The sequence below is a fragment of the Cydia splendana genome, chromosome 9 (genome assembly GCF_910591565.1).
Source record: "Cydia splendana chromosome 9, ilCydSple1.2, whole genome shotgun sequence".
In the NCBI taxonomy this organism is placed as follows: Eukaryota; Metazoa; Arthropoda; class Insecta; order Lepidoptera; family Tortricidae; genus Cydia; species Cydia splendana.
This window is the reverse complement of record NC_085968.1, coordinates 20,061,365-20,205,543: the sequence shown is the minus strand read 5'-3', so window position 1 is coordinate 20,205,543 and position 144,179 is coordinate 20,061,365. Positions and strand designations below refer to the sequence as shown.

General features: G+C 37.0%; 3 protein-coding genes across 3 annotated transcripts in view; 1 reads left to right on the top strand and 2 right to left on the bottom strand.

The window, feature by feature from the left end:
• Positions 1-43,289: 43,289 nt before the first annotated feature.
• On the bottom strand, positions 43,290-45,204 carry LOC134793828 (uncharacterized). The gene is made up of 2 exons (XM_063765527.1): positions 43,796-45,204; positions 43,290-43,330 (listed from the first exon to the last, which is right to left on the bottom strand). The coding sequence occupies exon 1, from the start codon at positions 45,202-45,204 to the stop codon at positions 43,840-43,842; it is 1,365 nt and encodes a 454-aa protein (XP_063621597.1). The 3' UTR covers positions 43,290-43,330; positions 43,796-43,839.
• Positions 45,205-66,603: 21,399 nt separating this feature from the next.
• Positions 66,604-115,187, top strand: LOC134793910 (zonadhesin-like). The gene is made up of 31 exons (XM_063765625.1): positions 66,604-66,979; positions 67,985-68,179; positions 68,955-69,158; positions 70,059-70,247; positions 70,564-70,746; positions 70,859-71,047; positions 71,617-71,805; positions 73,452-73,634; positions 73,749-73,937; positions 74,945-75,136; positions 75,213-75,401; positions 75,920-76,111; positions 76,357-76,551; positions 76,897-77,094; positions 91,394-91,514; positions 94,490-94,734; positions 96,056-96,235; positions 96,723-96,923; positions 97,679-97,867; positions 99,351-99,555; positions 99,775-99,794; positions 99,838-100,035; positions 104,077-104,216; positions 105,155-105,298; positions 105,831-106,034; positions 109,435-109,533; positions 109,936-110,079; positions 111,045-111,254; positions 111,663-111,807; positions 114,033-114,173; positions 115,035-115,187. Exons 1-31 carry the CDS (start codon positions 66,604-66,606, stop codon positions 115,166-115,168), a joined length of 5,583 nt encoding a protein of 1,860 aa, XP_063621695.1. The 3' UTR covers positions 115,169-115,187.
• A 27,537-nt stretch (positions 115,188-142,724) lies between these two features.
• LOC134794041 (synaptic vesicle glycoprotein 2A-like) overlaps positions 142,725-144,179 on the bottom strand; it is an 11,945-nt gene continuing 10,490 nt past the window's right edge. Inside the window, exons 9-11 of the mRNA XM_063765746.1 lie at positions 144,153-144,179; positions 143,387-143,514; positions 142,725-142,828 (exon numbers count right to left, since the gene is read on the bottom strand). The exon at positions 144,153-144,179 is cut by the window's right edge and continues 140 nt beyond it. Of these exons, the coding sequence (XP_063621816.1) occupies positions 142,749-142,828; positions 143,387-143,514; positions 144,153-144,179 (235 nt within the window). The 3' untranslated portion in view covers positions 142,725-142,748. The remainder of the gene's footprint in view (positions 142,829-143,386; positions 143,515-144,152) is intronic.

Here is a 144,179-nt window from a genome sequence, read left to right as displayed (position 1 = left end):
AAATGTGACGTCACACCAGGGGGGAGGGGTTTGCCAAATGTGACCAAGTGTGACAAGGAGGGGGGGAGGGGTCAAAAAACCAAGAAATTCGTGTGACGTAATTAATGGATGACCCCTTAATATTCTTTACTTGAACTATATGTAAACGAATATAAGTAGGTACCTACTTATGGCATTGTAAAGAGACACACTTGGAAACCGTGACGCAAAACTGACACCGTCACTGTCAGTAGTTACATCATCACAATCTGTTGGAGAAACATAATTATTGTATTTAAATGGTTGAATCAATAAGGCGACAATTAATAGTAGCATAATTTATCATAAAAACTATTATATAAACTTTATTACTAGAAAGAATAACACATAATCTAAACATAAAACTAATTAAAAACTAAACTGGAAAAATCTATTTTATTTACTATGTTCATTTGCTAAGTAGATGACCCATTATAGAAAGGGCTTATTAATTACCATAAAAATGTATGTTTAGTTATTTTAAATAAACATACATGGCAACGAGTAACAAAAATAAGTTAATTCACCCGTATAATGTTAACAGCATGGCATCCCACTGAACTGAGGTAATAATTTAGTATGTACCTACATCAAATGAATGTTTTTGGTGGAGTACGTTTTGTAAGAAAATACTGCTCACTTAAAAGTTTTAAAAATAAATCACTCGCGAGTTTATGGCTAGAGTTACTAACTTAACCCTTAAACAGGCCTGACGCATTTTTTACTTTTGATTACTAATTCGGGTAGGTAATAGCTTAAAAAGAAAAGTAATTTCTTGATTTTTTTTATTACCCCTAATTCAATAAAAAAAACCCGGTGGTTTTTATATGCCCACTGCTCGTGACCAATGATGCTACGTGGTCCTTATATGGCCACTGCCTTGTTAGCCATACAGAGTAGTTTTAAGGGCAAGTCATGTGCACATCACATTTACACTTGCGTCACAAAATGCACTAACTGCCAGCACTTTCTTGGCTCGCATGGATGTCGTGGCTCGTAAGATGGACCGTTGAATAAATATTAAATATAAAAACCAAAGGAAAATATATTACTTTTGTACTATGAGGGTTCATTCATAGTAATGAATCTTACCCTTAAATGTCATGTAAACTCCCTGCAGGGCAGAGGCCACTTATAAACCACTCGAACGTGCCCCAGACGGTCAGAGGGTTCATACGAACCACAAACTTTTAGATCGAATATTTTATCAGAAAACAATAACTAAGATAAGTTATGACTTACTATACATACATTATCTATTAATCTACCATAAAAATACAAAACAAAATACTTACAGTACTTTTTTACAGCGTAGCGAACTTATACAGCGGGAGAAACGTACAAAAACTGCCATTTGTTGTCGATTTGAACTTGACAACTAAATTTTCAAAGAAATTTGTTTTGACACCTGTCATTTTTTTACATTCCGATATCACCCACTTAATAGACTTTACGGCAATGACATTTTGCGGTCGTTGTATTTACTCAGCTCGCCAAAAAAAATCATTTGCTATGTGGTACTTATAGATACACAACCTGTTTAAGGGTTAAGTAGGAACTCATTAAAATGAACAAACTAAAACAACTGTTTTAAAAACATACTAACCGAATAAAACACTCCAATTATTTTAGCTGCACATCTAGTTTAAACAAGCATTCAATCTATTTTCCATCCGACATCGAAATATTGCCCGCGGATTAGCATTCGCGCGTGCATTCTGTACAAACATAACCATATCCATATGCGCATTCGGTAGCCTGTTAGGGCCCTGCTACAGGGACGCAGATTCAACGGCGCCAAATTAAAAAAAAAAACATGGCAATTGCATGAAACCGGATAATAACGTCAATAGACACACGGCCCAATTTGAACAATACTTATAAGATGTCACAGCGATACGATACCGATCATTCAGTGTCAAAGGTGTCATTTATTCTAGTCACTTTTGACACTAAAAGGGCCCACTGATTAACAGTCCGTCGGACGGTATCGGCCTGTCAGTTAGAACAAAAATTTGACAGTTCCGAACAACTGACAGACCGATACCGTCCGGCGGACTGTTAATCAGTGGGCCCCTTAACAGATCGGTATGGTCGCTTTTCCGTGACATCTTTTAAGCATTATTCGAATTGTGCCGTACGCTTATGTCGATTAATTACTTTTGGTTAGCGTCATAATGATACACGACCCGATTCGAACTTTAAAATTCGTCAAATATTACGACAAGATACGATATCGATTAGATATGTCAGTGTCAAAAGTGACGTTTATTCAAACAAAAATCGGCCCGTCAGTCATATCCTGATCCCGAGACACTAAAAGTATTGAAATTCCCAATTGATCCGAAACGAAACAAAGGCATTGTTGACGTGGGTGTTTCATCATAAAAAACGTGCAAATTGAGACGTGATCTGACTTTATAGAAGTGTTACCCCAATATTTTACGACATTGACAAAAACACTAAAATAAATAAAACTTTAAGTATCATTATCCGTTTTTCAGGGTCCGTAGCTAAGATTACAATCGTTTTACCGGCAAACTACAATCAAAGACAAAAAGTTTATTTAAATGCGAAAGAAAAGTCGCGTGATTAATGTTAATAACATTATTAAAGTTTCGATTGGCATTATCCATAAAAAAATATCAGTTGGTTAAACCCTCAGATGTTGGTCGGTGTAGCTGTGCCTTTATTTGTTTTATTGTTAGTCTATTTTCCGAGAGCCGACTGAAATTGATGCAACAATAAAACGCACGGTAGGCCCAATGCGATTATTGGTGTATTTGTATTGTATATTTTATAGTATTCCTCTATTTTTTACTCGGAAAAGTGTAGCTAATGACGGAAATGGACATATATTAAATACTTTTAACCCTTCCATTTTTATTTTATAAGTAAATAGTAAATGTAAGGATACAAGGTGACGGCGAGTGGTTTTAACCCGTTTTATTTTCTTTATAGTACAGTAAATAAAAATATGTAATTATGGAAATGTTTCCAGCATCTTTGACTTTATGCCTCAGGGGCCCATTTAGATTTAGATTTTTAGTTTTAATTAGGTAAAGTTTCAAAACATTTTTTTTGTGTACTTATGTAAATTATGCTGACTGTTGGATAAATAGTCTAAAAACATAAGCTATTTGTGGTTTGGCTATAAAATCTATTTTGACGCCTGTTGGCTTTGAATCCATTTTCAAAGGTAAAAATGAGGCTACAAATACTATGGCGGCAATATTTTTGATTTAATGGAATATCTTTTTGTCAATGTTAACATTTTTTTAACTTTCAGTTAAGTTTTTGGTCCAAATAATTTGATTTTGGTATATTATAATATATTTGTCAATAAACAAAATAATAACATATCTACACTTTATCAACAGCCTTACAATGGATTTTCCCTCTTATGTACATATTTTGAGCAAAAGGTACCTAAGTCTTTAAATAATAAGTAACAAAAATGCTGTAACTATTTGCTTATTCTGGTCGAGTAATTTTCTTCAATACTACATTATTAGGAGAATAAGTACCAACTCTTCGGGATGAAAGTAAGTGAAGTTTGATTTACGCACAAATAAGATTCGGCGAGGGATAGATTATCCACGGCGATAAACTCTGTCATAAAGGCAGCACAAGTTGGGAAAAGGAGCTTATATTTCAAAAGCATTCCCTTTCTATTACACAAAGTGAATTTGTCCAACCAGTCCGTATTCAGGTATCTAATGTAACCGAGTCGCTTTAGCAAATGTCCCGTGACGCGAGTCCGCATTCGGCGGCCATTATGGAGAGATTAATGACGTCATCATGTCTGCTGGGGTGTTATTCTCCTCACTTACATACTTAGCGTATTATTTCGGACTAACGAGCTTAAGACGAAAGTGCAGGACCATACGAGGATACAAACGTAGTCCTAATCTCTCTGGATATTAACCTTACTTAGTGAAAATATTTTGACATATTATTTGTTGTATATCAACCACAGCTATTTTACAATAAACAAAAAATCTAAAAAAGTCAAAGGTAGAGGCATAACTATAGTTATTAATATACCTAAATCAAGTTATGTAAAAATATTTTCCATAATGTCAGTATCCAGAGAGGAGAAATGGAGACTACGTTTTTGTATGGAGAAGCCTGCCGTCTCCTTTCCTCTCAAGGATGACTCACGTTAGAACGGCCCGAGTCCGGGCCGAGGTGTCATTGCGATTTAATAAATTGCAAAAACAGTAGGTATGTAAATATTCACAACGCTCTGACATTTCTTTCTTTTCAACAGCTTTCTAGCTTAATTGGTAGTAAACCTGCCTATGAAGTGGGAGGTCCCGGGTTCGAATCCTAGCAAGGGCATTTATTTTTGTATTTACTGTGGGACTAGGTCGTTAGGTTTATTTTTCATGAGGCGTTATTCTCGGTAAGCAATATAAACAACACCCTAGCGGGCACAATCGCTGTGATTGTGAGCCAGGCCAGGGTTACGCGTTGGTCAATTTGCTGGTTATGGTGACCGCTCCAGCGTTGATGGGTCGCTGACAATCTGGAGTGGAACATTTGGATTTTGAGGGGACAATTTATATGCGCTGTGTGAATCATCTTGACTCGGTTTTATTGATATAATCAGCGCCCATAGTGTTTTCCTTAACGGAATAGTTATAGCTAAATATTAATTTTATTTCCGAAGAAGGTACAGTAAGCTGCAGAGAGCTGTAGATTTGACATCCAAACGATACCTATGTTATAAATGTCATAATAAAGGAATATCAATTTAAGTTTCACCCGCTCTAGTATTCATATATGTTTCTTTTACTTTTCATTTTCTCGGCTCGTTGGATACAAATATAGATTATTATTGTGACAGGCTGTTTTCCAAACGCCATCTGCTAACCCATTTTGATGACAATAAAGCACCTAATAATACCGAGCAGATTCGTGCATTTAACATTTTTATGTAAAAAATGTCTCCGCCCGTTACCTGCAAAGACACGCTAAGAATAATAAAGGTACAGAAATTTATATTTTATGGTACCGAGAACAAAGTCGGCAAGTTTACGGTGGCAGAGAGTCGTTTTGAGACGTAGAAAGAATAAATTCAACCGTCTGAGAAACACGAACGACAACAGCGGACACTCAAAAGGCGTGCGATAAGCTTTTCCGAAGTTAAAGTGAAAAATTATGTGCACTCTCTAGAAAGCAGGGCTCCCCTGAACCATGACGTTGGGAGAATTGAATGAGATCCGTATTTTACACGCGAGGCAAGGAAAAAACGTAGAGCGCTTTCTGACTTGTTGTGTAAGGTGAGAGATAAAATACAACCTACACAATACACAAATTATATATAATACACGGAAACTAGACATTATTTGCAAGGGCAGACTCCAATAAAAACCACAAAAACATGTCAAATTTTCATTTATTTTCAGTTGTATATATCGTTAACCTGAATATCATTCTAGTATTTAAAATTATATTTAATATTGAAATAGCTAGTAATAGGTATAGCCGAGGAATCTGAGTAGCAAAATTTTAAATAGAAGTATATTTTCAGGGTCATCGTTTGTATCTTTTTAATTTTCTGGCCCCCTCTTAAAAGATTTTGCAAATTAACAATGTGTAATAGAACATTTATATTTTATTATGTATTAGTCATTTTATATTTGATTTAAACTATTTTTAACCGACTTCAATTTCATAGAAGGAGGAGGTTCTGTATTCGGTTGTGGCTATTTTTTTTTTTTTTTTTTTTCTATGCACGTTTACCGATTACTCCGACATCCGTAGTCCGATTTGAGTAATTCTTTTTTTGTTTGAAAGGAGCTACCTCCGAGTTGGTCCCATTTTAATTTGGTTCTGTTCTGATGATGGGATCCATGAGGAATTGAGGGAACTCCTCAATTTTTAAAGGCACATGCATGGTGTTTTGGGCGTTTTCTTAAGCAACTCGAGCATTTTCTCTCGAAAACCACTAATTTGATGAAGTAGACCTGATGATGATGATTATTTTGATGATAATGATGATGATTTCTTTAAATGTAAATATGTTCAGCGATTACTCTGGCACCTGTGATCCGATATGAGTAATTCTTTTTTTGTTTGGAAGAAGTTACCTCCAAGGTGTTTCCGTATTATTTTTGGTTCTGGTCTGATGATGGAATCCATGAGGAATTGAGGGAACTCCTCAATTTTTAAAGGCACGTGTTAAGTGATTTCGGGGTTTTCTAAAGTAACTCGAGCATTTGCTTCCGAAAACCACCAATTTGATGTACTGCAACTGTAGCCTTACCACGAGTTTGACATTGACATATTCGCTAACGTCTTATGCATCTAAATGTAACTTTTTATGCATCTCGCTCACACTAAGGTTAGTACGAGCGAGATGCATAGGAAGAAAGTTACACACATGCTAGCGAATATATCAATGTCAAACTCGTGGTAAGCTGGTAAGGCTACTGATCGGGGGTTAGGGTTAGGAGTTAAGGGGTCAGAGATTAACGGGTCGGGGAATGGCGGTTGAAGGGTTGCTGGTTCAGGATCGAGGGGTTCCTGGATCAGGGGTTGATGTGCTGTAAGGTTGAGTGATCGGGGGGCTGAGGGATTGGGTCAGTGGCGGGGCGGGCGGATGGATTTAGTTGACAGGAATTATAATTTCCCAGACGGACTCGAGACAATTCCTGGTTCAGGGTCGAGGGGTTCCTGGATCAGGGGTTGATGCGCTGTGAGGTTGAGTGATCGGGGCGTTGAGGGATTGGGCCAGTGGCGGGGCGGAGGACGGATTTAGTGTAGTAGTGACAGGAATTATAATTTCCCAGACGGACTCGAGAAAATTCCTGATTACATACATATTTATTAAAGTAATAGGTACACGAATTTAGTGTTAAACATGATCTTGTTTTTCATTCATGCGTCGCGCTCTTAACAATGCGTTAAAACTAAAAATGGAAAAATAAAAACTTTTTACAAAAAAAAGCAAACCGACTTCAAAAAGGATGAAATAAAATATTATCCTTTTTGAAGTCTATGCGTTACCAACTGATATGTTTGAAGTCGGTGCCAAGCCAAGTAGTAACAATACCAGTCAAAATAATCAGCTTTATAGCTATAAATCCCATTAGAACTGCACTAATAACTATTACAAATGTATAAGTAATTTTGTCTGCCTCTTTGTCGCCTTTTCATGGCTAAACAACTGAACCGCTTTAGGTGAAATTTGGCAAGAAGGTAAATTTCTTAAATTGTTTTATATTTTGAAATGTAGTCCTCTGGATAAGGGACGGGAAATTACTCAGTCCCAATCTCACACTTGCGTGCTATAGACTGTTCGAGCATTAGTAAGAAATGCTCTTTAAAAAAACCGACGAAAAAAAAATGCATTGGATTTCCACTAATGTGCCGACAAACATGGTACAGACTGCGCCAAGAAGGTTTGATCGTGTGTTCTGAGGTGTGTTCTTAGATACAATCGACGTCAAAGATATATTTACACTTTTGCACCTTACTCCTTTGTAATAAGGCGAAAAGTGTAAACATATTTTTAACGTCGACTGTACCTACAGAAAGTACGTTCATTGTCGTCGTGTAAGGCAATCCAACGTAGGTACATCCTTATATTCCTTATCGAATCGCACCAAAATCATGGTATGCTTCAAAATTTGGCTTGGCACCGACTTCAAACATATCAGTTGGTAACGCATAGACTTCAAAAAGGATAATATTTTATTTCATCCTTTTTGAAGTCGGTTTGCTTTTTTTTGTAAAAAGTTTTTATAATAGCTTATATATAAGGTGACCCCCTTGACTGCCAAACAAAGGATCTCCTATTGAAATGAAAAACTCCACACATACAATCAGCTGCATAGTTGCTAAGCGGGCCAGGTGTTCAAAATGATCTCGACGCGACTTTATTCTTAAGAGATAATCCTATCCTAGATAATTTTAAAATTCTATCCTGTTCTTTAAAGTGTCCGTGAATTTTTATAGTAACTGCCAGAAGTTTTATTTATTCCTACGAGTATATTCCTAGTTCAAACATGTGTGGATAATTTTTATGGCAATGGATAATTAAAGAAACCATACAAAACTCCGTTTCCTTGCAAATAATGTTTTCCTGGAAATTGATATTGGAACGTTCGGTGAGAAACCTTACAAATACCTAAAGCCATGCTCGCCACATTTACCTATTTTTAGACGTTTCTTTGAACGAATAAATGAAGTAAATAGGTACAAGAAGGCTCAAGTCAGTGATAAGTGAAGATGCTCTTTCTTCATCACATGCCTTTACTTATATTGCAGACGATTTATGCATTGCTGTTTAGACAACGGGTTTGGTGACTGTGGAGGCCGATGCGTGAGCGGCACGGGCACGATCTCCCACATTTGTCGCAAAGAAAGCTTATGCCACCTAAGGTTCCATTCCTGGTTTGTTTACCTGGGTTCCCTGAGGTGTTGGATGCTCTTTCAATCAGTAAATACAGTGCCACACCGATCTAGGTTGTCCGATAAGCTGTACCAATTACTTTGCCTCCTCCCATGGAGCGTCAAAGTAAGCAACATTTAATCAACTTAGCCTAAGTAAAGGATTGACAGGGAAGGGAATGTACGGGCGTTCATATAGCGTTTAATGTAATGCATAGGTAATTGTTTTCCATCGTACTTTCTCGGAACCGTTCGTATTTGTCATGCTACTTCAGTCAACCTCAGTACTTTATGTACCGAGACTGACTGAAATAGCAAGACATGTTCGTACGTTTCCGTGAAATTACGATGGAAAATAATTATGCACTATAACTGTACAATGTACATACGTTTGTGCCTACTTATGCTCAGTATTTTTATGAGCTAAGAGTATCCTACTGCCGGGCAAAGGCCTCCCTCCTCCCATCCCACTCAGTAATAAAGGCTATGTATTAATATATAGGTAAGATGCCAATTTCACTATGCCATTATATTTAGAATATAATAGAAGATAAATGTTAGTTATGCAGTGTTACCGACTGCATTGCTGCACGAAATGTCAAATTTAATATCTACTTATTGCTAAAATTACCTTTTCTTCCAAATCTATCTAGTCTATGATCCCCAGACTAATAATGTGTAGAGAAAAAATATTCCCCTGTATATTGTTTGAATACACCATAGGCCGAGCACATATCATCTGGGATGATTGATAAGCGGCGCACACGCGAGCTTGCTTTATATTCAATTTATCTTGGGAAGTTTGCTAACAACACCGGCCGGGCGTGATGTTAGATCTACTGGAAGAGGCTTGAAACAATAGTGTAGATGCGCTCACCAAACTGTTGATAACGTGACGTGAATTACGCGTTTGCGTTAAGTTGTCATTTGGTATGGGATTTTGAGTTTCCAAAACATCCCGCTTGACGCGCTGTTCTAAATCCCATACAAAAATAGACATAACGCAAACGAGAACGATCGTCACGATATCGAATAAAATGTACACTAGGGGTACTTTACAGTTTGGTGAGCGCATCTAAATGGCTAGTAAAGTCTATTTCAATAGAACTTGCTAACTATGTAAACAAACAACGTAACTTTGTTTTATCACTGTTTCACTTTGAACTTTCACACCACCTCATCAAATACCATTGAAACCATACACATATACACTATTGAAACGGTCCGTTCCGTAAAATCCATAAATATATAACTGTATCTAGCCCCAAATAGTGCGGAACGACGGTAAGCGCCCTGACGGGATGTCATTGATTCCCTGGAAGATGGGTCGTGCGTTGGTATGGGACGCCACTTGCGCTGACACGGTAGCGGCGTCCTACGTCCCATCGACCAGCAGGCGTGCTGGCGCGGCGGCGGACACTCGGGAGCGTCAAAAGGTAGCTAAATACAGCTGTCTCGGCGCTCAATACGAATTCGTCGCATTTGGCGTCGAGACGCTTGGTTCGTGGGGCAGAGGTGCACAGATGCTCCATAAGGCGCTCGGGAAACGGCTGAGGGAGGCAACGGGCGACCCCCGCGCGGGCAGCTTTCTCGCGCAGAGAATTGCCATCGCAATCCAGCGCGGGAACGCTGCCTGCGTGTTGGGCACCCTCCCGAGGGCACCAAATTTTGATAGGTATTTTTAATTTTTAGTTTTAGTTAATTTAATTGTAGTTAGTTTTAGTTTTATATTCGTGTTTATGTCTTTTAGTAATTTTTACTGTATCTTGGATATTTAATTAAAAGTTTAAAATGAGTTCATAAGTTAGGTTATTAGGACCTGTTGAAATGACGGTTTTGTTTCTTTTAAATTCTACAATTGTCTATGATGGGTAGTGTTGTGACTAAAGTTTGTGTTATAAACCCGCTACACACTACCCAACCCACGCTCTGTACCTACCGCCGCGGTTATAAAATACATTCTTAAGTACTAATTTGTTTTCTGATCGTGATTAAACAAATTAAAAATAAGTAACTACTTGTTTTTTTACTTTTGGTATTTTATTATTCGATATGGTTTGACATTAGTAAAGTAGTAGGAGTCTTGCCCATCACTAGTAAATTCATCATTCAGAGACAATTTCAATATGGCGGTTTGTTTACATAGTTAGCAAGTTCTATTGAAATAGACTTTAGTGCCGATTGCAAAACAAAATTGCTATGCGCTTATGATAAATAAATAAATGATAGGTGGTTGCAAAGTTGAGTAGAGTTAGACCAAGAAAAGTCTGCAGAGATTTTTATTTTGATAGCCCACGCAGTCCAAGTGTTATTTTAAACGTCAAACTTTTATGAAATTATGACATATAAATAACACTTGCACTGCGTGGGCTATCAAAATCGCTGCAGACTTTTCTTGGTCTAACTCTACCTACTAACCATAATTTTGGGTTTTTGACCCCAATTTTTACTTAACTACATACAGTGCCAGCGCAAGCTACGTGCTACGAGCGTAGACACGGGAAAAACCATGTAGCGAAAAGCGCCTACAAACAGAGATCCCGCCTATCGGGTTGGTTGTTGTGGGAACTATGTTAGTTGTCGCGACTTTACGTTCTATAGCCGTGCTTGTAAGGAATGTAATCCCGTGGTGTTTACTTAGCACTTCTAAACTTTTGCGTAGCTCATGGATGGAGTCCTTGGTAAAAACTGAGTATACTCGAAGTGAAGAATGTTTATTCTATGGTGCACCCATTATAATAAAGTTTATACGTGGTCATACCAAAAGCGACGAAAAAAAGAAGATAACTCATAGTATGTTCCGCAATACGAGTATTTAGAAGTTTCGGAAATATTGCCCATTTTATTTGAAACTTTTGTTTTTTTTCTGATGTCGATATTTTTTTTGTTCAGTGGTATTATCATACCAACACGGTTCGATTTTTTGCGAATTATTAATTTTTAATTTGTAAAAAAACATGCGAGTTTTTTCATTTTCTTTGAATAGCCACGCATGGTTTACTTACATTAAAAAATAAACAAGTAAAGCTGTCAGCTTCAGAGGTAATGTAAATGTAATTTGAATTGTTTTAATTTTATATTATTTGTTATTGGATAAATAATTTGAAATGCAATGCGCTTTTATAAAATCTAAATGTAAAATAAATGAATCGTAACACCAAAATAAATAATTGTACTTATTTTATTCCTAAGACCTTGTAAAAAACGGCATATATATATAATATACAATACTCGTATACTAAAGGCTAAGCTTAACCTACTGAAATAGCCTGTAGCGTGTCGTCGTGTCCCAAACTATTTACATAAACTTCAAAGCACTTCGCATGAACGCTTTTATTTAGAATAAAAGCAACTTCAACGCAATCTAGTCCCGAACTACAGAAACTCATTTTTGAGGCCGTTTCAGTCGCATTGGTATGTTCCTCAGATTGCGCTAACCTCCAACTCCAGAACAATACTGACTTCTACTCTCAAAAGGTCTTAGGATGTTTTAATATACAAGCAACTTACGCCTTTATAGTAAGGAAGGCATAATGGGTATAACTGCGTAGCGAAGCGAAGCTATCAAAGTTTATAACTTTATCTAATACATTGCTACATGCAAACGTCGGCGAAGTTCGGGCAGTGAGCACAGACAGAGCTTGGCACAACGGATGGTGTGCGGAATACATTTAGAGTAAATGTCTCTCATATTATTGTAAGGAGGGTTACTGTAGTCGGTGAAATACTAAACAGTGAAGGACTTAACAAACCAATCACTACCTAGGGGAGACCGAAGTGAGTTAACCCATTAGCGGCTGAATTTTTTTTATGTCGCCGATTTTGATGATTTTCAGATATATTACTATATTAGGCCTCAGAAACAGAAATATGAAATTTAAATTTAAATCCGATCTGTAGTTTAGAAAAAAAATACTGATGCCACATGGCATCGCTAGCCCTCTACCGTGTCAATAAAAACATGTTGTTATTTGTCAGCATTTATTGAACATGAAAGTTATAAATCACATTTGGCAAAAACTCCTGCAATATTGCAATCTGGATGGGCTTTAACACTGTTCCAAAGCACATTCTACGTACATCCTCAGCACATGGTACCAAATAATGAACAACACCATCATAGCGAATATCATCAGGAACCAAAACCACCAGAATACCAGTCCGAGATTGTCGTAACCCTTGAGGACAGACCGTTTATTAAGAAGTCTGCATACGTCTGTGTACTAGTAACCAGCAAGTGATAAAAAGTGTCATCACAACGTAGCATGATGTTCCCAATTCTACTTTTCCATTTCATTGGCTAGAAAATCAGTGACTCGGCGTATAGGAAGACCCGGTTTATGGTTCTATCTGAAGTTCTCTATGGAATGGAAACCGGTATCGTGATGTCTTAGATGTAAACAGCATCACCCTACCACACCAGATATCTTAATAACAACCAGTGATGTTACTAATGAAGTAACAACCAAGTAAGTGGGTTGGACCTTGATAGACTGTATGGGCAAGAGGTTCAACATAGCCACTCAAACTCAAAATCCTTACTTTTTTGACAGTAATTGTATTCGAGATATTTAAAACCCCAAACGCTAACCAATAGGGGAAAATAAAACATAGAACATTTACATATCATGTGATAAGACTACTAAGCGGCTAATGGTGCCGTACGGCATCGGATTTTATGAATCGCTAACACAGGCCTGATTTATGGTTGCCCGCAATATTTCAAAGTCAAATTCACTATCGGCACCCGAAGATCCCATCATCCTGATCCCGATCATCTTTACTTGCAAAGGATTGATAAATAATGCTCATTAACCGCATCCCGTAAGGATTACTTTCGCATCATCTAAAAACTATACATAATTATTAATTTAATCAGCTGTTATCAGCTCTAAAAAAAGGTTAACGATTTTGAGCCTTATGCCTTGGACAGAAGTTCTCAAATGTGTAAATATTTTAACGTGAGTGTGCCGTAAAACCATAAATAACCGTTCCTACAGATTACGCCAATTTAAAACTTATGCCAATGTCATAAAGACTCTGACAAGTGCAAGCGTTCCTCACTTGTTTTGTATAAGCAATATGAACCTCAATGCATGGTGTACCATATCGGGAACGTTTGAAAAATAATATTGCTCGACGTTATCTAAACATTGCAAAACTATAAAATTAAACTTACCATGGAATAATACATAGTTTAACAGTCACAATATATATTTTTTCTTGTTGTTTAACTTTAAAATGATTTTTTTGTCGCACTTCGAAACTTGTCAAAACTGATTTTTGCACCAACTCCCGAAATTTGATCGATCACCCGACACCTTGGATATTTACTGCTACCTAGCGGCAACACGTCGAACTATTGTAGTGGCCTTGAATGTAAAGTAACCTTCAAAGTGTAACAGATGTCGCTGCCTACCTGATTCTTGACACAATTAATACATATTTCGGTTGTGCCATATATGGAACTGTATGCATTGTAGGGTTAAGAACGTGTTGAGCTCAAAGGTATTGTTAGAGAAGACGCGGCAACATGTTAGTTATTAAAGAAGCTCATTTTACAATAATTAATAAGAAAAGTTATATTCGCGCCGAAATCATCTCAACAGAGAGCTCGAAACGAGTTCTCACTTACTTAAAATACGAAACTTGAAACATTTAGCCTTTCAAGACGCACGCTCGCGTTACTTTGCCAAGTGTAATTATATAAAATTAGCTTAAGTATGATTTACCGCGGAGTTGCGTGATCTCTAGACTGAGATAGATATTTGAAGCGGATTTGGTTTAACAGAAGAATGATAAAGAGTTTACGTTTATATGAACACTCTACGTTTGGTGGTGCCGCGAACGTATTTCTGAATGGCGATGGTGACATTTTTAACTGCACGTCTGAATAACGGGATACCGCAAGATATTTAAACTTTTTTATCTTATCTGTTTCTTAATCAAATAAAGTGAAGAGTAAATATTTTTTCCTCTGCAGCTTGAAAAGTATATGACTGTGTTCAGTTCCGACCTAAATGTTAGCATTTATTGATGTAGTTAGCTACGAAACAGTAAGTAAGACCCAATTTTGTTTTCTTTCTTCTCTAAAGTGTAGATTTAATTTTTAGGGTTCCGTATACAAAGGGTAACAACGGGACCCTATTACTAAGACTCCACTGTCCGTCTGTCCGTCCGTCCGTCCGTCTGTCTGTCACCAGGCTGTATCTCATAAACCGTGTGATAGCTAGACAGTTGCAATTTTTACAGATGTTGTATTTCTGTTGCCGCTTTAACAAAAAATACTAAAAACAAAATAAAATAAATATTTAAGTGGGGCTCCCATAAAACAAACGTGATTTTTTTGCCGTTTTTGCGTAATGGTACTCCTTCGAGCGCGAGTCCGACTTGCACTTGGCCGGTTTTTTATGTTCCCGTGTAGGTAAGTAAGAAAAATATAACCTATGCTCCCGATATTCTTGATTCAAGTATTATTTCCATTACAAAAAACATTCAACGGGGGGTAATTTATTTTTTGAATTAGTTTTAGCACAACTTGGAGAAAAAAATATATCAAAACCGGTCAAGTGCGAGTCGGACTCGCGTTTCAAGGGTTCCGTACATTACTCAATTTTTAACAATGTATATTTTTATGTGCAACGTATTTTTTATGTGGAATGAAATGTCTTTAAAAAAAACCCGTAGGGGTCGGATCAAAAACTAATTAATTAAGTCCGACTCACGCTTGACTACACATTTCTAATAGATTTTCCTGTCATCTATAGGTAAAGAACTATGTTGTGTATTTTTTTTTCATTGCATTTTTTTATTTATCAATTATTTAAATATTATTAGAAAGTAGTAGTTTCAAAATTTTAGGCTCAGTAGTTTCGGAGATAAAGGGGGGGGAATGATCGGATAGACAGACAGACGCACGAGTGATCCTATAAGGGTTCCGTTTTTCCTTTTGAGGTAAGGAACCCTAAAAAGTAACACTTACCCCTTTGTATTTGTCGTTAATATGGCGAGTCACGCGCCAAATCATAAATTATTGTCAGTCAAGCCAGCCTGAGGCCAGTCGCGTAAGTGCGTCGTCTAACCCAAAATTTGAATATATGCAGCAATAGTGGGGCGGGTCCTCCCATGGGCGCCGCGATCGCAGAACTTGCCTCATAAATCCACGCCTTACATGATGCTTGTTTGCATAATACAAGACTTAGTCGGCTTTGTTCGTCGAGTTTGATAGGGCAACGTGCGTTTGGTTTATGTTGTACTTTGGCCTGCGAAGAGGACTAATTGATTCCTAGGCTAAGCTCGATTTTTTTCAGATTCATGTTATTAAATAACATGAATCTGAAAAAATTCTAATAAATCGTATTTATTACCAAAAAATTCTATTGGTAATAAATACGATTTTTTTACACGGCAACGGCATGCCCAGTTGTATTTAGGTAGGTAATATAAATAATTATTGTCATTAATTTCTGCTACAATTCAATTTAAGAAGATGGCGCCACGACTTGGAACCATTTTATCCGGATTAGCGGGAAAGTAAAAACGACAGGGTTGAGTGGAGCAAAGGATGCCTTGAGCTTGCCCTTTGCCTAACAGTGGGACACAAAAAAAACACTAGTATTAATGCAGAGATGGCAAAGTTATCATGATTATACAGAATCCAGATTTCGTTTTACGATTTTAAGGACAAGACATAGATTATCATTGATTTATGAGAATGTTTTGAATGTTAGTTAACATTGTAGGCATCAATTACCTAACATTCAAAACCTCCTCGTAGTATGAATTCATTGACATTATATCATTCCCGTTCATAGAGCATTTTTTTACAAAAATTAATTCACTGGAAAATTTTCTAATATCGATAGGAATACTGTTATATAACTGCCCGAAGACGCTGTTTGACTTCAAAAGTCGTAGGTGGTCTTTTGAACCCGCGATTAAAGGTGTTTCAAAAACTTAGTCCGTGCGCTAGAAGCCATACTTTTGTATAACACATTGTTTAAATTCGCTGAAGCCATACTTTTATATAACACGTTGTGTATTCAAAAAAACTTTTAGGTGTCGTGGTCGTGAACGTGTGAAAATTTTCCCTAATAAATCCACAAGAAAGAAACCATTGTGTCACTGCCAAAATTTTCAGTCTATTTATATGCTTAAAAATAAATAAATATTATAGGACAATTTTACACAGATCGACCTAGTCGCACAAATAGATCTAAAGTGATAGAGTGTGAGAGATGACGTGTGTGAGCGCGGAAGACACTGGTGGGGGTGGGGTGCGTAGACGAAGGCCTCTGTTCGCGCGTGGTGCGATTCGTACTCGTCGGGCCTAGAACGCTCCCACTGCTTTTGCTCTGGCACTTCTTAATGACTTTTTAGGGTTCCGTACCCAAAGGGTAAAACGGGACCCGGGAATTTCTGTTGCCGCTATAACAACAAATACTAAAAACAGAATAAAATACAGATTTAAGTGGGGCTCCTATACAACAAACGTGATTTTGACCGAAGTTAAGCAACGTCGGGCGGGGTCAGTACTTGGATGGGTGACCGTTTTTATAGATAATGGTACGGAACCCTTCGTGTGCGAGTCCGACTCGCACTTGCCCGGTTTTTTAATATCAAACATGATGCTGACGTTGGTATAGGTACGATAGTGTCAGTGTCTTCACTAAAAGATTCTTACATTTTATTAATGTGTATTTGACGAATGCATAATGGCATTCTTGTATAAGTATGTTTGATTCTGATTATATGCCAATACATACAATACAATTATTCTATATATCGTTGTCTAGGTACCCACAATGCAAGCCTTCTTGAGCCTACCGTGACACTTAGTAAATTTGTGTAAGAATATCCCTATAATATTTATTTATTTTATATGTACCGTATAAGCGTTTTGGCATCCTTAGCTGTAAGTTTATGCATGTGACTGAAATAAAGAAATAGAGAAAAACCGGACAAGTGCGAGTCGGACTCGCCCACCGAGGGTTCCGTATTTTTTAATTTGTTGTTATAGCGGCAACATGACTATCACGGTTCATGAGATAAACTGCCCGATTCGCACTTCAAGGTACGTCAATTTTATTAATAGATCTAGAAACGATATGGATAAGATATGTCACTGTCAAAAGTGACGTTTTTCTTTGAAGAAACGTCACATTTGACAATGACATATCTAATCCATATCGTTTCTAGATCTATTAATTGACGTATCTTAAAGTTCGAATCGGGCCGACAGCCTGGTGACAGACAGACGGACAGCCAGACAGATGGACAGTGGAGTCTTAGTTAGTCCCGCTTTTACCCTTTGGGTACGGAACCAATAAAGAAATGTATGTAGGTTGAATGATTTTATATTTTCCCAACTAGCCAAAGCCGGAACGAATGCTTTATGGTAGAATACTTCATTCAGAAACTACTGATTTTATAATGGCAAAATAAGTACATTATAATCGCCGGCGATAAAAAAGTCGGGCTGTATCTTTAATTTTTTTTTTTCTATTATTTATTGTCATGATTTTTTTTCTTTGCCTGACTCACAGTGCACACACCTTGTATGGTTGACGAAATTTAACTTGCACCGATCTCTCAAATAACTTGCATGTGGATTTGTGGAATCGACATAGATACAACCATACAGTAGTAATTACGACGTTCAATCCATCGGGTTCAAGTGTTCTTCAGAACGAATCTCGAAATTGGATTGAAGTAGGTTGCATGCTTTTTTGTGCGCAGTAAAACCTAGTTAAAAGGAACTTAGAAACCTGGAAAACTTCGCGCTGACTGATGGATAGTTTTTTATTTATATTGGCGAAGTTATAAGGAATACTACCAATCAAACTAAGCTATACATAATTAAATGAATGCTGATCACAACTCCGAAAGTTTCATATACTACAGTAAACCAAAAACAACAGCACAGAATAAATAGTAGTACTGCCGTACAGAAAGTAAACTTCCTACAAAACCGAAGTTGACCTGACTGACAGCGGTTCAGGGACGAATCATGCTGCCCCTTTCTAATATACGGCACTATCCCTTTCGGCTATTTAGGGTTATCAAAATTCAAGCCTTTTATCTTATCTGTAGTCGTGCACGTTAAATGGTACGTCAAGTTGTGTCAACCCTAATAATTGCTCGGAGCAATGCTGAGCCGAACCGGAGCCGAGTTTGCCCGAAGGGAGGAGTTTCGCACCCCTGACAACAGGCAATAACAACAAGACAGATCGCCTGTTCCTACCTTTATTTACATTCTTCTGATGATTCAAATTTGTGAATATGTTTTTCTTTGGAACTATATTTTTTATTTTACAGTCAGGTTTATGTCGACACAGTTCTGACCCTGCTCTGACAACCTCTACAATTTAAACGTTCCTACTTATCTATGTGCCTCTGACACGTGACAATAGCCAGATGAGAAAGTTGGTGGTGTATCATTTCATTTGCCTAGGTTTCACACTATTCCTATTAGTTCAATACAAAAACAGAGATATTGTGAATAAATCCCAGTGCTCTGACCATGATATATGCCGGAACAAATTGGATTTACGCCCTTACCATCAGTCGTAGATTTGTCTCCCATAGACTTCGCGTTATGACATATAGATGGAAAAAGTTTTTTGTCAAAAATTTAATTTGTGATACAAGCTTTTATCACTGATAGTACTTTTCATTCAACGAGCAACGAATACTTACTCATCGAGACAATTGTAACAAACCGACACTAAGTTAAGTTGCATTGTTTTAACACAGAGTTCTTATGGCCACCTCCTGTGTCCATCATCAGATCGGCTCGATGTTACCGTAATGTTGCATTGTCACCCAACTTACTTTGCATGTGAAGTTGCGACATTCATAATACGCTCCATCTAGCGTGCAAGTGATCTCAATCGGTACAGAACTGTTATTGCACGTATGAACGATGCGGTGTCATGAATAAAATATTCCAACACGTGACGCGTCCCGATCAAGGTTTCGGCGCGTATTGTCACTGATCTATGATTTACGGTATAGGTACGCAAGCTTTTTTGGGTTCCGTAACCGTCATGTCCGCTGTGTGAGTGTCTGACTGTCACAGCCGTTTAAGTACCAAATCGCGATCCTCAGCATTGAGGGAACTAGGAAGAAGAAGAAGAAGTACCAAATAATACACCTTATGTACTTTAGGTGCTATTGTAATAATCACTTACCTACCGCGGTCTCTATAAAAACAACTTTTGCTAAATTTATCACGCAAAATGACTCATTTCTATTTTGTTTTCTCTTTTATTTGGAATCAACATTTTTACCTATTTTCGTTATTTTGTCCCAATCAAACATCAAACATCAACATTTATTCAGCAAATAGGCCACAAGGGCACTTTTACACGTCATCATTGAATTTACATACATGCAAAACTAATAACATCAACAATTTTATAAAATAAAACTAAGAATTCAATCTAACGTATTACAATTACTAAGAGATGTATATGGTCTCTTAATGTCGAATTACATAAAAAATACAGATACAAAATACAAAAAAAAAAACTATAATATTTAGAGGTGTAAATGTCTCTAGGTGTCAGAACTATAAGATTATATAGTTTATCAAGTTATCCTTAGAGATGTATAGGGTCTCCAAGAGTCAATATCCTGTATAATTAATACATTCATTAAGAGAAAAGAAACATACGAGAGCAGAATGAGGCGTCTCACTGTAATTAATTAATAAAAATAAAGTTACTAAGTATAATAGCTTGTGTTAGCTTAAACAGACCAGTCTCCACAAACAGCACCCGTTCACGAGTATGACGCGTATCTCAGCCATCGCCTCCCTCAACCTTCATTCGGGAAAGTGGCGACCCGATCAACGACGCCACCGTAAGCAAAGACTTTTAAGCGAGCATGACATGTTCAAGCTACCGGCCTATAATAATATTAAAATAGTAATAACATGTACGAGTAGCTGTAAGACACGGCATTTTGTGCTCGTATGTTACATAAAAAGACAGTATAGCTTCACATAATTACTAGCCTAAGTTGACTTAGAGATGTAAAGGTCTCTAAGTGTCAGAAACATTAAAAATATAGGTATGTACAATCAAAAATAAAATATATAAATAAATACTTAGAGATGTATAAGGTCTCCAAGTGTCCAAAACTAAAATTAAATTAAACAATTTAATCAAGCGAGAACATCATTGTCTCATGTGTCAATTCTACTGGACACCAGCATATTTAATTCACAATGTAAAAAGAAAAACAATATTTATTTAGCTCTTATTATACTAATGAAATCAAGCTACCTGCTTAAAGGCATCTCTATCGTTTATAAAATCATTTACAGTGTAGTACGCCTTACTTAACAAGGAGCGCTTAATGTGCGACTTAAATTTGTGAAGTGGTAAATTCACTACATCAGTGGGGACTTTGTTATAAAAACGTGTACAGTTCCCGACGAAAGACGTACTAACCTTACGGAGGCGGTGGGCGGGCACGGCAAGCTTATGTTTGTTTCTAGTGTTATAGTTATGGATATCACTGTTAACCTTGAATTCGTGGATGTTTTTCCGAACATACATAATATTCTCTAGTATGTATTGAGATGCAACGGTAAGAATGTTAACTTCTTTGAATTTCTCTCTTAGGGATACTCGAGCGCCCAGTCCATAGATGGAACGTACAGCTCGTTTTTGCAGCACAAATATTGTCTGAATATCTGCCGCTTTTCCCCACAACAGAATTCCATATGACATAACACTATGGAAGTAACTAAAGTATACCAGCCTGGCCGTCTCTACGTTTGTTAGCTGTTTGATTCTCCTCACTGCATAGGCTGCTGAACTAAGTTTTCCGGCTAGAGTGCCTATATGTGCATGCCATTGCAGTTTGGAGTCTAGAGTGACTCCCAGGAAAACAGTTCGATCCTCAAATTCCAGCGTATCACCTTTTATTTTAATCTTGCTGTTATTTACCTGCTTGACGTTAGGTAGCGTAAACTTGATGCATTTGGTTTTCTTGGCGTTCAAAAGCAAATTGTTTGCCGTAAACCAGTTTACTATGGTAGATAGCGCGTCATTAATGCTCTCGAAGCTATTTTCCTTTCTGTCCACTTTAAATATAAGGGAAGTGTCATCTGCAAATAACACTATATCATGTCTATCTTGCACAACTTTTGGTAAATCATTAATGTATACCAAAAACAGGAAGGGACCAAGAATTGAACCTTGAGGCACTCCGAGGGCTACCGGGGACCCCGCCGATTGAGTTCCATTAATAACTACTCGCTGAGTTCTATCCGAAAGGTACGATGAGACCAGGTCAAGGGCACTAGCTTTTATCCCATAGCGGCTTAATTTTCTCTTTAAATTTTCGTGATCAACGCAATCAAATGCCTTTGACAGATCACAGAAAATTCCAACAGCATCTTGAGCTTTTTCCCAGGCATCAAAGATGTGTTTTAGAAGTACCGCACCGGCGTCAGTAGTTGATCGACCTTTGGTGAAACCAAATTGATTGCTATCAAGCAGTTTGTTTCTGTTGAAATGTGACAATAGTTGATTCAGAATAAGTTTCTCGAACACTTTGCTTAATGCCCCACTCAACCGAAACTACACCCTCTCTCGATATCGTAAAGTCTAAATTTATTCTGAGTGTAGAAGCATTGTCTTTTGGGACATAATATATTTCAATAACTCTGCTGTGGTATTGCATATAAATCGTTCTTCCAGACATGAAATACAATAATTCACAAGAATAATTTTGTATCCATGAACAAATTATCCTACTTTATTAACACACTCGAAAATTTATTAACGACTAGGTACTGGTAATTAGTTTTCATTAATGAGTTTTGCCACCACAATGAGTTTAAATGTGGATTACAAAAATTATTTTATCCGAAAGATTAACATTGAGATTTCTGCGTCGATTCTATGGGCAGTTTATTTTAGAATTTAACTTTCAATGTTACTTTTGGGTTGAGAAAGCATTATAGCTGCATTTGATATCCGAATGTTACCTTTTAGGTGTGTTTTGGGTGGTACTGGTAACTGCAGCTGCTGCATTACTGTGGAAGTACAAGTTGAACATGAAAGTGCTTTCAACTTTTACACGCCAGCAATCGCGAATTCTCCCAAAAGTGGCCATTCCGTCATTCACGCAGCGTCATTAAACGAGGACCAATTCGTCCAGGATAATTCTAAATTATTCTGATATCGGAGCGAACATTTATTCGAGGAGTGGGTCGCGGCACTCGCGGCCGGTGAATAATGAATCACGGCCGCACACGTAAAAGGGCACTTTTTTATCCAATTCAAAATAAACCTATTTTCGCAGATGACGTGTCGCGCTGCGAAAGGTACGGTTAGAATATATAGTAGCGGGTGAAGCAATAAAACAAAAATATTTGTTCACCTGGAGTTGTTTTCCAATGAGAGACGTACGAGTATCTCTACAGTTCGCGTTTAAAAGTAACTCTCACATGTAATTGTTCTAAATATATCTCTTTTTAGGGTTCCATACCCAAAGGGTAAAAAAGGGACCCATTACAGATGATGTATTTCTGTTGCCACTATAACAACAAATACTAAAACCAGAATAAAAATATTGAAGTGGGCCTCCCATACAACAAACGTAATGTTTTTGCCGTTTTTTGCGTAATCCTACGGGACCCTTCGTGCACGAGTCCGACTCGCACTTGGTCGGTTTTTTTAGGGTTTCGTACCTCAACAGGCAAAAAAACGGAACTCTTATAGGATCACTCGTGCGTCTGTCTGTCTGACCGTCTGTCACAGCCTATTTTCTCGGAAACTACTGGACCAATTAAGTTGAAATTTGGTACACATATGTAAATTAGTGACCCAAAGATGGACATGTTATTTTATAATTTTAAAAAACATAGGTTTGAAGTTATTTAAGAAAATAGCCAATAAATGACCATTCCCCTTTATCTCCAAAACTACAGGGTCTGAAATTTTGAAAAAAATACACATAATAGTTCTTTACCTATAGATGGCAGGAAAACCTATTAGAAATGTGCAGTCAAGCGTGAGTCGGACTTATGTACGGAACCCTAGAAACGCGAGTCCGACTCGCACTTGGCCGGTTTTTGTTATGCTATTATAGAATGGCGCGTGGTGAATAGTACTTTTGATGCGTAGTCTGATCCACAAATTTTGATGCTGATTGTACGTCTGGAATTACTTTCCGGCCTGTGTTCTAATTTTAGACCCTGTCAGCGAGTTGGGAGGTAATATTGTACAAACAGCAACACTCCTAACTGTATATCGGTGGACCTTATTACAAAAGGCATAGGTCAAGCGATGTACAGTTAACAGTGTGGGCGATGGTACCTACATAAGCGTTGAGTGTGTAGCTTGATTAATTTTCACGTGACAAATAGCAAACATTTAAAAAAAATTAACAAAATTTTTAATTCTTTGTTTTTATGACGCTTTCGTTTTTTCTTTACGCCACTTTTTTCTTTTATGCTGCTTTTAAACTCAAAATAACTATTAATTTATTTTTCACTTACTTTATTATTATGTTTTTTTTTCTATATATGTATATATTTATATTTTACTAATATTTAATGTCACTCCCTAAGGCCTTGGCAGAATAACAGCATAGCATTGGAATCTGCCTCGTTTGCAAGTTGCAACAATATGCTAAGACAGGGCCTTTTCCCTACGGCACACATTGCTGGGCCCAAGTGTGTATTCTTTTCTCTGTTTTGTTTTTTTAAATGTGTACATAATTTCTTTGTTTTGTTGTTCTAATTATCTTACTTCTTTCATCTTATTTTCCTGTGTATGTGTGTTTTATGGAATAAATGTCTTTCTTCTTCTTCTACTTCTTCTTCTTCAAAACTCTACTCTACTATGACAGCTGTCAGTTTTGATTATAGGATATATTGGGTGAACCACCGGGAAATTGAACCATTGTGCGTATTTTGATAACTACACTGTGGAATATGCATTTAATTAACGTATAAAAGAGTGCTCTGAAAATGTCTGAACCGGTTAACCAAGTGGCATTCGGTCTGTTCACGCTAATACTGCCCTCTTAAGCTAAAAAACCGTATTTGCATTTAGTTTTCATACAAATTGACTGCAAATACGGCTTTTTAGCTTAGGAGGGCAGAATAGGTAGCGTCATATTATTTTTAGTTATCCTCTGCTAACTTTTTCTTTAGTATATGACGTCTATTTCAATTTATAATTTATATATATTTCATACAATAATTTAATTGGTTCTCAAAGTTGAATATCTAGTATTGTATGTATCTTGGCTCAGGGTATAATTCGCTAATTATAAACTGTCGACTAATATTTCATGATTGTTTTACTATGGAAATCATCATTATACGAAAACGAAGTCGCAGGTAAAAGCTTTGTAAGTAGTAAAATTCTTAACTTACATAGGCATTCACATTATATCAACCTAGATAAAAAATGTAAACCTAGGTGAAATCTTCATTTACGACCCCCGTATAAACAACCAAGCAAGACTAAAACGATTCATGTATCAAGAATATATATTTAACACTTTATCCTTACTTATCCTTACTCAGCTCACACAATACAGGATGCTCTCAATACGGCACATTGGTTTTATTACACCCTCCAATCACTTCTTCAATCTATAGCCTCAGATAACCTGGCGCGCGAGAAAATAGCATAATACATTCCGGTTATCTTACGATTGGTATCGCGGGCTGAATAACGTCTAAAGTGTACATTTATTCCGGTGACGAGGATAGGATAGGATCGACCTTATACGATGGTTATCGGACTATTCCGGCAAGCATTCGATATCTAAGTAATAGTTTCTTTTTTATTTAATATTCTGGATGGTTTTTGATATTTTTAAGCAAAAACTAAAAGATTTCCTCATCTCAACCCTACTTAAGAAAGGGCTAACGCAAAATTGTAGTTTTTATATTGATTTTTTAAACGTTTTATTTAAGGGAAAGCCGTGAGAAATTCACACGGAAACTAGACCATGTTTAACGAGGGCACACTACAGCCAATACCTTATAAGGTTAAAGTTCGCTGATAGAAAAAAATCACGAAAACATGTGGAATTTTATTTATTTTAAGTTGTATATCGTTACCCTGCATACCATGCATAGCAGTATTTATTTAATTTTATTATATAATAGCTAGTGATAGCCCAGGGAATTGATGAGCAAAAATTTAAACAGAAGTATACTGTCGGAGTAATATTGAGATAAAAGGTAAAAACCGGGCAAGTGCGAATCGGACTCGCGCACGAAGGGTTCCGTACCATAATGCAAAAAAAAAAAACAAAAAAAAAAGCAAAAAAAAACGGTCACCCATCCAAGTACTGACCACTCCCGACGTTGCTTAACTTTGGTCAAAAATCACGTTTGTTGTATGGGAGCCCCATTTAAATCTTTATTTTATTCTGTTTTTAGTATTTGTTGTTATAGCGGCAACAGAAATACATCATCTGTGAAAATTTCAACTGTTTAGCTATCACGGTTCGTGAGATACAGCCTGGTGACAGACGGACGGACGGACGGACGGACGGACGGACAGCGAAGTCTTAGTAATAGGGTCCCGTTTTACCCTTTGGGTACGGAACCCTAAAAACCCGCGCGACGGCCATAATATTGTAATGTCTTCCCCAGCCTAAGCTCTACTATAGAAGCTTTATAACCTGAAATACTGAAACTTTCCTCAACCTTTTCTATTATTGAAACTTTTGGAGAATAATACTAAGTAAATAAGGGTCTAAGCTAGAGGGAATGAAATATAAAATAAACAAGGTATTGAATGCTAATGAATTTGATTTATTGCATTCGAATCGATTAAGTATGTAAGCTAAATTAATTCAATAATTTATAAGCTCTATATCCAATGAAGTCTGATTAGGACACATTAGGATATACCGCCTTGATTGCTAGGGCCAAATACCTAAGTCAGGAAAACAAGACGGGACAAAAACCTGACTGCCCAAGTTTAACCTGTACACAAACATAATAAAATATGTCACAGTGGGAAATAAAACCTTATGTAAATATATAAGCAAGGTACGGCAGGATCATCTAATTGGGAATTACAGACCAACGTTATGACAAGTAATAACCAAAGCTCTCTGAGGTGTGAGACATGTTACAACAGAACAAAGTCAGTAATATGTTCCAACAAGCACAATACATATTCTAAATATTTCCTAATATGTAACTAACAACCTAAAATAAGAGATTTAACAGAAAACGCTCCTAAAATAAGACAAAATTAAAATATATCCTAAGGATCCTGAATATTACCTAATAAATAAAAACTCAAGTATTACCTAATAAATTAAACCTCAAGAACTAGAAATAACTGGTAACGCTCCTAGAGGATGGTAGAATTCATAAAATCCTATCGAAATAATTAAATAAGTATTATTTATTAAAACCACAAATATTATAAAACCTACCTTCTTCCTATAAAATGCTATTGTCGGTTTTATTAAATTCAAAATAATCATAAATTAGAGTAAAAGGGGGGTGTCTGAAACTATGAAAGCAGATTAAAGGTTCAAAGGGATTCCAGACAAGATATTTTAAATATAGAATATATATACCTATAGGTAATACTTAATAATAAATTAGCTTATGTGTTGTGAATAAGTTTAGAAATGGACAAAGGAGGGGTCTGGCGTCATACGATTTTATCTGTAATAAAATAGCATTGTAAAATAAAATAACTGATTGCAATCAACCATAAGGCCACTTTGTGTGCCTTACAAAATTACTGTGCATACGTCGCTACTATAGGCAACTATGTCAGACAGAGTCCCAATGTGATTCACTCCACGCAATACCAGATAGGCAATAGTCACGTAGACGTACATTCAAATACTCAACCCTTTTGGTGGTCCCTAACCATCCCGTGGGAAGTCAACTAGTGACCGGTATAAAATACTGTCCCTTGGGCCCCTAACAACTAACCCAATTAGGAAGTCACCTAGTGACCGGCATAAAATGCTGTCCTTGGGTAAATAATATCGAACATGCTAACCAAATTGGTTTCGTCATATTATGCAACTTATGCGTTAGACGTGTATTTGACTGTACTACCTTCTGGTAAAACCCTATCAACCAACCACTCATGCAATGCAACCAATATATTTGCGTATTGGAGTATTTCACACAGATGGATCAGATTAACAAGCAGATACGAAGATATAGACCCTAGTGATTAATTAGTAGACAAATAGTGCCCAAGAGAGACCATAAACACAGCAATGATATAAGAGTCGCCCCTAATATCATGAGACCAGTCATTTTATTATTTTATTTTAATCCTACTCGAACGTATAATAGATCTACTAAAAGTAGAATAGAAGCCAGTGGAATTAGGATTGGTTACCTTTACCCAATATACAATAAAAGGCTAAGCATTCGCATTACAGGTTCAAAACCAGGTTGAATCATACTAAATAAACACACTTATATCTAAGTTGTCCTCATTACTGAGCATTACCTAAGTAAGACCCAATAATGATTCAGATTTCTATGAAAAGGCACAGGGGTTAGCGCCCCGCCAATAATCTGTATCAACGTTGACTCTGTTACAAAACCACCTCGTCCTATATATGGTATAGAGAGTCTTTAATGGCTTGCACCAGCAAACGACCAATACAGACTTCTCGCCACGGGAGGTTAATAAACGTCTTATAAAAATCTAAAAGGATATATATACGTCATTTACACGCATCCAAACAGATTTCGATAAGCAGCCATTTGGCACTCCGGGATACACGGCCCTCAAGTGAGGGGAGGTTAGTAAACGTATTGCATGAATCATAAGATTAATACAATCAATAGACTTAGCAAGCTCCACTGACCGTGCTACACCACTGAAAGCAAGCCCTTTTCAAAGATCACTTTCAGTGGGTGTGACCAAAGACGGGACACCCTTCATAGAAACAAGGACAGGCCCTATAATAAAACACATGGACGTATTTCATCAACCTGGTATAAAACCATTGCTTAGCGATATCTTAAATAAATGAACTTGGGTAATACTGAAACCTTTTGTCATAACTGGAAAAATCAAATGTGACGTCAATTCCAGATATAACTAAGTACCTCATTGTTAAAGCAGCCACTTATGTGACAAGTTTCAACAACTACAATTAGTTAGTAAATAAATATAATATACTTTCACTTGGCGTAATCCAAAATGGTAGTAGGTATTAACCACACTAGTCAAATGACGATTCAATATGACAAATGAATTTGGGGCAAGTATAAAATATTGGCTAGATATAGGTCAAACTATATACCAAATAATCAAAATATACACCCACAATAGCATTTCATGACTCTTGAACTTTGCATAGGTATAGCTGTTTGCGAATCACACGGACTCGTAGCTCAAGTATAATATGCAAGACCATAAGAAATATACCAATCTGTTTAGCAAATATTATCAATAGTAGAAGATAAATGATACGCATTAGGAATGTAATTATAATGCTCTACAATTGATATAATGATTCGCAACCAGCTAAAGCTGAACCAGATCGTAGGAGACAGCTACATGTATGTATATGATTAACTCAAAGTCATACATTTGTATGAACTAGTGAATACTTGCATTAAAATATGAATATTTAATCACGATCATTAAATAGATATCAATTATCACACAGATGGCATTACCGGAACTCCTAGAAATCTCACATCGTCAAGGAGTCATTTACTTTCAGATAAATCTTCTCAAATAGTCATAGATTTCTAAATCGTAAATAAATATAATCCGTACCTACATTTTAAACCAGAATCCGTAATAATATAAACGTACCTACGAAGGTTCATGTATGTAATCCGCAATAATATAAACGTACCTATATGGCTAATATCCTACATAATCCTACCTACAGATAAACACCGTAATAAATCAATAATACTATTTAACCGTTGTAGTACACCTAACATAATTGGTAATGATCTACGTCACCGTTTAGGTATTAAGATCTGCTTGGCGGGGCTTCGATGCTCTCACGTCGTGATGAGAAGTCTCGTCCCTCGCAGGCGACTACTGCACCGAATCCAATGAGTAGAGTGAAGGTTCAGATGTGCCATAGCGCTGCCGGTCGCTTCTTCATGTAGAAGGTAGGACTTGCATCTGGCGCCCGTAGTAGTGGCTTTGATCAGGCTCCGACGAGGATGCTCCGAGACAGACACACCGAAGCCGCTGATGGAACAAAGCTCGCTGCCGCACCCGCTCGTGAACCGGAAATTGAGAAATAAAATAGTGTTTAATAAAGTATTAAGTAATTGGTTTAAATAGGTACCTAATTTTAATGTAACTAAACATGCCGCTCATGCCCTACAGAGCTAATGATTTATATGGACAAAGACATCTAAGCATGTATAGGGACAATTATTTCAATTATTTTAATTATAAATTGTAAAGTTTAATTAGAATTGCTGATATATTCTATATCATTAAATTAATGAAGGTTAATGGATCTCTAATACTGAAAATAATTTATAATTTATTGCTACAAAATATTAGTATTTTACTATCGAACCAAGAATAAATATTTAAGTATAATTATAATGTTAAAACATGTCATAATTTAATCTACAACGTTCGTTAATATTACGCCCAATACTATTCATCGAAGTTTATGACCGATATGGATACCTAAAGTAATTAACTACTTACAGTAAACGATAAAAATACAGTCGTAGAATGCAACACTAACTCAACTTAATTGAACACATCTACCTATTTCATTTATATCTAAATCAAGACGCGTTCTACATTACCATTTAAATAAAACGGGGAAAATACATACATACACACTCCTCTAATTCTCTGTTGATAGTAATAGATAATTCGATTAAGGCGAGGTATGCCCGAGGAAAATTTTCAGATTCTGTCAAATTACCCCATTTCACACACAAGCACACTTGACGCACACTACCTCACTTTACTGGGACAGGTCAGTGACCCATCCTGTTTTTTTTAAGATGCAAATGAGAGTATTTTGAGTTTCGTGTTAACCACTAGCCTCCTTTGAGGAAGAGAAACTCTAAAAAAGTTCCATTGAAAGAAGGAAGAGAAACAATATATTTTATCTTACTCTCCTTGTCTGTTCATGTCACATGTGACGTATTTAAATGTAAATTAACTAAAATCGAATTCATTAGATACGCGTACTAAATAAACCGAATAAATACAGAAGTCGTCAAATGAAAAACGTTATTTAGGTACTACTCTATTCAATAGGGCTTTCGATAAGGCGCAAAATCAATTCAATGACAATTTCATTGAAATCATATGTGTATTCCGATGACGTTATTATTGTATAACTTACTTACCTTAGCTTAGCTTCAATCTGTATATATTTAATTGTAGTACCTAGCTAATAAGAAAATTTTGCATGCTTTTTCAAGTGAAATGTAGGGGAGAGCGGGGACAAACGTAACGGCGGGTGGAAAGGAAAGTAACTATTGCTCTGTAGGTGTATCTAATAGTCAAAACACCACTCCGCTGCTATTAGGTGATAGACAGTGGCGCCCCCTTCACTTGCATTCAGTCGAAACGGGCGCCACGTGCTATTAGGTTGTGTGAGAGGACCCAACGTGATTTTTCGAATCAAAAGTACGTTTTTCGACTTTTAGTTATTTGATGTTTACGTTGTATTAAAATACATACAGTTTCTGAATATTTGCATATCCCCTAGAGTGGCATTGTCCGGCTCCCGGTCTCTACGGTAAGTGGCGGGGAGCCGGCAGACGGACAGACATAACAAGCCGTTGAATGGCGGCGCCTTAGATTTAACGGTGGGTTGAGGTTGAGTGGCGCGGCCATTTTGGAAAAATATACGTCAAGTGGCGGGGCCTCCAGGATGGTCATCGCGAATTTGGTGCGTGTTAGAAATATGACCGTTTCTCAAAAAATATGTATGAAGGATATATATTAACTATGTATTATTGAATTCAGCATAAAGTGGTTTATTTGATTGTATACCAATGAATTACATTCTATTTTATGTGAATTATGCTGGACTTGATCAAATCTCATATTATTACCAAATTTTTTCTACTTTCATGTATAAAAATACGTATAATTAGGAAATAAAACAATTGACTGTAGAAAAAGCAGTTTTTATGACAAAATAATACATTTAATATGATTCACACAGTTCTAACAAACTTTATTTTACGCGGGAATTCGACCGTTAAGGAATACCATCCTTGTTTATTGACGAATGCATCTTGCAAGAGTGAACAAGCAAGGCATAGTTTTAACGGTTTTATTTTAGGCGCGAAATACGATGTCGCACAGAGGCCGGGAGACGGTCTCTGCCACTCACGGGCTTGTTATGACGGAACCGTCTCCCGGTTCGCCGCCAATTAGGGAAGTGTCCGGCTCCCGCCCTCTGCCACGCAGGGGCATATTTTAAAAAATGGCCGCGCCATTTCTCCTACCCTTCAACCGGAGGCCCTGCCACCCGAAGGGATATTGATTAGATTGATTGCAATTTATTTTCTCGACCACGTTCCGTTTCAAAGATATCTTTCATATTTTCAGAAAAATGCGGTCGGGTACAAAAGTAACAAAGCCGTATAGGTACAAAAGTAACATTTACATCCCATACAATATATAGGTACCTATTGAATCTAATATGGTGTCACATGCTTAATGCGTCAATGATGATTTAAACCAGGGCTCGCCAAACCCCGGCCCGCGGGCCAAATCCGGCCCGCGAAGCGTTCCAATCCGGCCCGCCGACAGCGGTCCAATCCGGCCCGCGGGAGGCAGGCTCCAGGTGTTCAGCCCTATCAGTATCAGTTCAGCAGCAACCAGATACACCCTCCCCCCCCCCCCCTCGGCGCCGACGGTGGCCCGCGCGAAACCTGATTTAAACGATGTATGCCATATTTGTGAGTGAAAAAACTCTGACCCTGAATTATCTGAGTAGAAAACATGTTTATAACAGAATAATTGACCTCATCACTTGAAATAAAAACAATTTCTAACGAGGACTTAATATTGATTTGTTTTCTTAAAATGCTAATGTTTATGTAGTTAAAATGCAAATATTAAAGTGTGTGATCAATAATAATTTACATATTTAATTAGTACTTTTTTGATTTGATATACCTATCATATTATATTAATTACAGCCCACTGTGTCTTGTTACTTTTGACCCACACGTGTTACTTTCTGCACGCCAACGGGTCATGAGTAACAAAAGACGATTTTTTAGTCACTCTGGTACTTACATACAAAATACACAATTATAAGGTTAATCAAGATGTTAATGTACAGAACATGCAATGAAGTTATATATGACTACATTAATTTCATCAAAATAATAACGGTTAGCCAGAAACTAAGTTCAAAGTACAAAGTGTTGCGTTTCTCCCCGCTCTCCCCTACGCATCCAAAATTACTGTCCACCTATGTTCATCACTACATTTTTGCAAACATATCGTTATCTTTATCAATAAATAAAGTCCTGGCAGGGTGGAAATTTAATTTTGGCGGATTGTTTTTCTCTGCATCTGACTGTACAGCTACGCCAAATTTTTGGTAAACTTACGGTTATATGTTCAGAATCTGAATCTGTGTAGTTATTTAGTACGGAAATACTTAAGATATATGGACATTCCTCTGGTCCTTGAACTACGTCCAAAAGAGAGGTATGGGCACTGTGAATTACATCTCGCTTTGTGTGGTAGGACACAGCACAGCGGATGTCATTCCAGATCTAGAGCAGAGCTCAACCTTACAGAAATCTGCAGCCAAATAACACTAGATCCTACTCATAGTATTGTTCCTGCCGGTGAGTATGGTTGCCAGTTATCAACGAGGGTGCGGAGGGTTAGGCACGGCAACGCGCATGTACCTAACACCTCTGGAGTTGCAGGCGTCCATAGGCTACGGAGACTGCTTACCATCAGACGGGCCGTATGCTTGTTTGTCATCGACGAGGTATAAAAAATAAAATTAAATATGCACAGAATATAATTGAACTAGAAACTTTGTTTTATTTTATAGTAAATTTGGATAACAATCGATACATAGACAATCACAGTAAACCAGTCCGCAACGGTATTGGCCTGTAAGCCTCGTAGGCAAGTATATCCCGGCCTCACGAGCCGCAAAAACTCACTAGGACTGAGGCTAGACCATAGTCGTTTATTTATTCTTGATTTCATGAAGGTTTGCAGAACAGCACGTCACCGCATTATATATCTGGGCGGACCTCACAGCAACAAGATAGGTGTACCGCTTCAAGATTTTCAAGTAGTACACGAAATATTTACATATCGTTCCGTATTAATAGGTAATATTTGAAGATCAAAAGTTCTCTAACATAAATACAAGATCACAAAATTGTCATCACAATCAGTTCATTGACGTTGACGTACAGAAGTCACATGGGTACCTTTTTAAAATTACGCAATATTAGGTAATACCAGCATAATGAAAATTAACTCCAATCAGTAAGTATGAGTCTTCAAACTTTTTTCATTTTAAGCGGGGTTTGAAGGAGCAAATTACTTAAATGATTTTAGAACCGTATTGTTTTGAGATAGTTTACTGCGTTTTTCAATAATTATCCCCCGTAAACAACAACAAATCAAATTTAAGATGAGACCCGAGCTCTATGTGATGATAATTAATTTACCCTATTTTTTTAAATACAATTTGTCTACTGGTATACTTTTTCGTATACGTATATGATTTAATGTCAAAATAATTGCAAAACCCAACTGTCAGTTTAGTGCGCCCCGCGATAGGACCGCCTTCGTTCAAGCCCAGCGGGCATCTGATCAAAGAAGTTGCGTGCACGGGACCGCTGATATCATGTTTTTGAACTTATTTATTTAATGTTAAATTAAAAAAAAAAGTAATCGCGGAATTCGCTCAAGCATAAAATTGCGCGTTATTAGAAGCAGTTTTCATATTTTTATCTTTTGTGCACAAATTGTTACGAATGTTTAAAGTCCGTTTTAGACCTATGTTCGTGATCGTTTTCTATCGAGCAAAAGTCAAAAACTTAGGATTCGAATCGCGGAAGTCACTAGAAAAAGCCCTCAAGATTGTTAATTGAATGTATGGCAGCCGTATTGTGATCCAAAAAAGAGCTACGGCTTTTTAAAAACTTCGTTTTCTGAACCCACTGCACCTTAAGGGTAACTACTGAACAATCTATTTATAATGCGGTATTTGGAAATTGAATACAATTTAAGTATGGTAATGATATAGAAAGCAAATGTGCAGACGTATTAACCTCAACACCTGAAGGATTGCAAGCACCTTGCAAGCATCTAAGATGGGAGTACGATCTTACATAAAATACACTTACATACACTCATAGATGATAACTAACGCATTATCGTTCCTATTCCCTTCGTAGTCGGTTAATCCATAACCTTAAGAACGCTCGTTCACTACACGAACTTCAATTTGAATTAATATAATCACCCCAGCACATATATGATTAAGGTATTCACTGCACAAATATAATTGAATAGACTACACTGCAATCCAGTCTGTTATACGTATTAAAATACACTAACGTACGAGGATCGGACTTACATTAACCATGAATAAAATTGTACTTTTGTCGCACAATGGAGGGTATAATCTAACGCGATCTATGCAAACTACCCGCTATTCACACGACGATAATATAAAAATAATGATTCTATTTTTAACTCGCCAGTATCAAACAAACCTAAAATTCTACGGATAGTATGCCATCAATGCAACCTATGGACGAATGCAACATGTATGTAGGTTTCCTCAAGATATAAAATGACATGCAAATAATTAAGTTTAAATGAATTAACGTACCGTGACAAGTAGTTGATTGGCAGCCGACACGTGATGGATTCGTGTAATTCTACACGCCCACGGTCCAGGTGAAGCTTCGCTCGATGATTGCGAGATGCAGTGCTTTTGATAGCTTCCCCGCGGTGACCACACGCCCGGTCTTCACGCCCATGGCTCAACCATGGTACCAGGTGCTGTCAGCGGCGTCTCGCCCATTGGAGGTTGCTGGCTCTTGTCCAATCTTGAACTCGTGAAGACAGCAGCTAATCCTCATATCTGCAAACAAGCTTAACACATGGTTTTCCTTACAAACTAACACTCACAGGACTCCTTATTGACTCGACGCTCTGCTGACCGAAAAAGCCTCGATTCCTCTTTTCGATTCCTTAAATAACCTCGCTCGCGGGTTCTATGAGAACCCCTAAACCGCCATGTTAATGCAAGTTCCTCATAGGTCGAACCAAAATCCCAAGTTTTGATTGGTTAACATTTACTATCCTTGCATATGATTAGTCTACTTCATTCCCGCGTATTTTGATTCATCTACCTTACAACAGATGGCATCTCTAAGGATAACATGGATAAATTAAAAAGCACAATGTAGTAGTAGTAATATTCAATTAATTAAACAATAAATATTGCTTTAAAGTAAATGAATATTATTATTATTTTTTTATTTAAACATTAAAAATTATAATAATATTATAATCTCGCAGGGTAGTAAACCGTGAATCAAAACAAAGCTACCTACAAGTTTACAGATTTAAAGCCAGATGGCGCTCCGAGTTCACTGTCGCATTAACAGTGCCAATATAACGCGGGAAATTCAATCCTAACAGATTCAGTAATTTCCGAGAGAGTAAATAAATGAACGTACGATGTCCGTCTGTTACAATATCTTCCGTCGCAATGTTCGCGTAGCGCGCCATATCTTATGTTTCATTTTAATTTCCTGACTTACACCCCCTATTCACCCCGGGTGATAATATCTTAATTGCTGTAAAGTAACATGAATAATGCGATGTTTTTGTACCGAGTTTTTTACCGTAATTCAAGCAGTTGGTAAATTAGTAAACAAGTCTCAGACTTATGTTTTATCAGCTGTGACTGTTAAAAACATTGTTTATTCAAGCGATAGCATCACAATGGACCGTGCCAACTTAAATTATCAACGCAAATATTTTTACAATTATAAGGAAAAAACTTTTTAAATTAACTTTTTTTAATCCATCATAACTGACACTTTTTTATCCAAGACAGTCTAGCAAGAAGTAGTCTAGCAAGAAATTCTAGAGGGCGCAACTGAGCTTCAACAGGCAACAAAATGATGCAAACATCCATACATCCATCTCCTTCTACGGCATAAGGGTATTTAAGAAAAAAATGTACCATTTACTTTTTTCTCGAAAACCCATCAACTTTTGGGTTATTTCTACCCAGAATGACGAGGACTATCGATTTAAAAAGGAAATAAAATGTGTCCATAAAAGATTGTCAGTTTTATAATACTTTTGTACTTATGTATTATATGTATATTATGTTAAGTATGTATATTTTATCTTACTCGCAGAGTGTAAGTCAAGTGTACAAAATGTGACAGAATCATACTATCTTTGTCTTACGCTAGTACTAGCACCCAAAAGAAAAGGATGAGTATAGTTTTCCTGGTTCTTACTGACTGACAAATTGGGTTGACCAAATATAGATTTAGATTTAGATTTTAGATTTCTTTATTTCAAGATGAAAATTACACTATAAATTTGCTACATTCGTCAAAATTATGTTTATCTTCTCATCATGATCGTCAAAAATTACATTATAAATTAAAAATTAAAAATAATAAGATTAATTGTGTCTCCCAATAAGGATCGTCATATACAAAGAAAAACATGTCAAACAATTGAATATATATATATATATATATATATATATATATATATATATATATATATATATAACCCTTTATAAAATAGTTATACCTACCCACCAATTTTTCAATTATAGGTTTCAACCATTCTTCAAACTTTTCTTTTTCCTTTTTCCTTTGCTCGTAACATGCTTCAATTTTATCATTTTACTAGATATCTGTAAATTGTGATTTACGATTCCTCGCATATCACCCCTTTACCTCCGCAAGCGGTTCTCAAACTTTTATCGTTCGCTCCTTAAATCGACAGACTGTAATGTAATTTGTTCAACTGTGCCCGTCCCTGGAGATATCGCATCGGAACATACAAGTTATGGCTCCGCAGTTTGCCCTAAAGCTTGAGACACACTGTCGAACGCTCACACAATGACATCATCAATTCATCATTATAATTTTAAGTGAAAAAAAAATTCCTGGCAATTTCGATTATTAGCTGTTTGAAATTGTTAATCTAAAAAACATTATCATAAATCATCACCCTTCCAACACACACGTGTTAGAATATTGTTATTCTATGTACAAATCATTTGGAAGCCTTCTGAAAGCTGTCTCCGGTGCTCGCAGAAGAAACAAGGACATCGCTTTGCCCACCTTTAACCCCGCTACAAGCGACAGTGGAGCAGAGTCCTGGTGTACCACGAAGCTATGGTCAAGTAGAAAGATGTGTAGCAACTGTAATTAATATTTTTAACACAATGTGCATTGATTCGTCAGATTGGCCGAACGATCTTTATGTTATGTAGGTAAATATATAATATATGTTACTCTATATTCGAATAGTGATCATACAAAGATTATACGTATAATTCATATTTATTGGTCAAAATCACTTAAAAGTGATTGATTAAAGTTATTCAATAATTGATTATTTTTATTGGATTTGTGGCGATGTAGTTAGACACTTTCGCTGGTCGGCCTTTCATTTGGTGTTTTTCTGTCTCACTTGCAGCGAGTGAATGAGATTGACATGTCGAGATGATTGGTAAAGTGTTGAGTTAGTTAAAGCACTCCGCTGGTCGGCCATTTGTTTGGTGTTTGTTCATTTCATTAGCAGCGGGTGAATGGGACAAACATGTCTAGATATTTGGCAAGTGGTCAAAGTTAATATTATTTTAATCAATCACTATCCTATGATTATGCTATGGTGTTTTTTTATTATTATTAAGATTATTGATTAATTGTGTACTTCGAGAACGAAGTATACGTCAGTATGGCCGTGTTAGAATATTGTTATTCTATGTACAAATTGTATTACGTATAAAACTGACCTGTTTCTCTTTGACGTTCAATGTTGATAATATATTACACTATATTTAAACACTTAACACAACATTACGTGAATTTTACAGAATTTGCTATTTATGTGGGTAGGTACGATACGAAACCACCGTTGACAAGAGAAACAGTAAGTCTGTTAACTTACTACTTAAATTTGTAAACTACTTTGAAGTAATTATATTTTGTATTAATATTACTGATTAATAATTATGTATAACGGAGTTTATTTAAAATATATTCTAATAGTTTTATTCTGCATGATTCGATAAATGGACGAGGTACATGAGAAACTACTTCTGTGACGTCACTTATCGAATGACAAGTGGCATGATGAACCAGTTGCCAGGTAGAAATGGGTATAAAAGGGACCGACCGATTCATTATTGATCATTCTGATTCTGCATTCTGCTTTGCCCTGCAGCACTGAGTTAATCATCGCCAAAGGAGTATTGAAAGTTAAGTAAATACTATGTTGGTAATTATTGTAATAATTATGTACTTACTTGATTAATTAGATGTATTAATTAATTAATAATTAATTAAATCATCTCTTACTGAATTATAAACTAATAGTGATTGTGTTTATAAGTTGTTGATGATAAGGTGAATAAATTGGATTATTTAATTTAATAAAACAGTTTTATTTTGAATTATAACTGTTTATTATTTTATTTATCTTACTTAACTTAAATAGTATCCAGTTATTGATTTAGCAGTTTTACATAATTATGAATCAAGGTAAATAAATACCTTCCTGACAAGTTATGCCTTGAAAGTAATATTGACTATGAATTTTGAGTTTTTAATATATTTAATATCAATTTAAAAAAATATTCATTTATCTAACACACGCATTTCCAACGCACACACACACACACACACACGGTTTCCATCTTCAAGGAACCTACCCACATATCCTGTGTCTTGTGCCCCATTGCCGCAATTACATGCAATAGCCACTGTGTGGCTGTGATTACATACATTAAACAGAGTTCCAATCGTTTCATCCTAAATACGAGGATTAGTGTTAGACATGTAAGTATATTCAACGGGATACAACAGGCACGTGACATTTGCCCGTCTTTCTGCATTTTTTTCTGAAACAGAATCATTAGCACTATTGAGCTCAGAGGACGCTTGAACCCACGACCTCCCGCGTTTTTCGCCAATTTAAGTTCGCACATCTACACCCAGCTTTAGGGCGTATCGAAGTAGATTCACTAGATTTAGTTTTATTCGACTTGGTTTCGATGGAGAACTAACAGGCTCGCCTTATCGGGCTCATCTCTTGTGTCGAGGATATACATTACGCTAAAAGGATGCAGTCAGAGTGGAAGTGTCGTTTGCCGGATTTTGTGAGGGTTATATAAAAGAAAAGGATACATTTTGGCTTGCGTTGAGGGAGCATTAGCTTTTGATCGGCGGTGTCGTCGCATTCAACGCACAGAGGAAATAAGTAGGTACTAAACGCGCATAATTTTCTTACTTCAAATTTCTCTAAAGGTGGCCACTGACGAGCCTTACAACAGTCAAAATAGCGTGGCTGCAATCCAAAATCGGTCCGTGAATGTCAAAAACGTACAATGTTTAATATTAGGATGCCGTCCATTTGGATGAATCCATTGTAACGGCATCCATTTGGAAGGCTCGTCAGTGGCCTGCTTAAAGTTCTCTTTTATGAGGACAGGATGTTAAAATGGACGGCGTTTGAGTCTTAATTATGGAAGTTCCCCATATACCTATCTTAGAAACGTAAGCTTCTATTGCCTTAAAATTCATTTTATTATGAAACGCTACACTATTTAGGTAGTATGTAAACTGAATAGCTTTATATACGTCATCATTAATAAAAATATATTATGGGATAGATGTTGCTTCACAGAAAAGGTGTAGTCCTTTAACCTTTGGCAAAGTTTTATATTCATGGCTACTGGCACTGGCTTTATCAACCAGAATTAAATAAAAGGACTAGCGTGGGTTGAAATTTCTTTTTAATATTTAGGCTAGCTTCATTTAAGAAGAAACAATTTACGCTTTAAAGCTATGATGTCCAATTTAACAAAATAGAAAAAAACCTGTTTGATACTAACCATTTTCCCAAACGCCAGATTTCATAACATAACATTGGCACTGCCATCCCCTCGTATCTAATCACCCATGAAACCATTTAAGGGACTGTCACAGCTACACATGGGATGACAGCTGAATCAATCAACCTCGCCACCCGGCTAATAGACTATTAACGTTGATCGAATTATGGTAATCGATCTCCAATTACGTAGCTAGACGGATGGTTGTTAACATCTATACCTATAAGATTTTGAGCAAGATTATATTCTTAATTGGAATGAGCAAGGATGTACCTTGATAACCACACATGCAAACACATACTCGTAGAATGCTTACATTTTCAAATCCATTCTTGCAGCCTTTGGTGAGACGCCGTCTCCGCTAGCCCGGTGATTGTCATGTGGCACACTGACAGGGTGGGCGTAAGTCGGTAATAGATGACCGTCTCCACGACCGTTGTCACGGCACAGCTGCGCGCTGTCAGCGGTCTTTATGCCAAAACAATTTCAACGCTGTTCCAATCTACAAGATGCTTAGGAATAAAACGAACTTAACGCCTTGAATGTGCCTTTACCGATATTTGGTTTTCGAAAAAGATTCTATACCTAGGTACTTAATAAAAAAAAAATGCAAATGAATCATTAATTCGCAAAACGTTTGAAACACTTCTTAAACGCTTCTTAGTCTTAAAAAACTCGTCTTTTATCAATGTCGTAATGCAAATTCTATCATCCGCATCATAAGGACCATGACGATTGATTGACCAAAATCAACCCACAAACATAAATACATACCCTGCCAAAATCATAAACCATAAACAATTTTACCAAGTATCAATTTACCTTAGGCTTACATTTTTAACATACTAGACTAGACGAATATGCCAATTAGGTATCTACTCACACAAACGCGATGTTAAAACGATTCACTCCACGTACAATTTATTTTATCAATAGAGATAAAAGCAACAATCGAACCGACATCAAAATGTGTTAGAATCCGTCAAGAGGGAACACGATATCATAAACTGCTATTGTTTTGGTCTATAATGGATATTTTATGCAGCGATATTGGAGGTTCCCTTAGTCGAATTCAGAAATTGATATTGTGATCAATTGTGGCATATTTTACAAGAGTTCTCGCTCGATTTAGAGCACAGGGCGAGGATCTCACTGATTTGCTTTGAATGATTATGATGATTGATGCTGATTCCGAGACCACATTATATCGAACGATTGTTTACAAATACGTATGGCTAGGCAAAATGTGAATAATCCTTCAGGGGTTGCTCGAAAAATTGGCCTAGAGTTTATGGCGATAGCGGCGGAATTTTTTTTTCATAGGTCCCTCGGGGGGGTCACTGGGAGTGTAAATTCAAAAAGTAGACTGAATCAGGCTCGTGTGTATATTCTAAAAACGGTTTTTCTTGAATAACTCGGCCATTTTTGATTTTACAGTAAAACCATGAGGACAAAAATTGTAGGAAATTTGATTCTCTACAAGTATGGTCCTCACAATTTTTCTTCTATGATCGATATTTTGGAAAATAAATTTGAAAAAAGCCACAAATTTAAAATATTTTCATCCCCCCCGAGGGACCTACGAAAAAAAATCCAAGAACTGATTATTCACGGGTAGGGTCGGTTTTTTGGATATAATGACTGGACTATAAGTCGCTTTTTGTTAACTAGATACATGACATATTTTTAGTTCATATGACATATGAGATTAGTTCTGAAAATCGTGACTTGTGAAAAGTAAAACTGTGTGAACGCAATTTACTTGCATTTATGTACATTTGTATCCATTTAGGGTATCATAATTTTCGTTTCTGAAAGTACTCCTTTATTATTTGGGTATAAGAGAATAGTTGGATGGATCCGTTATAACTTAAGTCGTATCGTGTTATTGACAAGCATTGGAGGCTAAGATTGGAGGATACGTATAGAAAAAAAAATTAGTTAGTACATACCTATAGCTGTTGGTTGCTAAGCGCACTTAGTTTCATAACAGCAAAGTGTTCACATATTCGTAGTCTTAAAACACCTCAACGGCAATTTTTTTTTAATTAAAATTTGCTGATTATTTTCTACCACTAATGTAATAGGTAGTAAAATAACGAATATTAAAAGTTTGTAAGAAATAAACATACAAACTGTGTGCCGCCCTCGAAGATCATAAAAATGCCTCATTTTACCATTTAACATACATTCAAACCATTCCCGTAAATCAAGCTTGACCCAAAAGCAAATATTTCCATCCAAACGTCGGATAACCTATCCAGCAAACGAACGTACGACAATAAGTTATGATGATTAATGCGAGGGTGTATCTACATAAAGTTTTGTCGTAAAAAACGGTCACGTGACAGCCGTTAATTATGGTACAAGATACCAGGAATGCATGGAAAATAAAAGAAATTTACGTGACATTTTTTCCGACAATGTGGCACAGATTATTTTAAATTAGTTATTCAGCACTTACCTACTTTGAATTTCGACCTAACAGCCAAAATGAGAAAAATACGCATCAAAACCAAGGTAGCCGTGGAAACCCTTTTAGGTTTAGGCTAGAGGCTATCTTTATCTGCCGAAGAAGAGCCAAAGCCAAGAGAACTGACTGATCATTACCGCAGACCTCAACGAATGTGTTTAGGATGATGGTCGATCAGGTCGATTGCATTGTTGGCATCTAAATTCTGGTATCTTTGGCATGATTTTTAGGGTCTTAGGTTAGGTTATTTTACAATGTGAGTATAAAAGTAAAATATAAAAACTACAAAACTTGCAAAAATATATAAACACATTATAAAAAACCCTAACCTAGGGTGCCGCCGGCAGCGGGGCAGGGTCCAAGCTGCCGGTGGTCAGGGCCGCAGAGTGAGGAATCGACGTACTATACGCGCCGTGTCCAAAATTACCGCCCTCTGCATCTGACCCTTGATCCAACCACCCAGCGAGAGTCTCTCTAGGTGTTGGTCGAGACTCTTCGCTATGAGACCGTTCGCTGACACGACTATAGGAACAATGATCGTCGAGTCAACATCCCACATGGCGGTTATCTCGTGAGCTAAGTCTAGGTACTTGCTGGACTTGTCCTTCTCGGCCTTCACGAGATTCTCATCATGGGGGATGGTGACGTCGACGAGCATGGTATTATTATTATCTCTTTATTCATTTCTCATCTTAAGTTAGGTTATTTATAATATGAATATAAAAGTAAAATATAAAAACACTTACAAAACAATAAAAAATAATATAAACACATTATAAAAAACCTAACCTAGGGTGCCGCCAGCAGCGGGGCAAGGCCCAAGCTACCGGTGGTCAGGGCTGCAGAGAGAGGAACCGGCGGACTATCCGCGCCGTGTCCAAGATCACCGCCTTCTGCATCTGACCCTTGATCCAACCACCTAGCGAGAGCCTCTCAAGGTGTTGGTCGAGACTCTTCGCTATTAGACCATTCACTGAAACGACTATCTGGACAATTATCGTCGAGTCAACATCCCACATGGCTGTTATCTCGTGAGCCAAGTCTAGGTACTTACTGGATTTGTCCTTCTCGGCTTTCACGAGATTCTCATCATGGGGGATGGTGATGTCAACGAGCACGGCCCGACGTTGCGATCGATCTATTATCACGATGTCAGGCTTATTGGCTACAATAGTCCTGTCAGTGATGATAGATCGATCCCAATAGAGCGTGGCATGACCATTCTCGAGAACAGGCGCAGGTAAGTACTTGTAGTACGGTACTTCGCGGTCCACAAGGCCGTATAGAAGAGCAAGTTGCTGGTGAATAATCCTGGCTACGAGATTATGTCTGTGCAAGTACTCGCCGTTAGCAAGATGAGAACAACCGGAAATGATATGCCTGAGTGACTCTCCGGGACGGCGGCATGCCCGACAAATGTCGACCGTACCGTCCTTCAGGATATATTTCCGATAGTTGTTCGTCATCATCACTTCGTCCGCAATTGCACAGGCAAAACCCTCGGTTTCTCCGAAGAGGTCCCCGAATCGTAACCAGTTCACCGACGCGAGCAGGTCCACGTCGGGTCCCGTGAGGGCCTTGTAGAACCGCCCGTGTAGCACCTTACTCTCCCATGCCGCCTTGCGATCCGCAGTACTTAGTACCACAGGTTTGCGCCAGTTCTCGTTTGCCAAGGAGAGCGGCGTTAGGTTCCTGTCTACTGCCACCACATCACGATGCATCCCACACTCATTGTTAAGGAAATAATTCCTGAGATTGTACACCTCGCGGTTATGGAGATCCTTGGCATTTAGGAAGCCTCGGCCTCCACACTTCCGTGGGATGTACAATCTCATAACTGACGAGCGTGGGTGTAGCATACGATGTGTGGTGAGCAGTGATCGGACCCTCCGATCCAGGGCGTCCAGCTCGGTCTGAGTCCACCTTAGTATGCCAAAGGAGTATGTGAGTAGGGGCATTACCCAGGCGTTGAAGGCGCGCACTTTGTTGCCTCCTGACAAAAGACTGTTTAGGACTTTTGTGAGCCGACTGAAAAAGCGCTCCTTCACCGACCGTCTAATACCCTCATCCTCAATACCCAACGACTGTGACATACCAAGGTATTTATAGGTTTCTGATTCAGAGATAGATCTGAAAGACATTGTCTCAGAGAGTTGTAAATTTGTTGAATTTACAACCCTCCCCCGCTGTACATGCATAACCGCACATTTATCGATACCAAATTCCATGTTGATGGCATTACTGAAGACTTCGGTGGTTTTCAGTAGCTCCAACAAGTCTTGGCTATTTGGTGCAAATAATTTGAGGTCATCCATGTACAGAAGGTGAGAAATGACTTCACCCCCTCTCTGAAGCCGGCAACCTAGTCCCAAATCTTTCAGCAGGGTGCTGAGGGGATTCAGAGCTAGGCAGAACCACAGGGGACTCAGACTGTCGCCCTGAAAGATTCCTCGCTCAATCCTTATAAAATCCTGCGGGCCAGGGCGGTCATCCCCGCCTCCTGGTTGACGAAGGACTGTGGTCCACTGCCTCATACACGTGCTTAGGAAGGCTCTTAAAGCTGCATCAACTTTATACAACTCTAAGACCCTCCCCAACCATGAATGAGGCACCGAATCATAGGCCTTCTTGTAGTCAATCCAAGCGGCTGAGAGGGCCCCCCTTTTCCGTCGGATTTGTTGGCAGATGGTCATGTCTATAAGGAGGAGCTCTTTAGTACCACGGGACCCAACCCTACATCCATTTTGAGCGGAAGCCAGGATATTGTTTGCAACAATGTGCGCGTTGATTTTTGCTCTCAAAATGGATGTAAGGAGCTTGTATAGTGTAGGCAAGCATGTGATGGGTCTGTAGTTCTTCGCTTCCGTGGTACTACCGGACTTATAGAGCAGGAAGGTGACACCAGTTGTTAAAGAAGGTGGAAGAGAACCAAGCTCGAGGGCTTGTTGAAATTGTGCTGCCATTATTATTATTATATTAGCTTTATTTTCCACACAACTTCTGGTATTATATTTTTTTAGGTATTTGTTTTAATATTTGTTATATGGCCCCTCCATGGGTAAAAGCCTCCTCCATTCCTTTCTATTTCTCCCTGTCTTTGGCTTCTAGCATCCATCTTTTTTTTTTATGCAACCTGCAATGTCTTTTATGTCATCGGCCCATCTTTTCTTTGGTTTTCCCACCCTTCTATTGCCTATTGGGCCCTGCCATTTAGTTGTTTGGTAGGTCCATCTCATAACCTGGTATCTTGACAGGAGACCTGCCCAGTTCCACTTCTGCTTCAAACTAAAGTGAAGAGCATCTGTTAACTTTATTTTCATGCGGATGTCAGTGTTTCTTGTTTTTTGATTTTTTCTCAGTTTCAGTATGCTTCGTTCCATTGCATGTTGACAAGATGAAATTTTGTTTTTTACTTTCTCAGTAAAGACCCATGTTTGGCAGGCATAAGATAAGCTTGGGGAATGCAAGAGTCCATTATAGTCTTTTTTATACGAAGACTATAGTTCCCTTGTAAAATTTCTTTTAGAGCCCAGAATTTCTTCCTAGTTGTATTTATTCGTCTGTCTAATTCGTTCTTATTGCTGTTTACATCGAAGGACACCAGTTTGCCTAAATATATATATAATAATATATTCGTTTGTGTAATCTATCTGTTTTTCTTCTACTGTTATTCTGCCGTCTTAAGAAAAAAAACCATAAGTGTCAATTTTTGCGAAATTGAGTTATTGACACCCTCGAAATCAGGAAGAAAAATGTGATTTTTCTATGTAGCAGTTATTTCTTTATCTCTAACAGGTCACGATTTAGACAAGCATAACTACACGCCATTTTGGTAAAGTTACTGCCTTTTTGAGAAAGAAAAAGCATAAGTATATATTCATAGACAGAAAAGTACTAAATTGACGACTTGTGTTTTTTTCCTTTGTCTTGAATTTGAGCCCAACAATTATTTCACAAGAAGTAAAATCATAATATTGGTTTTCTATACAATTTATATGTAAAAAACCCATAAGTTGACAGAAGTGTTCATTCTTGTTAGTATAAAATAATTATTAGTCATAACTCTCGGAATCTGAAAAAACATAAGTTGCACGTTATGCTTTTTCTATCTCGTATGACTCTTCCTTATGCTTGTTCTGCTTAGTGTCGGTTTCAAAAAAGTAAACTTGTGCTTTATTTATTAACCGTTGTGGTCAGTTATGCTTTATCAGACTAGTAGGTAGCCCCCCTCCGGTCCCCTATAAGGACAGATTTCGGCCGGTTCACTCCTGGTTACTTTCCTTCGGAAGAGGTTGCGCGTACGACGCACGTATTAATTACTCCTGTGCCTACTTCAAAAAATATAAGAAGTGTTATGTGTATACGTGATTGCAATAAGTGTCAAAAATTATTCGTAAGTATACTTATATCCATGTTACGTTTCTCATCTTGTCGCGTATTCCAGATTTTGCCTATATTTTTGAATAACTTTAGGTATATTTGTCGCGGTCATTTTAGTAGCTACCTACACGTTAAGGCTTGGCGCGCGTATTCAAATGTATACCTATGCGTATCTGGAATTAACATTATCTATTTATTTAATATTGGTGTTAAGTAACTTGTATATTGAGACTGCTGTTGAATACCTACCTAAAACATAATTATTATAACCCTAACCACGAATTTAAGGTACAATGGTTTAAAATAACGTGGCTTTAAGTTTCGGTCCTATGTCTGATCACTCCGGCACCACCAAGCTTTATGTACGAGTAGGTATGTTGGAAAATAACACGTACAGTTTTACATTTGCACATGGCTTAATTTTAGTACGGGATACACCGCCCAAAGTCATGCTTGTTCATGAAACAGGCATTTCCCAACTACTTATTTTTCATTATGTTTGTTTCATGAGTATCGCTTTGTTGTTATTTTTATGATTGCAAGTTTTGTTATAATTAAATAAAATTGATAATTCGCTGAGTGTTCGAGCTGTATCTAACATTCTAATTCTAACCATATTTTATTCTAGAACTCAAAGGCTGTTTGTGCTTGCTTCTTGGCTGTGGGTGCGTTTATTTTTTGTTTTGGTTATCAGATTACTAACGATGCGGCAGTCGTCCAGGAGCAGACAGTTGCTTCTTGTAGCCAGATGTGACATTCAAGAAAATAATGTCTAGCCACAAACATCAGCAGCATCTAAATAAATTAAGAACTAGTACTTAGTACAATCAACATGTACCTCATTTCAGTTTTGTATTACATTTGACATTTTCAAGGTCTCTAATAGCATTTATACTTAGAAAGTGCAATCTAATTGTGCAATTTTTTAGTTTTATATTACATTATTAATCAAATATCTCTAAAAATATCTCATTTGTTTTCTTTTAATAAATAATTCTGAATCTTCATCGTATTTTTATGAACTCCTTTAACGAGATAAATCATAATTTGATAACGTTAACTAAGCAAAAAAAATTCACAGATTTCGTGCCTCACACGACTATCGAGCACATTGGAAATGAATCTACGGAATTCGAAAAAATATTGTCGCTGAGCGACGACAAAGTCTGGATAAGGAAAAAGTTACAAAATAAAACTACAACGTTGAATGATAATTATTTTATTCTTAGACTAACACAAGTATCCTGGACATAACGCATGTGAACAAACAAATTGCAAAATTTCCACACGCGTATCCAAGTTTGAATAATTGTCGCCGTGGCGCATAAGTATAGGTACATATTTCATTTTTCGATTAATAAGCAGGATATATTAATGTTCAAAGTATGTACAAGAAAATTATTACACGACAAATCCGTAGTCAACTCGAGAAGTGGTGATCGGCAGCGGCGCCAGCGGCCCATTTGCTGCAAGATATGAAATTTTCTTGACAGCAGTTTGACGCGACGAGAGATGACCATAACAGCGTTTGTCTATGTTGCACCAAACCTGAGTTCCAATAGGTACTACCAGGGTTCAGCATCAGCTATCTTGGGTAATGCTCATCATGACGAATCGGGTGACCAAAACAGCGTGTTCCTATGTTGCACCAAACCTGAGTTCCGCTAGGTACAACCAGGGTTCAGCATCAGCTCTATCTTGGGTACTACTCTCCTAAGTGCTCATCGAGACGAGTCCGATGACCAAAACAGCGTGTGTTTATGTTGTATTAAACCCGAGCTCCACTAGGTACTGCCAGGGTTCAGCATCAGCTATCTGATAGCAGTCGCCAGCAACATGCTGAGGTGCGACCATTTCGTGGCACTTTTTCTTTTTTATGTTTCTCTGTATAAGTTTTTATTTTGTCCCTCTCCCTCTCCCTCTCCCTCTCCCTCTCCCTCTCCCTCTCCCTCTCCCTCTCCCTCTCCCTCTCCCTCTCCCTCTCCCTCTCCCTCTCCCTCTCCCTCTCCCTCTCCCTCTCCCTCTCCCTCTCCCTCTCCCTCTCCCTCTCCCTCTCCCTCTCCCTCTCCCTCTCCCTCTCCCTCTCCCTCTCCCTCTCCCTCTCCCTCTCCCTCTCCCTCTCCCTCTCCCTCTCCCTCTCCCTCTCCCTCTCCCTCTCCCTCTCCCTCTCCCTTTTCTTTTTTCTTTTCTGATCCGTTTTTCTCAAATTTTTGATATCATTCTTCGTTTCCAAATTATCGAGCACCAAAATCAAAAATTCGGAAAAAATTGAATTTTATTTTCACTATTTCGACCATAACTTTTTTTGTTTTTGACTTTCTCGAATAATTATTTTTGCACCTTACAGCTCTCGTGATTATGCGTCTTTTGAGCCTATTTTTTAATATCATATCTTCACAACTGTCCGAGATATAAGGGGATCGCACTTTTTCGTGAAATCGGACCGTATACTGGAGCGAACGAAAAGACATTTCCAATGTCAAAACATAAAGTACGCAATTGTGCTTTTTCAGCTTCGAGATCGGTCAGTCACATAAGCACAACTGTGTACTTGTGTTTTTATTTCTTAGACATCGTAGTGCAAAACTAACACAAAAACCATAAGTACACACACTTATGTCATTTAATGTTAGTAAAGATATTTTTATTTTATTTATATCACGAGGCAGTAACTATTTTTTTCTAAATAACTTATTTAAATAAAAAGATAATCGAATAATTTACAACGCATAAAAATTCTACACAAGTACTTTGTTCATTAACAAAAGTTTAACTTTATACTTTGAATTTAACCTATTTGAACAGGAGTGCAAAGTTGTTTGGCTTTTTCTCGAAACTTACTTTTTGTCAGTTATGGTTTTTTTTTCTTAAGGCGGCAGTATTGATGTCCTGCGGCTGTTGGTCATAATTTTAGTTTTCGATGCGTTCATGTGAAGGCCGATTTTCTTACTTTCAGTATTCAGTTTTTGTAGCATGGCCTCTAAATTCTTCGCCGATTCACTAAAGATAGCAATATCGTCTGCAAAATGTAAGTGTGTTGATTTTTTATTAAGTACCCATATGCCTGTATTTTCCCAATTAATGTTTCTGAAGACATCTATAAGCACCGCTATAAACAGCTTTGGGGATAGCGGGTCTTCCATAGCATGGTATACTTCTCTTTATTACATTGCTTCAAGTACTGAGCTTATTCATAATTGCTGGCTGGTTGCGTGAGAGCCTGCAATATAGTAAACCGACAATCTGCTAAAAACCGCAAGGAACCGCTGCATTAGGGTTAGATCTGGTGCTTGAGGGAGCCTTTCGTCCTAAAGGGAATAAAGGATGACTCTTGCAAGACCGGGCCGGGGCCGGGCCGGAGCTTCCGGCGCTTCGTTTTCTATGGAAAGCACCACGTGATCACCGATCAGCTGTCATAGAAAATGACATGTCAGGCGCCTCGGCCCGGGCTCGGCCCGGTCTAGCGTGAGTCATCCTTAATGTGGTGATGATGATGACAAAATAAATAAATAGGTACCTGCTATCCTGCTAATAGATAGCTATACTGGACAATCTTACACAAATCGACGTAATTAATGAATGAATATATTTATTTCAGGCAAATAGTGGCCATACATCCTTTACCTTAAAACTAGCATGCAATTATAAAAATAATAATAAGTATGTTTTAAAACTAAACACTACAATTACTACAAATCACATTATGGTTGCGATGCATTACTAAATTAATCCCACATCAAGCCCAAAATAAGGCTTGTGATGTTTGTGGTTACTAGACGACGATATAAATAAATAAGTAATAGATAGATTAATATTAATACATAGAAAACATCCATAACTCAGGAACAAATTAATATTTGATGCCCTTACCAAGATTTGAACCCGAGACCTCCTGCTTCCTAGGCAGGGTCACTACCAACACTTGCATAACAACACAGGATGAACAAGCGAAAACCACGACCATCGATCAGTGTGCACATAATACGCTCTTGTTATCCGTTCAATCAGTACCAGCTACTTGAGTGATTGATTTTTAAAACTCGGTGCCCGCACTGGCTGGTACCATTTACCGTGCATTGTGTACGCAAATGCTTTACAAATGAACCTGATGAAACTTTCTAGACTTGCCTTTGATTTGTGGCCGCTGATCTTATCGATGTTTAAATTTTTCTTTTGGGATTCTAATAAAAGCTATTTTGTAACCTATATTTTTGGTCTGATAAAATGAAAAGAAAGAAAATATTATTATATTTATTGGCATGCAAAATGAATTAGTGGCGATACATGCACAACAACCAGCACACATAAAAACATACATAAGTAATAACACCAAAAAGATAAGAAATGACTAAACAATAAAAACATTATTATTTTGTAAATTTTTGCCTAACGACTATCGATATTATTGTTAATTTAAATTTAGAGGGTATAACAAAACTGCTAAAAAAACGAACAACTATTTATCACTTTGCCAAAGAATTTGACCCAGTAATATCCATGAATGAAATAAAAATAAACATTCAACTTGATCATAATTTTATAGTAGTTTGTTTGGTTAACACACGAAGCAGACTTAGAATAATTTAGTGAGTAGGTATTTTAGCAAGGAAATTGGCAGATACAGCGGCAGGAATAACAACGCCACTGCAGTTGACACCCGAACGCAACCTTAAGCAGAGAAATGCCAACACCGCCGTGACAATTTTGGCATATTCAATTCAAGTTTCCAGACTTCCTCTATACTTATGGCTCAGAACTACTCAGCGCATTATCAAAATTCCGCTCCAAAAATACGTGAGCACCATAACGTTAGCAGGAACTTTAAATCATAACTCTTCTGCTCTATGTGTTATGAAATTGAATAAAGATACGAAGACATTTAAATAGTTGAACCATTAAGGCCGGAGTAGACGTGCACTCAGTTCACATGCAAATGCGGTGGAATTTATGGACGTAATTTGTGCGCGTAGTCTTATCGGGGTTCACAATTAAAACTTATTATGACAGTGGATACGGCTTTCTTCTTTCTATACGGTTTTTTTTTCTTTCTTTAAGGCAATAAGTCAAGAAATTAAAAACAAACAAAAGATATACAGCACCGCGTGGAATTTGCGACGAAAAATATGGCTGTCGTGCGACATTCCATTTTACTCTCAAAATATAGGTACTTCTGTTTAAATTTTTGATATAGAGTGTAATTAGCAATGTGCCAAAGAGAATTTTCAAAGATGCAAAATTTCCATCAAATTCTCTCTCTCTTTCGGTAAATGGACGCCAATCAGTGACGTAAATATCAATAAATGAAACACTCGTCAACGGTTAAGAAAATTGAGTAATAATCCCTTATCGGAAAGACAACCTTCTAAGTGGAAACTTTCATGAGAAAATTCTCATGAAAGGTTTCAAAATTTTTGGAAATTTCGAGAATCTTCTGTAAATTTCTAAGTGTAATTTATACTGCGTTAAATCTAATGTAAAGCTAAAGTTTAACACAATGTATAAGTACATTACCGAACGAGCGAGCGAAGCGAACGAAGTTCTTACATTCGACTTGGGACACGCGGCTGGCTAGGGGCACGTCCCGGCATTTCGATGATTTAAGCTGAACTATCAGAGGATAGTTTGATAGTCAAGAACTTAAGTAAATTTGTTCTAATTTAAATGAAATCGGGTAAACGTGTAGTTGAGGGCATTATATTTTAGTCATTAAATTATGAGCAGGCTCGATCAAGGGGTTATTGAGCTAGAAGAGCTTAGAAGGCTTAAAAGCTATTTGTGAGGTGTCTTGCTATTCTGGTCATCTTTTTGCAAGAAAGTATGGTCGAGTTTGGTATCAAATGAAAGTGCTCGGCTTGCACTTTTATAATATCGTTTTTAAATTTACCATTTTGAAATAATTAGCAAGATAAAAATAAACATAATATAGGTATTTGACATTTGACAGGAAATATTTCGGCTTATCACAGATACAGTTCAGTATCAGTTAAGGGCTCCACAGACCTTGTAATATATCCACGCGATTTTTGATCCATTGCCGCCTATAGTGGAACATAAAACAGTAGAAATTAAATAGAATGGAATTCAAAAATGTCCATACTATAATGTCGGTCAAACAAGTTTGTCAGTAGAAAAAGGCGCTATATTCAAATTTTCTATGGGACGATAACCCTTCGCGCCTACATTTTTTAGCCGCTTTTTTCTACTGACGGAAATGGCTTGACAGACTATAAATTGTTGCCATGTGTAAGCATTTTACGTCAAAAATGTGACAGCTACGTAGAAAGTGGCGCCCTCATTTATTAACCGACTTCCAAATCTCAAAAGGAGGAGATTCGATTGTGATTTTTTGGACCGATTTTGAAAATTAATTTTTTGGATGTACCTATGTATATGCATGCATATTGGTCCCGTTTTTGTCAAAACCCAGTTCTGATGATGGGATCCATGAATAATCGAGGGAACTCCTCAAATCTTAAAGGCATACATATAGAGATTTATGTGTTTTATCAACAAATTAAGCATATACATTATAAAAAGTGACATTTGATGAAGTGGAACTGCTGATGATGATCAGAACGGAACTCTTCAACGAAGCATACTTCACGTTTGGCGGTTTGTCCTCTTCGTTATGTTTGTTAAGCAAGTTAAGTTTTTAAGCCACTTTTTTGTCAAGCTCGATGTACAGCCACACGCTAAGGCCGAGTACCTGTATTACTAAATGGACTGAAACGATATGGAATCAAATGGTACTCAGGCGTTGCATGTGCCTGCACAGACTGCATAAAATAAGGTGGGAGGCGATAGCAAGGGATCCTATTGGCCTAAGTCCCTACTTCCCTAGCCCTAACTTATTCTATGACAAGGATGTCTGTACCGGGAGACCTATCGGTAACAGACGGATTCCCTACGGGGGGGGATCAAGGTGGTTTGGATGGATACTTGCTGCCGATCGCCCAGGCTCAAGCGACCGATTAAGGCTGAAGGAGTCTTATGCCACAGCAAGGGTTCCTGTAAAAAGGTGGTGGATGGGAGCCTCTACTCTCAGAGTGTCGCCCTGAGCAAGCAGAGGTTTTTTGGGTATGGAGGTAGTGAAACACCAACGGACAATTGGTATCTGATTTATTTACAATTTACCTTTCTTTATATACACAACTTTACCTATAGCACACATATGTAAATCTTATTTGTATTCTATCCGTGTAAAGTGCAACTAAGACAATATGTTTCTGCTGGCTTATGCCCTAGATTGATCTGCGTGGATCAGCGCGATGCGCTGATGCAATCTGTTGTGTAAACACTCGAGTTCTGATTATAGGATCCACGAGGAATCGAGGGAACTCCTCAAATCTTATAGGCATGCGTATAGAGATTTTTGCATTTTCATTAAAAACTGTCGCATTTGATGAAGTGGAACTGCTGATGATGATCAGAACAGAACTCTTCAATGACTTCACGTTTGGCGATTTTAAATTTCGATTTTGACGGAGCTGGCCCTGGAGCCAGACCTGACCCGGATCCGGGCTCTTATCTGGACCTGAACCCGGACCTGGACCTGAATCTTGACCTGGACCCGGAACTGGACCCGGACCTGGACTCGGACCTTCCGGAAAACCACCTAAGCTAAATAAACCACTATGATTACCTACCATAAAATGTAGGTATAAAGTGATGCCAAACTTACTAGCCCCTCCCGCTCAAACCCCCGTACACCGCACCGCACGCGCCGTTAAGTGGATTAGGTTAGGTTTGAACTGCGATCCTCACAGAACCGAAAAAAAGTGGGTTAGGTTAGGTTAGAACTGCGAGCCTTACAGAACGAAATGCTACTAGAAAAGTGGTTTTGGTTAGGTTCGAACTGCAATCCTCACAGAACCGAACTGCTATCAGAGAAATGGGTTCGTGAGGCTAAAACTGCGACCCTTACCGAAACGAAATGCTACCTGCTAGAAAAGTGGGTGGTTTTACCTCCTTTTCTACATAGTGCACCATATATGTACAATAATCTTTCACCGGCCCCCATAGAAGTCGTTTGTTTTTTTCTTGAAAATTATTTTCTACTATTTTATGTCGAACTATACGAGTAAGTAGGTGCAACAAAGTCAATCGCTCTATATAATTTTTGGCGAACCGCGAGTTCTCAGTTCGGGGCGAACTACTAGTATTTGAACAGTTTCAAATGTTGTCACATCGCTAGGACTGCAATATTAAGCTCAGCGTTGTTTTTAATACTGTTGTTCTGTACGTGCAATAAATGTCGAAGTTGAAGCCATTTTAGACACCGGTTGCACCAAACAATAAACTACAAATTCACTTTGTCTGATAATACACGAGTTTACGTACAAGTACGTCTGATAGTAAACCGACAACTGAAAGTTTTTATCTAAAACTTACACAGTTGACAGTTATAGTATTTTTCAAATAGCTTGGTTACGGCAAAGACATATGTAACTTCGTATAAGACGAATAAAGTCTAAGGCCGTGGTTTTTCTGGCCCGTCACACGCGACCGGCGGCGTCTGGACGTGCGTCGCACGCTGTGCCACACGCCGTCGGTCGCGGGTGCGTGGGTTTTCTGGCCCGCGGCCACCCGTCGTCGGGGAAGGAGCTCAGTCGCATTGTGCCCGCTTTGAGAATTGGTGTGCTGTGCTTTAAATGAAATGAATAGAAAAATACTAACATTTTTATTGTTAGAAGAAGAAGAAGACGATGAAATATTAATATTATCAAATACTACTATACTTGGCAACAGGAGAAAGTTTACGATCGCTAGCATACCAGTATCGTATTTGTCATTCACATCTGTCAAAAATATTTTATGCAACATTTAGAGCTATTTGTAAGCATTTAAAACCATTATATTTACCACAAGTGACAGAAGAACTTTTAAAAAATGTTGCAAGTAACTTTTTAGCTAAATGGAATTTTCCTAACTGTTGCGGTGCCTTGGACGGAAAGCACTGCCGTGTGCAATGTCCGCCAAACAGTGGATCGTTATTTTATAACTATAAACATTTTTTTTCTGTCGTGTTAATGGCCTTAGTGGATGCAGACTGCAAATTTATATGCGTCGATATTGGATCTTATGGAAAAGAGGGAGACAGTGGTATATTTTCAAAATCGGTACTAGGAAAGCAGATCGAACATGGTGGATTTCCTTTTCCTGGTGACGCAAGATTACCAGGTTCAGATATTTATTTTCCACACTTTGTCATAGGAGATGGGGGCTTCAAGTTATTGCCTAGACTTATGAAGCCATATTCTAATGCCCAAAATCAAGTAGATATTCTTAAACGACAATACAACTACAGGCTTAGTCGTGCACGAAGAACTGTGGAAAGTGCGTTTGGTATATTATCTAATGTTTTCCGAGTGTTTCATACACCTATATTACTCAAAAACACAGACACAGTAGACTACTTAATTCTCGCAAGTTGCTGTCTTCATAACATGCTAATGGAAAATAAAAGCAATGAAAACCCCACAAACTCTAATACCAGCAACAATAACACGAATCAAAGCAATTTGACGGCACTTCGACGGACTGGTGGTGTAGGTGGAGTCGCAGGAATAAATTTAAGAAATGAGTTGAAAGACTATATATGTTCACCTCAAGGGTCAGTGACATGGCAATTAAATATGGTGTAATTATAGGTACTAAGAATGTAAAATTGTAAATAAACACTCACCTGGAATTTTCATTGTTTCACTAATATTTTCCCATTTTCTGTGCTTTAAATTGTTATTTTTATAATCTTTGTCAGACGCGTCGAACAATATAGGATTACAACGTATTAGATTTATTAATAATTCATCGTTGTCTTTATTGAAATGAGACATTTTCAATATCAAGACGCCACCCGCCGTCCGTCGCTATTCTACAAAAATGATAGCGACCGACGCGTGCAGCGTGTGACCTTCGCCCGTCGACCTACCCGCCGCCGGCGGCGTTTCAGAGAAACCACCCTCAAACATTCCCGAACAAAACATCCGAACGTCGTCGGCGGCGGACACGCGTCGGTCGCCGGCCGCCGGCGACGGGTGGTCAGAAAACCCAGGGCCTAAGGAAAAAACGTGCCTCGGAATTCAAGTAAAAGTCATTCTCGAATAGATGCCGCACACACCTTTAGCCTATCCTCGGCTAGATGGCGTGACGACACCGTTTCATATTTAACAATTTTAACACATAGATATCAGTGAATGAACATGGATCAAAATGATATAAAAATAATAAAATCATTTAACCATATATGTACATTTTTTGATAACTTTATACGTTTTCATTTTGAGTTTTAGACGTGTGTCGATAGATGGCAGTAAATTTACAGTGACTACAAAATTTACATTGACAGGACCCCTCTATACTATCTATTCTTTTTGGTTACGGTGACATCCAAGTGAGGGTCCTATCTTCACAAATCTTAGAGGAGGAGAGCCTAAAGCGAGTACCCTCCTAAAGCTTGTAGGTGCGGTTTTATTGCGAAATTAAGTGCGAATCATAACAAAGTATGCATATGTAATGTTATGTGAGTTATGTGAGTTTTAGTCGGGTATTGTTAGGTACAAAATGACAGTCTTTTTGTTTTCGAACGAGAGAGCGAAGCGAACGAAGTTCTTATATTCAACTTTGGACACACGGCTGGCTAGCGGCACGTCCCGGCATTTCGATGTTTTTAAGCTGAATTGTCAGAAGATAGTTTGATACTCAATAACTAAAGTAAATTTGTTCTAATTTAAATGAAATTGGGTAAACATGTAGTCGAGAGCATTATATTTTAGTCATTAAATTATGAGCAGGCTCGATCAAGAGGTTATTGAGCTAGAAAAGCTTAGAAGGCCAAAAAGCTGTTTGTGAGGTGGCTTCCTATACTGGTCATTTTATTTGCAAGAAAGTATGGTCGAGTTTGCTATCAAATGAAAGTGCTCGGCTTACACTTTAATAATATCGTTTTTAAAAATACCATTTTGAAATAATTAGCAAGATAAAAATAAACATATTATAGGTATTTGACATTTGACAGGAAATATTTCGGCTTACCACAGATACAGTTTTTTTTTTTTTTTTAATTTATTTAGAACACAAACAGTCACATAATGCAAATGGATTTTTAGTACAATGTAGTGTACTTAACATACTTAGTCGGAGTAGTAGTTTTAATCTATATGGTGACTTAAATCTATCAGTTATGGGCTCCACAGATCTTGCAATAAATCCACGCGATTTTTGATCCAATGCCGCCTATAGTGCGACATAAAATAGTTGAAATTAAATAAAATGGAATTCAAAAATGTCCATACAAAATTGTTGCCATGTGTAAGCATTTTAGGTCAAAAATGTGACAGCCACGTAGAAAGTTGCGCCCTCATTTATTAACCGACTTCCAAATCTCAAAAGGAGGAGGTTATCAATTCGATTGTGTGTTTTTAGGGTTCTGTACCTCAAAAGGAAAAAAACGGAACCCTTATAGGATCACTCGTGCGTTTGTCCGTCTGTCTGTCTGTCCGTCTGTCACAGCCCATTTTCTCCAAAAGTACTGGACCAATTAAGTTAAAATTTGGTACACATGTAAATTCGTGACCCAAAGATGAATATCTTACGTAAACAAATGAATTTTAATCATGGAGGCCACTTTTGGGGGGTAAATGAGTAAATTAAAAAATGTTTTTTAAACTATATCGTGTTACTAACCTAAAATTATTTTCTACTATTTTACGTCGCACTATACGAGTAAGTAGCTGCAACAAAATCGCTCTATATAATTGTTGCCAAACCGCGAGTTCTCAGTTTGGGGCGAACTACTAGTATATTGTAATTCGAACGATAATCCTTCTGTAGAATGGAACGAAATTCGTTTGTAAAAACAAAGAAAAACTAAAAAAATTAGGGCTCTCTCCGCTAGAAATACATAATTATAAATATCTACGACAAATATATTTATACGGATCAGCTAAAGTTTGGCATCGGCCATGCTTTAGAAAGTGTATTAGGAAACTATCAAACCGCCTATATTATGATATGATCACATTTTAAACAATAAAGCATACATAATGTACAATGTGTAATGTGTAATTAATGTATGTATGCTCCTCATATGATTATGTACAGTCACCACACATTATTATGCCATTTAGGGTTCTTGCTAAATTGGAAATTCTATAGCGTAAGTAAATGCCGCAACAAATACGGAGCATGATGGTACCTAAGTACATAAATGACTTAATTGTGCAAAGATACGTCAGTACCCGACAGTCTACATTGTGTATTGTCTGAAACTTGTTAAATATGTATTTACAATATATTATATGTTTTGAATGGTTACAAACTTATTACGTGGGCTTCTTTATGACTTATGAATTAATTGACTGCAGTAACAATGCATTGTGTACACAAGTGCATATAATATGGGTTATAAAAGAGCAAAGCACCCTCGGTGCAGTTACTGCGACACAATAATGTGGAGGGTACTGTTTTTGACGGCCTGCGTAGCCACATTCCATGTGGCTCTCTCAAGCGACTATAGCGGTAAGTTATCTTATTTTTTTAATACCTAGTGTTTTTAGTTTTAACAATGTCTGTATAACGTAAATGGAACAGTGCTGGGCACTGACTCAATATCTACCACATTCAACCCTAATTCCTTGCAACAAAGGTGATACACAAGGTATCTACTAGGTCTATCAACTACATATTAGAAATTAGCCTATCAAATAGGTAAGGTCAAGAGGGCTACGAGGAAATGGGGAAAAGTGGACACTTGTAGGGAAAATAAACAGTTAGAGATACTTAAAGATATTAAAAACTAAATTAAAAGATAATACTAAAAATAAAGCTAATTCGTAAATAAAATTAGCTTAAAATATTTACGTAGAAGGACTTTTCTCATACGGTTTCTCTTACCCCGAGAAAAATAAAGTATGTTTCCCTTACCCCACCTGACCTTACTAGGAATTAAGTTTCTCTGACAGGCCTGACAGTAAGTACCAGTCATGGTATAATAATATACTCCGCCTGGTACTCTATTCCCGTCTTTTCTAGGTCACCTAACTGACACAAGGCTACGTCATCATGCGACAGCGCTATATGATAATACATATGCGATAGCGCTATATATAGCGGCCATGTTATTGTGACGTAGGCCTGTGTCACTCTGGGAATAGAAGACCATGTTTTATTAGACCATGGTACCAGTTTGCTACGGCTTTGAGAAAATAACTAACACTAGGTACTACTACAATGCGGTGATCATGATAAATGCTGTGGTTTTTTTTAAGCTTTTGCACAAGCACTTCAAGTATGTCAGTTCAGAATGCAATCTTAAGATGTTTTTATTAAAATATTTAATAAACCTACAATAATTGTTTATATTATAATAAATATTTTGATACCTATATAATATAAAGAGCGCCAAACGACAGGATTTATTTTAAATAGATTATACGCAATATAATTTGTTTAAATTGTATTATTTTATACTTCATTCATTTAAATTATCATTTCGTTTTGCATAGCAATGAATTAATTAATTGGGGTAGTCATACTTTTGTCAATTTTATGAATTTTTCGATTTTTCTTACTTATATTCAAATTTAATTTTCAAAAAGCGTATCACGTTACACATATTTAAGATATTCAAGTGATTAAAAGATTAATATTATTTTTAATACGAAGTGGATAATATTGGTAGTCGTAAAATAGTGAACCATTATAATTGTACCTACATATTTGCTTAACTGCTCACTGCCCATCCAAAATGAAAAACTAGGGCAGATTCATATCTATTTCAACAAAATAAATACGAAAGTGATATAGAAGTACAATTCCCACAGTTTTTATTTCGATTTAAAATTGGTTCCTATAACATGTCAATCCTGTTACGCATCAAAGGGATGGTTTCGGTATTATTAAAGTATTTACTTAGGTATATAGTACCTAAGTACCTTTCATTGAGGATAAAATAAAATATTAAAAACAAGAGATCGCCCTGCCGTCTGTTATTAAATTATTATTTGACGTGAATGACTTTTTAAATGTTTCTTAGTATATAGAGTCGATTTTTTATTCTCTTAACATTCAATTTCAATATGAATTATTCTATCTTCTAATAATAAACTCTCTTTATCTTTATCTTATCTTTATCACTATATAATGTAAAAAAAAATATTAATTTGGTTTTGTACTATCAGAGGCAACTACATCGGCAAAAATAATAAAGCCAGAGCTGACGACGGTTCCCAGCTGCGGTTGCGGCGGAGGTAAGAACAATCGCCCATATTTTAACACATTCAGGGCCAAGAACCCAACTGTCGGGTACACTGTTCGTAGCGACTACGCGCTACATACTGCAAAGACGTGGCTACGCGCTACGGGCGTAACCCGTAGTACTTAGTGGCAATGAATGTGTTAATCCCCATTCTTATTGCTCGAATTTGTAAATCGTAGTACATATTCAGTTTTAAGGTGTTTAGTGAGTAAATTCTTTTTTTTTGTATGTGGCGCTGACTGTAAGTAGAAGGTTTTAAAAATATATGTCATTCTATTCTTTCTAAAAATATTTGATTAATAAAAAGGTGAAGCGGTGGTGGCCGAGAGGATATGACGCCCGACTTTCAATCCGGAGGTCGCGGGTTCAAATCCGTACCAATGAATTTTTCGGGACTTATGTACAAAATATCATTTGATATTTACCACTAGCTTTTCGGTGAAGGAAAACATCGTGAGGAAACCTGCATACATCTGCGCAGAAATTCAATTGTGTATGTGAAGTCCCCAATACGCATTGGGCTAGCGTGGGGACTATAGCCCAAGCGCTCTCGCGCATGAGAGGAGGCCTGTGCCCAGCAGTGGGACGTATATAGGCTGAGTTATTTGTTAAAAAGGTATTTTAAGAGTTCTCAAACAAGGACCTAATCGCATAACACTTACTAAAATAATAGGCAGAATTGCAATTAAATCTAGCTACTTAGAATAAATTGGTACATATTATTTTTTATAAGATATTATTAAAACACAATTAAGAAAAACAACACTAACGCAATATCAAGATGAATAATATGAAAATATTATTACTTGGTCGCAAACGCCTCTTTATTCATACATTTAATTAAAAGAGTGACTTTACTCATAGTTGTCTTATTTACATAACAAGATAAATAAAGATAAATAAATGAGTTTCGCAGACCGTACGTAAACAGATCTGTTGTTTATAACATACCTACTTAGTTTTATTAAAAGAATTATCCACGCTACTGAGAAAGTCTATTAAAAATGTATTATGAGTAAAATAATAAAATAAAAGCAAATTAATTTGTTAAAAAACAAAATAAAAAATACAATAAAATAATGGCGTTACCAACTGTACATAATAGGTAAAGATTGATGCGCCATACTGTCAGACATAGGTGCGAAACTCCTCCCTTCGGGCAAAGTCGGCTACTTTCGGCTCAGCATTGCTCCGAGCAATTATTAGGGTTGACACAATTTTTTTGTGTGTCTTGGACCGGAAAATTGCTCAGTCTAATTTTTTCACTGGAATGCCAGCTTATTGCCGTTTTATATCTACAAAATGAAAATCCAAAAAAATTACCATGTAACTATACTATTTTCAGAAATTGCCTTTTTACTCGCTGTGGAAAATTTCTCTATCCATTTTATTTATTGAATTAAGTTCACAGTTTTCTTTCCATTCATCTATAAAAACATCCAAAAAAATAACGAGCGCATTAAAAACGAAACATAACGGGAACAGTGTGTAGGGAGCGGAGTACAAGCGGGGTGCGTGAGCGGTACCGGCCGCCGCCCGCGCGCGCGCCGCGCCCGCGCCTCGCCCTATACTACCCGGCGGTGGCGGCTTGCTGCTTTTCTATACTAAAAAACGTAATTCAAGACCAAAAAAACTTACTACAATGTTGCCACTGCTGCAATATTTTTTTTGTAAAATATACTTGGTCAAGCAAATCTTGTCAGTAGAAAAAGGCGGCAAATTTAAAAAATGTAGCGAAGGATTATCGGTTTTATATTAATGGTTTAGTAGTGTATTTGATGTCGGTTGTTATTAACGTCTTTAGCGTGATATTATTCTAATCAAAGTTATATGAAACTACGTTAATATTAGGTCATTACCTATGAAATTGGCGTTTTGTTCGGAGAATTTCAACGAAACACGAATTTCCATACAATTAATTTTGCGGATATTTTTTTGATGGCTAATTCAAACCAAACAAAATTTTTCCAGTAATTTTTGACACCTTTAAGGTATGTTTTCAATATCTCCATTTCTTGAAAATTGGTACCATTAGAAAAATATAAGTAATTTTAATACTCGAACCGACAGCACATGAAAAGACCTATTTTCAAGGCTTAATTCTGAACACTTAACAATAAAAAATAACAATTAATTGCTGTCAAGCAGTTTGGCGAAATCATATTGTAGTTTTATTGTAATTGTGTATGTACTTTTGTAAAAAAAAAAAAAACTAGGATCAGACTTATATCTATGAACAAAAACGCCAATTTCATAGGTAAGGACCTAATATAATTATATTATTCGGTACAAAGAAAACGCAAAAAATCACTAAATGTAGTGTAAAGAATCACACACTAGTGACAACGACAACTCCCTTCTTATGGCTCCTCTACAGCTCTACACGATGGGCCAGCGCCGGCCACTCCAAGGGACGCATTTAAGCGTTAGAGGGAGCAAGTGATATTGCTATCTCATTCTACCGCATGGCTGCGTCCCTTGGAGTGGCCGGCGCTGGCCCATCGTGTAGAGGAGCCATTAAGTGCAGGCTGCGGGTCACGCGGTCGGGTCGTACTAGAAGCACAAGGACGCTAATCTGCACTAAACTGCTAAAGGAAGACGGTACATTATTGCGTAACCGCGGGATGGATTTATCTTCGCTTCCAAAATTTCGGTGTCCTGGATGATATTTCTTTTGGATATTTTGGATTTAAGTGTATACGTGACTACTCAGTATATATTTAAAAAGAAATCAGGCTGAGAAATTTTCCACTCTCAGTTTTTAATAGTTCTAAAATACATAAATTTGGGTATGCATTTTTTTTGGATTTTCTTACCCTCTACGCTAAATTATATTCTAAGATCATATAAGAAGAAAAAATTGACAGAGCAATTTTCCGATGAAAATGAGCACCAAAAAAAGGAATTATCATAAAAAAATATTCTCATGTTTGACAAAAGTTTTTGATTTTTTTCTAGTATCACATGCTGATACAAATAACTTATTTGGTAAAATAATTTTGGACGGAGGAATTACTCGGTTCAATATATAAACAGATTTGTATTTTTACGTATAAAAACCTAACTTAGGAGTGTTTTTTTTTTGGATATTTCATATGTTAGTTTCGGCTCATACTATACAATAACCAAGCAAAATTTCATCGACTGAGGAATTAATGCATGGGTCTCCATACAACATCTTGCTTCGTTTACTCCACTACACTGCGAAATATATGACAAAGAGTGTGGGTGCCATGACACATCCCTGCTTCACTCCGCTTGTAATTTGGATCTCCTCAGAGAGTTTATTTTCATATAGGTACCAACGTGGAATTAGCGAATGAGGTTTTAACAAACTTCTTTGGATACCTATCAAGATTTTTGTAGAAGAAGCCATAAGGTTTCGAGTGGGACTCTGTCTACTGTAGCGAAACGCTACTGGCCGTTTGTAAAAAAATAAAATGCATATTTGCGATTATTTTGAATTCAAATTTTGATAGAATGTTCGAGAAAGAAACGATTGAATTTGTTTTTTGGCAGATGGTTTGTGGATTTCGTGTCAAAAAGTCGTTGGGCTGTTTTTTAGACTAGATTTGCCACGTTTAACGTTTAACCAGTTTGATAATAATGAATACGAAGTGTCGAAAGTGCGCGATAATCGACGAGAGGAAAGGCTTCTCGTAGACAGCTGGCCACCAAAGCCGTGCGTAGGTCGGCGCTAAGCACTGGTGGAGTGAAGAAACCTCATCGTCATCGTCCGGTCTGCTGCCATACGCGCTCGCCAGGAAGCGTGTGGCTTACCTCGTCGGCCTGCTTGAAGACACCACCTTGTGCGCCATTTGTGCTGTACAAGTAAATTTCCTACCGGCTGCCGGCACCCTTGCGTGTGCCTCCACATTTGTCCCATTTACCTTTTTTCCCCCTGTACTTCAAGACCGAAATATTTGAAAATTTTAGCGTTAGTTTTCCAATTCTGATTTTTATAACCACCTAATTATTTGTTTTGTATTGTTGTGCCATATTTTTGTTTCGCCATTTGATAATATCTGTGATCCGCATACCTCTTCTTCTTCTTCTTACAAATCCTCAAAATTCAAAAAGCCTCGTTTGACGGGCGGTATAAACAAGCGGCTCAAAATTTAGGTATCATTCGCCAACTTGTCAACCATCATCGTCCATAATATTCGCCACATTAATACATTATTTTTCCTTTCCAGCTAAATTCTTAGCCGTATTCCTTTTTTTACCTTTCATGTTTATCACCTATGCGGAACGCAGACAATTAGTTTAATACTATCAAATCAGTGGTTTTTAGTGAAATTTGTGAATAATATTTTTTTATACAGGGTGTTACCGGAAATTGTTTTTTTAAATAAAAAGTTATCAAATTATACGTGTTCAGTGAATTACATTTGTTTTACTGCACTACCTACTACGAGTATAAAAAAAAAACAAAAAATATTTTTTATGCAGGGCACCCAATATGTGACAAAAACGAGGAATATGACGACTGCGAGGTCACCTTTTGCAGAGCGCTCAAGTGCTCCGAGCTCGGTTTCCCGCTGAATTGCGACAGTAAATGTAAGCAAGGCTGCAAGTGCAAGGATGGCTATGTTCGGAACGACAAGGGTGTATGTATCCCTGTAAAGACCTGTCCATGTGAGTAGCAAAATAAAATGAATTGTATTTTGACTAGAGCCTCTACCATCAGTTTTAACATTGACATAACGCTCACGTCTACGTAATTTACTTTCTGTACATCTCGCTTGCACTATTGCTCGCATATGCGAGTACGAGCGAGATGCATAGAAAGTAAGTTACGTAAACGTGAACGTTATGTCAATGTCAAAACTGGTGGTAGCCGTATAGGTACCTACTAATTTAAGGTTTCATAGATAACATAAGAAAAGACAAAAATGTGTTGCTATTTGGTGTATAAAAAATGTCACGAGAAAGTGAGCATCATTATATGTACGTATAAATGGTACTGTTCATGAAGCTTTTACTTTATCAAGAATATCCTGTTAGGGTCACAAACGAGAGGGTTCTTGAGATTGCACAGCTGCCCAGCCTCTTTGCGCTGCTAAAGCAGAGACGCTTACGCTGGCTGGGGCATGTGCATCGAATGCAACCTTCTCGTTTGCCGCGGCGTGTTTTGCTTGGCGCCATAGCTGATGCCAAAAGAAGTATCGGTCGGCCGATGCTACGGCATAAGGACTGCGCCAAGCGAGACATGCACTCCTTCAACATCCCGGTTCATAAATGGGAGGAGCTTGCCGAGGACAGAGATAAGTGGCGCAAACTGGTGTTCGACGGTCGCAAAATCCACGATGACGCTTGGTTTAAGACACTCGCCAGTAGGCGAGCCAAGAGTCATCAGCCCGACATCTGTTCGCCACGGGCACACTACGAGTACACCTGCCAGTTTTGCGGTCGTGGTTGCCGCTCCCGTATTGGCTTATACAGCCATGAAAAACGTTGTCGCCCTGCCTGACACTGTTTGTATAGTCTGCAATAGACTGAAAGGCCTGTGATGATGACCGCCTTATTAAATATACTCTCCTTTCTTTATTTTTGAGTTTTCTGTTTTGTGCTGTATGTGTGGACATAATTTTTATTACACTTACCAATCACCTATCTCCAATTTTATTCTGTCGTTTAAATTTAAATTTTCTCGCATTTAATTGTATATATCTAAATAAATACCTGTTTGTAATTTTAGCATGTGGTGGAGACAAAAACGCCGAGTCTGGATGTGGCACTAACTGTAACAAAACGTGCGCTTCTCTTGGCCCAAAACCTCCTGTCGGTTGTCCAAAGATTTGTTATCCTAACAGTTGCGATTGCAGGGGTGGATTTTATTATGACCCTAAGCAGAAAAAATGCGTAAAGAAAGAGGACTGCAGTGAGTGTCTGACTCTTTTAACTGTTTAACGATTTTTATGATGTTCTGCGGAGATCCGGGTGTCGTTGCAAGTCTGGTTACCTAAGGGATTCTAAAGGAGTTTGCATTTTAGTAAAAGACTGCCGTATGTACACTTTTTTCCAAGACGTTCTGTTTAACTGTGTCTGATCTCAACATGGAAATTGTCTCAATGGATTAGACGGTCAGAATGGTAGTTTCTTAGTTAAATTCATTCAGTATATGGTTACTATATCTCTCGAGTATTTATTTAATTGTAATACTTACTTTTTCAAGATTTGTGATCTTTTAATGTTACTTTTAGCAGCAGCATGTATGTACATATTAAGTGCAAGTTACTCCGATTTTTTTATTCAATTGTCCTTTAAGTTGAAAACTGATTACTGGTGTTCCTGTTTCGTCTAGAGCGTGTTTCTTTGATCTTTGTATTTTATTTTAGCCCCGCCTGACTGCCCCTATGGGGAAATTTTTGACCCATGCCCCACCGTTCCATGCGAAGGGGACAACTGTCCCAAAACCAAAGATTCGCCACAAACTTGTCCGATCGGAATAGTGTGCGATCCACCACGATGCGTGTGCGGCTACAACAGGAAAAGAGCTAAGAATGGCACTTGTATCCTAATAACTGACTGTCGTAAGTATTAACAAGAAAAACTAAACGATTAATATTTTTTAAATGAACGGTTTTATTAATCTTACAAGTGTTTTAGTTTAACTAACAAGCAAAATTGTCATCAAGGTTTGAACCAGCTTCTAATGACAATCTGTGCCGAAATTTAGCATACCTTACCCTTCCCCTTCGTTCCCATTGCCCTTCGTTGACAATGGAATGTTATGGTACCGTAAAATGGGGTGAGTTGGGTGAAATTTGACTTTCAAACCTCGATAAAATTTTATTTTTACATGTGAAAACTGAATGGTGTATATAATAAGTGGTTCGGACGTTTGTATTTTATTTTGGGTAGTTCCATTTCATAACTTTGATGATAAAGAGGAAAACCCACCTCACCCCTTAGTGCCTCGTATTTGGGGTGAGAGGGTTTTTCATACAAAGGTGATTTTGGAAGATTGTTGGATCGATTTTTTTTTTGTTATGAATATTACTATAGCTCCATTTTAAATTGGAATACATTATTTTTGTAGCAGTAGCCTTAAAACCCCACCTCACCCTCCTCTCAATCCTTCTCTCCCCATTCATAACCCACAGCTCCCCGCGAAACCTACTCACCCCGTTTTATGGTACCTATTTTTTATTAATGTGGATTGTGGATGGTAGCTATAGTAGCGTTGGGAAAGCTGAAAATGGGATATATCTCTGCCAAATACATAATACCTTTATTTAACTTTAAGTTCAACAAATTTAAAAGTAAATAGCTACTAAGCTAATATATTTAATTGTAATGTTTCAGCACCGTTTAAATGCGGTAAAAACGAAACGTACGTAGCTTGCTCATCAAACTGCCCAGGGGAGAATTGTAGCGACTACATCAACCAAACGAAATGTCCACAATACAGGATCGGCATTATCGTAAATTGCAAACCGGCGTGCAAATGTAAGAAGGGCTATTACAGGGACAAGAAAGGAAACTGCATTCTGGCTTGTGACTGTACTAGTAAGTATAACAATTTAAGTCAATCTATCTCTTTTCGTCTGTTTAATTTTAGTGCCACCAGACTTTCCATTTTATCAAGTTGCATTTCTAGTGTTTTTCTGTATGCAATGTTTATGGAGTGAGTATATTAAAACCAAAATATTACTTTGCTAATCCGCGAAAAGATAACGTGCTAGTCAATCAGTGGTAACCCGTTATACTTACTTGCGTATTTTTACATGCAATGAATATTCCCACCCTCCCACCGCAAAAATAAATACGCAAATAAATATAACAAACCACCACCAAAAGAATAATCCTCGACATGTATTGTGTTTCGCCTCTCTACGAGGCATCCTCAGGAGTTGTTGACGGTCTGACGCCCGGCAACGGAAACCGTCAGTCGTTATTTTTGCGGTGGGAGGGTGGGAATATTAATTGCATGTAAAAATACGCAAGTAAGTATAACGGGTTAGCACTGATTGACTAGCACGTTATCTTTTCGCGGATTAGCAAAGTAATATTTTGGTTTTAATTAATATGGATTTCCGCAAAGTAACGCCTGATTCTACTCACTATGGAGTGAGTGTTGCACTAAGCGATATGCTTGAGTACTCTTGCGATGATATCACTCATTACCATTAATTTCGGTAACGCGGTGCGTGATAATGTGTCCGCGATGTACATTCACTTCCCTGGGGTATACTGAACCATTACATCGTATACCTGTACGCGAAGCATCACCCGCTGTATAGTATATACGCGCCGGAACAGAAGGGGAAGTGGATTGTGACGTCACTTCTACCAAATACATTTGGTGGAACCGTTCACAAGGGTATACCATCACCAACATTTCCTTTTCAAACTTTGCGTAGCGGCGTTGCGCGTCTGTAAGTGAATGCTGATCGCATGATTTTTCAGAACCCCCGCCGAAATGCGGCAAGAACGAGGTATACGACGACTGCTCTTCCACGAGTTGTAAGCCGACACTTTGCTCCCAGCTCGGTTACCCGTTGAAATGTGATAAGAAATGCAAGCCGGGATGCAAGTGCAAGGATGGCTATGTTCGCAACGACAAGGGTGTTTGTATCCCTATAAAGAACTGTCCATGTAAGTAGCAAAATAAAATAAATTATATAAGTAGTAAAATATAATATTTTGACTAGGTACTACTTTAAGGTTTCATAGACAAAAAAGTGTTACTACATATGTGGTGCGTAAAAAATGTCACGATAAAGTGCTCATTATTATGTATGTATAAATGATACTGTTTTTGAAGCTTATACTCAATCAATAATATCCTGTAGGTAGAGAATTGCCTTATTAAATATACTCTCCTTTCTGTATTAGTCTTACGACCATCATTTTTATTACACTTACCAATCACTGTATCTATCTAAATAAATACCGATGTTTATAATTTTAGCATGTGGTGGAGACAAAAACGCCGCGTCGGGATGTGGCACTAACTGTGGCAAAACATGCGCTTCGCTTGGCCAAAAACCTCCTTTCGTTTGTCCAAAGATTTGTAAGCTCAACAGTTGCGATTGCAGGGATGGATTCTATTATGATCCTAACCAGAAAAAATGCGTTAAGAAAGAGGACTGCAGTAAGTGTTATACTCTTTTAACTGTTTGACTATTTGTACGATATGGTACGGTGATTTTCTTCAGGCAATTAAAACTACGATAGAAGAAATGATATTTATTAAACACTTTTAGCGCCAACCTGCAAAGTGAACGAAATATATTCGACTTGCATAAATGGCGGCTGTGGCCCTAAAAACTGCAGTCAAATTAACAAGCCAACAGCCTGCGCACATCCAGCAATATGTAAAAAGGGATGCATTTGTAAGGAAGGTTACTTGAGAGCCGACAATGGAACTTGTATACCAAAGGACCAGTGCCCCCGTAAGTGAACCTTTCTCCTCTTGTCATCGATATGTGAGGTTTTGAGTGCTTGACATAATTATAAGGGAATCAGTTTTTATATTATTTATTCAGAAACAAACAGTTGATACATGGATTATGAACATATTTTAGAGACAATAAGAATAGACCTATAGTTTTATAACAAAAAAAAACATATAAATAGGTTTTCCCGCACAATGTTTCAACATATATTTCTGTTCTTGGCAGCATGAACCGTTTCGGCATAAATTTTTTTCAAGTAGTTATGTATTAAATAATCCACAGTCTTGGTAGTGACATTTATCTTTTACGCTTGAAAGTATGATTATGGTTAAGAATGATAAGAATACCTATCATTATTTGATATTTTCCAATTCGCTTTGGATGAAGGAAAACTATCTTCGAAATGCTTGAATTAGGCTAGTATATGGACTAACTACAGCCCAACTGTACCTACATTGAGAAAATATTGTTTATTATTTATACCATCATCACCAACATTTCCTTTTCAAACTGTGCGTAGCGGCGTTGCGCGTCTGTAAGTGAATGCTGATGGCATGATTTTTCAGAACCCCCGCCGAAATGCGGCAAGAACGAGGTATACGACGACTGCTCTTCCACGAGTTGTAAGCCGACACTTTGCTCCCAGCTCGGTTACCCGTTGAAATGTGATAAGAAATGCAAGCCAGGCTGCAAGTGTAAGGATGGCTATGTGCGCAACGACAAGGGTGTTTGTATCCCTATAAAGAACTGTCCATGTAAGTAGCAAAATAAAATTAATATATTTTGACTAGGTACTACTTAAAGGTTTCATAGATAACATCAGAAAAGATAAAAAGTGTTACTATTTGGTGCGTAAAAAATGTCACCAGAAAGTGCTCATCATCATAATGTATTAGGTTGTTGCATAATTCTTTTCCCACTTTGGAATAAAACCATTTTTTTGTAATAATTATTTATTGAAACAATTAATCGACAATATAATCACCATCATTATCTAGAACATGTAACCATCTGCTAGGCAAAGTTTCAATGCGCTTAGCCCAGAATGAAAGTGGCTGAGAGACAAAGAAGTTGGCAAGGTAATTTTTTAGGTCGCCGGAATTTTCGAATTTCTTTTTACGAAGATGCTGTTTCAAAGCCCGAAAAAGATGATAGTCGGAAGGTGCTAGATCAGGGCTATAAGGTATTGTTGTCCAACCGAGCTCCTCTACAAATTTACAGGTCGTTTGTGGTCGTGCATTATCATGAAGTAACGATACTTCGAGTCGTTTTGTCCTTTTTTCTTTAACAGCCTTCGCCAACTTCTGTAGTTGATTCACGTAGGCTTCGGCATTGATAGTCTGATGGTCGTCCAGTAACTCTCACAACAACATTCCTTGCGAATCCCAGCTGTGTTGGTGGCCGTTTATCGGAAGGCATCCAAAAGGCTTTTCGTGTAACGTTCTCGTACAAGACCCAGGACTCGTCTCCAGTGATGATCGACTCCAGGAAGCTCTTTCTTTGGGGGCGCAACAGCAGACTTTCACAAATTTTGACTCGTAATGCACGTTGAGCATCGGTCAAAGCATGAGGCGTCCATCTTGACAAAACTTTACGGTAACCCATCGACTGCAGATGGCGATCTATGGTACTGTAGTGATATTTAAGAGTTTTCTCTAAATTCCTGGTGGTGGAATCCGGATGCAACTTAAGCTCGCGCCGCAATGCTTCTTCATCAAACGTGACGGGGCGACCAGTATGATGAATGTCTTTTAGACTTGTGTCTCCATTAAAGCGCTAGAACCAATTTCGTACTGTGCGATCGGTAGTAGTGTTTGGGCCAAAAGCAGTGTTAATCTTATTTGCTGTTTCCTTCGAACTGGTTCCCTATTGGTGTTCGTATAAGTAAATCACTCGAAGATGTTGTTGGTCCATTTTTTCGATTTTAACTAAATAATTGTAACAAGCCCGCGCTTATATACCCTACGTGAAAGATTCGAGAACATTCTACTATACACTAGATTTATTCTAAAATATTCCCGAGCCTACTGAAAATATCAAGAAAATTTTGAAGTCGGAAAAGAATTATGCAACAACCTAATATGTATAAATGATACTGTTTTTGAAGATTTTACTCTATTAAGAATATTATCCTGTTCAGTATCGCCTTATTAAATGTACTCTCCTTTCTTTTTTTTCTTTTTTATTTACTAAGCACAACCATATCGTATGTATTACATATATTATGTTGCATTACAATAGTGCCAAAGTACTTCACCTGATACAATACGACAACTATGGAGTACATAGCGTTGTCTAAGTATAATATTGGGATTTCTTTATTTGTCTTACGAACATGATTTTTAATACACTTACCAATCGCTGTATCTATCTAAATAAATACCGATGTTTATAATTTCAGCATGTGGTGGAGACAAAAACGCCGTGTCGGGATGTGGCACTAACTGTGGCAAAACATGCGCTTCGCTTGGCCAAAAACCTCCTTTCATTTGTCCATTAATTTGTAAGCTCAACAGTTGCGATTGCAGGGATGGATTCTATTATGATCCTAACCAGAAAAAATGCGTTAAGAAAGAGGACTGCAGTAAGTGTGACTGACTCTTTTAACTGTTTAACTATTTGTACGGTGTGGTACGGAGATTTACTTCAGATAATTAAAACTATGACAAAAGTAATGATATTAATTAAATGTTTTTAGCGCCTACCTGCAAAGAGAACGAAATATATTCCACTTGCATAAATGGCGGATGTTACCCTAGAAGTTGCAGTGAGTTAAACCAATCATCAGCCTGCGTAGAGCCAGCAATTTGTAAAAAGGGATGCATTTGTAAGAAGGGTTACTTGAGAGCCGACAATGGAACTTGTATACCAAAGGACCAGTGCCCACGTAAGTGAACCTTCTTCCTCTTATTATAATTGAATATGATTTTAATTTCATTGAGCTGAAAAAGTACTATAGGGACTATGCGCGTTGGAGGGTCTGCCATCTTGTGGCCTGAATCGGCACATGTACATTGCCAAAGCAAGTGTGCTACCACTACCATCTACCGTTCTCGTAGGTACGTTTCCTTGTGCATAGTAGGTTCTATCATTTTATGAGCTACATCGAATAAACGTCACATTTACGCCACGTGCCAAAAATCTGACGGCCCCCTATAGTTCATGCACGCTCCTATAGCTAGGACCGTGAGCCTTAGGGTAACATTCCATTTCTGACCGCAGCTGCACTACTGGTACTGAACGCGTCGGTGTTATTGTCAATTTCCATAGTAAAATAAACAGTAGTGCAGCTGTCGATGGAAATGGACTGTCACCTTCAGGCGGGTAAGAGTGTGGCTGTCAGTACGATTAGCCATTTTCTGTTTTTGTTCTCGGTAGCATAAACCGTTTCGTCAAATTGAATGTGCTGTTCCAATGTATTGATCCGTTCCTTTATGGTTTTCTACCCTGAACTTTCTTGATGGCCATATTTTTTGATTTGTGAGGTATGTGCCTAAAAAACCTAAGAATCTTTCGAAGGTATGTGATGAAGAGCATGGGTATTGCCTTATTTCCGAACTTAAAACGCTTTCGATAACTCCCCATTCTTTTTTGCTAGGTTTATTTATCTTTTACCGTTTATAAGATCATAATTAAATATTTGGCAGTTCATTCTTGGTGGAGGAAATCTGTCGTTGAAAAACTTGAATAGAACATAGTAATACAGATGTAATTCAAATATGCGTCATCATACGCTTGCCCTTATCCCATTCACTTGGGGGCGCAGTCATGCTTTTGTCTTCCATATAACTGAACAATTGATCAATGAACTCCATAGTAATCTCAATCCCCAGGCTAGTGTAGGGACTATGTTATACAATGAGAGATATATGTGTTGATTGTAATTTTCTCCAGAAAATTGTCCTGGGAAGAACGAATACTACGAGCAATGCATACACACGTGCGGAAGCCAAAACTGCTCCGACAAAGGCAAGATCTACCACTGTCCCATCATAAAGCCAGGAAAGTGCGACTCATCCGGGTGTCGTTGCAAGCCTGGTTACCTAAGGGATGCTAAAGGAGTTTGCATTCCCGAGAAGGATTGCCGTATGTATACTTTTATTACCATGACATTCTTTGTCGGTAAAAAATATAAAAACTAATATTAAAATATTTCTTTCAGCACCCATCTGCCCAGATAACGAAGTATATAGTCCTTGTGCCAATGGCGGGTGTGGACCGAAAAACTGCAGTCAGGTCAACGACCCCTACATTTGCATAGACCCTATTTGCGTCAAGGGGTGCGTATGCAAAGATGGATACTTGAGAAATGATGTAACTGGGAAATGCGTGCCAAAGGACCAATGTCCAAGTAAGTAAACAAGTATGTTTACTTAAAAGGCACCAAAATCCATAAATGCACAGCTTAAATTTTTCATAGACGGTAAATATGGTAGAAATTTCACAAGTATCAAGACTATTTAATCCATTTTCTGTGGTGTTGTCGCATACTGATTTTTAAAAACTACTTAAATGGACCTGAACTTAGTGCACCCTAAGTATAAGGTCAGGTCCTTTTCCGACCGCAGCTCCTTGAGCATTGAGTCGATGGCCACGCGTTCCCGGGATCGCGGATATCATTGTTATTACGCGATTTAGGCCGTGTTGTGTTGATTAACGTGATTTTTTTCCATCTTGCGAAAGCTGTTTAATTAGGTTTCAAATCAATAATGTTACTAGAGGAAGGCCTTAAAAAGTCCGTCCGTCTGTCCGTCTGTCCGACTCACACATGGCCGGTTTTTTTGAAAAAAAAAACGCGTTTGGTTAAATAAAAAATTGGCAAATGCAACATAGGGCGAAGTTGTGATATGAAACCGTTATTTTTCACAGAAACTTGTCCTGGGCAGAATGAATACTACGAGAAATGCATCAATAATTGCGGAAGCCAAAACTGCTCCGACAGAGGCAAGATCTACGACTGTCCTAAGATAGTGCCGGGAAAGTGTGACTCATGCGGGTGTCGTTGCAAGCCTGGTTACCTAAGGGATGCTAAAGGAGTTTGCGTTTTAGAAAAAGACTGCCGTATGTATACTTTTTGCCATGATATTCTGTGTAACATGGAAACATGGATTGCCTGATCTCAACATGGCAATTGTCTTACTGGATTGGACGGTCAGAATGGCAGTTTCTGGGTAAAATTCTGTCAGTATATTCATGGTTATAGTAACCGTGAATATACTCAGGGGGTATATATTTACTTGTAAAACTTATTTTTTATTTTTTATTCGTCTAGGGCGTGTTTCTTAAACCTTTGTGTTACATTTTAGCTTCGCCTAATTGCCCCTATGGGGAAGAATGGGATAAGTGCCCCACCGTCCCATGCGAAGGGGACAACTGCCCCAAAACCAAAGACTCGCCACAAAGTTGTCCGACCGGAATAGTGTGCAGTCCACCACGATGCGTGTGCGGCTACAACAGGAAAAGAGCTGAGAACGGCACTTGTATCCTAATAACTGACTGTCGTAAGTGTTAATAAGAAAAACTAAGCGAGTAATATTTTTGAACTGAACGCTTTTATTCATCTTACAAGGTTTTTAGTTTATCCAACAAGCAAAATTGTAATCAAGGTTTGTACCAGTTTCTAATGATACACTGTGCTGAAATTTAGCATACCTTCAGCGCTTCGTTGACAATGCAATGTTATGGTACCTATTTTTTATTAAGGTGGATTGTGGATTGTGACTGTTGTAGCGCTGGAATAGCGGAAAATGGGATATATCTCTGCCAAATTGATATTCCCTTCCTTTAACTTTACGTTCAACAATTTAAAAGTAAATAGCCTCTATATAATAATTGTATTGTTTCAGCACCGTTTAAATGCGGTAAGAATGAAATGTACGTAGCTTGCTCATCAAACTGCCCAGGGGAGAAATGTAGCGACTACATCAACCAGACGAAATGTCCACCTTTCAAGATCGGCATTATCGTAAATTGCAAACCGGCGTGCAAATGTAAGAAGGGCTACTACAGGGACGAAAAAGGAAACTGCATTCTGGCTTGTGACTGTAAGTATAACAATAAGATTATGTCAACTAATTTCTATTCGTCTGTTGAATTATATTGCCATGTTATCGAGTTGCAGTTAGATTGTTTTTAGGGTTAGTTAACTAGAAACCCTTATAATTTCGCCATGCTCGCCTGTTTCTCTGTCAGTCCGCGGCTTTGCTCGGTGATCGTAAGAGCTAGAAAGCTGAAATTCGGCATAGATATATAAGTAAATCAGTTACGCCAATAAAGTTGAAAAATAAAAATTACATAAGATTATTTTAAGGTGAACCACACGACAGGGTTTTTTTTTCGCTTTATCCCTATAGTATGGGAAGTCGTTAAGTCTTTCAAAACGTAAAGACCCACTCGTTTTGAAAGACTTAACGACTTCCCATACTATAGGGATACAACTATTTTCGTATAAACATAATATATATTATTCGGGAATAATCGCTCCGAAAGAAAAAAATACTCTAGGACGGTTTATTTTATGTTATGCCTATGGACTTATGGAGTGAGAGCTAGCTGCACTCAGCGCTGTGTGTAAAACCTAAGTCCAAGTCCAAGTTAAGTACTTACCTGACTTCGTATGTACCGTTCTTAAGTTATAATTAATCGTTTTTATTTTAGTTACTAGTTGATGGTATGCTAATATTATTATTTTATTTACATTTAACAGGTCCAGTCAGAACCACGACGACGCCGAAACCTACTGCTCCCCCCTGCGGCTGCGAGTAGTAATTAAAGTACATATATAGTATCGCCGTGCCCTCATCGTATTTAGGCCAGTTCTGGGCAATTTCGAAATTTTATAAAATTTAAATAAGTAAAGTCTTTTTGAATGACTTGTTACATATTGTAAAAATAAATATAGCACACCTATTTAGACCGTAAACGTTGTTTTATTACATTTAGGGTAAAAAAATACGAAAAAAATATTTCTTTATCGCTTTGGTTCATTACGTTGTAATACGGCAAGTAATGACTTTTTAAACGTTTTGAAATACCTAATATCCCTCTGTTTCACTTATTTACTATAAAAACTACCAGAAGATTTTATAATTTTACTCTACGCATACTTGGCAACATCCAACATACCTACTGGACTTAGCAATGGTGCCGTGAAAAAGACAAAAAACCAGACAAGTGCGAGTCGGACTCGCCCACCGAGGGTTCCGTACTTTTTAGTATTTGTTGTTATAGCGGCAACAAAAATAAAATAAAGTAATTTATTTATAAGGTAGATTAGATTACAAACATTAAAATAATATACAAAAATAAACTAACTTATCTATAAAATAAAACTAAAAACTAATACTAAATAAAATAAAAAAATAAAAATTTAAATACGTCTAAGAAATTGGGCCCCTTTGGCATGGTGCCGAGGACGCTGGCAGCATTTCCCCGCTGTATTGCGAAAAATACATCATCTGTGAAAATTTCAACCATCACGGTTCGTGAGATACAGCCTGGTGACAGACGGACGGACGTACGGACAGCGGAGTCTTAGTAATAGGGTTCCGTTTTACCCTTTGGGTACGGAGCCCTAAAAATACTGGACATTGAAAGTGAATTTTACCCATAAATACAACATGTTTTTATGCAAATCATACTGCCACGTAAAAAGTTAGTAAGCTATTACATGTTTTAACGTTACATAATACTGTCATATAAAAAAATATTAAAATATGGGAAAAACTTCAGTCTATCGGATGCTTCCTTGCAAGTTCTGCGCCCTGTAGGACTTTGACAAAAATATTATGTTCACACTGGTTCCCAATATTTTTTTATTTAGGTACTTAAAAATAACATAGTATTCACTTACGCTACCAGGAAATTATCGCTATGCTTTAATAGATACAAAGATAATATTTATTTTTGATTGAAAATTTACATGTTATTCTTCCTTAAAAATAGCAGAAATTCACAAAAAGATCGGCAAGTGTATACAAACAAAATTTAAAGAATAATAAAAATAATAGTAAATTGTGAATCAATAATGTCAAAAAATAAAATAAACTAGAAATCAAATTAAAATGTCGTAAAACTTAACTAAAATTTAAAACTATTTTGTATATAATACTAGGGCTTTCCTAGGTCATATAATGTCAAATTCCATAAATAAAAATGATAATATATGTAAATATTTGGTGCAGATTTTTTTTCTTGGGATGTCCAGTATAGTGGACGTTATCGATTTAAGGGTTAATCTGACGCGCTCGAGTAACTACAAAAATCCCCTCTTAAGCTCCCCAACCATCACTTTCGCACCTCCAACAGAGTCTATTAAAGGAGGCGTAGATTGTTTTCAATGTAGCGGTCCTCGCATGCAACAGCTTGTTCCTCCCAGTAGGTATGGAGCAAGGTGTGGGCCCTTCCGTGAAGACGGCGCACGCCCCGCACCAGCACGGGAGGTGGAACAGCGGCACGTAGTTCGAGATACTGCCTCTGAATTTTGAATAATAGTTTTAGCTAAAAGACATACAATTTTGCTAAAATTTGCACCTCTTGTTAATTCACAAGTTCATTTTATTTTTCAGTAAAATCAATAAACGCATATGATTGGGTAAACATTAAACAACCTTCAACTGTCTTTTATTTTTCAGCTAAGTCAATAATATTTTACTCGTGTGGGAAGTAATTACAAAAATAAACTTTATTAGCGGACTGTGGTTACTTACTCAGGCATTCAATTTTTATTCGAAATCTTTAACCACACCCACGTGCAATCCGTGAAAAATACGTGAGTCACTAGTTTGAATATATCTAACACACCCGCATGTTTCACGACATAATGTCTTTCTTTACCCATCACGCAACAATGGTGTTACGGACGACCTCCCTTTGTTTGACATAAAGTTTTAAGTCATAATGTATTGTTTGTCATATTATCATTAGTCTTAAAACTGAAACAGTTAACTTTTCAGGATTTGGTTGGTCCTATCCAATAGATAGGTTAGGTTAGGTTAGGTTTGTTTTATGACAATCCTGAACAGTTACGCGTTTCTGAACCAAACAAATTACGACTAACGAAAATGTGGACAAACAATACATTATGACTTAAATCTTTTGGGAAACAATAGAGACCCATATTTGGGAGGCGTGCACGGATCCGAAACCAAGACTTTTGACACTTTAATGAAATGTAAGTGGTACACCGAGCGGATACTGCCCTTGCCTGCGTTAAGGGACGCACGGCGAGGCAGCGTCCGCCAGGGTGTAACGAGTGTTTGAGTGAACATGTCGCGCGAGTGACTAAAAACAAGTGAGTCTAAACCGTAAAATTATTCAATGTTAGTATGTCTCACAACAGTTTAAATTCGATTATTTGAGAGTTGTTGGAATCTAAGATGAAGAAGGTTATTGGGCGAAAGCCATGGACTAAATACTGGGCTATCTATATTAATAATTACGTCGGGGTCTGCGGTAGACTCGAATGAAATTATGCTCAAATGAAAGAGCGTTAAAAAATAACTCTTTTGAATCGACAACATATATCCGCAAAATTCGTATCGCATATTTTGCATTTAAAAGTGATTTTTTTTTACAAACAATGCTGCAAATGGTCGGCCATATAGGTTGACATTTACGGGTGCGTTCGGAAATTCTGAGTTAGGTACGTTTGCGTCCGGCATGTGTGTGAGCGTGGAAGTGAGCCTATTTAAAGAAAACGACTAATGTCACTGCTGTGTGTAACAGATGAGTGATGACAGATGACACTGGATTGGATTGAACATTGACGGGTAAAATCTAAACAAACGTGTATGCTTTATTGGAACTCAAGTTAAATTTTCAGTAAAGGACAAAGGATTCTATTCTAAATGTCTGTGACAACAAACGATGACACAGCATAGACAAATACAAATACAAATACTAATCGTTTTTTGACTAAATATTTTTACAATTGATATCACAGATTGAACTTAGTAGAAAATTAGATTTTACAATTAAACTAATATCCATCTAACAAAACTGAATATTATGGCCGTTTTATATAATATCAATTCAGAGATCGGACAGATTGGCGTCATTGCTCGCAATAATGTGGACATGACTCCAAATTTGATTAAATAATTAATCATTTAATTATTTTAATTTTTTTTTCCTGAGATTTAATTTTGTTCCCTATAGTCAATAAATAGGACTTAAATATATATTTTGATATAGAAAAGTGAGTACCTACAGAAAATTTGGAAAACGTACTGATTATTTTCTTTAATAAATTTACATTATAAGAAATCTTTGTGTTATTTATTGATTAGGAATCAAAATTAAGCATCAGGTAAGAAATTAATTAAATTATTAATTATTTAATCAATTTTGGAGTCATGTCCACATTATTGCGAGTAATGACGCAAATTTGTCCGATCTCTGAATATCATGTACAAACATAAAATACAATCAGAAATAAAACATGCAGGAGAGACCTGCGTAAGTGGATTTAAATTTAAGGAATGAATTGTGTGTGTGTGTGTGTGTATATATATATATATGTGTGTGTGTGTGTGTGTGTGTGTGTGTGTGTGTGTGTGTGTGAGTGTGTGTGTGTGTGTGGGGGGGGGTGTGTGTGTGTGTGTGTAGACGCTACCTAAGTATGAATAATTTCTTAGTTTTCGATTTTAATACAGAGCAAGAGAAGTCATCAAAGTTACATAATTTGGAAACCATAGAGACTATGGGGTGCAGGAAGAATGGAAAGCGTTTGGCGAAAGCAGTATTAACTCGAGGACAACAGACAGTCAGGTGATTAAGACGTTTTTGACGACGTCTGACGTGGTCTACAGAAGCTACGGCAGCTCGATGAGATTCAGTAACAGCTTTTACTACGAAAAATTGACGAACTCTAAGAACTGATGTTTCTCCGTACAACTCGTCGGTGGGATAGCGGAAAGGTTTCCTCAGCACTACTTTCAGCATAGAACTGCGGTCTGTAGAGAACCGACCAGATAAGTAGGTTAGGTTAGGTTAGAACTGCGATCCTTAAAGAACCAAACCGCGACCAGAAACGTGGGTTTGGTTAGAATTGCGATCATTACAGAACCAAACTGCAACCAGAAAAGTGGGTTAGGTTAGGTTAGAACTGCGACCCTTACAGAACCGAACTACTTTTAGAGTTGTAATTGTATTGAATATAAATTACTTGGCAAACATTACTATGAAATTGTAAAAAGTTGCATCAAGTTCAAGTTTTTTTCATACTATTCATGTAGGCCTAGCAACAAGCACTTATGAATGGTTAGTTGTTATTACATATGTTACTGTAAAAGCCCGAAGTACGGCAAAACCTAGGTCTTACCGGTAAATCCTAGTTTTTACCGATGCCGATCGGTAAAAGCCCGAAATGTTAATTCTTACTAGTTTACTTCGGGCTTTTACCAACACCGATATGGTAAATCCTAGGTCTAAGTGTGACGGGAGGAAAATATTTACTTATTTAATTTTAATTTCATTTATTGTAAATTTTTGTGACTTGGGAACGGGAATGAGTGAAAAAAGTCAAGGGGCGGAGTCCCTCGACTCCACCAACATCGAGTGTGGCCAGCGGTCAAATGAGTTGCCGTCGTGGGTTTCGACGAGAAGCCGTGGTGGGAGTTTTTTGAATTTAAGTGGGTTTAGCCAAGCGGCGTCCCTGCTGGACGTCTATACCAAGTCGGATGTGCTACAATATTTGGAAAAGTCATCGGCTGATGGTGACCTGAGTGATGATAGCTGTACGTCGGATGCTAGTTTTTGCACTGTGGGGAAGAAACCAAAGGGTTTACGCATGAGGACAAGTAGTAAAATAGAGGCTGAGAGGATTTCGATATCTGAAAAAGAATTCGAAGTGTATGTGGCTTCGAAGTCGGGACTCCCAAAACAATTTAGTTTAGCCAAATTACTACAACATAAATTTATCAAAGGAGTTTTGAGGATCAAATATCTGAGTTCTTATAAAGTCCTAATACAGCTAAATACGAGAGAAGAGGCTGAAAAGCTCCTGACCTTGAAAGAATTTAATAATAACGATAAACACACATATTGGACAAACGAAACAAGCTGTTCTTATGGAGTTGTGAAACAAGTTGAGTTGGAAGTTGATGAAAAAGAGTTTACAAAAAATATTAAAACTCAGCAGGAAATTTTAGCAGTACGAAGATTAAATCGACTAGGTACTGATGGTAAGTGGACGAAGTCTGAAGTCATACGTTTATGTTTTAAAGGAGCTGCCCTACCGCCATACATCTACGCTTACGGATGCCGGTTTCAGGTGAGGCCATATAATTTCCCTGTCAGCCAATGCTCTCGATGTTGGAAGTACAATCATCTAAGCAAATCCTGTCCCACAAGCAAAATTATCTGTCCGAAATGTGGAGGCGGGCACGCCAATTGTATGACAACTAACTTTAAATGTATCAATTGCAAAGGACCCCACATGGCCTTAAACAAATTGTGTCCGGTCTTCTTAAAAGAGAAAGACATTCGGAGAATAATGGCATCCGAGGGCTGTACTTATAAAAAAGCAATATGGATCTATAATGAGAACAAGAAAATGCCAGCTATAGAGTCCAGGACTTATGAAATACCACCTATTTCCAAACCAGTTATTTTGGGAAAATCATATAGAGACGCCGTCCTATCACAAAAAGTAAATAAAGATTCCAACGACACCGTTAAAGTCATCAAACCATGCGCGGCCCAAGAGTTGAGGAATAATACGCCACTGCAACAAGAGATGAGAGATCAAGACATTACACAGAACGAGAATGCAAAAAGTCACAAAGAGGCCGAACAACCAATACAAACGATACCCTCATCACACTTTCTGAACACCCCTGACACCGAAGATTCTACCGCTAGGGATAGCAACGAGGGCTCTACGGTTTTTACACGAGTGATTGAAAGTGTGAAAAACATTCTTATGCCTAAAGATAACTTGACCAATAAGCTAAGCCTCATAGTTAATATTTTAATTAAGGAATTTGTTGTACTGCTAATGGGGATTTACAACTCCGTAGATTTCTTTAAGTTGCTTTCTCCAAATGTAAATGGCTAGTTCCTTTAAAAAATCAAAATTGAATTTTATGCAATGGAATTCGCAAAGTATTAGGCCTAAGTTAACTGAATTTGAAGCCCTATTGAATAGCGAAAAGGTCCACATTGCTTTAGTTAGTGAAACATGGCTTGATGGTAATTCTACACTAAACATAAACTCTTACACTATATTTCGTAACGATAGATCCGACTCGTATGGGGGTGTCGCGGTCATTATACATAACTCCATCAAGGCCCAGTCGTTTCACATTGCCTTAAATAACCCTGGTATTGAAATTGTATGTGTTAAGCTTTTAAACTGTACCTCTTTAAATAATATTATATGACTGTACTGCCCTTCATCAGTGCGAACAACTTAACTCGACTGGGATTCAATTTTCACGGCTCTTTCGAGTAAATCATTAGTAGCAGGGGACTTCAATGCCCATCATACTAATTGGTCATATAAATGTGACGGTAGAGGAAATCAGCTGTTTGATTCGGCACTTGAGCATGGTTTTGTGTCTCTTAATAATGGAAATGCGACAAGGGTTAAACTCGTAAATGGGTCACTCCAGGAAAGCGCTCCAGATATCTCATTTTGCTCGTCTGATATTGCTGTTGATTTTACCTGGCAGGTCACCAATGAAAATTTAGGGAGTGATCATCTAATTGTGAAGTTTAGTTTAGATTATCGAGACATCAGGCATTTTGAGCAAAGATTAAATTTTAAAAAAGCCGATTGGCCCGGCTTTCGTGATTTCCTAAAATAATACTTCTCTAAACAGCCAATCCCCACGCAAAACGATATTCAAGTTACTTATGACATCTTTGAGACTGGTATCAATAAGTCCTTAGCGATTAATATCCCTGTAATTAAAACGTGTACTGATCCTACAAGGAATTTCAAACCCAAAAGCTATTGGAATGGCTCGTTATCTTTGGCTGTAGCTCAAAGGCGACTAGCACTAGCAATATTCAGACGGAATCCGACCCCTTCTAATCTAAAACTATTGCAAGAAAAGGTTGCAGAAGCACAACGCCTCATTCGTAACGCTAAGGCGTCTAGTTGGCGGGAGTTCTGCTAAAGTATAGATCAAACTATTTCCGCGTCTGACATGTGGAATCGTATGAGGTGGGTAAAAGGTCATAAGCGTTCTAGGGTTGTTGCATCTGAAGAGAAAAAAGTCGAACTGTTGCGTTCTCTCACGCCTGATTTCGTGCGACAGGAGTCACCGACGTTTACATCTGTGAACCCACAATTAGAGGTAGAATTTTCACTAGAAGAATTGACAAGGTGTTTAAAAAATAAGAAATCTTCTCCAGGGGTAGACGGAATAACGTATGCTGTATTATGCAATTTGCCATCACAAGCATTGTTATTTCTACTAAAGCTGTATAACTTGATTTTTGTGTCAGGCGAGGTGCCCAGGCAGTGGAGAGTTATCCAGGTCGTACCTATTCCTAAGTCAAGTCAAGATAACACTTCGAAGCTAAGGCCGATTTCTTTGATGTCCTGTGTATCTAAGATATTCCACACAATGCTTACGAGACGCCTGGAATGGTTTATAGAACACAACCAGATTCTATCTCGAAATACCGTGGGCTTTAGGAAAGGTCTATCCTGTATGGACTGCCTAACTCGCTTAATATCCCACATACAAGTGGGTTTTGCTAAAAACACTTGCACTCTAGCTTGTTTTTTAGACATTGAAGGTGCATATAACAATGTTTCGGTCTCTAAAGTCGTTTCTATTCTAGATACCTTAGGAGTTGGGGGACATTTTTGTAGATATTTATGGGCCTGGGCCTTCTTGAGCGAGAGGCACCTTCTGCTAAAAGACCCTGATGTCGGTTTGTCTATGGTGCGGTGGACAGACAAGGGCCTAGCTCAAGGGGATCCACTCTTCCCTCTTCTGTTTAACATTGCTACATACCAGATTTGTAACGACATAGTCAATGTCTCAATTTCCCAATATGCTGATGACTTCGTGCTGTATGTCAGGCAAAAGAATTTACATGACAGTGTCTGCTTAATGCAAGACAGTTTAAACTCAATGTTAAAAATTTTGGACAGTTTAGGACTTGAGGTTTCAGCTAGTAAGTCAAAGATTGTATTTTCAGCAAAGGTGATAAAAAACAACAAGTAAACCTATTAATTCGAGGACAACCGCTTTGCTCTGATAAATCTATTAAATACTTAGGTGTATTGCTAGACCAACACCTACGATGGGGAGAGCATATTAACTATGTAGTCGAAAAAACCCAAAAATACCTCAGCATTTTGAAAACTTTAGCTGGCGCGTCTTGGGGAATACATCCTAAGCACCTACGAAGGTTGTACATCTCCTTGATTAGAAGTAGACTGGATTACGCGAGTGCACTTTTTCACAATAGCGCCAACAGACACGTCTATAAGCTTGAAAAAATTCAAAACCAAGGTCTAAGGGTAATCGGAGGGTTTATTAGGTCTACACCGATTCATGTTATGCAAAGTGAACTATGTCTTGTGCCACTGCATCTCCGTAGATGGTTCCTGGCCACTAGGTTTTGCTTGAAATCACTTACCTGGTCAAATAGCGCCACGGTTGATGACGTTCTGGAGTTGCGGGCCTCATGCCAAAGAGGGTACTGGACTAAGACAAGGAAAAGACCTTTGCTAGCTATCGTAAATGAGGAAATCTCTGAAGAGCATATTCAGTCGTCATTTCCATTACCAATGTTTCAATTAGATGTTTGGGTGTCAAAAATTGAATTACATGAAGTCTTGTACAACAGTTTAGAATCTGTTGTTGGTGCAAAACACAAACACAACGCCGATGCTCTGCGGATTGATGTGGTTCAAGAACTGAATAGAAAATATATCAATTTCTATAGAATATTCACTGATGCGTCGAAGTGCGATAAAAAAATAGGGGCTGCCTTTTTTGATCCGTTTAGTGCCACAAGAGCACAATACAAAATTTCGACTGGAGTTTCTATAATGACCGCGGAACTCAGTGCGATTTATCAGGCTTTAGTGTTTGTTGAAAATCAAAATTATCCCAATGTGGCAATTTTCACGGACAGTAAAAGCTCCATTCAGCATTTGAGCCGGTGTGCCTCAGGCGAACGGTGCTTTTCACTGGCGTACAAAATCCTAATGAAATTTTTTAAGCTCCGAAATTGCGGAAGGTGTTTGAAAATACAGTGGGTTCCGTCACATATCGGCCTGGTGGGAAACGAGGAGGCTGACCGGTTGGCGACAGCGGCTGCTTCTGGGGGAACTGAGATTGATGTCGCTCCAGACTTCTCAGAAATAGTCGCAAAGTATAAAAGTAAAATGTATGGTCACTGGAAGGAGTTCTTTGATGAAAGATCGAAAGAAAAAGGAATCTGGTACAAGACCATTCAATGTGAGCCTCCTCGGATACCCTGGTGGGAACTAACTGACTTAAACCGGGCGAATATTGTACGTGCCCACAGGCTTCGGTCCGGTCACATTCCATTAAATAAGTTTGCTCATCTGATGGGGAAAGCAGAGTCGCCCAACTGCGATATCTGCGGCTCCGTCGAAGATGTACAGCACTTCTTAATGGAATGTATCCGGACTCGAGTCAAGAGGGCACAATTATTTGAAGCTGGGGACTATAAAGAAATTGATGTTGGGGTTTTTCAGTCGATTTTGGCGGAACCCCTGTCTAAAACTGTACTGTATTAGTGTACCATTTTTTTGATAACTAGTATAACATTTATTGAAACTCATATAATGTAGAGGCCCAACGGAGCCGACATGTCCCGTTTGACAAAGGTTCGTTTTAAAAACGTAGATAAAAAAAAAAAAAGGTCTTACCACGGCGACCGGTAAAGTTTGAATCATGCACTGATTCTTGAGATTATTAGATGATAATTTTTAAGAAACAAAGCTGACTTCTATGGGGCCCGATGAAAGATTATGGTAGATGATGCACTATGTAGAAAAGGAGGTAAAACCATCCACTTTTCTAGTAGCATTTCGTTTCTGTAAGGCTCACAGTTCTAACCTAACCTAACCCACTGTTGTTCGGTTCTGTGAGGATCGCAGTTCAAACCTAACCTAACCCAATTAACGGCGCATGCGGTGCGGTGTACGGGGGTTTGAGCGGGAGGGGTTGAGAATCAGTGCATGATTCAAACTTTACCGGCCGCCGTGGTAAGACCTAGGATTTACCATATCAGTGTTGGTAAAAGCCCGAAGTAAACTAGTAAGATTTAACATTTCGGGCTTTTACCGATCGGCATCGGTAAAACCTAGGTTTCACCGGTAAATCCTAGGTTTTGCCGTACTTCGGGCTTTTACAGTGACACATATATATTATCTTAAGCTTATTGATGTTAATATTATTCCATAGTAATATTGGATAGTGACACATATATATTATCTTAAGCTTATTGATGTTAATATTATTCCATAGTAATATTGGATTATTATACAGATCAAATTTAATACTGTGTAGATATGTATTTGCGGACTAGCAAGCGCAGCGTAGGACGTCCACCCACAAGATGGACAGACGACCTTGTTAAGGCCGCCGGAGGACGCTGAATGCGGGTCGCTTCCAAACCGTACGAGTGGAGGTCCAAGGGGGGGCCTATGTTCAGCAGCGGAGTCTTATGGCTGAGATGATGATGATGTATTTGTATAATATTTTTAATGTGTTTTATGAATTATTGTGTTAAATACCTTATAGCTGGTTTGTTAGTGCACGACACCTTGCACTTTGAGACTATGCGCTGAAACTTGGCACAGTTGATTGTTAGCTGGTCTTGAGCAGATACAGACCGGGAGCCGTCGATAGCCACCTCTCATTTAGTGCGGGGGAGGGAGGAGTAAGTAACTTTCCCACCTTAATAATATTTTGCATTGAAATCACTCTGACCCACGCTTAATATTATTTTTTATCACCCATTTATCAAGAGATTTGTATAATAAACTATATATTTTTTAAACGTAATAAGTGTAGCTTTACGACTGTATTTTTTGTTTTCAGATTCCTGCTACACTTTAAAAAAAAAATGTTGATTATAAAAAAAAACAAAAATACGTTTTTTAGTCTTTTCTACTTTATTCTTTTTTTTGTTATAAAGTGCATTGTTTTTGTTATAAAAATAGATTCCTCATCCTCAATTTATTCGAAAATGATATATTACATGCCCTAATAGGTATAGTTTTAGAGAAATGTTGCTCCAAGTGAAGCGCCGCAGCGTCGAACTTAATTAAATGAGAGGTCGCTCTCGATGGCTCCCGGTCTGTATTTGCTCTCAAGACCAGCTAACAATCAACTGTGCCAAGTTTCAGCGCATAGTCTCAAAGTGCATGGTCCCCATACAACGGTGTGCACTAACAAACCAGCTATTACCTGTTTTAAATGAAAATTGACTGCAAAAAAAATTTAATACTAAGAATTTCACAAAAAGTGCCTGTAATTTTTGTATATTTATACAAAAACTGTTAAATACTAATTTAACATTGAAAACAGCAAGCGAAGACCGCGTACGGTTTATCAGTCTGCCGCCATTGTCGCTCGATTACATTCCGGTTGGTAAATGTCTATATAATAAGAAAAGCATGGTAAGTATAAATAATCATTTTAGTTTGCCTAAGTTGTTGATAAAGTGATCGGCAAAGTCGGTGCCACACGGGGGTAAATGACCTCAATCATTATGGTAATATGGATATGACGCGGGAATCTCGGGATTCGTGTTGTATTACTTCCTACTACAATGATTCTAATTTTAATAAGTTGATGAAATAAATTTATATTACAGTATTATAATGAACAGGGGTGAAGGTTTTACAATAAACACAGCAAATGAACTTTAATCACAACGTGCGAACTTAATGGCCCGAGGAACATAAATAAACATAGTTTTAGAAATGGTTTCTCAACCAATTCCTTATCATTAAACTAGAAAAGGATGGCATTACTTAACTAATAAAGGGACACGGTTTGCCGTCTCTTTCGCGCTAGTTTCATTCGACTATGCACTCGTTATATGACGCAAACAAAAGAAAATCCAACAGTGACCTTCGACAAGCCAGGTAATCGGGTAAATGGCAATTTATCACTTTAGATAATTATATTTTAAACAATACTGTATTTAACACGGGTGCAAAAAATAAGGGCTATGACTTATAATTTATACTGGAAGTTGAAACAGTACTCGTTTAAAGTATATCAATGTTTTGATGAATAATGATATTATTTATGCGTTTATTCAATGATTAAAAGTCTATTTATAAATAAATAATACTCAATATTTTAATACTCAAAATTACTTTGCGAACGAGATCTCGGCATTAGAGTCATGTCCATATTAAGATTTCTACTTGGAATCCCGCGGTGTGGCATCGACTTTGCTGATGTTAAAAAACTCGGGTGCGCACCTGTACTTGATAACAACATATTTTTTATAATTGTTTTGGTCTTATGTGTGTTATTAAGTATATTTTGATTTACATTATTAGGCCATGAGTTTAGTGTATAGGGTAACATATATTGCCAGATTCTTTTTCCATAGAAGGTATTCTTGTAAGGTGGCAATACATACATCAGTATATTGATATTTCTTAATTTTTGTGACCCTGATCTATTTTCAAAGGTAAGTTAGCGATTTAATCACATACTAGCATCATTTTAAACTTATCATAGACATTAATTATTTTAAAGTACTCAAATAGCTCTGTTTCGTTATTTCTATACATTTTCCTTATCGAGTTAGGTACAATTGTTTTTTCAGGCTTATATACCTATAGCTGTAGTTTATATATATTATCTAGGTAAGTTTTATAAGTTCTGCCGTCTATCCTTAAGTTTTGTAACTAAATTATAGATTCGGCTAATAACATATATATAGCATTCTACGGGTACTAAAGGGTATTTCATAATTCAAAAGGGATAAATTGGACAATATGGATCTCAGTTTATTACAGAAATAATTAATGTGTGGGCCCCAGTTAAATGTGTTATCTATTCTAAGGCCAAGGTAAGTATGTTTATTCACTTCCTCCAAGGGTTCGCAATCGCATGTGTTGGCTGTACCGCAGTGTAGGCACTGGTGTTTGTGTGCTATTATCCTAGGTTTTATTTGGCCTGGAACCTCAATTCTTTTGGCATGCTACTGAGAAAGCGAGAAAATGACGTGGAGGAGGTAGGAACCACTGCACGACAAAGAATAGCAAACAAAAAGATGCTAAATTAAATTACATTATTTTTATGTCTTTCTTTAGTAACAGCGATGTAAAATGTAATTTAATAGTTGACACAAGTGCACGTTGTCATAAAGCGAAGGATATAAAAGCAGGAATTAGTCACAGTGCGGCAGCACACGCCGCCCGGACCGACGATGTGGAAGGTGCTGCTGCTCTTTGCCTGTGTGGCTGGTTCCGCTATCGTCCTTTGCGATGGTAAGTATTTTTCATCAACCTTGTTATTGTCATTTCTAGTAGGTGAGTTTTAAGCCATATAAGTAGGTATATATTTGGTTGTATAAATTTGGAGTATTATGATTAATGGATTTGGAAAATGTTTTTTCGAAACCTGTTGTATTAATGCTTATTGGAACATGTTGTCATTATTATCACAACTTTTCTCTCTTGGGTACCTATATAATTTACCAAACACATGATTTATTGAATTGGGATTGATATTTTCACGTTTAAATAACTTTTACTTTCTATTGCTAAGTTATTTGACAACTTGAAAGATATTTAATTTCTGGAACAATCCTAAATTTGACTCTTTTTCTCCACTTAGAAATTCAAATAATAGTACAGTACATTGTGCAACGAGGGGGGTAAGTGAGATTTAGTAAACGAGGTCGATAATTTAATCGAGTTTACGATATTCCTACCCCCGGAGTTACACACAATGTTTTTCATCACACTTGCGAAGAAAAAAACTAAATTTTAAGCGAATTAAGAGCCCATCAACGTGCACACTAGCACCACTGCTAATTAATCGTGATTATTTAAATTTAACGAAAGATATTAACAAAAGGGGACCGCTACGTACTGTATTTTGTACCTTTTGAATACATCAAATTCATTCGTCGATCTATGAACTCAAAACAAAAACGACCGTTTTAACTTTGGACGCATAGATTGACGAATCCAGCAACATAAAAACTAGTTAGATGTATTCAAAAGGTATTTAAACACAAAGTACAGAACGTAGCGGCCCCCTTTTTTAAATACCTGTCGTTAAATTTAAATAATCACGATTATTTAGCAGTGGCGCTAGTGTGCACGTTGATGGGCTCTTAATGATTAAATGCTGTGACATTTCAAACATTCGTCCGCCATAAATAATTACGCAAAAAACGGCAAAAAAAAATCACGTTTGTTATATGGAAGCCCCACTTAAATATTTATTATATTCTGTTTTTAGTATTTGTTGTTATAGCGACAATAGGTAGGTAATTGTGACGTTCTCAACCAAAATGTACCACATTGTCGGTTGTAATAAGGTTGATTTCAAATTGAAGCTATATGGAAATAGCGCCTTATTGACAACCCACAATAAGTACCCTTTTGGTTGAAAATGGCACATATTAACTTTATTCACTGCAGATTCAAGACGTAATGACTGTGTGCCTGTGTGGACATGGAATCAAGCTTCATGGATCCTGATCCCTGGACAGGAACCGTTTTTTTTGCAAAAACTTCGGAATAACCATATTTATCGACTTATTTTATACTCGAAATGTAGTACTCAGTTGTGTTTTTAGGTAACGACTTCGTGTTATTTGATTGCAGTTATGCAATGATAAATCGTTTATTGGTCACAATCATTGTGTTACAAATTGAGAAAGGGTTGGGACCTCCTAGTAAGATAATTAATTTTATTTAATCAATTTGTTAACATTAGTAGTAATATTAATAGTCATTTTGCAATTAGAAATGAAATAATTAACTAAGAACGTATAAATACCGTTTTCGTTCCCATACAAAAAATACCGGTATGACATGGATACTTCCTCATCATCGTTATCGACTTCTCAAGCTTCCTCATTGTCCAAAGCTAAAGTTAAAACGTCTTCATCAAGTTCTTCGTCATCTTTATCTAAATCATCCTTGTCGTTTTTACAATCATCTTCTACAAAAATTTCCAAACGTAAGAGTAGGCTCGCACGAGCAACTTTGTCTCCGCAACTTTGTGTTTTGTCTCTGTCGCGCTCAAGTGTCGAAGTCAAGTGCGACAGAGACAAAATACAAAGTTGCGGAGATAAAGTTGCTCGTGCGCGCATACCCTAAGACACGAGACTCTGACGACACGTCTAGTAAGTACTAACTGCATGATATATTCCTAATTATCAAACAAAATAACATGACTATTTTATAATTTATGTTGTTTTTATAATTAACAATGAATACTCGTATCACTTATTATTTTTATCAATGCTTACCATTGGTTTTGTGTGCAGAAGTTGGTGAATATTTCCTTCCTCTTCATTAAATCTTTCCAAGTTATTCAGGTTCCGATGTAAAATTGCACTTAGCATTAGTTAATTTAATAAACTAAGAAGTTTTATGTCAAGACATGCTAAACATTAAGTTTAATGTTTAGCAGCGAGAAGTGAAAATTAGACATACATTTCGTATCTAATCCTGGAATTAGATGCTCCACAATTTTATTAGACGCAGGGCAAAATTAATAGGTAACAATTTCCCGGCTGTCTTTCGAACAATACAATTGCCTAAAATTCGACTTACCTACTTAATTAAAAATCATGTACGTAAATTATTATAAATAAAATTATGTCTTAAGTAGGAAAGTCTTAGGTATTGCAAATAATATGCTTCCCACTTCCCACAAAAAACAACTTTTACATTGCAAAACATAATATTTTTCTTTAAAAAACAAGAACAGTGAACTACTTACTTATTAGTATTTATTTTAGAAATTAAGTGTATAATAATATGTTGCGTTTTTAATGCTATGCTTCTTCCTTTTTTCTGAGATTGTTAATCGTGTCTGAATATTAATTATTACAATATTTACAATACTACCACATATATGTATGTAAGTGTGCAAATAGTGAATTATCTTGAGTACTTTAAATAAATAAGTTTAGTAACGACTTACAGATCGTTAGTGTTTAAAAACTTTTAGGTTTTACGAAGTCAGTGTTAAAATAGTAAATAATCGAAATTTTTAATTTTTATTTGCCGTGAGTACTGTAAACCGGGGTTAATTTGAATCGTGGGGAAACATTGATCGTCGACTTTTGAGATATAAGGAGTTGATTTTTGAATTTTTATGATCTGGTAGTCAACCCAGACATACAATGATGAAAGCGTTCGGAAACCAATACTTTATAGTTCAAAACTCGATCACCAATGCTTCTCCGTAATTAAAAGTAACACCAGTTTACTAGTAGGTACTACAGATCGACCGGTAACTACTTATTTATAGGGCTAACACCGACCTACAAATGCGGCCCCAACCAAGTGTTCTCAAACTGCACGAACGGCGGCTGCGAGGCCCGCAACTGCAGTCAGGCTGGTAAATCCGTGCCTTGCGTGAAACTGGACCCCAAGAGCTGCAAGAAGGGATGTGTCTGTGCATCCGGGTACTTATGGGCATCTAACGGGACCTGTGTGTTAAGGAACCAGTGCAACGAAGGTAACTGTTAATTCAATAAATGAAAAGGAACAGGAAGTCAAGCCGAGTCGAGCCAAGTCGTTTTCACTTTTCTTTTTTTCTTGCTTCTGTGTTCACAGTTTTGGCTGGAAAATTCTTGGTTCAGGTTAGATTTTTAGGTACTTTACTGTGTAATTTGGTACAATTTCTACTTAAATATTATCATAAAGCTGATATAACATTAACCTTTCACCTACAGCGTACCTATCACGACAGAGTATTTACTGATTTTTTTATTTTTTATTTATTAATCCAAAAGACTCTTAAATAACACCGAGAACAGCGAGCGAAAACCGCGTACGGTTTATCTGCCGCCATTGTCGCTCGTTCACATTTCGGGTGGGTTGCTATATCTAAATGTATAATGACAATGAGGAAGGAATGGTAAGTACCAATAATCATTTCAGTTTACTTGAGTTGTTGATAAACAACTGGGGCGCGCACCTGTACTTGATAACAACATAATTATTTTTTATACTTAAAGGACGACTCACGTTAGACCGGGCCGTGTCCGGGCCGGAGCTTCCGGCGCTTACTTTTCTATGACATGACAGGCGATCACGTGATGCTTTCCATAGAAAACGATGCGCCGGAAGCTCCGGGTCGGACACGGCCCGGTCCAATGTGAGTCATCCTTAATTGTTTTGGTCTTATTCTTATCTCACACCTGAGGATGCCGAAGACCGGGCAAAGTGGAGAAGACTAAGCAATAAAGCGGACCCTGGCGCTAGGCCGGGAAAACGCTAGGTTGAAGAAGAAGAATTGTTTTGGTCTTATTCTTATCTCACACCTGAGGATGCCGAAGACCGGGCAAAGTGGAGAAGACTAAGCAATAAAGCGGACCCTGGCGCTAGGCCGGTAAAACGCTAGGTTGAAGAAGAAGAATTGTTTTGGTCTTAACTATGTTTTGATTGATTTGATTATCTCTCACGAAAACCATTATGCACAACATGAATAGTGAGGAAGGGCCAAGGTGATAGTGTGTGGTGACATTAGAATGATGACTGCTTGCAGTTATGTAGTTGTTACCTAGCGTTAACACGGGTGGTGGTACTGTCAATCTCCTTGATAAATTGTATTACTGTAATCGTTGCCGCATTTGAAACAATAATGCAATGCTGCTGCACTCGTCTTCCGAATATCACCTGTAGCTTGATCTGACTCTATCTATAACCTACACTATATTCCGTGTCACATCAGAATTTTCATATTCTAAGAGAGTGTCTGAGTCTTCTTCTAGAGTTGTGAAATATTCCGGTATTTTTTTCATCTCCAGGGCCCATTATTAATTGTTTCCACCCAGGTTGCGGATATGATCCAAACTCGCACCCCGGCTGCGGCGTTAACTGCGGCAGGACTTGCTCCACCTATAAGAAAAAAGGTGTAGCCTGCATTCTCATTTGCTACGACAACGGATGCGACTGCAACGTTGGCTACGTTTACGACCCTAACGTCAAGAAATGTGTTTTACCCAAACATTGCAGTGAGTGTTTTTTTTTCATACTAGGCAAACTTCTTCGTTTCTTAATGATTTGAGTCTTTTAAATTGCACCTTTTTTCTTCCTATATCATTTACAGTAAACTGCAGCAAATTATGATTGATATATACATTTATCAACGAAGTAATCTAGGTACATCCAAAAACCTACCTACTGTTCCTACTGAAAATCTAAAAGCAATTTGTAAAGAGATGTATGTTTCTTAATTTTATGGATTTGCTGTCTAATGGTGACAAAAAAAATCTTAGTCATGTTATGTCTAGTTATGCGACATTTATTCATGCATCTGATAAATAAAACATGTCCACCCTAAGCCCTTTCCCAGCACGTCAATAGCTACGAGATGATTTTTGCGGGATTCATTAAAAAACTATTCCTACAGAACTGGACCTCAGTGAGATAGGGCTCTTACGTGGCTGTTTTTCACTTCCTTGACATTTTATATACACTTACTTGATATTTTATTTCTAGCACCAACATGTGGACTTAACGAAGTGTATTCGACATGCACCAACGGCGGCTGCTCTCGTAGGAACTGCAGCCAATTGAGCAAGCCTCAAATTTGCATCGATAGAACTCCCGAGTCCTGCACCAAAGGATGCGTTTGCGCCGAAGGCTACCTGCGTAATGCCAATGGAACTTGCGTTCTTGAAAACCAGTGTCCTCAACGCGGTAAGTGATCATGATAATACTTTTACAGGACCTCATCATACATACAGAAAAATTAGTTGTATTTAAATTTCCATGTGGAGAAGACCGTCTAACAAGTAAGACCGTCTTCTTAAGTTCTTTCGTCGCTTGTACACATACTCCACATACAGAAGGTTGGTAAAGCATAAGGAGCACAGCTCTTCCTTTCTGACGATGTCTGAGTGAAGTACGTGTACAAATACAAGAGTTCTTGCCCTATGACCGTTTTCCCAACCAAAAATTGTATTTCTCTTCCCCACATTGACCTGAGTACGATTGTTCGTAAGCAACTCTGAAAGATCTCTTCTAGAGACCATTGATTCTATTTTAATCCTATTTAATTTGACAACTCTCAAAGCTGTTTTTATACAGTTTGGCAACCTAAAATGAGTGACGTATTTTACATAAAATCATCATCTACATCATTATCTTGCCCTTGTCCCATTCACTTGGGGCCGGCACAGCATGTCTTTCTCTTCCACACCTCTCTGTCACCCGACATTTCATCATTCACTTGCGTTCGTTTCATATCATCTCTCACGCAGTCCATCCATCTTTTCCACGGTTTTCCTTCCTCGTACTTCGCTCCACATTCATTCGTAATACCTTTCTCGTCACACGACTTTCATCCCTCCGCATCACATGCCCGTACCACGCTAGGCGATTTGCCCTTATGTGTTATTTAACGTAAAGTAAGATAATTTAACTTTGAATAAGAAAAGTGTTATTGAATGCAGGATGCGGCGGTGATCCAAACGCAAAGCCCGGCTGTGGTATAAACTGCGGACGGAGGTGCTCTGACTACAAGGTCAAGAATAAACAACTTATCTGCCCGCGTTATGTATGCAAGCCTGACAAATGCGACTGCAAGGACGGTTTTGTATTTGACGACAATCTTAAGAAATGCGTCGTGCCAGAGAAATGCAGTAAGTACCTAGACATCATTTTTAGTTCAATAAAAAAGGAAACCACTTGCTCGAAAAAAGATCTTATTTCATGCAGGTGTACTGAAGGACAAAGGCCTATATTGTTCCAGCGGGAGTTATGGATTTTGAAAAAAAAAAGCTATAACTCCATAGGGGCTATTCATAAATTACGTCATTTCAAATTAGGGGGGGGGGGGGGGGGTCTGGACATCGGATGACGGTAGCATGAAGTAGGAGGAAATGGGGTAATTTGAAGCATGATTTTTGGATGATTATAGGGGGGGGTATACGCGGTGGTAGCCGAGTGGATATGACGTCCGACTTTCAATCCGGAGGTCGCGGGTTCAAATCCTGGCTCGTACCAATGAGTTTTTCGGAACTTATGTACGAAATATCATTTTGATATTTACCACTAGCTTTTCGGTGAAGGAAAACATCGTGAGGAAACCTGCATACATCTGCGAAGAAATTCAAAGGTGTATGTGAAGTCTCCAATCCGCATTGGGCTAGCGTGGGGACTATAGCCCAAGCCCTCTCGCGCATGAGAGGAGGCCTGTGCCCAGCAGTGGGACGTATATAGGCTGAAATGATAGGGGGGGGGGGTCCAAAATCGTCAAAAATCGATGACGTAATTTATGGACAGCCCCATAGGGAATTAATTAATTATGTCACTAATTCATACGAAAGAAATAGGTGATAAGTAAAATACTTTGTTTAAAGTCAAGGTATAAGGGACTTTTACATTTAAAATAATGTCGATTATAATTTAATATTTTTGTATGTAAATAAATGATTAAAAAAAATGTTTATGTTTAAAAATATTTAATTTGATTAATTTTATAGCTGTTTAAAATATTTTTTACACAAAATGTTAATTCGTGGCTGAATGCCTTAGGTTTGTGCCTTCGATGACTTCGGTGCCTAACCTGTCAAGAAATGACAATATGGCGGACGAATGTTCGAAATTTCACCGTATTTAATAATAGGTAATATTAGGCAAAGCTCTGCATAGGTGGCACCTTTGTGGCACATACAGTAAACAAACCACATTGACACATCACACGTCACGTCAATCACATGGCCTACCGCGAAACAAGAAAATCGAAATTTCGTTATCTAATCTCTCTATCACTCTTGCATATTCGAGCGATAAAGAGGCAGATAACTAATTTTCGCGTTTACCGGTAGGCCCTTGTTAACAAACCGCCTTGATGCATCAATGTCATATTTTATTGTCTGTGAAAACTTGTCAAAAAACAGTTTAAGGCACAGTATGTATAAGTTAGTCTATGAATTTACTGAGTCGGTAGTGCTGCACTCACCCTATTATTTAGCTTAAACTTTAGTTTTTTCTTCGCAAGTAAAGGAAAGATGAAAATCATTGTGTGTAACTCCGGGGGTAAGAATATTGTAAGCTCGTCTTTAATTTCCTCCTCGCTTACAAAATCTCACTTACCCCCCACGTTGCACAATGACTGTTCAGCACCAGAAACCGATTGTCGGTGCCCCGGAAAAAACGAATATTACGACACGTGCATCAGTGGCTGCTCCAACCAGAGCTGCAATGACATTGGCAAGATCTTCCACTGCCCGATCCAACCGGCTGTGTGTAGAGAAGGCTGCCGGTGTAAAGCAGGATTTTGGAGGAATGCTAACAATATCTGTGTGCCCCAAAGCGAGTGTCGTAAGTACCTTTGAAGTTTTTGCATTTAACAAATAAAACGTTTGAAAACTATAACCTGATTAGCGGTTTTTTTTTAATCTTAATGTAGCGTGTATCAATCATACATTGGACTTAAATAGACTAATAATATCATAACCTTAACGTATAGCCTTGCCATACACAGTAAGTAATCAGATATAAAGTATCATGTAGTTAAACTGACTAGATGTTTTTTCACATATAGAGTAGGAGACTTAAATCTCAGTAACTTAATTGTAATTTGCTGTGACGTATTTTCTTCTTCTAGCAACATCAAATAACAAATGTACGGGTCAAAATGAATTCTTCGACACATGTATCAGCGGTTGCTCGAATCAAACCTGTGATTCTATTGGCAAGGTATACAACTGTCCGATTCAACCAGCTGTTTGCAGGACTGGCTGCCGATGCAATCCAGGCTTTTACAGGAATGCTAGCAATGTGTGCGTGGCAGAAAGCAAATGTCGTAAGTACTGTTCTAAAAGTTATAAAACTTACAAGATTTAAAGAAATAAGAAATTACATAATATGTATTCTTAGGACATTGTTATATTTCTAATTTAAACAAATATAATATTATGAAATCTTTAATTTTAGGCAAAGTTATCGTAATTACATTGTATTGCTTGCCTATGATATCACTTTGATTAAATATTTATCCAGTTGTTTCAATTCCCAGACAATAGTTTGCGCGTCATCTTCATGTTATCCATAAAATTTATTTGTTTTATGTCTGGGTTTTATTACCTACGCTCATGTGTTTTATTTAAGTTAACCATCCAAAAACCATCCAACTATATAGTAGTATACCCTATAATGGACACGGAACCAGTAATGGGACAAAAAAACACAATTCCTCTAAAATAAGTATATAAAAGTAGTTTATAAACACTGGATATATTTTTATCATAAATAAGAGTCCTAGAGCTGATTATGTTTGAATTTTTATTAAATTCGGTTATTTTTTAAGAAATGTGCGTCAACCCAAAAGTTGTCGTGCCACTGAAAAAAAATATCACTAAAAATTCTTAACAACTTCGCTAAGAGAGGTGAGTTAATTTATTAAATTTTAATTAATTAATACTTGATGAAAACTAGAATGTGTTTTGTTAATTGCATTTACCATGAGATAAGGTATACAACACACTATGTTGTGACTCCACAGATGTAAAAAAATAGTGGTATTTGGCCCAATCCCATTATAGGAGCTGTAAAACTGCATACCTCCTATGATGGGACAATTGACATAATGATGCTTGCCATGCCATAATTTCATGTTTTAAACAATACAGAAGTAAAATGTAGTTACGAAATATGTCAACCAGGAGGTATTCTCGGACTTAGGATAAATTAATATCGTTTTTCCAAACTTTTATTTAACTTGCCTTGTTAGTTAGTGTGGGTCAAATCTTGGTAGCTGAATTTGACCCACTTTTCGATTTCCGATTCAGTTGAAATTTTGTGTAAGTACGTAATTAAGTATGCAAATCGGATGATAATGCAATATTATGATAACATGGACTTGATCTGATGATGGAGACAGGAGGTGGCCATGGGAACTTTATCGCAATAAACCCTAACTAATTGTGTTTGGGTATATTAGAATTGTCTCGATGAATCTAATACAATAATAATTGGCTGTGGAAAGAAAAATACATTCAGCGATAAAAGCTTATACCAAAATTTATTTTTTTGCCATAACTTATTCCCCATTTCAATATTTTATACTGATAGAGCAATGTCCATTATAGGGGGCCCATTACTGGATCCACGTCCATTACCGGGGGCCCATTACTGGAGCTTTGGTGTCCATGACTGGAGAAAAAAAGCATAGTTTTAATTTGTTGATTATGTGGAAACTCATTGCAGTATATTTGATACAACACGCCTAAAACATGAAAGGCGGATAGGACTTTCATCTTTTAACACGCTAAGCGGAAGACCATTTACATGTACAAGGGAAATAGCATAAATACTCCAAATTTCCTCTTAAATGTCCCATGACTGGTGCTGTTACTATATTAAGTAAATCTCCAAACTATGGTCCAAAACTAACTCGAATAATATCTTCGTTGTGGTGAGGTTATTATTTGAATGACGCAGTTCTGAGGCAAAATTATTTCGTGAATGAGAGAAAACGCCCAAATAAAACCAAAAAGAACACTGTTATTTATACTTAATTACGTATTGAACTTGTGGATAATAAATACGAGTAGTTCCGATAATTCCGATTCCGAAGGCTGCCGAACAGTATAACCTCGTAAGGCTCATCATACAAAGTGTTTAATTTGAACCTTGTTGTATATAGTAAATTAGGGTGACTTTCGTTTGTTTTAGAAAACAATTAAACAAAAGAAATGCTACCTTACCTAGTTTCGAATTAAATTGAAACCGAGTGTATATTGTAAATGTAATGCACGAGGATAGTCCAATTGGTACCTACTGCTATCAATTGCAAATTGAAGTTATAGGTACCGTTAGACCGCCTTCAGTATCGGAGTTTCGTAACCTAGTTTCGATGTAAGTTTTTTTTTTATCTATTAGTAAAATTCAATAAAAACCTTTCAGCCACACCAGCTTGCCCCGACAATGAGATGTATAATCGTTGTCCCACCGTTGCCTGCGAAGGAGACTGGTGCCCCAAAAACAGGAACTCTCCTCAAACTTGCCCAGTGGGAATAGTGTGCGACCCACCCAGATGTACATGCGGCATCCTCGACAAAAGGGACCGTGTCACCAAGAAATGTATCAAGGCTTATACTTGCCGTAAGTTGTTTTAATCACTTTTTTTTGGTTCCTTTTGGGATATAACTGCCATATATGGCTTTGTATTAAGAACTAGAGGCTTAAGCAGGGCGTGGCTTTAAAAGAATGATTTCGTTTGAAAGTATTTTACATGTGATTATATTATTTCAGCACCATTCAAATGCGATGGCCCCAACGAGTACTACGACGAGTGCCCTGCAGGTTGCCCCGGCGAGAAATGCAGCGATTACGTCAACGGCACCAAATGCCGGGCTCCTTTCAAGATCGGCAAGATTGTCGTACCTTGCAAGCCAGCATGCAGGTGCAACAAGGGATACTACAGGAACTCTAAGAATACCTGCGTGAAAGCAGAACGATGTGGTATAAACCAATAATAAACCAATAATAAATGTAGTAAGCGTAATTTTTTCAATTGTTTTCCTTTAATAAAAAAATTACAATGTGGTATGTTTATCACGATTAGATATATATAGAAACAGATTAGGAAACGTTACGCAAACGGAAGACGCCTATTTAAAATTTAGTATCGCACTGTAAGCGTTACATTCAGAGAACGATACTGTTGAAGCGTTGACCTGTGCGCTGTCAATTTATTTGATAACTTGCATTGTTTTCGCGATAAGGACGTTCAATCCGTCACTCTCATCTCATTATATCGAGATTGACAGTGGCGCTGCAACAGCAACATTACGCTGCTGCAGTCATCATCCGAATGCAACCTTTATGGGGATAAGATTATTATCATTCCTTCTTTCCATTAATTTTGAGCACAAAATAAATGTTTAGTGACCACAAAAGAGTGTGGTGCTTGTGAATAGGTTCACTTAATTTGCGTTTATACTCCATCTATAGCCTCGTAAGTCCCCGCGTACAGTCGCCATCAGATATATCGGAGCGGCCAAGGTGCTCACAAATATCGGAACACGCCTCTATTGTCAGGGCGTTAGAGCGCGTGTTCAGATATTGTGAACACCTTGGCCGCTCCGATATATCTGATGGCGACTGTACTTGTACAAGTACAAATTAAATTCAAGTTTTGAACTCTTCTAGAAATAAAAGAAAGTTCCAAATTCCAAAGCGCGAAAATTGACTTGGGTATTTAGAGGATAGACGACGCCATGGATAGGCTTGTTGTTCAGAGCAGAGTTGATCCAGATTGCGCCCCTCAATGCGATGGACCAACCAAGTGAAGATTCTCACCGGGTCATCCTTACAATCTGTGTGTGCGACATGCAATAAATAGAGAAGCATGACAAGAAACAGTAAAAAAGGCGGCACAACGACCTCAATGACCACGACTACACTGACAAGAGTACATATAAAAAATTGATGAAATTTTACAGGACCCTTTGTCACGACCACCAAGTGACTATAGAAACGCCTTCCACTGCAAAGCTGACGAGTGATTATGACTAAGAAGAAGAAATAAAACATATAACCGATCGATATATTGACGACCGGTCTGGCCTAGTGGGTAGTGACCTTGCCTATGAAGCCGATGGTCCCGGGTTCGAATCCCGGTAAGGGCATTTATTTGTGTGATGTGATGACACAGATATTGGTTCCTAAATCATGGTTGTTTTTCTATGTTTTTAAGTATTTATATATATATATATATCGTTGTCTGAGTACCAACAACACAAGCCTTCATGAGCTTACCGTGGGGCTTAGTTAATTTGTGTAAAAATTTCCTATAATATATACTTATATCTTTTTATAAAAAGAATATGAAATTTTACAGGACCCGTTGTCACGACCACCAACACTCCAGTGATCATAGAAACGCCTACCACTGCAAAGCCAACTTCGGGTTCTAGTGGCAGCGATGCCGAGGCTAACCTAAAAGCTGGTGTCACTGTCTTCAATGGCGAATTCCTTTATGTAAGTTTTGTAATATTTTAATAACTTTATCAATTGGGCATTTCATGTTGGCATATAAGTGATATACCTACTTACATTATCAGCATTTCCTATCCTATAGATACGTTTTTGGTTACCGTAAAATGTGCTTACTTTGTTCCAAAATTTGCTCTAAAATGTAAATTATGAAATTAATATATTGTGGTAGGTACCTATGTTGATACATAAACCGATTTAAAGCGGACCATCACTCTAACTATCATAAATTGTAACACTGAAATGAGGAATAATAATCAGCATTTCCAATAGATACGTTTTCGGTTACCGTAAAATGGCTACTTTGCTCCAAAATTTGCTCTAAAACCCGAAATTTAATGTAAATTTTAAAATTAATATATTGTGGTAAGGTACTAGTGCTCGACATGCTAATGCCCAATAGATGACACCTTGCTGTCACCTCTATTGACAACTTAAGTTTCAAGATGACATGTACTGGGACCGTGTCGAGCAGCAGTACGTTTACCTTAGTTATGTTGATACATAAACCGATTTAAAGTAGACCATCACTAATATCATGTTGTAACACTTAAATGAGGTTACGATATAGTTTTCATAAATATAAAACTGTGCACAATTACCCGGTGGGGAGCAAAGTAGGCATAAGTATTTTACGGTAGGGAAAAAATAGGTAAGAGATATCCACGGAAATTTGTTCTTAAGAGCTAAAAACACAATTAAAGGATGACTCATGTCAGACCGGGCCGTGTCCGGGCCGGGGCTTCCGTCGCATCGTTTTCTATGGAAAGCAACACGTGATCACCTGTCATGTCATAGAAAGGTAAACGCCGGAAGCTCCGGCCCGGACACGGCCCGGTCTAACGTGAGTCATCCTTAAATAGCTTTCTGCAAGGTCAGGAATCGCATCCGGTCATGTAATCTAATCTATTTTTTTGTTTTAGGAACGATTGATAGCTGAGCCGGGAACCAATCATATTATGTCGCCATATTCGGTGTTCACTCCGCTAGTCCAACTGTTTCTGTACACCATCGGAGAAGCTTTTAAGCAACTTAGCACAGTACTCAATGTTTCCAGCAAAGAACAGGTAAAAAAACCCTTTGTGTGTACAAACTACTGTGTAGTACCTAGTCTATACTGTTATGACGAAAGTGGACGTCCACGCAAAAACGCTTTTTCATACAAACGTAGTCCCCATTTTCCTCTCGGGATATTAACATTATAGAAAATATTTTTGTAAAATTTTATGTTAATTAACCACAACACCCTTCGTTTGATTATTTAAATTTCTTAATTAGGTATTATCAGAGTTAGAAGCATTTAAAACTTTGTACATTTGTTTTTCGCTCCTAACTTTTATAATAGTCTAAAAATATAATAAAGTCAAACATAGCTATGGTTAATAAACAGCAAATTGTGTAAAAACATTTTCCAAAATTTCAATATCCAAAGAGGTAAATGAAAATTACGTTTGTACGAAGAAGCGGTCGTCGACTATTCTCTTTCTTACCTAACTGTCAATTCATAAACTTTATTGCAAATTTAGAATATCCACTTTGTTACGACTGTTGCTGTTACTATGGTATTCTTGGTACTAGCTTCCAAACCTTTTTTTGCAGATCCGTTCTGCATTCCCCAGTTTGGCTTCTTCCTTCGAAGGCCAAACCAGTGTCACCTTCTCCACAGCCGCCAGAGTATACTCTGATCTGAAATACCCGTTGAGTGACGGTTTTAAGAAAGATTCTGTCGACGTTGTACACGCCAGCACCCAAGAAGTCGACTTTAGTAAGAATACTGAAGCTGCGAATACTATCAACTCTTGGGTAATTTCATTTACAATTTAATTTTACAGGTTGTGTATAATATTTCTACAGAAAAATAACTTTATAGAAAAATATTTTTAGGTGCGTAATAAACTGTATGCCCCCAATAGTATTTCGACTGTAAATGTTTATTAGGGTCAATTTCTGAACACGATTTTTTTTCTGTCCGTGATGAAAATCGCGGGTTAGCATCAGATAATACTTACCATTTTTTTTTTACATAAAGAAGTCACACTTTCACACCGAGTTCCATATGAATTCACTGCTTAATTGGTTTTTAGAATTCATTTAAAAATACCTAAAGGCTCAAATTACTACTCCCGTGCCCTGTCCGGAATCTACTTTTGAGCATAATGAAAAATCCTACGAAAAATTTTACATTAGTATCACTAATTTAGCGTCAAATACTTAAACTAGATGATATTTACTATCACTGAGCACATACACTATTAACTTCATTGTGGTAAATAACTCGTGATCGAAGTTTAAATTTTGTCCGAGCGCGCGAGTACAATTTCGTCGGCAAAACTCAAAGGGCTCTGACAGCCGACGTCTGTATTTGAACCGCCTCGTGTCCCGCCTCACCTGTACTGGCAGTATTCGGCTGTTTCTCAAAGCAAGCGGATGTACGTCAAGCCGCGGCGTGTTCGAGCAAATCGCGTAAATATTTCGGAATCCGGGTGGGCGACAATTTTTTTCTAATTTTGATGCCCCTTATAAATTTTATTTCCCACATAGCTTTTCAATAACAATTGTCATATTTAGGAGCCCTTTATGTATCTTTATGTAAGCGATAACATAACAGTTTGATCAAACACGATTTAAATTTTTGGCGAATTTTTTTATTACGAATTCTAATTTCCGTGCCCTAATTCCCATGGAATATTTACCTAAAACAGCTGATTAAGTGGCACGAGAATTAGAAAGTATTACATATATTGTCAACAAATCTTTCATTGGGGACACTGTAAGTTAATTGGCAATGTTTACGTCATATTATTATTACATATATATATTGGCATTGAATATATATTATATGTAATAATAATATGACGTATAGCTTTCTATTTTACATTTAAGGAAACCTTAAAGAATGCACAAAAATCTGTGAACGGTTTTTTAGTATAAGTACTATAGTACATACTTACAGGGTGGACCCGAATAACCCGGGCAATTTTAATACGTAAGGTAAGGTGGGGTAAGACGACACTGGGGTAAGACTATCACTTGTATGGAATCCTCGTACTGTTAGTACATCAATGAATAAATTTATCATATTATAACATTAAAATATTATATAAACATAAAACTATTTTTGGAATTATTACATAATATATTATAATACCTGTACCTAAGGTTACATGAAATGAAACAAAATGAATCATATTTACAATGTTTTTTTTTGTAAATTTGACAGCTGACAGCGTATGCCGTATGAAGTTTAAATATCTGGGAGACCGAGCTTTGCTCGGAAAACATATACCTACCTAAAACCTCAAAAATGCGCGTTTTTCCAGAGATAACACCTAGCTAGATAGATTTTTCACCTCAGAAAACCCTCATATATGATCAAATTTCATCGAAATCGTTAGAGCCGTTTCCGAGATCCCCGAAATATATACAAGAATTGCTCGTTTAATAGATTAGTTGTTATAAATTAGCTTTTCTAATAGGTACAAGAAAAATTAAATATATCCTATTCTTACTATACTTATTATAAATGCGAAAGTATCTCTGTCATCATTATTCTAAGGTACTTCTAGCATACCCACAAGTTCCAAATTTGAAACGTAATTAGGTTTTATCTTTTTAAGCCAATAAAAATCTAATAATACTGCAATATTAGGCACGTTCTAAAGATCTAATAACTGCATAAATAAGTTTGTAATCCTATAGAAATATATGCGATAACAACGTTACCTTTTAGTTCTTACAATTAGTAGGGAAAGTAAAAGGTACACTACGATGTACGATGTGAGTATGAATAAAGATGTGTATAGTTATGATATGTGTATACATAGTATCAGTATGGTATGGGTATGATTACCCGAAAAGAAGGACAGCCTACAAAAAGAGATGGGATCCTATCAAAAACATTACATGTAAAAAGATGCAAGTCTCGCAACGCAGTTCTTCTACTAAAAAAAAGTTTTGAGATGTAATGTGAAACCAAGTCGGTTATTTTAGTCAGTGCCAGGGGGTATTTTTTTAGAAAGTTTTTTTTAGGAAGATTATGATATTTTTGAGAAATTACTTAACCAACCTACACTTTGAAGATTTTCCCGGAGGGCAGGGACACCCTGTATACCTATGTGTAAAGTAAGGCGGGATAAGACTAACTTACTTTATTTTGATCGGGGCAAGACTAACAGTATGAGGATTCCATACAAGTGATAGTCTTACCCCGGTGATAGTCTTACCCCACCTTACCTCATATGTGTTCAAACAATTTTTCGTGTTATGAATTTATGAAGGCAGCATATTCGATTTCTTCAGATTAACTTACACATTAACTTCTTCTCACTGTGCCCCTATTTATTTCTTAGTATCATTTCCTATACGGCCATATACCAGATCATACACCTTGTACCTATCTACAGGCAGATACATAATGACACTTTTTAATGAATAGTTTTGTATGTAAGGCGGACAAGTTTACGAAACTACTTTTGAGTAGTTTCGTAAACTTGTCCTTGTTTCGTATACTTTATTATGGTTTTGAAATATGTACATTTTACTAAGAAAGAGAGATTAGTTGCCATTAAAAAAAAGGAAACGATTAGTCAAATACGTAGTTTTTAGTGTATCATACTTTCGTAGATTTGTCGACCGAAACTAAAATTAAAGAACGTAAATATGTTCGATGCCACTTCAGTATGGTTGCAGTATATTATTGTAGATTAAAATATATAAAAATAATAGTTTTAACTACCAAAATAAGTTAAGAAAACAATTCCCGTGCCATGTTATAATTTCCGTCCTAGTAAAATCTAATTCCCATGGACACACTAATTCCCGTGCCCTGACCAAAATTTTAAATTGAAATAACTATTATAGTTTTATGAATATTTTTATCCCATAAGAAAATTAATGTTTATTATATTTTTTATGAAATTATCAGCATAATTTATTTTGTGTAATGTTGGTATTTCAAAATTCCATGGGAATTAGACAAAAATGCTCGTTTGGTGAAATTGACCCATTATGTTTCTATCTGGTCCGCCTCTGACAAAAATAACACAACTTGTTTTTAACAGACTCCAAAAAAGATATTTTATTTTTTTAATACGTAAAATATAAAGTAATGCACACTTATCATGCTACCATGCTTCATATTATCATGATGTATTTTATACATTTTTGTTATTTAACTTATAACAATAAATACATTTTATTTCAGGTCGAAAGCCAAACCAACAATAAAATTCATGATTTGATCCAGCCTTCTGATCTGTCAGCATTAACACGACTTGTGTTAGTCAACGCTATTTACTTCAAGGTAAATATCTACACGAATTAATGTAATACTGTAAACATTATTATTAACACAATTAATAACCCACCCATTAATTTCCTTTATTAAATACTAGCTTTTGCCCGCGACTTCGTCTGCGTAGAATTAGTACCAGCAGTTAGATTAAGTACAGCGCCTGGATAAAATCGAATGGCAATAATTTCTAGCATAGTCAGCTTAACTGCTTACACCAATTAACAGGCAATTCATTAACTTTCTCATTTCCACCCTCTTTAGGGATGACTTCCGACATAAAAACTATCCTATGTCCTTTACCAGGACTCAAACTATCTCTATGCCAAATTTTAACTAAATCCGTTCAACAAAGAGGTAACACACACACTTTTGCATTTATAATATTGAAGTATGGATTTTTGGTTATTTTAGGGTGAATGGCATTACGCATTCAACAAAAACAATACCATCAAGGACGCAAATTTCTACCTGAGCGATGGAACGACTAAAAAGACCAGTCTGATGTACCAAGAGGGACAGTTCAACTACGGAGAAGTTCCTGAACTCAACTGCACGGTAATTTCACACATAAGCAACTAAACTACCTATATTTATTATTCATAAATAAATAAATACGACCGGTCTGGTCTAGTGGATAGTGACCCTGTCTGCTAAGCCGATGGTCCTGGGTTCGAATCCCAGTAAGGGCATTTATTTGTGTGATGAACACTAATATTTGTTCCTGAGTCATGGTTGTTTTCTATGTATATAAGTATGTATTTATCTATACAAGTATGTATATCGTCGCCTAGTACCCATAGTACAAGCTTTGCTTAGTTTGGGGCTAGGTTTGATCTGTGTAAGATGTCCCCTAATATTTATTATTTATTATTTATTTATTATTTATTATTTAAATAAAAATAAAAAAGCCTTTTATTTCTTGCTTGCATTTGAAGATTACAGATTTTCATCTTAACCTAAGTATTACTATTTCCTAATTTTTAGTATGTTTTTTTTATTCCTTATTCATATTCTAACTTATATATAATAATTAATAATCTAACTTTATAAAAAATAATGATAAGTGTTAAAAGTAATGCTAATTCTAAGTATTGGTGTATGTACATAAGTTATTTTTTTTTTACTATGGTTCTGTTGCAAGAACCCCTGTTTGGGTATAGGCCTCCTCCAAACGGTTCCATCTCTCTCTGTCTTGGGCCACCTGTAGCCACGAAGGTCCAGCGGTTCTGACGACGTCATCTTCCCATCTCGTATGAGGTCGTGCCTTACGACGCTTTATTATTCATACTCTGACGCATGTCTTCTGGATTGGTTAAGTTTGTAAACTTTCCAATCAGGGTATTCAGATGTCGCTAGCGCTGTGAAGGATGAAAACGGGCATCTGGTGTAATTGGTTACAGGTTGGACCGGCAGTCCAGAGTTGTGTGTTCCAATCCCACGTTGACCGCAGTACATTTTTCATTGTGATAGACATCTGTCATCTTTATACAAGTTATAAACGTTTTCTTTTTTTATTTTAGGTCCTTCAAATGTTCTACAAAGGCGACAATTTCAGCATGGTCGTAGTCTTGCCAAACGAGAAAGATGGCCTTTTGCAAGTCGCTAAGAACCTGCAAGTCAAACCAAACTTCGATAAAGTCATGGGAAGCTTGAGCCGCCAGAAAGTTAAAGTGTACCTGCCACCTTTCACAATTGAAACGACAACCGATCTTTCTGATATTCTTAAAAAGGTAGTTATGTTTTTTCTCTCAAATTGCTCAATACCTTTTAGCCGTTTTCCTTGCCAGTTTTGAATATTTTCCAGTTAGTTATTACCTAATAGACTCTTGTTTTCAAAAAGGATATGGAAAGGCAGAAAGGAAGGAAAGGAGGAGCTTGAATTTAAAAAAGGACATGGGTTTTGGAGTAAAATTATATCAATCCTAAAACCAGATTAAGGTCAGGGTATTCGGCCTAAATTTGGTCTTCATCGTCATTTAGAATTTAATACATGTATGTCATTGTATGTGTCTAAAATTCTTCTAAAGGTCAAACTGACTGGCAGTTTTACAGCTTAGTAATGAATTCTCTTAGCACTTTATAATGTTAAGGAACATTTTAATACGTTCCTCACATAACCATGTTTGTCCATTTCCTAGTTGGGCGTTACCAAAATATTCGACAGTAAGGACTCCGGACTGTCAGGATTATTGAAGACTTCAGAGAACACCTATGTATCGAAGGCCATCCAGAAGGCATACATTGAAGTCAACGAGGAAGGATCCGAAGCTGCTGCTGCTAATGGTAAACTTTTTCCCTTTAAAATTTTGTCATGAATAATTAAATTCATAAGATGGGAGTCGAGTCATAAAGGAAGGGAATTACATAAAGTAGAGCAGAATGCTTTGCTACATTTGTACAAGGAGACACAATCTACTAATAAACTAGAAACGGGATTGGGTAACGAATAAATTAAATATATATAAAAAAATAGGTTTCTAGTAAAAATATACCTAGTGACCCATCACTGAAGTGTCCTGGATTGTAAATGTAATTAAGTAAATCTTAGAGTTTACAACGTATATAACGATGATGGCTTAAATAGTGAGTTACATAACACTATGAGTGTTTTATCTAAAGTTGTTGTTGTTATTGATTACCAAAATATAAATGAAGTAGTTGCATCAAAATGTACCATATCTTTCCAGGTGTTATCATACCTACAAGGGCATTGCCTGCACCGCCCCCGCCGCAATCAATTGTGTTCAGAGCCGACCGACCTTTCCTCTTTTACATAAGACTCCAAGATACAACCATGTTCTGTGGAGCAAAGAACGACATCTAGAAAAATTGGCCAAATATTCAATAAGGTTTAATTAAACTTTGCAGAACTAAACCGTTTTTATATGCGTCATTTTTTGTACTATATCAATAAAACATTTGTGATCAACAAAATTAAAAAAGAGTACCTATTCAATCAAAAATAAATTAAATGTAAACTTTGCTGATTTTACTGTGATAATGTGGTATTAGCATACGGTTTTGAATGCGTTTTAGGTAGTCTAAGGATCTTTAAAGCAAAACAACTAGGTATATTCGCACACAATTAAATTATGTTTATTAAATTTAAATAGTACAAACGAATATAGGGTTTCATACTTTCATATTCATCTTTACTAGCTTGTAGTCTTTGTAGAAGTATTAAGAGTATAAGCAACTCTGGTGTTAAATATTTATCTTCATAGGGTAGGTATTTACGCGTAGATTTTATGGAACAGACGGGGTCAGAGAAAATTCAACATAATTTCCCATATTATTATCTTGCCTGCCCCTAATATTCAACGTTTGCTGTATCTTCTTTTCTTCCAGGTATTGTAGGACTTCCCAGACCGGGTCCTCCACCCCCTCCCCTAATAGAGTTCAGAGCTGACCGAGCCTTCCTGTTTTATCTGGAGCTTCAGTCCACCGTTTTGTTCTGTGGAGCTGTCCAATAATTGAACAGTTAGTTAACAGAATTGACAACTACATGGTTTAGAAAACAGTGAGAATGTGGTTTCTGTGGTTACATAATTTTAGGCATTTTTATTATTACTATGAAGTATTTGAACAAATTAAATTATTTTTCAGAAAATATTTTAATTTGTTTTTTTATCAAGTAGAAACACTACTATATAAATTATAAACTGAAATAAATGTCATATACTAAGAAAAAGTGACCAAGGCCTCCAGTGCCCCAGGCTGGAATCGAACCAGCGTCCTCTGCTATCGCGGCAGGTGCCTGAACCACTCGGCCACCGGGCCACAGCGACATTAGTCAAATTTTCCAAGTATATGCACTTCCTACTGAAGGCTTGTTGTTCTACCTTAGAGATGGCCAGGGGGCGCCACAAGCCTTCAGTAGGAAGTGCATATACTTGGAAAATTTGACTAATGTCCCTGTGGCCCGGTGGCCGAGTGGTTCAGGCACCTGCCGCGATAGCAGAGGACGCTGGTTCGATTCCAGCCTGGGGCACTGGAGGCCTTGGTCACTTTTTCTTAGTATATGACATTTATTTCAGTTTATATTTTTATTATTATTTAGGTAATCATGATTCGTAGTTAATAGATCGTAGGTATATTCTAACACAACATTGGGATCTCAAACATGTTAGCTCTTGTAGTCCATGTCTTATTCCTTTATTTCAATTTCAAGTCAATCCTCCTCGTTTTAAGGCAGGGCTCGGAACCGGTTTTTCTTTTAAATCCCAAAATTATCCAATATTTTTAATTATTTTATGCTTTTTCCGTAGGGTTGAATCATGTATTTAGGTAACGACTTCGTATTATTAGATTGACCCATCAAAAATGAAATAATAAACCAAAGAACGAAAAAGAACGTAATTATACCGGTATTTTTTGTATGAAGAAAAAACCGGTTCCGAGCCTTGTTTTAAGGTGATTGGTTTGTTTATCGTAAGTTGCCTTTCCACTTTTTGTCCACTAATACCTGGTCAATACTCAATTACTTTATCACTTATCATTATTTCCAGCCATCGTAGTCGAAGCGACATCGGCGGTCATCGATCCAATTCCCCCCAAAGAAATAACATTCAGATGTGATCATAGCTTCTTATACTACATTGTCTGTAACGGATATATCCTCTTCGCTGGTTCGGTCGCAGACATCAACTAATGGTTATTAAAACGTTATACAATTGTTTATTTTGTAGTAAATAAAATGTACAAGCATACAATACCAGTAACAGGATTTTTGTACAGCTTGATGAATGTGATATTGTGTTTCTTAAGGTTAAACAAAATAAAAGTATTTTCATTTTCCTACAATTGAATAAACATTAAGAAAAACTTTGTCCATTTTGATATGTTTTTGGGGTTCCGTACCCAACGGGTGAAAACGGGACCCGATTATTTTTTATGTTCTACAGCGTTGCAAAAAATAATAATTTCTTTTGATTCTACTGCGTCACAAAACTATAGAGATTTGTGAAACACATTTCATCATGATCAATATAAATTGTATTTCGTATAAATATTTCGTGTGTAAAGAACCAAAAAGGTGCATTCGGGTATGATTGAACAGATTTTTACGGAACCACCGTTTAAAGGGTATCTTGTCTTACCCATCTTTTCAAGTTATCCCAACGCATTTGGCCAAGTGCGAGTCGGACTCGCGCACGAAGGGTTCCGTACCATTACATCACGTTTGTTGTATGGAAGCCCCAATTTTAAATATTTATTTTATTATGTTTTTAGTATTTCTTGTTATAGCTGGGGGTAGGGCTGTAACTCATGAACCGTGATAGCTACAGTTGAAATTTTCACAGGTGATGTATTTCTGTTGCCGCTGTAACAACAAATACTAAAATGCACGGAACCCTCGGAGGACGAGTCCGACTCGCACTTGTCGGGTTTTTAAAGATCATATTACAATAACAATATACGTATAAAACCTAGGCAGGCAACTCATTCCGCAAGTTGCTTCCACAAATATTCGATCTCATTATGATATCTAAAATTTAGTTTTGTTTCAGCTGTAATAGTGAAAACTTTGTCCGCAATTCAACCGATTAGGCAGTTGATATTCAGAGCCGATCGCAGTTTCCTATATTACATACTTGCAAAGGACGCTCCTATATTTTGTGGATCAGTGGTCGATCCCAAGTAGGATTTGAGGTGATATACTAGATACTGTTGGAAATAGGTAGGATTTCTACTGTGTTACGAACTTTTTTTTTTTTTCAGATACTTGTGCATGATTTCCATTTTTTTTGTCACAGAGAAACCACATTATCACAGTCATCAGGCTTGTTTTTCTAACCGTCAAAACTAACACGTACTTTAGCAGGCCACTGACGAGCCTTCCAAATGGATGCCGTTACAATGGATTCATCCAAATGGACGGCATCCTAATATTAAATATTGTACGTTTTTGACATTCACGGACCGATTTTGGATTGCAGCCACGATATTTGGACTGTTGGAAGGCTCGTCAGTGGCCACCTTAACACCGCCCCCAAGTCCATACAAGGAAGAAGAAAACACGTACTTTATTTTTTTACTGGGATACACAAAATACATAACAGGGGCAGTCCCGTACAAAAGCTATTTATTTTGTATTCATACAAACCTACAGTTTTTCAACGTTTTAAGTCGATGATTATTTTACTGAGTATTTTTACATCCACTGTGACAGTCAAAAATCTTCAGACATTCGCGTTTGTACGGACAACGTTTAGACAATTTCGTGAAATGCTCCAATATAATGATTTCTCCTTAATTTTTTTAGCATTAGTAGAATTGGGGGGATTACTGCAATGTTCTGCCGCCAGAGTGCAGCACTAGCGCCTCTAACAAACCATAGAGTAACTTATACATACTGTGCCTAAACTGTTTTTTGACAAGTTTTCACAGACAATAAAATATAACATTAATGCATAAAGGCGGTTTGAACAAGGGCCTACCGGGAAACGCGAAAATCTAAATTCAGCTATCCGCCTCTGTTTATCTCTCGAATATGCAATTGCAAGAGTGATAGAGAGGTTAGATAACAAAACTTCAACTCGTCCGCTTTGCGGTAGACTTCCAGATTGTGATGGATTGTGGTAGTGGTGCTCCCTACGCAGAGTTTCGCGTAATATTCCCTATTAAAAACGATTGATTTTATGTCTCCCAGTATAACATTTGTTTGACTAAATTAAACATTGCGAAGTGCTTTTATTTGCTATGTTTAACCTCTAGCCGCCCAGAGGCTTATAAATAGTTCTCCAATTTCATTCTGGTTTTAATATTCAATTGACAAATCAAAATTGCATTTGTCTTAGCAAGTTTTGATATCTAGGCGGCTATAGGATAAAATTTGTATTGTATCTTAGATGTATTATTATTTTATTTAGTAAGGTCACTGTGGCGAAGTCTTTATTTTTTTTCGACTTTGGAGTGATCTAGTTCCGTTAATTATTCACCTATGTTACTGCTTGTAATCGCATACGATGAAGAATTTAATAATTAATAGTTTAGCCTTAGTGACAGATCATTTCAAGCACAAATTAAGCAAAAACAATGGCATTTTTTTAAATTCGGCGAGTAGACGGACTTCCCGTGCAGTTTAAGGGAAGTCCGTCTAGTTATGATATCAGCCAATCTATGGGTGCGTATATGTTCGTAGTTAAATTCCTAAAAAGAACGGATCAAGACAATGAAAAGTGTATTTTAAACTTGTTAATATACGGTTCAGATTCGAAATAAACACCATTTTTCTAAAACAAAGGCAAGTCCGGCATATACTACCAAAATGGGGTGGTAAACCTTTTTTGGCAAATAATTAAACATATATTATTTTTTTGATTTCCGAAATAAAAGATCAATAGTAATTTTAAAATGAATTATAATCGTTTCTTTTAATTTACTGAGATCAAAATTTAATAAAGTAACATCATGCGCAAAGTCAGGAGGATTTTTTGATACCTTATCAAATCGTTATAATATTAAAGTCGCAAAAACAGTTGGTAATCTCTGATTTAACGAAAGTCGGACGTATGGAGTATGACGGACTTGCCTTGAACATAATAGACGGACTTTCCAACTTAGTCAAATTTTAATATGATAAATTGTGGAACTTATAATTACAAAACTAAGCTAATTTCTGATATTTTAAAAATAGAATAAAGACAACTGGTTCTTATGCTACCTACGTAGTTACTTTCTGATGCACAATCTTTTCAGAAACTATTTTTAACAATTTTTTTTCGAACGGCTGTCGCACTATGACTTCGAGTTCAAAACACGAAATGACTTGTTGAGGCGGATTGCTCTGAAGTTGGTTGTCACAGCGCCATCTGTTTTACAGTGACGGAACTAGCGCGAAAAACTGGTTAATCGACCGGACTCCAAAGTCGCATACGCCTTCAAATTCAAAAGTTATAACGTGTTGACGGACTTGCCTTGTAGACGGACTTGCCCACAGTGACCCTATTCGTTTTTTATTTATTTTTATTAAAACTTAAATCTATCAGCTTTTAGTTTTAATTTAGGTGATTCAGGAGACGTGATCAAGAACAAAAAGTTACTATTAATTTTTTTCTGGACAACATAGCTAATTAAACGCCAATATTTAATTTTCTAGCATACCTACTGATTTTTTAAAAGTCATAAATCGTAAAGGTAAAAATGTATCTCGGTTGTTTCATAAATTAATTCTAGTGCATTAGAAGGCATTTTTTTTTGTCACAAAATCCTTTATCACGTTTCTAAAATCACATAGTTACAATTAATATCCCTAGCATTTTTTACACCAGGTGGAAGAAAACGAGAGCCTTTCATAATGTTATGATGACAAATAGGACAAAACATAATAACAAAGATTATCTCAATTCACGCCAATAAATTAAAAATAATGTTCAGATAAAAATTGCCATGGGCGGTGGCGGTGGAGCCTCTCAACCTCTGCCACTCTGTATAATTGTATATTATACTAAACATTTTTTTTTACTTTTTCTTTCGTTTCAGGTCTCTTGATAGATCCCAATAATGGAGACAACAATTCGTGCCCCTTTCAAAGTAATAAAGTGTATCAATATACCATTTTTTTTGTATTATTTCCCGCTTATTATCTAGAAAAAACGTAATACTATAGAGAAATCGGATCACGATAATTATTCATGCCAAGTGCTAAGTCAAGTATGGAGCTTATAGTGATATTTATTGATTCTTACTGCCAAGTTTTTGCAAATTTATCGTGGTCAGAGTCCAGGTTTCTAAGTGCCAAAAAATAACGGGACATCTATAGGAAGATGACAGCTCAAAGTCGAGATTTCTTTGTGAATGCGGCATTTCTTTGTCGATGGTATCTGGCCGCTTAAATATGCAGCAGCAATTTTCAGCACCCAAAAACTTCCTTTCACGGCCCTCGCTTTGACTTTAAAGGACGAGTCTTTTAAAGAGTACGTCATTCTTTTTATTTTTAAACCGATCAACAGTTATAAATAATTTTTAAGTGTTAAAATAGATAACATGTAGTGTTACAAATTCAAACAATTTTGACAAAACTCTTAGGGCCGATACAGACTGACTGCAACGCAACCCGAACCCGACTGCAATTTGTATAAAAGTCTATTCGTAAAAAAAGCCTAAGAAAACAATATAATAGGATTACTTCGGGTAAAAACTTATAATATGACAGAGTCCCAAGTTAAAGTATGTATATAAGCACATTTAGAACCCTAAACTCCGGAATAGTTCGTCCGTACCGGCTTCAATTTATCACGCCGTCATGCCCCGGACGAGTTTAGAGGAAAATAGTTTAGACAAGCCTTATATTTAGAAGCTACTTCTAAGATAGTATGTAGTATAAATATAAAGGCAAGATAGGGTTGTTTCATTTAAGAGGAAAGGGGAAGACCGTTTCTCTATAAAAATGTTGTCGCCATTTTCCTCTCTGTTCCGACGTTGTGAAAAATATTTTTATAAAATTTCATGTTTATTAACTATAGCCCTTTCGTCTGAATGTGTTCCGATTTTTTTATTATACTATAAGACTTAGGAGCGAAAACTAATTCCATACAAAATTTTAAAAGCTCCTAACTAATGCATAGCATATATTTCTATGACTAATATACATTAAATGTTTAAAAATATTTTCTTTAATGTCAATGGGACGACCATGGGGACAATCTCTTCTAGACAACCTTTGGGTACCAAATAAGACTTTTAAGTTTCATCAGTTTTCTTAGTAGATACCTACGTGTTTACTTTACTTTCTAAAACTAAAAGTCAAACGTTATCATTGATCTTCCAATAGATTGTTATCACGGTTGAAAAGTTTTCTTCGGAATTATCGTAGTTTTAAACAATGTAGGCCATTGGCCCAGTCTAGACCAGACAAGATCTTTCGGTTACTTAGGCAGTTAATTTTTTACGTTACTTTAGGCGCACACAAATAGTGTGTTAGACTCTACAATTAAAAACAAGTTTTTTTTATCAGAAATAACACTTTTGATACAAGTTATTATCGCTGACTGTACTTTTCTGTCAACAATCAACTCATACTCATCAAGACAATTCAAGCTAACCCAAACACAAGATTGCGTTGGTTTATCACAGAGTTCCTCTGGCCACCAGACCCTCCTGTGTTCATCGTGGTACCATAAATTATACCATAGCTCGATGGTACCATAATATTGCATCGTCACTCAACTTACTACTTAATATTCATACAAATGATTTAATAAAGGGTAGCAGGCTAAGCGAACAAGAAGTGCCCCCAACGACGGATTTGGTCATTCTTTCAGGTGGTGTACTGGCAGGTCCTAAGAACTGTCTATGCATGAGTAGCCACTAATACCCGCTATATACACATATAAAAATATTTGCATAAATCTTCGTGCGTCATGTCAAAAAAAAAACATTATCGAACAAGGGCCTCGGAAACGGCTCTAACGATTTCGGTGAAATTTGCTATATGGGTAAACACCCGGGGGCGATAAATTGATTAAGCTAGGTCTTATCTCTGGGAAAACGCGCATTTTTGAGTTTTTTTATGTTTAGAGCCGTTTCCGAGATCCTTGTTCGATAATGTTTTTTTTGACATGACGCACGAAGATTTATGCAAATATTTTTATATGTGTATATAGTGGGTATTAGTGGCTACTCATGCATATTTTTTTTGTAGGTGTACCTCCGCGAATAGTATAAAAAATAATGAGAAGAAAAATAAAATGTTTTTTTTTTATAATGAAGTATAAGGACATGATGCAGGTTAAACATATTCATTTTGTAGTCTATTTTATTGTTGTCAAATGTAATTTTGTTTGGTTAATCTAACTTGAACGGTTTACAAAATATGACACTTTTTTCAATGATACACTGATGATTTTACATTATCCTGAATAACTCGAAAACAAAAGAAGATCGAGGACTGATATTCAGCATAGAGAGTTCTTAGGACCTGCCAGTACACCACCTGAAAGAATGACCAAATCCGTCGTTGGGGGCACTTCTTGTTCGCTTAGCCTGCTAGACCGTTTAACTGACTTTGACCGCTTTCACTTACGGCCACTTGCACCATTCACTAACCCGGGGTTAACCGGTCAAAACTGGAGTTACCATGCTTACCCAGTACAATTTGACACTGGGTTAATGGTTTAACCGGTTAACCCCGGGTTAATGGGATGGTGCAAGTGGCGCTTAAGCTACATTTTAACAAAAGTACCGTTTAATTTTAATCTTGTTCCAAATCTCGAAACGCTACCACTGTGGATTGAAGCCGGACTGCTCTGAGTAGCATTTCCAGGGAGGGTTTCCTTGAGCTAAGCATTCCTCGACTTGACGGTATCCAAATGTAGCAGTGGCTCCCAGGTTAGTTGAATCGATCACTGCAAAAAAAGACCACTTGGCGCTTTATCTTAAACGGTTACTACTACCATCCCATCCGCAACTCTATAGACTACTTTAGTACCTATTTTCTAAAATGAAAAACACTCAAAGTGTATCCAATTCAAAATTTAGTATTTTGTAGGTATTTTGACGTCACGTGACGTTCTTGGCTTATGATGCTCAACTAGGTAATGTTATTTACGAAAAACAATGAAAAGGGACCTTTAAAACCTTCACCCCCACCCGCCGGTACTTTCAGTACCTATGTATGTTGTTTAATACACCATTCCCTATAACTATGCTAAAATACGCGACTACACGATTGCCAATTTTTGGTTTTCGTCTGGTGTACTATTAGGCCGCGGACTGGACGCAAGCGTCGTGCGGCGCGGCGGCGTATGAACGACCTTGATTTGCCGCTCGCCGCGCCCCGCGCCGCTTGCGTCCAGCGTCCAGTCCACGGCCTTAATATAGTGTAACGTTTACAATAAAAAAACATAATTACTTATTAAACTACACCTGTACCGATTTTTTGTATATTTCCATGTGCTCTTTTAGTGCGTCATTTGTTTTAATACTTAACACAACAAGCAGAATGTACATTTAATTATTAAGAGTAAATATAATCAATGAGCACGCATAGGTACATTTTAATTTTCACGCATCGCTGCTAATGGTAATGGATATTAACATTTGCATGGTAGGTAACAGGAATTAAAATGATTTTATTTTATTTTATACAGGCATGTTTTTGTATCTTGAAAACACTAAAATAGTATAGACACTCGATATTAAACTTTCGTGAGACATATTTTAAACTGTTTAGACGACAACGGTTTCACTCACTCAATATCGCGCTATTGAATGATCAAGTGATATTAAAAATTCAAGTGAGTGAAACCGTTGTCGACTAAACAGTATAGACACTACAGAAGCACTACCACCAGTTTTAACATTGACATATTCACTCACGTTTAAGTAACTTACTTTCTATGCATCTCGCTCGTACTCGCATATTAGTGCAAGCGAGATGTATAGAAAGTAATTTACGTAGACGCGAGCTAATCTGTCAATGTCAAAACTGGTGGTAGCCGTACAGTACTCATATGTTGTGTTTCTGCCGGGAAGGTTGCCAGAGCTCAACAAGGATGCGGAGTGTTAGGGTCGGCAACGCGCATGTAACACCCCTGGAGTTGCAGGCGTCCATAGGCTACAATTACTGCTTATCGTCAGGAGGGTAGTAAGCTTGTTTGCCAACGACGTAGTATAAAAAAAGAAAGATGTATCTGTATTAAGGCTACTACTTTGTTCCATTACTTACTTATCGTAATTTAATTAGTATTGATAGCTAATGGGGTGGACTGTATGATGAATCGAAGATATAATGCAAACACGCAGATATTAAACAAATATTATAAATAATTTATTTAAAACAGAGCACAAGATCTTAATAGTTAGGCGGTGACAGGCAGACTGCTTTGACATAATATCGAATCAAATGATAATAGGAAAATAGTATAATATTATATTCCAAAGAGGTCGCGCGCCAGCCAGTCGCCAACAAGTATACTCAGGTTAAATGTACTTACAGTGATCAATGCTTCTTGTTTCGCGAACTATCTGAATTGAATACGATGTTTTTTTAATATCACTTCTAATAAATTACAGAATTTTATAACAGCACGTTGTCATGCAGTTCATTTTACTTAAAATTATCTCCTGCCGTGAAAAATGTCAGTTTGTAAATTCTTGTAAAATATATAATACGTATTTAAGTACTTAAAATATAATCTGTATAATCACCATAAACTAATAATACCTTGTAAAATAAATTAAATTCAATTAATGATTGGTTAATCGGCCGTTTATGTTTAAAATTATAATTTTATGTATCCCGCGGTATACCACCAAAAGTCCTCACAATTTAAATATAATTCCTTTAAATTACATGCCACATTCAATTCAAATCCAACAAAATAACACACTTTAATCAACATGAAGCTATAAACAACAACCACATTTACCGCACGGTTAAATCACATTTTGACAAAACAGAAATAATCAACAGCAAATTCGTGTTTTTCACGTTTCAGTAGACACGTTTGAGTACCTACCTACAGCCAAACCGCACATTGAAACACATGTACTAATATATAATAAAATAATCGAGCGACCGCAGATTTATATTTAAAAATTGATAATACAAATTACAAACTGAAAAAGTAGTGGTGAAGTGGTGTTTATGGGTCCATGGCGTTACCATCGATAGCTAAAGACGCCGGTTCGAATCCGGCCTTCACCACAGGAGAGCTTCGTCACTTTTTCTTTAATATATGACCTTTATTTCAGTTTATAATAGGTATATAATATAGTAGTGTGACTAATTAAAAAAACAAAACAGAAAAAGACACTTAACCTTACGTTACTTAAACTTAAGTTGTATAATGATAATGCCAATACAAATAACAGGCATAGGCATTTATATTACGCAATTAGAATCAAGTCATAAAAGGGGAATTCACGAAACAAAGCAGGAAAGTATTTAGGTACAGTCACGCTCCGTGATTGTTAAGCTATTTATTTAGGGTTCTAGCTAAATTGTACATTCGATAGCGTAGTGTGAACAACCAATTTAGCTAGAACCCTAAATGGCTTAATAATCACGGAGCGTAATGGTACAGTCAAGGTATAAAAATATCGATACGGACCAAGTGCCAAGAATATGTAAGTTTATTAATATCACTACACCTTATAAAACAAAATCCCCCGCCGCGTCTGCCGGTTTGTGTGTTTGTATATTTGTTCGCGAAAAACTCAAAAACTTCATTTCATGCGGTTTTCATCTATCAATAGAGTGATTCTTAAGAAAGGTTTAAGTATATAATTTGTTAACCAGTGCGAAGCCGGGGTCGCTAGTATGGGCAATAAGGTCGTGTCGGTCGTCGGTCCTTGACTGGTACGAGCTGGTACTTACTTAAAAAATAATTTGTTAAAAAACTACTACAAATAATTATCCTTTTTACTTACCACAGGGCAAATTAAGCAGCTCAATGTCAAAACAATCAACAAAATAAGTAGGTATTTCATGTTTTTCACGAATAAACTACTCGAGCTGTACACTCGTGAGTAAATAAATGTTGAGACACATTAAAACCTTATCGATAAGAGGTAAACGAGTTTAATGACGTTTTAAGTAATCGAACCGTAACAGTTCTAAGTGTTTATGTTACCGTAAAAACCCGTTTTACGTGAAAACGCGTTTTCACTTGTTATAACTAGTTTTCTGTATCAGTGAAAACGCGTTCCCAATACTGGAACTATAAAATTCCAGTCCTCGCTTCGCTCGTCGTTGCACCTATCTTTCGACTCTGGCACAATACCATGAAAACTGGTTTAAACTAGTAGAAACGCGTTTTCCCTGATCAAAACTAGTTTTAAGTTAAATTAAATTGGATTAATTTGTGAAAACTATATAGTTTTCACCAAGGGTAGTTGCGAAAAGTAGTTTTGTCTGAAAAATCCTAGTGTACACCGAGGTCACACGGAAAACTAGTTTTAACTAGTAAAACGTGTTTTCACTGAGGCAATACGGAAAACCAATTTTAACTAGGGAAAACGCGTTTTCACTAAAAACGGTTTTTTACGGTATAAATTATAAATAGGTACTTAATTTTTTTTTTTTTTAATTTAAATTTTTAATCATTTATTTACATACAATATATATACAGTGGTACTACTAAACTAAATTAATAACTAGCTTAAATCTAAAATAGGCCCTTGAGTACTTAATTACCTTACCAGGTAGGTACTTATATGTATAATTTTCTTCATAAAATTTTATTTTTCCAGTACCTACTAGGTACTCATCAAAACTCATCAATCAACTGAGTCAAATGTAACTAAGTTTTGATGCAATCATTTTTTTCCCTGTCCAATACAATGAAATTAATTATTATTAGGTACCTTTATTAGGTACGATAAAAAAATGGAAAACACGCAAACACCAAATTAATTATTTTGGTTTGTCGCGGCGTTTTCGTTCAAGTATTTGCTGATAACAAATTCCTGAGGCATAAAAACGCCTGCTTTAGCACTTTAGATATTCATAAAAAATAACGATCTAAGAATTTGATAAAGAAGTTGTTTGACTTTGAGACAAAACGTCTGAGAGGCGAATGGAATGATTATGAATTATGAGAAAATGAATAAATATGACTTATTTAATATATATTATTAGAGAGAATTACAATGTATTAAACTAATAAATACAGAAAAATAACATTAAAACTAACTATGATCTTTTACATTTAAAAACTAAACTAAAATTAAAATAAAACTACTTAAAAATTAAACTATTTAATACTTAATAGGTTCTTAAAACCTCACCTAATATTTAATCTAGAGGACAATTCAAACTATAATACGATAGGCCATCCAAAACGTAGTAATGCAAAAGAACATTTTCACTTCTCATGCTCAAAAAGTGCACCTTTATGTCGTGCGTAGACGACATAAAATCGCATTTTATGCTCTAGAGCATAAAGTAAAGTCATCTATTACGACCCTTATTGACTTAGCAATAAAGTCCAAATTCTGCCATACAAACTGCCAGCCCTGCCGGCGCGCCCCCGACCGGCGTGCCCCGCGCCTCCGACCGGCCCAAGAACAATTTTCTTTAGTCTTGAATAAATACGTTAAAATAACCTAAAATATTTGATTTTTTGTATATTTTCCTCGCAATCGAAGTGAAAAGCAGAGTGTACAACAAGGGCATAAATGTCCATTTTTACCCTCGTCTACTATTTTGGTCTTCGCTTCGCTCAGACCAAAAAATTGCCTCGGCTAAAAATGGGTCACTTTATGCCCTTGTTGTACAATCTACTATTTTATTCTACACAATAAACAATATCAGAGCCAGTGATCGCAAACCCAAATCGTAATACCTTATTATTTGCGCTTGGCTAAACATTACAAACCCGGAAACTCCGACATTTGAAAATTAATATTATTTTGTGAACGATAAAATAATGTCATTTATTCCGATTTCTCACTTTATTTCACCTCACGGATCTATAATACAGGACCCGGATAGTACTGTACCTTTTTTGCTTATCAATATTGGTCATTTTCATCAAGCAAGACATTTGATTACAGATTCTGATGCAGTGCATAATTGTTTTCCATCGATTTTCTAGGAAACGTTCGTATTTGTCGTGCTAGTTTAGTCAATGTCAGTACTTTTTGTACCGAGACTGACTGAAATAGCAAGACACGTTGTAAGTTTCCGTGAAAATACTATGGATAATAAATATGCACTACATCAGATCTGTACTTATAGGCGACTAGAGAAAATGTTCCGAAAGAGAGCATCAAACTAGAGGACTGTTACTTACTTACACAAGTCACTTTATTACTTTTTGTCACGTTGGTATTTTTTATCTAATGACATTAATTCCGTAATCAAAGCGAGATGCAATCCTCTAGTTTGACTTTCCTTTCGATCATAATTTTAGGTCGGAGTACTCACTTCAGAGTACTTATAAGTTAGTGTTTCACCGCTGATACAATGTAAAGAAACTTGTTAGAAAGTCAAATAGGAAGTCCTAAAATATACACTAATCCCATAATAAACTTGGCCAAGTTCGACAGTGATTATATAGCCAACACTAATATGTATGTCTAATAAATCTCGTAGTTTGGTGCTTGACGAGATTGGATAAGTTTTTACGAGCCTACAAATTGTTTGATTAAGTCATAATGACAGTTCTTCCGTCGTAGCATGATTTTAGCAGTAGCTGTACGCTAGCGGATGCATTACTCGTACTGAATGATGACTCACATTAGAACGGCCCAGGCCCGGGTGTGGGCCGAGGCATCCGACTCTTCGTTTTCTATAGAAAGCATCACGTGATCACCGGTCACCTGTCATAGAAAATGAAGTGTCGGTTGCCTCGACCCGGACCCGGGCCGTTCTAGCGTGAGTCATCCTTGACCGTATGACGAGGACTTATAAATAAGATTTATATTTTTTTACTGTTTTTCTATTAACATTTACCACTTTATTATATAGATATATATTTTGGTTTTGTAGTCATTAAAATCTTGCTCTGGAAGCCGGTTTTTCGTTTGCTGTCCTCATCAGCTATCGTATATTTAAATGTCCACAATTCCCGGACACCGTACGAACCGTCGAAGACCTTTGTGGTTTGGTTATGATTCGTCAGACTTGATAAATCGCTCAGACTTGTGCCAACACGTGCCTAAATTATACAGTTTCATCAAACTTGTCGACGTAGAGCTCATATATTTATGGCGTCAGGTAACTAGTTGTTGCAGAACAACACTAAAACATTAATGGCGTGTGAGTTACGAGCGAGGCACTTTGGAAACTTATAAGTAATCATATTATCCTTCGAGAAGCGTTGGTGTAAGAGCGTGCGGCTTTCAATCCGGAGGTCGTGGGTTCAAACCCCTGCTCGTACCAATGAGTTTTTTGGAACTTATGTACGAAATATCATTTGATATTTACCAGTCGCTTTACGGTGAAGGAAAACATCGTGAGAACTAATCCCAGTAAGGCCTAGTTTCCCCTTTGAGTTGGAAGGTCAGATGTTTATCGCTTTCGAAAAAACTAGTGCCTACGTCAAATCATGGGATTAGTTGTCAAGCGGACCCCAGGCTCCCATGAGCCGTGGCAAAATGCCGGAATAATGCAAGGAAGACGAAGAAGATCCTTTGAGCGCATGATGTCCGCGTTTATCGCGGCGATAGCGAAAAGATAGCAAACGTTACTTTATGACACCGCTTGGTTAATAGAAAGGTGATTTTCTTAGTAACTATAACGGATAATGTACATAGAACTTATAAGAGTTAATTTAATGGTAGCCACACACGAAGCTACTTACTTGCGCAGGTACACTGTAACGTGTGTTGGAAGATTTGTCTAAAATTTGGGCAGCATTACAGTATACACGCAGTTCGACTAGATAACTCCACTGCGCATCGTGTCTCTAACACAAAGTTTGTTTTTGCGAGTCACATTAAAGCGTTTCATAATCCGGACTAGAACTGTTCATAGAGTCACCGTTACCGGATATGGCAAGTTGATTGAAATGAACAGTGTCTTGCTTGATACTTGTAAGATGTCACAGTGATACGATACCCGTCAGTGTCAAAAGTGACATTTCTTCTACCAAAACCGTCATCACTTCGTGTGTGGCTTAAAGAACCCAAATAAAAACCCGAACAAAATTAGCTTTATCGTAATCAAGTCGCCAACAATTTTCCAGCGACAACCATCATTAGTGCTAAAGCAATTTGGCCTCATTTATTCAACACCAGCTCAAACGGTGTCGTGTAAACTGAAGATTTACGATGAAGTCATTACCTTTTATGGGCCATAATTGATAGAGATAGCATCTTGGGCCGCTGAAATTGCAAGGTAAGGTTTTGAAAACATTCTACTCTAAAGTACGCATACCGGCACTGTAACCCCAATAGGTCATAACTGCAGGCAATTTTGTCTAAAAATTTGACGTTTTGGTATTTTACGGCAGTTTAACGTTGAAAATTGTTATGAGACGGCTTGTAGTCTTTTTCATATCATTATAAGCTCTTTTTAAGGGCACAATGCTCGAGTTACAATTATTAATTATGTATTTTATAGGCGAGCAGCATGCAAGCGTTTCATGTTTTAGTCAATTATTTTTTTACGTCATTATTAACGCTTTAAAGGAGAACTGCAGGGGTATTTATTGTGTGATTTTAAATTCTGATTTACCACGTCGATTTTGAAGAGCGATGAAAATTATCGTATCTTAAAGTTTTATGTAACAAAATAATTAGAGTTATTACATTATTGGAGTAGGAGTTCGTATACACTGAGAGAAAAATCATCACCAGGAATTAATAAACAGTTCTGTACTGGGGGAAAAAATGAAGTTTTAGTAGTAATCATGGAAGTTTCACTATTTCTGTAAAATTTATTTATTTCTACAAACAGCTCAGTAATACTAAATCTAATTTCAGCAAACAGACTTTAATAAATGGAGCATTAAACAAAGTTCAGTATTTGTTACAATCCATTTTTATTACTACTAAAATTCTCCGATTTTTACTAGTAAATTTTGTGATTTTTGAAAAAAAAGCATCTGTGATTTCAAGTTATGATTTTAGTAAATGTCTCACTTACATAGTTTTGTAATATCTAAAAAACGAGTTCGCGGGAATAACATTACCCCATTTAAAATAACAATTCAGTTGTTACTATAGCGACATTACAAAGTTTACTGGTATTTAGTAGATAGACTTGTTGTGTTTATGTTCATTGTTGTACCAATCACTAAACGAGTTTTGTAATACCAACACAGCGAAACGAATGTTAGTGATTTTAGTAAAATTTACTACTTGCTATGTTCATTTGGTTAGAGTTAGTATTGTGTCGGATGTCGGGCGGGCGTGTCTCGTGTCTTCTTTGTTTAAAACATACTTAAGTTAAATAATAAATTTAGGATATATTGTGGGCCATGGACATATTAACCCGCGACCTACTGTGTAGTTGGTGTCTACAGGAATATATTGTTCTGCAACTTCGAGCTAGCTGTTGTTATTCTAGTGATAATGACATCATAGGTAAATCTAAACTGTTTGCAATTCCAACCTCCCTAGCACAGGTGCGCCGCGAGAGCATGTTGCGCGCGTAATAAATACTAGTCTCTTTCTGACTGTATGAATAAGAAAGGAATGGGTAGAATATCTCGACAGGCTTTTATAGTGCCTCTTTAGTACAGAGATATACTACCAAACGCTTTTTTATTCATACAGACAGAAATAGAGACGGGTAGCTACCACGCGCGCGACATGCTCTCGCGGCGCCCGTTTGCTAGGGGCGGAGGAATTGCAAACAGTTTAGTTTTTGCCTGTGACGTCATTATCTCTAGAATAACAACAGCTAGCTTGGAATCGCAGTACAGTTTAGTAAAACCTATGACGTCATCGCCTATTGCTAAAGCACGCTCCGATATTGCTAAAGCACGCTTAGAATTACAAAACGGTTAGTTTTCACCCATGACGTCATCACCTCCGATATTGCTAAAGCACCTCTCGGAATAACAAAACCAAATTTCTGAAATTACTCTAGCATACTTCAAATTACAAATATAGAAGTTGTATTTCCTACTAAATGGAAATTGCAAAAGTCAATTTGTTCCTATTAGTTGACTCTCCTTGTCCCCGGATTAAGTTTTATTTTTGTAATTCTAAGTGTGTTTTTGTTAGTTTTTTTTCTCAGTGTAGTGGTGATTTGCAACTCTTGTCGATTTAAAACACCCCCTTCGGTCGTGTTTTATTTAATTTATCACCACTCGTTCCGAATTTCCCACTTCTCGCACTTGTCTCGTCAATAACTATTTTGATTAAAATGTTGTATTGACTTAGGTAACTATGGCTGTCAATGACTATGTATTTCTCTGAGCTCTTAACATTTTGATACTCTTATAAGAACACTACTCAGAAATAGCTTTATAATGACCTTATAACCCGGTTTATTCATACCGTAACCCGACAAGCCAGACAGCTTAAGCCCCCGTTTGCGGCAAAGAGATTCCGCTCTAAACTAAACTGTCAACCACAAAGACAAGTAGACCTCTTTGTTGTCTGGGGATTCTTTGGAGCTCCTTTAATTCTTTGTGTTGGAACAATCTGTAGGTGTGTCACATGTACAAGTAGGTATACCTAAAGTACCTATGCGTAAAAATATGGTGATATTATAATATTTTTTTCGAAAACACAAAAAAAATCTGTTCTCCTAGACCAAGACTAGTATGGTCACTCTACAATTAGAAACTTTCGTCAACCTAATAGAGTCTGTTCGGAAAGAGTCGTGAAATGTATTGGGCCCCATACATTCCACGACTCTTCTCTTTCCGCACTAACTATACCTATATACTTTGCTTTATCCGTGATAAGTGTCAAATTTAATATACATGTCAATCATCCTCTGGTTACTTTTGAAATATTGCATCTCACTCAAGTGTGACAATTCCTTTATCTTAATCAAAATGCTGTCATAACACTCATAACTATTTAAGAAGTATTATCTTCTTGAATTTAGTTATTGTATGGTGACCATGACTGCAGATAATTTAACTTTTCCTTAACAAAAAGTAAAAAAAAAAAGGTATTTTTCGGCTGTTTTCGAGTGTGTAGGGTTAATCCTGGGCCCTTACTATGAGTTTGACACTGACATATTCGCTAGCGACGGCGTAAACTAACTCACATTACCTACATCTCCCTCGTACTGACATTAGTGCAAGCGAAGTGTACTGCGTTTGAGCAGGGGTGCGAAACTCCTGACTTCGGCCAAACTCGGCTCCGCTCGGCTCAGCATTGCTCCGAGCAATTATTAGGGTTGGCACCACTTGACTTCCTTTTGCGTGCACGACCACAGATAAGGTAATCACTTGAATTTTGACAACCCTAAATAGCCGAAAGGGATAGTGCCATATATTAGAAAGGGATAGCATGATTCGACCCTGAACCGCTGTCAAACTTCGGTTTTGTAGGAAGTTTCCTTTCTGTACGGCAGTACTATTATTTATTCTGTGGTTTGAGTTGACGCAGCGTTTAAGGACGCTTAAAACTCAAGGTGATTGGTGAGGGTATATGTACTGCACACGTCTATGGATCATCCTGTGTAGGTACTCGATTTAACCACATTAAGACTTGTAGTGCGTACCCAATTGTTTTCCTTCGTATTTTCTCGGAAACATTGGTATTTGTCATGCTACTTCAGTCAACCTCAGTACTTATTGTATACAGAGACTAACTGAAATAGCAAGACACGTTCGTACGTTTCCGTGAAAATACGAAGGAAAACAATTATGCACTTCATCTGTAAATAATATTTATGCGCCAACGTGGAGCCATCTTGTATCGCCACCGAGACTGAGTAGGTTTAACGGCGATCAGAACGCGCTAAGCTCAAGCTTGGTTAAAGCTTCGTGGAATAGAATGCGTGTAGGTGGCTCTAAAATGCAACTATAGTTGTTTTCTACATATAATAGGGGTCGTACACATCTTATAGTACGCTTAAGTCGTTCGCGTCTTTCCTGTAGACATGGCAAAGCTAAATGAAACTAAAGCTGCACCCTTACAGGCGAGATTTTTTTTTTTAGTATAGTTGCTTAAGACTCAAATAAGAAAAACGGGATATATTTGTACCAGAGTTTTGTTCTACTGTCCACAGAAGGACCTTTTTCTAAAATGAGCTTTTTAGCCCATATTTCACACCATGCACGAAATAGAGCAATAGAAAGTTATTGGAAACTAGCCTTTGCCCGCGACTTCGTTTGCGTGGAATTCGTTCCAGCAGTTACAGTTACAGCCTGGATAAAATCTAATGGCAATAATTTTGAGCATAATATGCTTAATTTGCATACACCAATTAAGAGGCAATTCATTAATTTACTCATTTCCACCCCCCTTTCAGCCTCTAGGGATGACTTCCGACATAAAAACTATCCTACTTTATGCCATTTCCCGGGACTCAAACTATCTCTATTCAGCAGTTTAAGCGTGAAGAAGTAACAGACAGATAGACAGACAGACACACTTAAGCATTTATAATATTAGTATGGATATGGATACGTAGACTGCCGTAATTTTTTGACGTACCTATTTTTTTAAATATTTTGGGATTCTCTTTCCGAAGTTGTGTTGTTGGTACTAATTGTGTTATTGGTAATATAGTAATACACATAGAAAACATAAATATTCTCAAACACCTCGACCCTCGTATTATTGTACTGCATTAGGGAATGATAGTTTAAGGTCCGTATATTGAATACGAGTAAGTAATTAATTAAAAGGTCCCCCTAATAGTGCGAAGGTAGAGATTTATGTGGCACGACGGAGACCCTTAACGGCGGCCACAGATGTAAATAACAGGATAGATACGTCACTCTGATAATAAAACGGGAAGTTTCATTATTGTCATCAAGCACCTACCTCAACATCACATAAGTGTTTTGTAGGTAGTTTTGCCCATTGTAATTTTGACAGAGTTGAATATATTTTTTCACAGCTTAATAAAAATACATTTCGAGGTTTCGCACCATTTATAGCGTTCGATAAATGGTGCGAAACCTCGAAATGTATTATTAATTCATTATAAGCGATATTATAAACCCATCCATCAATTTTATTTTACGAGTACAACTATTGTGGTAATCAAAGTCTATATGTATACCGTAAAATCAGGTAACTTTAGTCCACAATTTACAACTATGCTATGGTCCAAATTCATATGGTCAAAATATGTATAAGTATTTTTAAATTATGTTAAGTAAGTATATAATATAGAAAATGCATTAGTGTATCTAAGCCCCAAAATATATACATACATTTATCGAGTACAAATCATAAAGGCTCGTTAAGAATCAACGTTAAAAACTGGACCATAAGTTGTAGTATAAGATCATAGTAACCTGAGCTTACGGTAATTAAGTAAAAATTTGTTTTACAGTGACGTGTCTGATTTAAGCTTAATAAGTAGTCTGTGACCGCAGCGGGCTACCGGTACTTCTGGGCGTTCCTTCGCTTATTGGACAAATTGATTTGTTCTTTGAGGTATTAGTGACTAATAAATAGGTACTCTGTAAGACCTTCGACGTCTTGCCTCCCTGTCACACTTACGTACGAATTTACAAGTGCGACAGAGAGGCAACACGTCGAACGTGGTTCGCGGTAGGCCTTCAAAATAGGCGCCCCGTAAGGTGCTTCCATTTCAAAGGAGTAATTATGTTACAGGTCAATTCGAACGTACACTGACATCGGAATGATATTTGAATGGTGTCATTTAGTTATAGCAAAGAGAATAGATAGTATAGAGGGCTATTGCCATAGTAAATTTTGTAATCACGGTACATTTACTGCCATCTATCGACACACAATTAAAACTTAAAGTAAAATTGAACATGTATAAATTAATCAAAATATGTTTACCGATAAATGATTTTTATTGTTCCATACTGACCCATGTTCTTTCACTGATATGTGTCAACGCCATCTAGCCGAGAATAGGCCAAAGGTATGGCGCCATCTATTCGAGAATGACTTTTTCTTGATTTCCGAGGCACGTTTTTTTCTTAGACTTTATTTATCTTATACGAAGTTACATATTATTATATCTTTGGTTATAGTGCGGCTCTCGCGCGTATATACGACTGAAGTACCTAAATATTATTTTAGTAAAAACCATAAAAAGCAACTATTTAATTGTATAAAATAGGTAATTTTTGATAAATTAATTAGGTACGTACAGATGTAGTGCATATTTTTTTCCATCGTACTTTCTCGGAAACGTTCGTATTTGTCATGCTACTTCAGTCAACCTCAGTACTTTTTGTACCGAGACTGACTGAAATAGCTTCACGTTCGTAAGTTTCCGTGAAAATACGATGGAAAATCATTATGATCTTATACATTTTCAAGCCTTGACCTCTGCGCTATGTAATCGAATGAAATGGGATGTATTATCGCATTTAATATAATCAATATCAAACAAATTGTGACAGCCAAAATGCATCTTTGTTGCCACAGAAATAAGGACGTATCTATTAAGATAAATTTGGCCACTTTGGCCGTCACTAACTATCTTTTTGATGCTGATTGTACATTAAGCCAAATTTAATTCAATAAGTATAAGGCACTTGTCCCACCAAGAGCGAGTAAGCGATTAACTATCGGCCATTTTCTCGCCCAAGAAACGAACAAAAGATTAGGATCCTGTGTTAGTAAAAGAGACGCATATATTAATAGTTCATCGCTGGCTGTTCACACTGCCGGCGAGAACACTCGCTCTACTAGTTTGTCACCGCGATAAGATAAAACTAGCTCAGCGGTACTCGCTCGGCGATGCTCGCTTCGTAGTTAGAACTCAAGCTGCGAGACCAATCAGTCTGCGTGTTCGGCTACGCTGCACCGCCCGAGCGAGTGACGCGAGTAATAGCCCGTCGCACTCGAACACTCGCCTATAGCCGAGCGACAAAACTATTGGAACTAACACTCGCTTCTCGCCGCTCGCCCACTCGTTTCTAGTTTATCGTTCTACTCGCTTATCGCTCATCGTCGGCGGTGGGACAAGTGCCTAGGCGTTATAGTACTTATAGTGCGTGTTCAGATATTTTTGAGCAACTCGGCCGCTCCGATATATCTGATGGCAACTGTACCTACTCTATTAATCCGTTCGGCCGGGAATTATTACTCATTATAAAGTCAATTATTTCCTATAGATAATTCTTTTTATATTGGCTCAAAGAAACCAATTTGTGAAAACAGTCGCGGTCTCTCAGAGGGGCTACCGCGAAAACCGAATGAATGAATGAATGAATGAATGAATGAATGAATGAACGTTTATTCACAAGAACATATGGTACAGTACAGTGGATGTTATAAATTTACAATGTTAACCCTTAATACGTTCTGCCATATGGCATGTGAAAATTGTTTTTCCATGACATGACAAAGCCATGTATGTGAACATTAACTGCGTGCATGCAAGATCTTAAGTACTAAGCGTATTATGCTAATGTAATTCTTTAATATCTAAATAGTAAATGTTGCAAGTCATGCATATTATTATTACATTAAATTTCAAATTACAATTGTCGAATGTCAACGGTTCTATATAGGTATAAAATTATATGGATAATTATATACTAAAACTTATAACTAAAATATTCGTCAAGCGTGTAGAAGCATGCGTTACATAATATGTTTTTGAATGTATTTTTAAACTCGGCATCTGGAAGTGTCTTAATAGATGCGGGAATATTATTGAAAATTCTAATACACATATAATATGCACTTTTTTGCCTTATTTTTAACTTGCATGGAGGTAGCGTCATTTGATATTGCCTGAGTGATCTATTCGTCAAGTTGTTAAACGATGGAAAAAGTTCTAAATTTTGTTTTACAAATACCGCTGCCTCATATATATACAGGCATGGGAGTGTTAGCAGTTTAAGCTCAGTAAAAATAGATCGGCATGGATCTCTTTGTTTTTTGCCATATATCGTTCGGATGCATTTTTTTTTGAGCTATAAATGCTCGATCTACTTCCACCGAGTTCCCCCATAGGAGGACACCGTATCTTAATACGGACTCGATATAGGCATGGTATGTTATGAGGGCCGTTTTTTGCGAAACGGTTTCTTTAAGTCGCCATAGTACAAAAATAAATTTGTTGACTTTTTTGCATACATTATCCACATGTTTTTTCCAATTACAGTGCGTATCTAGTGTGATGCCTAAGAAAATAGACTCCTCAACTTCTTCTATTTCAACATTGTCGTGTAAAATTTTTATTTGCTGTGGCTGTGCCTTGTATGACCTAAACTGTATAAATTTCGTTTTGTTGAGATTAATTGATAGGTTATTTTCTTTAAGCCAAGTATTTACATCATTTAACGCCTTATTTACATTATGCTCGTATGTGTTTATATCGGTACCCTTGACGATTATTGTGGTATCATCAGCAAATAAAATAGAGGTATGTTGCGTTGATTCAGGTAAGTCATTGATGTAAATAACAAATAGTAACGGGCCTAAGATACTGCCTTGTGGCACTCCGTATTCATTTATTTTGTACTTGGACTTGTGTGATTTTAGTTTATTTTTTTGTATTCTGTCGATTTGAGTGCACTGCTTTCTCTCAGATAGGTAACTTCTGATCCATGAGTATGCTGGCCCTCGAATTCCATAACGTTCTAGTTTATTTAGTAGCCGGCGGTGACAAACGGTGTCAAAAGCTTTTGACATATCTAATAGTAGCACTCCTACTGGGATTCCCTTATCTATGCAATCTGTGATTATATTATTTAAGTTAAAACATGCCAGAGCCGTGGATTTTCTTTTCCGGAAGCCATTTTGTTCATCTCTTAAGATATTAAATTTGTCTAGAAAACTTTCTATTCTATTGTACATTGCTCTTTCGTATATTTTGGCTATAACCGGAATCAGAGTGATTGGTCGATAATGACCTAGTTCCGATTTGTCACCTTTTTTAAACATTGGTTTAATTATGGACTTTTTTAGTATCGTGGGGAAAATGCCTTTTTCGAACGATATGTTTATCAGGTACGATAAGGGGAATGATAGTATAAATGAGATACTTTTTATAATTTTAGTCGGTATTTCGTCAAATCCGGTAGAGGGGGTGTTACGAAGGAAGCATATTATTTTATATATTTCACACGGGTCGGTTGGAGATAGAAATATACTATGTTGTTGAGTATTAAATCTCAAAGCATTAGCTTTAGAAGTTGTAGATTTTTGATTGATATTAATAAAGTAGTCGTTAAATTCTTCAGCAATTTCTTGAGGAGTATGTATTTGTGTCCCTTGCCTGTCTGTAACGTTAAGAATTTCTTTTTTGCATTGCTGACTCTGACTACCCTTGATGACATTCCACGCAGCTTTGCATTTGTTAGATGAATTTGATATAAATTTGGTATTATGTATCTTCTGGGAATAAGAAATGCATTTCTTAAGTATTCTAGTATAATTATGCAATTGTTGTTTATTAAGGTCTTTATTTTGCTTACTTCTTTGATACTTGAGGAAAAGTTTTCTCTTCGTTGCACAACAGCGTTTGAGTGATTTTGAGATCCACTTAGGCTTTTTAGTTTTATTAGTTATTTTTATTTTTATTACGGGAAAGCAAAGATTATGGAATAGAACAAGTAAGTTGTGAAATTTTGTAAAAGCTTCATCTGGACATTCCTCATCGTAGATTTCTGAAAATGAGAGTTGCGTCATATAGTTTTTAAACAATAGAATATTTTCTTCGCAATAATCTCTTTTTGTAACATACCATTCTCGTACATATTTTTTTATATAGGCGGGGAATGTAATGATTTGAGCGGTGTCATGGTCTGATAAGCCCAATGGCAGTGTTGCACCTTTCGCGGTTTTTAAGTTACTTATTATATGATCTATACAGTTGTTTTTACGAGTAGGATCGTTTATGTGGCTAAACATATTATAATTATCAAGTATACTATAATAATATTTGGTCGTTCTATTTACAATTAATGTATTGATATTAAAATCACCGCATATTATTATCTTTTTTCTAGTTTTTGACCGTAAAAAGTTTAGCAATTTATTTAGTTGTTCAAAAAATGTGTCAATATTTGAATCAGGAGTTCTATATATACATACTACTATTAGATTACAGTTAAATATTTCGATACCACAGCATTCAAAGTCTCGTTGCAATGAGAATGTTTGTATGATGGGCAGGTCCTCCGCATCCAGAGATTTATTAACCAAATTCGCAAATTGCTGAGATCATTCTCTTTTACTCCAATGAAGGCGTAATTAGAGTGACAGAGAAAAATACTCGCAATTTGCGAATTTCCATATTCGCGGTTATAACCCAGGAATACATTAACATAGTTTTTACAAAAATTGTCGAAGAATATTCCAATTTCCTTCCAATTTTCCCTTGGAAGAGGTCTATTGAAATTCACGTGGCCGATATTGAATATTGTGAACGTCCAAATACATATGTATGAGGGTGTTTTGCTTAAGTTTCTATTGTTTCGATCGTCGCATTTATTGTTAACCCTTCACCTGCGTTATATTAATTTCGGCTGCGTAGCCAACATGCCAATTTCTAACGCACCGTAGCGAACGAAACGCAACTGTCACTGTTGCACTAATATGGAAGAGTGATATTAGAGGGACACAAAGCGTTTCTTTGTCGTAGCGCAAGAGGTTGTTAGAGTCAGACCAAGAATAGTCTGCAGCGGATTTGATAGCCCACGCAGTGCAAGTGTTATTTTAAACGTCAAACTTCTATGAAATTATGACGTATAAATGACACTTGCACTGCGTGGGCTATCAAATCCGCTGTAGACTTTTTTTGGCCCGACTCTACCTTGGCTAGTTTACCAGTTTGTCAATCCAACAGAAATTTAAATAAAAATGAAAATAATTCATCATTAATTTATGAAAGTAATTTTATATCTGCCGATAATTACTTCAGGCCTTCAAAATAGAATTATCCGTTGGATTTTTCTAGAATTGGATCTTGCTGAGAGAATGATGCATGATTTAAATTATAAAATATGGTATGGTCGAATATAGTTAGAAATCTAATGGTTTTAATTGTTTTAGAAATAAGAGAGAGTTTATTTATGCAATACTTGCCAACTGTAGAGTGCGATAGCCAAAAATAAACCACAAATTTGTATCAATAAATCACTGTAAAGCCTGACCAGTAATATAATTATGATCACGCGCCATATTTCTTAATTTAATTTAATCATCATATTTTATTATGTAATTAGTTTTAAATGTTTTAATCACATATGGATTCACATTCTGGAATAAATTAATTTCATTCATTCATTCATATTGTGGAATATCATTGGAACTAAATTTTTGATACTAAATTGAACTGTCACCATCATACATTAGAATAACAGCGCCCTCTTGACAATGAGATGAGATGATATATTTTTGGTCGGGCTTTATTTCTCAATATGTGACGTCCCACGGATAAAGTAACCTTATGGCGGTTGGCGCTTACGCTAATATTAACGCCGCTCCAATATTATTGCGGCGCTATGCGACGTAAGCGCCATCCGCCAGAAGGTACCTTTTGCCGTTGGTTGTCACATATGGCTTATTCTAATAGGCCTAAAAATAACCACTTCCGAGTTTCGTTTATGAATTGTGTAGTCCACGGAAAAAGTGAGAAAGTTGTCGTTCCGTCGGAGCCGCTTAACAACTTGCCTTTTTCGTTAATTTGAACGTCCAAAGAAAACTTTTTAATAAACGAGTAAAGTTAGATAGGCCTTGGTATTGTAAAAGTTGTTTGTTTTACTTAAAGGATTTCAATAAACCGATAAATACACTTTAGACTCTCGTGTTTTGTAGGTATTTACACATATTTAATTACACGATCGGGTCTACTGTGATATGATTTCATTGTTTTTTTTTTGTTTTTACATGTAACAAAAAACTATGAAATCATACCGCGGTAGACCCGTTCGTGTAATTAAACCGATTAATGGCTCAGGTTGATATATGACTGAAGACAAACTAAACTATTACTGCGGAACAAAATGTTCTAATTCAATAAAATATTAGTAAAAATTCCGAGGATTTGTATCACATTTGACTAAAACAGCATGATTTTTAATGTTTCAATTACCTATTTAACCGTTCGGTGTAAACACTAAAGTATACCTAAAGTTTTACTACTTAGACCAGCTCAAGGTAGTAAGTTTCGTGAATTACGTGGCTGGCCAAAATTTCCTGTTGCACGATGTTTGCGAGCTTAGCGAGGTCGTAAACAAGGTCCAAGTAGCTGGGGCTAATACGGCTAGTATCGTGGCTTAATCATAGAGTCACACTAGATGCCGCAGGGTGAATTTCATTTAATTTTTTTGATACAAGCTTTTATCGCTGACTGTATCTTTAAACTAAAAAAAAATGGGGTGGGTAAAATGGCGTGCTCTTGTACTGGAGGCCAAGACTCATTTTGGATCATCGCGCCAAACTAGTAAGTATCTTTCAACAAGCAACTAATACTCATCATGACAATTCTAACGAACCCTAACACAATTAGGTTGCGTTGTTTTATCGCAGAGTTCCTTTGGCCATCTTTTGTGTCCATCATCAGAACAGCTCGATGGTACAATTATAAATTACCCAGATACAACTGTTCAAGCATAAATTACCCAGAGCAATGTTAGGCACATTTTACGGTACTCAACTCAAATGACTTCATTTGACAAAACCGCACTCAAATTGGTCCATACGTTTGGGAGCTATATAATGTTACAGACAGACATAAATAGATAGACTTACCTATTAAAATTAAAACACCCCTTGTTTGCGTCGGGCCTTAAAACACTGTTACACACGGTCTCGGCCTGATTCTAATTTTAATATACGTCAATAATTAGATCTAGATACGATATGGATCACATCTGTCAGTGTCAAAAGAAACGTCACAGGTGAAATTTTTGACGTATATGGTTTTAAAGGTCGCGGCAAACCTCGACGGGATTGGCGAGATGACCTCGACCCCTTTGACAGGAAGGCCTTTGCCCAGCAGTGGGGCACTCTAGGCTCATATAAAATATTAAAATTAGAATCAGTCCGTCTATCTAGTGTAAGGTAATCTAAAGGTTAGAATACCCAATGCCGACGAGCGTTGTCCGTAAACCCGGGAAATAATAGAGCATCCTCTCCCACAGCGTCCGATAATCCGAAAAGGATCTTATAGTACCCGCAAACCAAACTGACGACCGGGGCCACATCTCTGTCTCTCTCATCCTACCTTCGACCACGCGGGCGTGAACGAGAAATTTACCACAGTTCAGAACCACGCTCGTCAGTTTGGTTTGCGGCCACTAGGCCACTAGTTGATGAGTATATTGAAAGTGCATGTTTAGCACGTCTACGTTAGCATAGAGAAATAGTGTTAGCTTGGAATGCTTCTGTATGTGGTCTAACGGAAATAGGTTTGAAATTTATAGAGCAACGAAAGCCCTCTAGTTTGTGTGCCATACTATCATTATTAATTAATTCGGGCGCCTGGCAGCTGTTCAGCGGTGGGTGATACTAGTTCTCCGTCTAATACGTAATACATAGATAAAAACTCATTAAAGTATAATAAGTTTTTATCGAGCTTCGTCGTGCTTCGTTGCTATCGAGTGTTGAAAAATAAGTATTAAGCTAAGCTATGGCAGTAACTACAATATTATAATTATATTAAATTTAAGTATATATTAACTTGCAATACACGCTTGGGCAAGCATTTTCCTCTATCTAGTAAATGAGTAATCAGTCTAAACAGATTAGGTAGGTATTCATGTTCAATTAGCATTTTAAACGTGCCGAAAGGATTTCTAAAGGCTCATTTAAAAAAGGTACTAAGTGGTATACGATATAAAGGCCCTTACGCTTCTTATGTTGGCGCTTGATTTTATCAATGTGGCTGTGGTTTAAGCCATTAAATACCGGTATTGAGAGCTTTTGTGTGGTTGTTAAATGCGTATTTATAAAACACAGCTGTTTTGTGGACTTTTTGTATGTGCCAAATTAAAAACCTAAGTACTGGTTTTCTCTTGCGTCTGTGAATGCAAAATTGGTAATGTATTTTACACTTTTTTTAGGTTGTGTGATACCAAATCGAAAATGTGTATTTTTATACTGAAGTACAGAAATTTCACATGGAATAATAAATAAATAATAAATATTATAGGACGTTTTTACACAAATTGACTAAGCCCCACGGTAAGCTCAAGAAGGCTTGTGTTGTGGGTACTCAGACAACGATATATATAAATACTTAAATACATAGAAAACAACCATGACTCAGGAATAAATTTTAATATCTGTATCATCATACAAATAAATGCCCTTACCAGGGTTCGAACCCGGGACCATCGGCTTCATAGGCAGGGTCACTACCCACTAGGCCAGACCGGTCGGCCTAACGGAATAACTGTACATATGTACATATGTACATTTAAATTTTCAATTTATTTCCTAATTATAAGATTAGTATTCTATCGGTTGTAGGTATTCTGAGTTTTATAATCCTACATATAATCATGTTGAATTTAAAATTGCCATTATATTATGCAATAGGTCTATTAATTGCACTAAAAGATTTATCAGTAGGTAGATAACCTGGTTAATAAAATAAAAATTCAAAACTACGTAATTTAAGTAGGTAATTAACTTAATTATTATTTTTATTTAACTTGTAGTCGTATAAATGTATGGGTCATATAATTAATAAGTCTAACTGCAGTGCAGTTGACATCATGGAGTTTTATCGTGTACTATTAGGAAGATGAAACGTCGTCACATTTGTTTTCAGTAGGTTTTTTATCCGATGGCAGAAATAGACCCAGGGAGGCACCGGCTGAAACAAATAAAAGTAAAATATGTTGGTACTAGATGTAGTGCATAATTATTTTCCATCGTATTTTCACGGAAACGTACGAACGTGTCTTGCTATTTCAGTCAGTCTCGGTACAAAAAGTACTGAGGTTGACTGAAGTAGCATGACAAATACGAATGTTTCCGAGAAAATACGATGTATTGAATTGTCCATTTGAGATTGGATAAAACATTAATTACAGATTTTTAAAATTTTTAATTGTGTAAAGTCTATTTTTGTATGTATAAGAGCTATATACCCCGTTTTTTATTCAGATAAAAAAAATATAACTTAAAAGAAGTAAGTGGTATTTTATTCCTCCAAAATTAAATCTGAGTAACTAAGCACTGAATTATTTTGTCAATTACATACGAGTATTGTTGTACCGTAATATTAGATATACCTACTTTTCAGGTTATAAAAATTCTAATCTTACAAAAACGGGGTATTAGTTATTATCGCATACTGAATTACAAAAAAAAAATATTTTCGCTTCTACAATAATCACATTTTAGTAGTGAATAAGTTATATACGCTTACCGAATAAGAACACAGCTAAATATAAAAAGAAGTTGCTACAATTATTCATCAGTTGTCCTCCAATGATGTTAAAGAATACGAACGAAATGCCCCGGCCGAACATCATTGATAGGCCGACAACCATGGCCCTGTAAACAAAAATGGATGATTCGTCATCGTTTGATTCAATACCCTAATAGGTAGGTATGTTAATGCTTCTGCCCACGATTTCGTCAGCGTGAGGTGATAATGATGATGATAAAAACTATACTTCCTTCCTCGAGCTTCAAACTATCTCCATAACACACTTCTTCTAATAGACAGACAGACAAAGTTACTTTCGCATTTATAATATAAGTAGGGACGCATCATGCTCTAAAAGTGCGTATGAATGGATTACATATATTTGTACTTATTGCTGCAAAAGATGATAATATATGAAGGAGGAAGGGGTGGGAGCAAGTTTCCGAATCAATCTAAGTACGATTACGAATACACAGATTAACGTGTTGTGCATACAACTACTGTGATGAATATACTCAACATTTCAACAACGCTTAGACCGTTTAAATAGGACAATACATTTAAATAGTACAAGATATATTGCTCTGTTTTCAATAATCGTTGCTTTAAAATCATTGCAATTACTGTTAAAACTTCAAAATAGCTCAAGAATCAAGTGCGACTTTCTCCAAGAGAACTTAACGTTCTGATGGACAGTGGGCGTATTCCGGTTTGTTTTACAACTTTGATAAAAGCGACAAACATATAGAAACAAGTCAGTCACCTCATATACGTAGGAAACAGTTCAACA

Bases quoted from the DNA above. Each gene is read 5' to 3' on its own strand.
- LOC134793910 (XM_063765625.1), top strand. From the start codon at position 66,604: ATGGTACTGTTCATGAAGCTTTTACTTTATCAAGAATATCCTGTTAGG. The intron at 73,938-74,944 runs GTAAGTGAACCT...AATTTTCTCCAG, and splicing joins ACCAAAGGACCAGTGCCCAC to AAAATTGTCCTGGGAAGAAC. The intron at 110,080-111,044 runs GTAATTTCACAC...TTTTTATTTTAG, and splicing joins TTCCTGAACTCAACTGCACG to GTCCTTCAAATGTTCTACAA.
- LOC134793828 (XM_063765527.1), bottom strand. From the start codon at position 45,204: ATGCATGTACAGCGGGGGAGGGTTGTAAATTCAACAAATTTACAACTC.